Raw genomic sequence first — 144,179 nt, forward strand, 5'->3', positions numbered from 1 at the left:
GTACAGAAATTAGAAAGATAATTCAGGAAAAAGCACACCAAGGGAATAGAACAGAAGTTAGGCTTGGCTAAGCAAGAATCGAAGAAAATTCTGAGGAATAGGAAATGTGAATTTAAAACACAAATTGGGAAGACATGTTAGATGTGATAGAAACCCGCTATATCAGGAGGTTCTAACAGTTGGTTAAGGAGGGGAAAGCTACGGGACATATGAGGTATTTAGTTGGAGAAGAAGATTAGAATGAGCATCTGTGTAAGCTATATGGAGGGAAGGTTGTGGGAGCAGAATGAGGAAATACAATTGAGGTAGGTGGGTCCCTAAGATCGTCTTATTCCCTGCAAAAGATAAAAGATGTAATTATGGTTCTTAAGTTAACTAAAGCAGCAGGTCCAGACAACCTGTCAGCAATACTAATGAAACATAACAGCGATTGGTGGGCAGACATTTTCTATGTCACCTTTCATAAAATCTTCAACTCTGACAGTATCCCAGATAACTGGAAAGTTGCAATAATAAGGCCAATCCATAAAAAAGATGACTCAACACACCCAAAGAATTACCGCCTAATTAGCTTGTTGGACATGGGTGAAAAAATCTTTGCAAAGACATTATTGGGGCAAATGAAAGCATGGTTTGAGTTAAATAATTTGCCCCCTGTAGAGCAAGGGGGCTTTAAAGAAGGCCACTCTACAATAGCTCATTGCTTTAGTCTGTGGACATTGGCAAAAAAGTCAATAGAAGTACAAGAATGCCTGTTCTGTTGTTTTGTAGACTTCCGTGCCGCTTTTGATCTGGTGGAACGAGATTTGGTATGGAATAAGTTGTAGCGGCTTGGGGTTGATTCCAACTTATTTATTTTCCTTCAGGGACTACACTCGCAAACCTGGGCCCAGGTGATCTTAGATACTGAAGGAACGCTTTCTAAGTAGATTCCTATAAAGAATGGGTTGTGACAAGGATGTGTCCTGGCCCCACTAATTTTTACTATATTTCTGTCTGATTTGCCAGGTGTATGGAAGGTGGTTAAAGGCCTTTCCCAAAAAATGAATGGCATTCATATTTCTTGCTTATTATACGCCGATGATTTTGTGATAGTTGACAGAACTGGGGCTGCAAAGAAAATTAGATACATTTTACACTTATTGTCAAAATAAAAAACTTACAGTAAATTTGGACAAAACGAAAATAACGGTGTTAGGGAAAAGAAAGAGGGAGTTCTCCTGGTCCCTAGGAGCTGATAAAGTAGAATTAGTTGATAAATATAAATATCTAGGAATGTGGTTTGATTCTAAACTAATATGGAAAGAGCATATTGAGACACTTAAAACCACGCAGTAACAGCGGCTGGGGGTTTTAAAAAATGTAGTCGAAAGTATGGAGGACCGTCCCTTCACCCAGTACTTTACGCTTTTAATGCTATGGTGTGTCCTCAATTTCAATATGGGGTGGAAATTCTATCCCTTGCTGGGAAGCTAAATTGGGACACAGAAGAAAGCAGATGTGTAAAACAATTGCTCTCGCTCCCCCCAACAAGTATGATTCAGGCAATAATGGTGGAATGACAAATGACGGGGTGGAGCTACCAGGAAATGCAAGCAGGACTGAAATATTGGCTGAGTTTGTCTGATGTGGAGATTCCTAAAATCGCAAGACTATGCAAAAGGGAAATACAGGCAAGTACGCTGAACTGGGCATCCCAAGTGACATGACGGCTAGAAAAGATCTATGCCTCTTTAGACTTAGTGCTTACACAGTGGCAAAGAGAACAGATTCCAAAACAGGAACTGCATGCCATGGTTAATAATAAGGCCAGAGAAGCAGATCTAAGGTATCTGGAGGGGAAAATATCCACCCAGTTTATGCTGCATAACTGACGAAACAAGGAAACTTTCCCCTAGATAGAGTCTCTACCGAACCCAAAATTAAGGGATACCCTGTTAAAATTTAGGGTTGGACTAAATCCTTGGTAAGTGGACCAAAAAATAAAAATGGTAATTAGAGATGAATTGGGCAAATGTACATGTGGCTTAAAACAAAAAATATAGTGCCCAACACATCTTATTGGACTGCCTGTGGTTTTTAGATGCACGCAAGAAGTTTCTAAAGCCAATTTTATGGGAATATGATATTATTACTCAGGGTCAAGCTCTTAGTTTTTTGGTAGATATGAGATTTTTAAATGTGACTTGTGCCCTGGGCCGATTTTTAATTGAAATACAAGGAGTTTTAAAGGCATGAATTGCTAGATCGGGTTATGAAAATACTTTAAAATATTTCAGAATTTAATCTTGAATGTTATACTGTAAGTAGAGATGGAAAGAGGAACCTAGACTAAACCCTGCTGTTATTATTTGCTGAAGAGTTTATATATCGGAGTTAGAAGGGTGAAGATTTCCTCTGTGTACCCTAAATGGGGAAGCACTGTCACTTTATTAAGAGTTGTTCCTTATTATTAAATAGTAGGGTTTATAGGATTGATTAGGGGCTAGGTGTACTGCACCGAAGGAGGGGGTTACAATAATGAATTGTTAGGAACTTTCTGTGTTAATTTGATTACTTTCATTTTGAAATTGTACATATTTGAAAATGATATTAGGATTTTGAATGAATTTTATCTCAGAATTATTTTTATCTAACCGCATTGTCTTATTGCTACAGCTTATGTATTGTATTTCTTTTATGTTCTTTTATGGCCGAAGAGCAGAAATAAATTAAAATGACTGACTGACTATTGTTTGTCTCTTCTTTTTATTAGGGTCGACCGCAAATTGCTCCGCCCCTGGTGTAATCTCTCTGTGGGCTTTTAACCACACCCAGGTCAAGCCCATCCATTTGGTTGGTTTGCCGGCTTGCCTTTTAAAATTAGCTTGATTTCCTTAGTGGAAGGCATGCATAGGCCATGCCTCTTCTGGTGTTTCGCCCGCCTCGAGCACACTGGCTAACTACTGAAAACATATGAGTCTTCATGATTTCTGTATGATTTCTGTATGATTTCTGCACTATTTTTTATTTCGTAGGCAGCATGATCTCGCTGGACAGAAGTCAAGCGCTTTGCATGACATTGAGCTGGCAGAAGTCGAGCGCTTTGCATGACATTGACTCTGTTACATGGATAATTGCATTTTTGCCAGTTACATGGATAAATGCACTTTTGGGGTTACATGGATAATTGCACTTTTGCCGATAAGTTTCACTGTGAGCGGACTTCTGTTTCCTTTTGCGTGTTTGCTTTGCGCTCATTGTGGCTGTCGGCTCGCTTAAGCGAAACTGTTTCACTTTTCAGTTTATGTGGCAAGGAAAGTCCAGTTAGGAGTTTACAATGCTTATAGCTTTACCTCGAGTAAACGCGAGACCCATTGCATTGCAAATGCCTGTTAAGGTTTTATATGTTAAGGAGGAAGGTTGAATATATGTATACCTGACATGCCATCAATGATTGCTGGCTATAACACTATTGAAAACTGAATAAAGAATGACAAGTGAAGTGCTGAAGAATCCACTGGATGATGAGGCAAGTCTGTTATCATTCACTGATAGACAAATTCTCCCCCCCCACCATTTTTTAATCCTGGAGGGCCCTCCAATCCTGGGGGCATGTACACTGTGTGTTCACTGCATGGGCATAGTCTGCTGCCCTCATGCCGTGGCTCTTTGTACCTGTGTGTCATATCCACAGACCTGCAGGCTATGACCATCATCCACCAGAAGTAAAGCCAGAACTAAACACAGATAAGGGCTGGTTCTTCCCCCAATCTATCAAGCTTCTGCAAGAGGTAAGGAGGGACACAGTGGCACAGGAATGTCTGTCAGAACAGATAGCAGCTTGGTTTATTTTAACCACAATGGCTCACCAATTCATTCTCAACCAGTGAACATACTCTCTGAGCACACATATCTCAGACATATTAAAGTTGAAAAGGACCTTGGTAGTGGAGACTGCACAGACTTTACCAAGAGGAAGCGGGTAGTCTGCCCCTACCAAGGCGTAGAGGTACCACTGACTATAGATTAATGCTGCCTCCACTAGCAATCTACCACAGCCTAGGCAGAGCGAGCAGTGGACACTCTGTAAAACGTGGATGTACTTTACATACCCCATTCAGTTCTCAGACTCAGCTCTAAGGTCACAGACTATGTAAACAGGAACACCTTCAATTTCCATGCGTATCTGTCATGTTCACTGAGGTGAGAATCAAAACCCCAACAGGAACTTTCCAGCAACTTGCCAGGAGATCAACTCAGGGCGGGGAAGCACACGCTACTGCAGCATGCAGAAAACTTCCTTTCCCAAAACTTTCCCCTTCATACATGGACACAGAAATGTATTAGTCGCTGCCATGTAAATCACAATAAACTGCACTGACTTCACATTTACCTATATTTCTAGACGTGCACACACATTGATTCCAGGTGAACTGCACCTAGGATTGTGTTCTATATTTATTTCTGCTCACTTGGCAATGTGTTCAGGTACTCAATTTTAAAACTAATTTGTATCTTGCAGTGACCTTCACCTACTTCTCGGTCCACCGCCCGCGCCACCTCCCCACCGTCCGTTCTTTCCTTCCTTTAGTAGAATCCCCAGCCGCTGTGTCCCGCGCCCCCCCCACCTTCTCCCACCTCCTCACCGTCCGTTCTTTCCTTCCTTTAGTGGATTCCCCAGCTGCTGCTTCCCCGGGGCCCCTCCCACCTCCCCCCACCTCCTCACCGTCCGTTCTTTCCTTTTGTTTTTCCCGCCGCTGCCATCCCCTGCGGCCTCACCCCCCAGCCTTCTCATTCGCCCAGCCCTCCCTCCTCCCAGCTGCCACTCCCTACCTCCCCCCCATTAATGGCAGCCGCGGCACGGTAACAAGGAGCAACACTTGACCCTGCTTCCAGCAGGCAGGTCCATCCTCGCTCCGCCACCCCATGCCACATCCTCACCGTCCGTTCTTTCCTTCCTTTAGTGGAATCCCCAGCCGCTGCGTCCCCGCGGACCCTCCCGCCTCCTCCCACCTCTTCACCGTCCGTTCTTTCCTTCCATTGGTGGAATCCACAGCCGCTGCATCCCCGCGGCCCCTCCTGCCTCCCCCCACCTCCTCACCGTCCGTTCTTTCCTTTAGTTTTTCCCGCCGCTGCCATCCCCTGCGGCTCCACCCCCCAGCCTTCTCATTCGCCCAGCCCTCCCTCCTCCCAGCTGCCACTCCCTCCCTCCCCCCCATTTATGGCAGCCGCGGCATGGTAACGAGGAGCAACACTTGACCCTGCTTCCAGCAGGCAGGTCGCTCCTCGCTCCGCCGCCCCGCGCCACCTCCTCACCGTCCGTTCTTTCCTTCCTTTAGTGGAATCCCAGCTGCTGCGTCCCCGCGGCCCCTCCCGCCTCCCCCCACCTCCTCACCGTCCGTTCTTTCCTTCCGTTAGTGGAATCCCCAGCCACTGCGTCCCCGCGGCCCCTCCCGCCTCTCCCACCTCCTCACCGTCCGTTCTTTCCTTCCTTTAGTGGAATCCCCAGCCGTTGCGTCCCCGCGGCCCCTCCCGTCTCCCCCCACCTCCTCGCCATCCGTTCTTTCCTTTAGTCTTTCCGCCGCTGCCATCCCATGCGGCCCCACACCCCCAGCCTTCCCATTCGCCCAGCCCTCCCTCCTCCCAGCTACTACTCCCTCCCTCCCCCCCATTTATGGCAGCCGCGGCACGGTAACGAGGAGCAACCCTTGACCCTGCTTCCAGCAGGCAGGTCGCTCCTCGCTCCGCCACCCCGCGCCACCTCCTCACCGTCCGTTCTTTCCTTCCTTTAGTGGAATTCCCAGCCGCTGCGTCCCCGCGGCCCCTCCTGCCTCCCGCCTCCCCCCACCTCCTCACGTCCATTCTTTCCTTCCTTTAGTGGAATCCCCAGCCGATGCGTCCCCGCGGCCCCTCCTGCCTCCCCCCACCTCCTCACAGTCCGTTCTTTCCTTTAGTTTTTCCCGCAGCTGTCATACCCTGCGGCCCCACCCCCCCCCCCGGCCTTCCCATTCGCCCAGCCCTCCCTCCTCCCAGATGCCACTCCCTCCCTTCCCCCCATTTATGGCAGCAGCGGAGCGGTAACGAGGAGCAACCCTTGACCCTGCTTCCAGCAGGCAGGTCGCTCCTCACTCCGCCGCTCCGCGCCACCTCCTCACCGTCCGTTCTTTCCTTCCTTTAGTGGAATCCCCAGCCGCTATGTCCCCACGGCCCCTCCTGCCTCCCCCCACCTCCTCACCATCCGTTCTTTCCTTCCTTTAGTGGAATCCCCAGCCGCTGTGTCCCCACGGCCCCTCCTGCCTCCCCCCACCTCCTCACCGTCCGTTCTTTCCTTCCATTGGTGGAATCCACAGCCGCTGCATCCCCGCGGCCCCTCCTGCCTCCCCCCACCTCCTCACCGTCCGTTCTTTCCTTTAGTTTTTCCCGCCGCTGCCATCCCCTGCGGCCCCACCCCCCAGCCTTCTCATTCGCCCAGCCCTCCCTCCTCCCAGCTGCCACTCCCTCCCTCCCCCCCATTTATGGCAGCCGCGGCATGGTAACGAGGAGCAACACTTGACCCTGCTTCCAGCAGGCAGGTCGCTCCTCACTCCGCCGCTCCGCGCCACCTCCTCACCGTCCGTTCTTTCCTTCCTTTAGTGGAATCCCCAGCCGCTGTGTCCCCACGGCCCCTCCTGCCTCCCCCACCTCCTCACCATCCGTTCTTTCCTTCCTTTAGTGGAATCCCCAGCCGATGTGTCCCCACGGCCCCTCCTGCCTTCCCCCACCTCCTCACCGTCCATTCTTTCCTTCCTTTAGTGGAATCCCCAGCCGCTGCGTCCCCGCGGCCCCTCCCGCCTCCCCCACCTCCTCACTGTCCGTTCTTTCCTTTAGTTTTTCCCGCTGCGTCCATCCCCTGTGGCCCCACCCCCCCAGCCTTCCCATTCACCCAGTCCTCCCTCCTCCCAGCTGCCACTCCCTCCCCTCATTTATGGCAGCCGCGGTGCGGAGGCGCAGCGGATGCACCGCTGGCACGCCAAAGGCGTGCCAAAGGCAAGCCCGTCTGCGCCCGTCCGCGACAAGGCCGCGCCCAGCGCCAGTGCCCTTGGCCCTCTCAGACAAACCTACTCACCCTCCACTCACTCAATCCAGGCCCTCACCCCACCTGCACCCTTTCCAGCCCCACACACACTCATGGCCCCTTCACCTGCTACACCTGTCATTTCTCCTGCTCCTCATCCCTCACACCACACACCAACCATAGCGACCCCCCGACAACAAACACAACACCCCCAACGCAATACACACCTGCTATGCCCCCACCACCCAGCCCCGCAGCACACCACCCCACAACCAGAACACACCCCGCAACAAGACCTTCATGCACCACACCAACACCACCCACCACAACCACCTCAACTGCCTGCTCCTCAACACCCGCTCCCTTCACAAACATGCCATAGAACTCTGGGACCTCATCACATCACACTCACTTGACTTCGCCTTCCTCACGGAAACCTGGACCAACCCCTCCTCGGAACTCGACATAGCCATCGCCACCCCCAAGGGATACAAACTCCAACGCAAAGACCGCCTCAACAGGCCAGGTGGTGGCATCGCCATCCTACACAGGGACACCATCAAAGTCACCACCAGCTCCCAAGACACTATCGACAACACAGAACACATCCACTTCCTGATCCACATTAACAACAACTCCACCCTCAGAGGTACACTAATCTACAGACCACCAGGACCACGCCCCGCCTTCTGCGACACCATCGCCAACACAATCAGCTCGCACGCCCTCACCTCCACAGACTACATCCTCCTCAGTGATTTCAACTTTCACTTGGAGAATCTACAAGACCACAACTCTACCTCCCTCATAGATAACCTCACCAACCTCGGACTCAAACAACTGGTCACCGGACCCACCCACTCAGCATGACACACGCTCAATGCAATTTTCACCTCAAGCCAACACATAGCCTACACCCACACCACCGAACTCCTCTGGTCTGACCACCACTGCGTCCACTTCTCCTTCACCAAACCCCCCACACACCACCATCACACCACACCGTACCGCATGTGAGACAAGATCCCCACAGAACGTCTGAACTCCCAACTGGCTCACAACCCCCCCCCACACCAACGACCCCAACACAGGAGCACACAACCTCTCTAAATGCATCACTACCTGCGCAGACACACTAGCCCCCCTCAGAAAACACATCGCCACCCGCATCATCAAGAACGCCCCATGGTTCACCCCCGAACTCCAAGACTCCAAGCGCAAATGCCGCCAAGCGGAGAAAGTATGGCGACAAGAACCCTCTACAACCAACTTCTTCACCCTCAAAACCACCACTCGCACCCATCACCAACTCATATGCACCGCCAAAAGAGATCACTACAAGACACGCCTTGACAACAACTCTCAACACAGCAAAGAACTCTTCACCATCATTAACGAACTAGCCAAACCCAAAGCCAGCAACATAGACCCCTCACACACACAGCTCCTATGTGACGCCCTCTCCAACCACTTCCACCACAAAATCCTGGACATCCACAACAGCTTCATACAACACCCACCCACCACACACACCCCTCACTCACCCAACTCAACCCCCACTCATGACCCCCGCACCACACTCACAACCTGGGCCCCCACCACACACGAAGAAACCGAAAAAAACATGAAATCCATCCACTCCGGATCCCCCTCCGACCCCTGTCCACATCGCATCTACAACAAAGCCAGCCCAACCATCGCCCCCATACTCCGTGACATAATCAACTCCTCCTTCGACTCTGCCACCTACCCAGACCCCTGGAAGCACGTGGAAATCACTGCTCTCCTAAAAAAAACAAAGCCGACCCGGAGATCCTCTCCAACTATCGCCCCATCTCCCTCCTCCATTTCCCCGCCAAGGTTGCTGAGAAACTAGTCAACGCCCGCCTATCCCACTTCCTCGAAGAAAACAACACTCTTGACCCCTCACAGTCCAGGTTCCGCAACAACCACAGCACGGAAACCGCCCTCATCGCATGCACTGACGACATCAGGGCCAAAGTTGACCAAGGCGAGACCGTCGCACTTATCCTCCTAGACCTCTCCGCCTTTGACACTGTCTGCCACCACACACTCCGCACACGCCTCCACAACATAGGAATTCGCCACAAAACCCTTAGACTGGCTCACCTCCTTCCTCACCGACCTGACCCAGAGAGTCTGCCTTCCACCTTTCCACTCCACCGCTACCAAGATCATCTGCGGAGTCCCCCAAGGGTCCTCCCTCAGCCCCACACTCTTCAACATTTACATGATCCCCCTAGCCAACATCTTCCGATCACACGGAATCCCTATCCTCTCCTATGCAGATGACACCCAACTCATCTTCTCCCTCACCCGCACCGCCAAAACCAACCGCCAAAACCAACCTACACGCTGCTCTCCTCGACACTGCCAACTGGATGACAACTAACCACCTCAAGCTTAACTCCAACAAAACCGAGATCATCATCTTTGGCCCCAACAAAACCACATGGAACAACTCCTGGTGGCACACCGCCCTAGGCCCATCCCCGCAAACCATGCACGCAACCTCGGCATCATCCTGGACCCCTCCCTCACCATGACACAGCAAATCAATGCTCTAACCTCCTCCTGCTTCCACACACTCCGCACTCTAAAAAACATCCTTCAAATGGATTCCCCCAGAGACCAGGAAGACAGTCACCCATGCACCCATCAGCAACTGACTAGACTACGGTAACGCCCTCTACACCGGCACCACACTCAAACTCAAATGCAAACTCCAGAGAATCCAGAACACAGCTGCACGCCTCGTCCTTGGCCTCCCCCGCCACGAACAAATCTCACCACACCTCAAATCCCTTCACTGGCTCCCAATAGACAAGAGAATCACATTCAAGATCCTCATCCACGCACACAAATCCCTCCACAACACCGGCCCAACCTACCTCAACGAAAGAGTGAACTTCCACACTCCCACACGCAACCTCCGATCAGGCGACTTCGCCCTAGCCACAGTCCCCCGCATCCAACGCACCACCACAGGAGGCAGGTCCTTCTCCTACCTCGCCCCCAAAACCTGGAACTCCCTCCCCACCAACCTTTACAAAACCAAAGACCTCCTGCTCTTCAGAAAGAACCTCTAAACATGGTTGTTCGAACAGTGACCCTCCTTGTCTCCCCCTTAATTTCCCCCCCAAGCGCCTTGAGACCCTCACGGGTGAGTAGCGCGCTCTATAAATTTTTTTGATTGATTGACTTCCAACACTGCCAGCTGGTGTGCGGTGAGAGGAAACATGGTATTCAATGTATTTGGAAATATGGTTTAATAAGGAGTGCAGGCCTCAAGAAATCATAGGACCTGTCATTGAGCCGAAACATGTTGACATGCTCAAAAAGATGGAGATCGTGCCTAACAATATCTCTTTGTTTTAAATTGACCCCTCGCACTCTTATATACACTCCCACAATTGGTGTACCTCTGGAATGGTGAAGACCCGTCCACACACTATAATTCGGTCAACGATGTCCACTATAAAGGCGGCCGTGCCATCATCCACTTATGACAGTAAAACGTGAGACAATATGAGTTGCACAATACCCGCCGTCCTCTGTCTGTTGCTTTGCCATGTAAAAGTTATTGGGTTGTATAAGCCTGATGACGTCAATGGAAAAATTATAATTGGAATGATTAGACTTCAATCTGCTTCGGTTTTATAAGGTGCTTTTTCCTGTCTCCATCTGCAGAATCATTTGAAGTGAGCCTATTGGTCCTATGAATAGGATACTCTTATCAAAGCCATCGATTAATTATAGATGGATTCGAAATAGATTATTATAAAACAATAATGGGCAAATGGGCATACAGGGAAAACCTGCGCAACGGTTCATCTTGACATATTTCAACTAAGAGTACTGTCAATGTGAGAGAACACCGCCCAAGTTAGCACAAGAAAAGTGTGTTCAAACATGGGATAAAATCAAAATAACTCACGATTACTAGGCCAAACCATCGCGCCCGGTCAGTGGTAAAGGATTTTATTTTCAATTCCCTTCCATAAAAAAGTTAAATGGAAAATGCAGTCTACATTGAATTGGCGGGTGTCCAAACGAGGACACATTATCTGGTTATGAAAATCCAGACAGAGAGATTTATTTGTACAAAGGCTAAGATGAAAATGAGAATTGAACATAGTAATCTCTGTCCAAGAAACTTCTAGAAAGCTTTGGCTTCACTGATATCTACTGCTGTAACTGCGTTGCTGTAGTTTCCCTTTATCACCCGTTTCTTTTTGCAACATTTTGTTCCTTTCACTTTGTGTATTCGCCTCTTTTCTTGTTTTTTGCCCCATTTGTTTCTGGTACTCTATATTCTTCAGTATTTTCACGTTCGCTTTCTTCACTGGTTCCAATTCATCCCCTTCATGGCATTCCTTTCTCTTTTACCGTTTATAAATAAGGTTTTCGTCGACATTTGTCGACGCAGACACGTTTCCCGCCATGGGCCTAGCTTGGTCAGTAAAACTGAGGCGGGGGTCATATTTCTCAACAACCTCGCTGGTTATGAGAAGCAGGGCAGGAGGGGGTTAAAGGAGCAGTAGGAAGAGAGGAGAGCAGAACGAGAATGAGTATTAAAAAAAAAACATTTTAAGACCTTTGAAACAGACGAGAAGACTGTATGTGTGTTTGGCTGCATGTGTATGTAAAAGCTCCAAGTGAAATCCAACAAACGCCTCATCATACCGTACTTAAACCTGGTATCCAACTATTTACTAAAGAATACAATTATTGAGAAGGGGGGGCAGCCCAAACAACGCCACCCGCCCCACCGTCTTGAAGCTCTGCCCCTGCTTCGCTCTGTTATAATTCTCTTGGACTAAAACACCAGAAGATCGGGCGAGTCCTCAAAAATTACCCCACTGCCTCTTAACACCCACCCCCCTCACAGCGTCCCCCCTTCTGCCCCCCCCCCCCCTCCCCTCCCCATGAGGGGTATTGGTGCTTGGCAGAGTATGGGACAGTAGGACACTAACCCACCTTGAGCTTAATTTGCAAATAAAAACGGCCGGCGCCCAAAGCTCTCCTCTGAAACACGGGGCTGCTGCAATTAAATGTGCGGGCTCGAAATACTGAGGCAGCGTAATCCTGAAGCCATTTTGGGCCACTTTAGTCCAGTTACAGCCACCCCTGTCCCTTCAGCTCACTCCTGCAGCTTACTCCCTTTGTGTCACTTTTTCGTTTTTCTCTTTCTCCATCTTTCCCATATGCATCTTTAGCTCACAGTAAATGCTAAAGGAAGAAAAATAAGTCCTGGTTATCAAAAATAAGTGCCGGTGCCCCGCACTGGAAACCACCGGCTCACATTAAGCAGTGAACTCACCCAACCTCTCCCATCCTCCGAACCATGGCCTACGGGGTGTTGCAGGCCACCCAATACCCATTCAATCTACGTGTACATTGTATCCGCCTTTTAATTCCTAGGTTCTGCTGCTCGCCCAGTTCTTCAATAAAAAGGGGGAGGATGAATCAGGGGCATACATACCAATGGTGCAGCAGGTGCAGTGGTTCCCGGTTCCAGGGGACTGAGGAGCCCTCTGTAACCCAATAGTGGCTACCAAACTTTGGACAGGAGGGCTATTTTCACTGACTGCATTAGCGCCTATGTCGCCTATGACGCCTTTGCCACACCACTGGGCAGAATGATGGAGCCTCGTCTCTTACACTCTGGGTGTCCTGGTGCAGTTGGTCTCAGAATTAGGTCAGGCAGTTGAGGGGCAATCTGAGTCCCCCTGTGGTTTACAATGTCCGGGGAAACGGGGAAATTATGCTGACCAGAGACTTTGATAAGGCCGTGAGGGGTGGTGCAGAATGTCCCAGCTTCTTCAAGCACAGGGGATTCTGCCTGGAGCTGTGCGCCTTGGACCTAGCAGTGTTAGATCGGGTTGGGCTCTGCCTACCGTTACTGCTTCTGAGACTGGCTTTTGTGGACCCACAGCACCACCTAGTGCATACACGACGCACTGAACACAGAGGGGTGTGGCTGGGGCACTACAGAAACTTGTTCCGAAGAGGGGTGTTCCAAGGGGCGGTGGATCCTGGTGCCTCAGAGGGCTGTTTTAAGGGGCGGAGATATTTTCGGAGGGGCTGACGTTCTGTAGAAGGAAAGGCTCGGTCACTCCCTGGTTGCCTCTACTCTGGAAAAAGGACCCTTTCCGCGGGGGGAAGACCCATGAAGAAGCCCTAGCAGCAGCTGAGGTCCGAGGGTCCCGGGCGCGAGCGCTCTTTGAGTTCCCAGGTAGGAATCCTTTTATTGTGTAATAGTAAAGCACCTTAGGAGACTATAGGGAACAGAAAGAACAGTGCGCTGGGCTCTGCAGAAAGTTCTGCAGTGCCATCTCCCGTTGTTAGAAAAGGAGATGAAGGTGCCTAGTAGGTCATAAAGGGGTCCAGGTCCGGTTCCGACGGGATTTGGCATGGATGTAAATGTAATTGTGAGCCATATGCATTATCCAAAAAAGGAAAATTTTAACATAGTCAGTCTAGCGGGGTGCTTTGAGAAGAGAGGGGCGCTCTGAGAAGCGAGGCGCAGTTCAACGTTTTTTGGGGTGTGGGGTGTGTGGTGGACAGCCATTGCGGGCTGGCAGGGTCTGCTCTGGTTAGCCTCTTGTGGTTGGCAGCCTTGGGGAAGGGTATTTGGCAGCCAATACAGGGTGGGCAGGTATAGCAGGGTTCGTAAAGATTTACTGACGAGAGCATCTTGTCTTCTGATGAAGAACAGCATTGATTAGCATTTGCCCACTTGTTGATTATCTGACCGAGTGCCCATCATCTTCTCGCGGGCTCGTCTTCTACCCAACTGTCCTTCTTGTGACCACCTATCCATCATCATCTCCCCACCTACCCATCATCTGCACGGGTGCACATCAGCTGCCCACCTGTCCTTCTTATGGTTACCTATCAGTATATCATCTGCCCACCACAACATTATCTGCTGTTCTGTTCGTCATCTGTCTATCTGTCTTCTAGCTCTGTCTTTTCACATTGGTCGATCTACTCAGGATAGCTTTGTCCAAACGACAGCGCCTCAATCATTGTTGGGGTGCAAGGGGGTTGTATGTGGAGGGCAGTGGGGAACATTCTGCAAATGACAATAAAGTCATCGCTGTTTTTTTCCAAATAACCCAAATAACCCAAAAAGAGGGCAAACGCCCCGTCGCGATTATTTTTATTAACGCGCCTTTCATCGCGAAGACATTGGCAAAGCGTCCCTTTTCGAGCTCCCTGCGTGGCACAGGCAGCGCGAGTACAACCACAGGAGCGTCTGTCCGTGCAGCACGGCAGCGCGCGCTCAGTTTAACAGCATCCCCGTGCTTCGGCCAGGACCCGTGAAGTGCTTGTGGTGATCTCCAGACACTGCCAAGCCTCCACACTAAGGCTGCTCTGCCACAGGGGGCAACGCTGGCACTTCGCCGACGGGGTGGGCTTTTTTAAAGTCCGTACTCGGCACTTCAGTACAATTACATTCACACCGTGAGTTTCTGCACTTACTGTTTCCAGACTCTAACACCTCTGTACTGTGATGTGCACCACGGGGATTAACGAACTTCAGAGACAGTTATACTTCTGGGGCGTGAGTTTTATAGCAGCGCAGCTTCGGACTGTTCTTTTTCACAGGGTGCAAAATACACAGAACCGCCTACCCTCAAGAAGTGCTGAGAGGTTAAAAACAGAATTAAGCGTCGACAAGGCCAGTGGGTCTGAATTATATAAATGGAGCGGTTTTACGTGTTGTGGAGAAGATGATGTTAGTGCTGCGGATAGGTTTGCTGTTCCCTCGGTTCTGAGAGATTGTTAATGCAACACAGGCGAGCTCTGACTCTGAGGCCAGATCATGTGTCATCTGTGCGGGCTGGGCTTAGCCCCTCCCTCTGAGGTCTGAGCCTATGAAATAGCTACAGTCAAAATCCTTACTGGGCTGTGCATAGGCCTGAGCCACTAGAATTGTATAGCAGAGGAAGGCCAAATTATGCGGCAGCGTTCAATAAATTATGGGGCAAGAAAAGGCAAACTATGCAGATATATTGTGATAGTTTTACTACTTAATTTTGTCAGAACACCCAAATACCACTGCATGGGCAAAGGTTTCACCTCACTTGTACCTACTGGACACTCAAATACAACAATACGAAACTGAAATGTGACCAGTCAACCTTTGTAAAGGGACATCCGCTGCCTGGCATATGGTGTCCCCGTGGTAGTTACTTTTCATACTTTTGAACTAAAAACTTTTTTTTTTCAAATCTGAAGATTATGTAGCAGATGATGGATTATGTGGTAAATGTGACAAATCCATAATTATGTGGAAAGCATAGCCGCAAAATCAATTACTTACAGTGGCCCTGGCATAGGTTAACAAGCAGCTCTGCTGTCTGAAGGGTTACTGACAGCTGGGTCCCTTTTTGGATATTTCTAAAATCTATCTATTGAGCGAGAGTTTTGTAACATGAAGGAAGGCTCCTCTTTAGCTGGTTCTGAGCGCTTTACAATAGAGGACTTAACATATTGAGGACTGTTTCACTTGAGGGACAGCTCAGTATCTCTCCCTTACTCAGAAGTTTGTAGCCTGAGAGTAACTAGTGGAATAGCACTGCTATTTGATGGCCCAGTGAGGGCAGTATACCCTGACACGCTAACTTTGCATACCCTGACACTCTAACTCTGCATACTCATGCTTACCCGAGAGAGACCGCTGTTGCTTGAATCACAAAATGAGTATAAACTGTGGGGTAGCTTTGCTGTGTCAACTGTTGAGGACAGCTTTGGGACCTCTAATAGAACTCTCCTGTCTCCAGTGCTTAATTTGAAGTGGTGGTTTCTGGTGCTGGAGACTTAATTGGCAACACTTGGTCTTATGAAAGTCTGCCACATAGTGGCGCTGTTTGTCTAATTTAGAGATGAGCAAAGCAACTGTTGTTCGTTAATTCAATATACCTTAAAAATGACTGATCCCTGTCTCCCACGCCAATTTATAGTTTTCGAGGCCTGGTCTAGTCTGAATTGTCACACCTGGAGGAGTGTGATGCTTAGTAATTTTGTTGGTTCTTTGACTGGCAGTGTTGGGCGGGGCACTGGGAGGTGCAAGCTGCAGTGGCCAACTGGCAAGTGCCTGGCACTTACTTTTGCTCTAATTAAGCACTGCCTATTTCAGACACTAATGAGAGAGACGTGAACCAGTTGATAGCTCTGCTGTCTTAAGCATTACCGAAAGATGTGTAAAAAGAGAGGGAAATTATGTCTAAGGCCTTGATGAGAGCAGTGTAGCCTGAGGTAGATGTGGGCTGACTCAGAGACCTGTAAGGCCTCATACTATTAATATGTGTGTAAATTAAGTATAGCTTTGCTCTCTCAGGTGTGAGTGATTGCAGTGCAAACTGAGGGATAGCTCTTCTGTCTTGCCAGTCACTCAATGCATTGTAACCAAAGGGCTAGCTCTACTGTCTCATATCTTAACTGAGAGGACTTTTCTGAGGGGTGTTTTTCAGTTACATTCATTGCAACTGACATATGTTGATATGCGAAGAGACAGATCTGCTGTCCAAAGCTTCACACAGATCTGTGTAACCAGAGTGGTAACTCTGCTGTACCAACTATTTATGAGAGGTCTGAGGCCTGTGATAGAGCTCGTCTTGTTCAGGTAATAATGAGAGCAATGTAACCCAATTAATAGTTCTGCTGTCTTAAGCTTTACTGAGGAATGTGCAATCAAGGAGGTAGCTCTTTTGCCAAGGCCTTGACGACAGCAGTGTAAGCTGATGTAGATCTGTGCTGACTCAGAAATGAATGAGAGCTATGGCACCTGTGGGGTAGCTCTGCTGACTCCCGAACCACCAAGAGGTATGTAAACTAAGCATAGCTCTGCTGTGCCAGGAGTAACTGATAGCAGTGCAAACTGAGGGATAGCTCAACAGTTGTAGAGTGCAGTGTAACACCAGGGGGTAGCTCTGCTGTCTCCGGCTTTACCAAAAGGTGTGTCACCTGGGGGTTGTTCTGTTATATTAATAGTAATTGCTACTGAGATATGTACTGAATCTAAGAGACAGCTCAGGTGTCCAGGGCTTAACTCATATCTGTGTAACGTGAAAGGTAGCTCTGCTGTTTCAGAGGTTACTGCCAGTAAGCAGTGCAGACTCTTCATTGTAAACTGTCACAGAATGCACTGTGACGTCAGGGGTAGCTCTGCTGTCTCAGGCCTTACTGGGAGATGAGGCATCTGAAGGATGTTAAAAACAGAAGAGTGGTACACCACACAAACAGTCATATCTTAGGAGTCCCAAATCACGTATTTGTTGGTTAAGACTTTTTATTTTCTCTTCTTAAAAACGTCACACATATTTGCTCCGAAAAAACAGCCCGCAGAGTGCAGTGTGACGTCAGGGGTAGCTCTGCTGTCTCAGGCCTTACTGGGAGATGAGGCATCTGAAGGATGTTAAAAACAGAAGAGTGGTACACCACACAAACAGTCATATCTTAGGAGTCCCAAATCAAGTATTTGTTGGTTAAGACTTTTTATTTTCTCTTCTTAAAAACGTCACACATATTTGTTCCGAAAACACAGCCCGTAGAGTGCAGTGTGACGTCAGGGGTAGCTCTGCTGTCTCAGGCCTTACTGGGAGGTGTGGCACCTGAAGGATGGCTCTTTTATCTCAATTGCTACTGGGATATATGTCTGAGTGCAAGCTCGGAGACAGCTCTACTTTCGGAGGCATAACGGAACCCCATTCGCCCCTGCAGTGCTGGGTGATGTACGCTTCCGAGGTGTGGGGCTTTCCTTCCACTAAAAGTCTATGAATATCTGTGAGGTATGGGATTCCCTGGAACCCCTCATCATATTCTGGACGGAAGTGTGTGTGTGTGTGGGGGGGGGGGGGGGGGGTATGGGGATCATTTAGTATTACGGCACGCTCTTCTGTTCATGTTTGCAACCGGAGTTCTGCAACTTGAGAGGCAGCTCTGCTGTCTCAGAGGTTACTGACAGCAGTGTAAACACATATTATAATCCAGAATACCCTCCAACCCCATGATTGCATGCGTTCTAGAAGGTTATTTCAATTTTAGTCCTGCTTTTATTTTTGTCAGTAGCTGTCCTACGGGGCATTGCAGGTGTCTTTTAGCACCACTGATACCGCTAGGAGCAGCACTGGTTGCTTCCGCATGGAAGCTTGGCTACAGCAGCTGTGGGCACAGAGGCTCATTGTGATCACCAGCACGTAAGTAAAAAGGTAAGAAGTCATTAACTAGTTCATTAAGCTCTTTTACCAACATACCTCCGTCTCAAACACCTTGCAACATCAACTTCACCTCAACCCCATCTAAAGCTCAGGCTTTATGCAGCCTCAACTCAGCTCATCATAAGCCTCCTCACCTCACATCAACCATAACCTAAATCCACCTCACCTTCAAGCTAACCTCAAACTCATCCCAACCTTAGCTCACCCTCGCTTTAGCTTCACCTTAACCTCATCTTATTTAAATCTCATCTTAAGTCTATCTCACCTTACCTCAACCATATCTCTTGCTCACATCACCAAATCTCAATCTCACTCCCTCCTTGCCTCAACGTAACACCAACATCACCTCAACCTCACACCAGCTTCATCCCTCCTTTCCTCATCTCAACCTTTATTTCTCCTCCTTATCATAATCCCACATCTACTGAACATATCCTCGCCTCAGTCCAACCTCAGCCTCACAACCCTTCAAAGTCAATGCAACTTCCCCTCAAAAAACCTCAACTTAACCCAACCTCAATTTCGCTTCAATTTAGCGCAGCCTTAGCTTTACTGATTGTAAGTTTAATTCTTAGTTTAACCTCATCTCTGTCACACGTCTCACATCACTCTTACACCTTCTCACTTTAGACTCAACTTCAACTCACCACAGACCAACCTCACCTCATCTTACCTCAAACTACAATCTCAACCTAGTCTCACTAAGCCTTACCTGAATATCACCTGATCATCAATTCAACCATACATCATCATCACCGAAACCCCGCCTCAACGGGGCCTCAACCCAGTCTCTCCACAACTCAATATTACCCTAACTTTCCTCAGAGTCACCTCTAGTTTACTCGAATCTTAATCCATCCTCAACCTCACGATCGTCTGAACCATGACTCAAACTAAACTAATCACACCTAGACTCATCTCAACCAAAACCTCAATCCCAGCTTCTACTGCTTCAGTCTCACTTTGCCTTAAACCTGTTCTACTGGCCTCTTTCCAACCACCGACCCTCCTCCTTCATCCCCATACCATCCCTTCCCTTCCCTCACCTTCTATCCCATTCCTGAACTGCAGCATCACCCCTACCACACCATAACTTCACCTCAGCCTCCCCTAACCTCCGCCACACTCACACTCCTCTTCACATCGTATTGGCTCATATCCAGTCCTATAAATATTTACAGATAATAGAATTAGGCTGGTTTATGGACACACTCATTTTCCAGAGTCTCTGTTGGGTGTGAATTGTCCCCTTCTTGATGTACATTTGTGTCACTTGTTCGAGCTGCATACCTGTGATCCTGATTGTTTGAGGTTTGGGTAATTTCATACACTAATACTGCCTTAGCACATTGACCTAGGCCTGGTTTTTTGACACTGATAGGTTCTGGACCTTGTTCTTAATAAGAAGGGGCACACCAGATGTTCCCTCATAGTGAGAAGGAACTAAAGTTTCTGTCGCAAGGTTTCAAGCATGGAGAACAATGGGGATATTGCATCATGTTAGTGAATTCTAATGACAAGTGTTTTACCTCTGAGACATCAATGTGTTGTGACAGGCCCATTCGTATGAAGTGCCACTTCTCACAATGAACCAGGATTCCTGGACGCAAAATCCAGAGTGTTGTACGTGTGCATGTGTGCTAGATGTGATAGTGTGCTGTGCATGAATGATACAGGCCTTTGTTTTCCATTTTAGGGACCCACAGCCTGGACCAGAAAACAAGATGGAGGGAGGGAAGGTTGCTTTCTCCAGACAACATATGCGTGTTGCTGGTATCTCCTAGATAGGAGAGGATGCAACATATGCACTGCTGAGGAAAGAGGAGACAGGCTTCCCTATGAATAGTGCCAGGGACCGTCCTGAAACATTGGGATGTATTAGCTCAGACTACAGCTGTTATTTGCTAAATGACAAGGGTGCAGGTTGAGGCCTGCCATTTCTGTTGGTAGGGTACATATTCTTGTTTTTTTCCTGAACTTTGCGAGGAGGAGCCATACATAGCTGAGTGCAGCCTCCTGTCACCTCTCTGTACATCTGTGGTGGGCACTCCACATGAGACTGTCTTCATGGGCAGAGCATCCTTTCAGACAGAGGCCAGACCTGGAAGGTGGCCTTCCCAGGTCATAGAAGCAGACCTGGGTATATCATCCATCTGCAAATTCTATATAAAGAAGGGAACTCAAAACCCATTGTTGTTCATTGTCCGTCTGCCAAGCAGGGGATTCACTGCAGAGTAATCTCAGACTATTGTGCAGCAAAGGGTTGGAATCACACTGACAGCCAACTGCTTAAAGGTAAAAGAACATCACCAGGAGTCCAATCTGAAGGAGGACTTATTACTACCCAGGGTGCCAAGATATCTGGTGTGTGGGAAAGGGAAGGAAGCGCCTCCCTTCCAAGAGAAGCGTATTGTGGAAGGGACGCTCTAATTGACCCTAGCATAGCATCCGCCTGACAGACTCACTAAGCAACTACATCAAGGGACTTGTGCTACTGCTGGATTGTGTAGTGTGACCTTCATCGTGTATCCCTGTTATAGCTGCCAGACTCCTGGAGTGGTGTGCCATGTGGTAAGCCTGGGCTATGCACCTGCCGGCAGCTGTGTGTTCCAGGAGTGGACTGTGTGACTGCAACGCTGCCAAGTGGGCTGGATCCAAGTCCTGAAGATTAAGTGACCTGAGAGGCTTCCTCGGGCGTCTCATTAAGAATCAAGGTGTTCTTTTCAAGGGAGTAGTGTTCTGCATGCTGAAGAATCGGCATCTGTGGGCGTGTCACTTTCAAGAACAAGCACCAGTGCTCACCGGAGTATCGGAGTTAGTTGCATTGTGAGTCAAGTGCCCACTAAAGTGCTGGTGTGAGTTGCTATCTGAAGCCAGCTACCCAGAAAAGTGTGGCTGATAGAAACCTTTTCTGCTGCTACGAGGCTTTGATTGACACGTTAAATGGCCAGCTGCTGTGCAGCTCTGGAGGATACTGCTGTTTGCCTCCTGGAGGATCCACTTGCCGGCGTCATCCTGCTTCTGCGGGACGGCCGAACGTTGTCCATGCTGCAATTACGAACTTAGGCCCATATTTATACTTTTTGACGCACAACTGCGCCAACGCAGTTGTGCTTCAAAAATGTTACCGCTGGCTAACGCCATTCCAACGTGCCATGCGGGCGCTTTATTAATGGAATGACGTTAGCTGGCGCTGCGGACTGGTGTGCGTTAAAAAAAAATGACTCACACCAGGCAGCGCCGGCGTATGGGAAAATGGGGGTTGTGCATCAAAAAATGGTGCGTCAGGTCTGAGGCACAATTCAGACCTCAAACCGGATTTGCGCCATTTTTTTTGACGCCCAACCTCCATTGACATGACTCATGACTCCTGTCTTAGCAAAGACAGGAGTCATGCCCTCTTGTCCAATGGCCAAGCCCAGGGGACCTATGTCCCCTGGGCATGGTCATTGGGCATAGTGGCATGTAGGGGGGCCCAAATCAGGCCCCCCTATGCCACAAAAAAAATCGGAAAAAAATACTTACCCGAACTTACCTTTACTTCCCTGGGATGGGACCCTCCATCCTTGGGTGTCCTCCTGGGGTGGGCAAGGGTGGCAGGGGGTGTCCCTGGAGGCAGGGGAGGGCTCCTCTGGGCTCCTTCCGAGCCCACAGGTCCCTTAACGCCTGCCCTGACCCAGGCGTTAAAAATCGGCGCACATCAGGCTGTGTGCCGTTTTTTAAGGCCCACCCCCTCCTGTGCTTCAAAATGACGCCAGAGTATAAATAAGGGGCACAGGCCTTAAAGTCATTTTTTGGAAGGGAACGCCTACCTTGCATATAATTAATGCAAGGCTGGTTCCCCCTTCCAAAAAATGACGCACATGGTGGAATTTTGACGCCTGCGGGGTCGGGCGTCAAAGTATAAATATGGGGCAGGGTTTGCGCCGATTGTGCGTCAAAAATTTTGACGCACATTCGGCGCAAACAGAGTTTAAATATGCCCCTTAGTGAGAGACAGAATGGACTCCGATCCAATAGATTGAGTGCTAAGACTAGACCAAGGAGGAGGAAGTCTACAAGCTGCACCCACCAATCTCTCTACAAATCTCAACCTGAGGGGAGGGCTAGATCCGCGACGAGTAGCTTGAGGACGAGTTGTCAGAGGAGCCCAAAGAATCGCACTGGTGAAATTGCTATTCATGCATCATTGATTACATAGTGGAATTCTAAGTTTTCTATGTAATAAAGTACTTGTCTTTTGTACAAAGAGACACAATAGGATGGATATTGATCCTATTGGGCTGCTGTGGTGCTGGTACTGCTTCCTGAACCTGTGTAACTCCCTCACTAACCTCCCTTAGAAGCCTGTGCATGCCGCTGTCAAAGTTGCCAAAACAATTCACTTAGGGCCTGATTTATGAAAAGTTAGCGCTGCCTTTACATCATTTTTTGACGCAAAAGCGGCACAAACTTTTAATAAATCAGGCCCTTAGGCCCATATTTATACTTGGTTTGCACTGAATTGCCATCATTTGTTTCTGCTATTCAGCACAAACCAAACTTCATATTTATACTTTGGCGCTCGACACGTCTAGCAACAAAGTTATGGAGTTTACGTCGTTTTCTGGAGGGGAAAACCTACTTTGCATCAATAAGATACAAGGAAGGTGTTCCTGTCCAGAAAACAACGATATGGCCTTTGAGCCAAATTTATCCCCCTTGCTTAAATCCAGCACGGGGGATGGGGGCCTTAAATAATGGCGCTAGGCTTGCTTAGCGCCGTTATTTAATGCCTGGGCATGGGCAGGCATAAGTGGACCTGTAGGCAGATTTCCATGGTCAGAGACCATGGAAATTGCCCACAGGTGCCCTTCCCCGTCCCCAGGGACACCCCAACTCACCCCTACCCACACCAGGAGGTCAGCTTCGGATGGGGGACCCATCCAAGGTAAGTCCGGGTGTGTATATATACTTTTTTCGTCCAACGTTGCTCGGGGGCCCTGACTTGGGCCCCCCTGCACGGCGCTGGCCCCAGTGGCCATGCCCAGGGAACATTTGTCCCTTGGGCATGGCCACTGGGGTGGTGGGCATGGCTCCTGTCTTTACTAAGACTGGAGCCATGTCCATGGGGCTTGTGCGCCAGAATTTATTTTTGCCTCTAAACAGTGTAGCGCCATAATTTGGTACACAAGTCCCGGTTCCCACTACGCCTCTTCGGCCCTGTTAGCGTCCTTTACAAGGACGCTAACAGGGCCTTAGTGCTGTCTAGCGCCATTCCATAAATATGGCGCCCGGCCGACATCAAGGAATGGCGCTATCCATCACTATACTTTTTGGCAAAGTATAAATATGGGCCTTAGTTCGTTATTTTAACAGGACGTTCTTACAAAGCACGAAAATAGTCCCTAATTTCGGTCTGAGCCCACATGCATTTCTAGTAACTAAACAAATAATTAATTAAATATGCATGTTGAACATGAAAGAAGGAACATGAATGGAATCTATTTGTGTGCAGTTCGCCAAAAATATAAGTGCTTTTTTCACAAGTAGAAGTAGACTATACTATAAACCCTTAGATTTAATATAAAAATATTTGGAGAAATCCCCTTCACATGAACAATGTTTACTGTACGGCATAAAAGAAGCTCCTATAAGTCACCTGCACTCATTTGATCAAGAATTCCAAGAAGTAGGGCTGCACTAATATCACTTACCACACTTTCGTACGTTATTCACGTCATTTGTAATGTCATAATCTAGAAGGGACCCAAGCAATTTGGTATGACCTCTGACCACTCTTGTCAAAGGAAAATACTTATGGAAAACAGTGAATGACCCACACATACCCCACTTAAGAAACAGCTTCACAGGCCAAACCATATTCTGGTCTGTGATTAAATCACCTAAACAAAGGCTGGGAAGTTTCTGGTCTCCAATAATGCTGAAAGGCCATACTCACCACTATTAAAGGTGCATTAACACTAGTTGTCTGCTAGGTAATTTGAATTCAACTGGATCCCTTCATTAGCCAGAATGCTTTACCTAAGAACTCCCTTTGGGTGTATTTCACTGAGAGGTGGAGTCCGCTCTGGTGGCACAATCCTACTAGGGTGGGGATAGGTTGTCTATGATGAAGCACAACACTATTAGGTGTATGAGACCACCTATTCCCAAAGAAGGCAGTTTTGCGTCAAAAAATTTAACGCGGGCTAACCCCATTCCAACGCGCCAGCCGGGCGGCATATTTATGGAATGACGCTAGCCGGGCTGCTGCCTGGTGAGCGTAAAAAAAAACAACGCGAACCGGGCAGCGCTGTCATAGGGAATAATGGGGGTTGTCAAAAAATGGTGCAAGTCAGGTTAGAGTCAAAACTTTTGACGCTAACCTGACTCGCGTGATTTTATGACGCACAACCACCATGGAAAGGACTCCTGTCTTAGCAAAGACAGGAGTCATGCCCCACTGCCCAATGGCCATGCCCAGGGGACTTCTGTCCCCTGGGCATGGCCATTGGGCACAGTGGCATGTAGGGGGGCCCAAGTTAGGCCCCCCTATGCCACTTAAAAAATATTAAAAAAATACTTACCTCTACTTACCTGTACTTACCTGAGATGGGTCCCCACATCATGGGTGTCCTCCAGGGGTGGGCGAGGGTGGCAGGGGGTGTCCCTTGGTGCATGGGAGGGCCCCTCTGGGCTCCTGCCGAGTCCACAGATCCCTTAACGCCTGCCCTACCCAGGCGTTAAAAAATGACGCAAATGCGGCTGCGCGCCATTTTTTAAGGCCAGCCCCCTCCCGTGCGTCATTTTTGCACGGGAGTTTAAATAAGGCGCAAATGCCTTAGAGTCATTTTTAGCGTGGAAACGCCTACCCTACATCTCATTAATGCAAGGTAGGTGTCCACGCTAAAAAATGACGCAAACTCCAAGAATTTTGACGCTAGATGGGTCTAGCGTCAAAGTATAAATATGGAGTTAGCTTTGCGTCGGATTTGGGTAAAAAAAACGACCCAAATCCGACGCAAACAGAGTATAAATATGCCCCTTAATGTGGATTAGAGGTCACATGAAAGAGTAAGGGTGTTATAATTTACACCTTCATTTCTCTGAACGGGGCCCATGCCTGCTTTGGTGTTTCATTCATGCATGTGTGGTCAGTGTAAACCGGTCTCTGTCATTCCATCTTCCAGTACCCTTTTTGGTCAAGCATAGCAGCGCGCAAACGCTGCTTTTCAGACGTGTTGGTATGTATCTGGGCTTTTAACCACATCCACTGCACGCCAATCACTATCACTTGTTCCCCAACTTGTCTTTCAAAAATCCTTTGTTTTCGTTGGTAACTGCTTTACCTTTGTCCCTTCTTAGGGTGGATTTTTACCGCCTTGGCCATCGACCCTGTTACATGGAGAATTGCACTTTTGTCGATAACTTTGACTGCGAGCGAACTTCTTTCTCCTTCTGTCTCTCTCTTCACGCTCACGACGGCGCTTTGAATCAGCTTGTTTATGTCAACTGTTTTACCTTTATTTCCAGCTTGTGTGGCAAGAAAAGTCCAGTCAGGAATTTACAACGCTAATAGCTCTACCTCCAGAAAACGGGAGACCCACTGCATTGCAAATGCTTGTTTTAGTGTCTTGGCGCAGAAAACTTGAGCTTTTCGTTGCAAGCCCTAATAAGATAAAGATGGGTCCACGGCAAAGAGAGACGTTTTGCGCTGTGCTACCGATTTTGCATTATGGACTGTGTGATGTGGATCGATAATTTAGTTTTTAGCTTTTGAGAATTTCACATTCATGGAATAATGATGACATCTGGCGTCTTCTTGGCATATTACAGGCATTTTGAGAGTATGCGGCATCTATACACTATGCAATCCAGATGTGTTAAATTTAATGAGGCTTTTTAAAATTTGAAAGCAAAGCCTTCCCCGATACGTTGGCTCTGAGTACACCATTCCGTTGAACAACTCCTTGATTAGAGACGCTTTCCATGGTTAAATCACATGTGCCTAATTATAGGCACTGGGCCGTGGTCCAAACTGGTTTCCAAAGAGCAGCAAAGATTTTCAGCGCAAGTCCCTAACATTTGGGAAAATATTCCTTCTTCTCGTCATTTCTTTGGTGAAAGCCTGGCTGGTTTAGATTGCCTTCTTGCACATATAGGACAAAGGCAATTTTAGCTGTTTTTTTATTGTTTTTTTTTTTCAAAAACCAACTGCTTTTCCATGCTTTTTATCTGCTTATGGACAAATTACTATTTTTCACACAATGTAAGGCTTTATTGCATTCCACACCTACCTATATTGTCTATGAAATTAAAAATGCGGTCTCAGAAATTAGTGCGGATTTTTCCTATGTATGTGAAAAGTCTTAGGATTTAATACCAATACATTCATTTTCTATCTTTTTTGGTTTATTTGAGTGATGAACAATGATGACAGACTTTGCTTCCACGGCCAGCTTCGGTAACGTTTTTTAAAATTTCGCTGATTTCAGAAAATATATGAAGCTGGCACAATTTAAAAAAATCTGGCACAATTACAAGGCTACAATTAATTTAAAATAACGATTATGGCGCAGAACACTAACACAATTCCTACATTTCGTTAGAGATTCCCCCCCCAAAAATAAAGTTTTTTGAACAAATAATGGAAATATTGGTCAATGATAAGGTTGTGCAGAGTTTACAGACCTTATTTCCTCACACAACTCAGCTGACGGATACTCGTTTATGGTAATTATCCTTTTTTGTTTTTCAAAATGAATTTGCTATTATCTGTGATTAAATCAAGATGCCTACTCTGTCATGATTAGTGGGTGCCTTGGAGAAAAAAAACTACAATTTCTTTAAGCAGCGTTTTAAACTCCTCACCAAAGCCTCAGGTCCCAAATCCACATTCAGAAGCTTAAGGGCCTGATTTTAACCTTGGCGGACGGCGGAGGCCGTCCGCCAAGGTTCCGCCGCCAAATGACCGCACCGCGGTCAAAAGACCGCGGCGGCCATTCTAACATTTCCGCTGGGCCGGCGGGCGCTCTCCAAAAGAGCGCCCGCCGGCCCAGCGGAAATACCCCTGCAACGAGGACGCCGGCTCAGAATTGAGCCGGCGTAGTTGCAGGGGTGCGACGGGTGCAGTTGCACCCGTCGCGTATTTCAGTGTCTGCAAAGCAGACACTGAAATACTTTGTGGGGCCCTCTTACGGGGGCCCCTGCAGTGCCCATGCCATTGGCATGGGCACTGCAGGGGCCCCAGGGGCCCCGCGGCACCCCCTACCGCCATCCTGTTCATGGCGGGTTTCCCGCCATGAACAGGATGGCGGTAGGGGGTGTCTGAACCCCCATGGCGGCGGAGCGCGCTCCGCCGCCATGGAGGATTCAATGGGGCAGCGGTAAACCGGCGGGAGACCGCCGGTTTACCCTTTCTGACCGCGGCTGAACCGCCGCGGTCAGAATGCCCTCGGGAGCACCGCCAGCCTGTTGGCGGTGCTCCCGTGGTCGGTGACCCTGGCAGTCACCGGCCGCCAGGGTCAGAATGACCCCCTAAGTCTTCTGAATACATATTTATGACTGTTGCATGTGCATAACTTGGTTCTGTTAATCAAAACATCAACGGTTACCGTGAAGCCAGCTACTAATATCATTTTAAAATTATTTATTTCAAGTATTGAGTTGTGTCTCGTTTTTGATCATATATTTAGATATATTTTATAAACTTACTACATCATATGGATTTATTACACTACGGGAAAAGTTTAATAACATCTTCTGCCTGCCAGGTTTGTATTACAAAAGTGATGCAAACAAGTTCTAATTATTGTTTTGTGAATTACTTTCCAGTGCATTGGAAAGTAGCCCGAAAGTAACAAAACATAGCGCTTTTTGTCAGTTTGCATTACTTTCCATTAAGAGAGCGTTCCATGTGCGGTACATAGGCATTCCCATACCGCCAATTGCATGCAAAACTCAATCTTCTAAAAAGGTAGAGAAGACATTACGCCACATAATAAGGCTTCCTTGAGTAAGGCATAAAGTTTAAGAAAAATGTTATTTTTTCAAAAGTTTTCCAACTTTGCAGGTGTGCAGGACTGTACACCAGACAAACAGAGGAGAATGTGTTAATTTTTGTCTAAGTTTAATATGTTATCCTGACAGGGTACCCTTCCACTATAAAACCTTCCCTTGACATCACACGCACACCCATGCACTCAGGTGCAGGATAGCTAAAAAGTACCTGGAACCAGCAGAGATAAATAACACCATGTCTCAGTAGATATGGTGCTGTTCTGCTCTCTCTTTCACACAATGCGCATGCTGCATGAATAATTAGGGGCATATTTATCAACATTTTGCATTTCCCTTGCCCCATGCAAGGTTACGCAAAGGTGACACAAAACCTAGATGAGATTTACCAAGTCACGCAATGCCACCTTGCATTGCCCTGCGTGGCTTTGTTAATCTGGAATACCGTAAGGCAGCGCAAGCCCCTGCCTTGTGATACTCTGCACCAGGGAGGCATTCCATGGGTGGAGCGTGGGTGTTCCCATGCATCCATCCATAGATTCTGAAGCATTCCCAGATTTATCAATACTGGTAGACCTTAGAATACTATGCCTCCCCAGTAGAGACATAACAAGGAGAAACATCTTTATTCTTCCTTGTTTTTTCCTCTTTCCTTGTACTCTGCATTCTGAAGCACATTAAAAAGAGAAAAAAGCCTTGGAGGATTGTTTTCGTTCAGAAACGTGTCCCTTCCTGCACAAAAACTCTCCTACCTGAAACACACCGTGGTGCAAGGGTGCTGGCTTTGTCGCTAGGCATCCGTTTGTGTGCAAGCACAAGCAGAGAGCAGGAATGTGCCATATCTTGATTGATATGGTGTATTCCTGCCCACTGCCTTGCTGCATTGTGTTGCGTGAAATGTTCATAAATACGGTCCTGAGTGTATATATGCACTTATGTCTTTATCCTCCTTCTTTTAGCCTTGTGTGTACTTGAGTGAAGTGTAAGGTGTTTATTTAAACTATGGCAGGTGGTCCAGTCGTTGTTGGTAGGACAGTAGAAGCAAGTTTCCCACCATGTTTTGGGGTATTTCCTTAGAGTGTTTCTTGCCTCACTGACTGGAGGTGAAAAACAGTGACAGCTTTTTCATCATGCCATGGAGACATCAGAACTTGAAGCGCTTTGGGGCATATGTACAAGAAAGTGGTACATTGGTCCAGATGCACCACTTTTCTTGTGTCGTTCCTGCCCCACCTAATGACACCATGGTTGCACCGTATTTACAATACGGCACACCATGGCGGTCGTTAGGAAAATAGCATCAAAAGTTTTTATGCTATTGCGGCGCTTTATTGCACTAACATCAAAAAAATGTACGCTACTGCAGCAAAGCGCAACGAGGCCCATTGATTAAAATGGGTGCGTCATTTTAGTGCCTGCTCTGAGCAGGCGTTAACAATGACAGGAAAAATGGGGCAGTGAGATGCTGTAAATTTCACTGTGCCATTTTTTCAGGCCTTCCTGTGTCAGAATGCCCCCTTGTATACATTATGCCTGACGCAGGCATAATGTGGCGCAAGGGGCTAGAAAGGGGCGCAATGCAAGCTTTGTGCCACTTTGTAAATACAGTGCGGGGGAAAAGCCACCTTAGTGCCCCCTTAGCATAAAAAAAATGACCCTATAACAGCACAAGGTGGCGCTAGGGGCTTGTAAATATGCCCCTTTGTTTTTACACAGACATCACGCAGAAACACAATGGCCCATATTTATACTTTTTGACGCTAAATTGCGCTAACGCAGTTTAGCGTCAAAAAAATTTGCGCCGTCTAACGCCATTCTGAAGCGCCATGCGGGCGCCGTATTTATGGAATGGCGTTAGCCGGCGCAAGCAGACCGGCGCTGCCTGGTGTGCGTGGAAAAAAACCACGTACACCAGGCAGCGCCGGCGTTGGGCAAAAATGACGTTAGGGCGTCTTAAAATGGGGCAAGTCAGGTTGAGGCAAAAAAATCGTCTTAACCCGACTTGCGCCATTTTTTAACGACGCCCATCCCCCATCAACATGACTCCTATCATTGTAAAGATAGGAGTCATGCCCCCTTGCCCAATGGCCATGCCCAGGGGACTTCTGTCCCCTGGGCATGGTCATTGGGCATAGTGGCATGTAGGGGGGCACAAATCAGGCCCCCCTATGCCAAAAAAAATTATTAAAAAAAAAAAAAAAAATACTTACCTGAACTTACCTGAATGTCCCTGGGGTGGGTCCCTCCAGCCTTGGGTGTCCTCCTGGGGTGGCCAAGGGTGGCAGGGGGGGTCCCTGGGGGCAGGGGAGGGCACTCTGGGCTCATTTTGAGCCCACTTGTCCCTTAACGCCATGCCTGACCCAGGCGTTAAAAAGCGGCGCAAATGCGCCGTTTTTAGCCACGCCCACTCCCGGGCGTCTCTTTTGCCCGGGAGTATAAATACCACGTAAAGGCCTGGGAGTCATTTTTTAGACGGGAACGCCTCCCTTGCATATCATTAACGCAAGGAAGGGGTTCACGCTAAAAAATGACGCACATTCCGGGAACTTTGGCGCTAGACGCCTCTAACGCCATAGTATAAATATGGCGTTAGTTGGCGTTAGTTTAGCGTCGAATTTGCGTCGAAAAAAACGACGCAAATTCGGCGCAAACGGAGTATAAATACGGCCCAATGAGTTTTCCCCCCTTATGTACAGGATAAACCCAGGCAGGAAAAAAGCTGGCAGACATGACTTGAGAGGGGCCGTCCTGAATCAGCTGTTCCTCCAACACTGTGTTCACTGGTGGCAGTTCCCCTGAGAGGCGGCTCCATTATAAGGAAAACCACCACCTCCTGACCCTTAATGAAATGAGGGATGTGAGAGATGGGTAGACAGAATAGGCATCAGTTTTTGGCTGCAGTCCTGTTACCATCCATCTCTAAATGAGGGCCTATTTCTGAGTAGTGCAACAAATACCACATGCAATATTTACTGCATGCATAATGACTGCACTTCTGCAATTTCTCCTGACGAATTTCACCTGTGAAAATCTGGTAAAAATGATCTGTACAAAACAGCGGGAAAAGGGCAAAAATACATAATTCAGTGCAGAAAACACTGATTCCTGATGCTACGGCTCATTCTTGCCTAAAAAAGTCAGACTAGGGGGTATTTATCACAAACAGGAAATGCCCTTCCACATGACAGTACCAGGTATAGTAAATACCACACCTATCCCACACATTTCCAGTCGGGCTACAAGTCTTTTTACAATGTGTGTGCTTCATGAAGCATGCACATTTATTTTTAATAGACATTCAAGGAATTAATCAATTTCTTCAGCAGCATTTTGTAGTAACATATTTTCCGCAACGGTGAATTCCATGTATACCAGAGCATGCTGTTTATCTTTGTATTTTCAACATAATGGTGTCCTTATCTTGGAATGTTGTGTGTGAATATATATATAATATATATATCTGTTTAGAGTACTATCGGCTTTTGCACTTAACCACTCACTGAGTGTTAAGTTGTCCTTTACTTGCATGATGACTTTTTCGTATGGCTTTCCCTCAATCTTATTAATTTGTTTTCTTTATGTATTATTATAAATAGTCTTTTCTGAAATATAACCACATTTGCCACTGATTTCTGAATTGTATAATGTCTATTTAACATTCGACACATTGATTTTACTACTATTCAGGTCACTACTGACTAAAAACAGTCGAAGGGGTAATCCTTCCTTATATTACAGTGTTTACAATTACAGCATTCATCCGTGTTTCCCATATTGTCAGTGCTCCACAATGTCATTGGTAAGCCAGCAAAGTATTAATGTCCCCAGGTTTAAGTATTCCAGTATGCTACCTAGTTTCCCGTATGCTGGCAGTGTCCTCCTAGTGTTAGATAATCACATTAAATGTCATTGGACCATCCAGTTACCAGAGCATCCCCATGCCAACAGCATCCACAGGTTATCACTATGCCTCAGGTCAGCAGTGAGCTGAAGTCATTGTTATACCTCAGATGGGAATTATATCTCAGCTTCTAGACATCTGCTACCTACATGAGCAGTGATAGCACACATCAGTAGCATTGTCTAAGCTGGGCACCTCTGCAATGGTCATCAACATTGCCCAAGTCAGAATTATTTCCCAGACTGTGAGTGGTCTTAAGTTCAACAGTGTTTCTAAGTATGTCCCTGCTTCCTGGAATGGTAGTGTTCACCAGAATGGTAGTATGCCCCAGGATGGTAGGTTTCCATCAGATTTCCCAGGTCAGTAGTATTTTCTCAGACCAGATTGATCATGTGCCCTCAGGTTAGTAGGATTGCTTAGATAGATGCATTCACATCTCTGAACGTCTAGTGCCGCTATTTGCTGTACAGTGAAACATTTTTTGTTCTCTTAACAGGTGGTGAGGTCGGAGCCTGAGTTGCTGAGATGGCTGGGAAAATCTTATTTGGCCTCATCCTTTGTGGAATGCTGGGGTCCCTGCTCGCTCAGCTGGACTCCACAGATGTGGCACGCTCTCCTTCTTGTACAGGTATGAAGAGATTAAGACAATCCAGCACATATATGCTCATAGATCAAGCACCCAAATCAAGAAGGCAAATCCACAATCAGAGCCCACCAGCAAACTCACAACAAGAGACCATTACAAGCTCTTTATGCATTGTCCACTTCACAAAACCATAACCAGTGTCCACTCCTCAAACCCAACAGTCAAAATCCGCCAATAAAACTTATTGTCCAGTCAGTGTTATAACTTCAGAGAGGAATAGTATTCTTTCAAAGGTAGATAACTAGGGCACCTAAAATTTTGATAAAAAACAAGAGATTTTATGACCCACAAGTTTATACTGTAGTCACTATACTGCCTATCTATTTGCTTCAGTGTCTCAGTGACTCCTGAGCAAGTCTGAGCAAGTGAGTAGATTGGCATACTACAGCTGAGTTCTTAAAGAAAATAATCCAAAATCCAGTAAGCCAAAAAAACAGCACTGGAACAGGGTTCCCACTAAAGTTTCAATATTGAGGGTACCAAAGTCAAGTTCATAAAGCATCTAGTGAACTTAAAGAGACTACCAGAATGCACCCACTCTATTTCAAGTCCACTACATTGTCTAACAAATACATCAACTCCATTATTTTTTAGAAACAACTATATTGAGGACCACTACATCACAAACCACTAAATCCTCAAAAGTAAGGAAATGGTTAAATAGGGATAGGAGGTCATTAAAACTAAATTCAATTATATCAAAGTTAATTTCATTAATCAAAGCAATACATGTAAAATAAGAAAAGAAAGAATTAGAGGGATATGGTGTTCCCCAAATACATATTTTTTACGTTAATTTCAAGTAATGTAAATTAATTACGAATTAGCTCTAACTAGTGTAAGGGTTAATTAAATAAATACAGAGAAATGTAATACATTTAACAGTAGTGTTTGTGAGGTGGGAGCACCCCAACCCCAGGTTTATTCTGTGCAGATTTAAATTTTAAGGAAGGTTATTACATTTCAATAATTAATTATGAATTAATAAATATATTTATATGTTGGGGTTATTAAATTAAATTAACCATAGAATTATTAAACATATTTCAGTTATTACATTCAACTCTTTTAAAATTAATTGCTACATTTAAAGATTGGGGTCAGGTTATGTATCATAAAACAACATTTGAATTGTACAAAAAAAGAAGAGGGGTACAATTACAAGTAAGAAAGTAATAATTCAGAATCAAATATGTAAAAAAAAGTCAGCGTAGATGCAGAGACCAGTTAGGGTCGATATAGTGGCACTTAGGTAGTGGTCGAATACATGAGAAATGTACCTTGATGATGTAGTGATAGCAGAAACAGTGGCACAATGTAGTTGTAGTTCCCTGTAGTGGAGACTGATATAGACCACTACAGCAGGTCCAGTTGTCACTATCAGGTGGGACATAGTTCTTGGTTGGCATCAGTCAAGTACCCCACTGAGCTTTCTTAGTCTTAAACAATGAAACAGGATTGGAGTGATGCTTGTACCGATAACATGTTCAATGTGGGCACACAACTTTAAACATGCATAGCTCAAAAACAGGAATATTACAGTCATGATTTTCAGTTGGCAGGATCCTAACTTTATCCTAGAAAATGCTATGACCTTTTGATCTTTAACAATTATCTCTCTTTTAAGTGTGGAACATTTTACTTATCTGTAAATAAAGTCCCCTTCTTTCTAAATGTAGGAACTGCTAGGACATTTAAATTATAATCTGTTGTTCGATGTGCAATCTCTTAAGTGAAACTTGACTGCTCGGCCCTGCTACAATGAGAGAGTCAAGAGCTACAGAGGAGGACCTGATTATGGAGCTGGAGTGACAAGTATTATGGCCCAAAGGCACTAGTGGTTTATGATATCAACTACTACAGTTGGTGCCTAGCAACCTCTAAATGCCCGTTCAGCATCGCGGGCTTGAGTGGTCACACACTATTCAGAGAAGAAAAATGTTTAACATTATATAAAACTAGAGATGGCGGTCCAAAAACAAAAGCACCTGTAACCATCTGGGCAGAGAACCACACCAAGTTTATTAAAAGCTTACATGATTGTCTAGCTCACTGAGAGTAACACATACAGAACTGTCCAGAATGTGTTCCTGGGCAACCCGACATATCTTCTCAAATACATGCAGGGGACCTTTCTCCTAACAAACTTCCCAGTTGACGGATTTCTAAGCTTAATTATCCCTGGCATGTGCACAACGTATATATGAATTGCAGTGAGTGAACATTACATCATTATATATTTTCTGCATTTCTCTATACATTTAGCAAATTGTAGGTGTTGCCTTAATCTGTATCTTAAGTAGTCAAGAGGTTGCTTTAGAGCACCAATAAAAGCACAAATGTCATATGCAATGTCATAAGTGTTATTTCATATAGCTCCAACAGCAATTTGATAGGGTTGAAAAATAAATTATAACAATTAAGAAAACCTAGTTTCCTAAAGCACTCTGGGCCAGATGTAGCATTTTCCGATTTTGCGAATCGGAAATTGCGAGTCGGTGCGACTCGCAATTTCCGATGCACAAAATCGGATGCAGAACGGTGTCTCAGACACCGTCTGCGAGTCGCTATGGGGTCGCAAATATCCACCTCATTAGTATTAATGAGGTGGGTCGCATTTTGCAACCCCATAGCGAGTCCCTGCACTCACAGGGATGGTGGCCTGCTGAATACAGCAGACCTCCATATCTGTGACTGCTTTTTAAATAAAGCAGTTTTTTTATTTTTTATTTTGCAGCCAGTTTTCCTTAAAGGAAAACGAGTTGCAAAATAAAAAAAATAACTAAACCATTTGGTTTCGGTTTTTCAGAGTAGGCAGTGGTCCATTGGACCACTGCCTGCTCTGAAAAACCCTTTTTGGCAACATTCGCAAAGGGGAAGGGGTCCCATGGGGACCCCTTCCCTTTTGCGAATGGGTTACCACCAGTGTGACACTGGTGGTAACTGCGAATTGCTTTGCGACCGCATTCGCGGTCACAAAGCAATTTAGCATAGCGATTCGAGTCGCAAATAGGAAGGGGACACCCCTTCTTATTTGCGAGTCGCATTCACAATTTGCGAGTCGGTACCGACTCGCAAATTGTGAATGAGCATCGCAATCTGCATTTTGCATGTCGCAAACTGCGATTTTCGCAGTTTGCACCATGCAAAATGCTTGCTACATCTGGCCCTCTCTTCCTTCCTGTTTCATTTTTGCAAAGAAGAATGAATAGCCACTGGCAAAGAAGAATTGATGACCTGTTTCCTGAGAAAAATTTACATGAAAAGAGAAATTGAATCTTTGTGTGTCTTTTAAAATGTATTACTGCTAAAGGATGTAAGGTATATTTTTATAAATGCTTGTTTTGCAAAAACTCTAGATCAGGCCCTCAACAATCCAGAGATTAAAGTGCATCACATGAAAACAACGACCAGAGTACACTGCTCAAACCTCCAATTGAAAAAAATCATCAGGCAAATTTGCATGTAGAATCCATTTCATGAATCATAGCCAGAGTTCTTTAGGCAATACTACTGTCAGAGCCTATCCCACTAGCTCAGCAACCAGCGTTCATCACTTAAACATAACAACACAAACAAACACCACACAAACCCTTCGCCAAATGAATCAAGTCCACAACCAGTGTCCAACACTCAAACCCCAAAACCTGAATCTATTGCATAAACACTACCAAATTCCTCTACATAAATTCAACAACCAGACAACATCACATCAACACTAAGTCCAAAGCCATCAGGAAAATGTGCAGCCTGTCAATTTCACATAACCCTAAGCAGAGTCTTCTGTCTTCTGTGAAAACTTACAGCCAAGGTTCATTGTACAATTACTGTCCACAACAAACACAATTCACCACATAAATTCACAAGCAGTGTGCACTTCTCAACTACATCGGCTGAAACCCACCACACAAGCACAACAAACAGATTCCACCACTTCACCACACAAAGCCATAACCAAAATTTGCCAGAGTACACTCCACAAACCATACAACGTAGAACATTCTCTCACCTCAGAAACACAAAGCAAAGTACAGCATGCAAGTCCACAATCAGTCAGGCACACTAACATAACAGTCATAGTGAAATACAGAAACACAAAAAAATTCTGTAACACAACCAGCACAGACAGGGTATAACAAATCCTTGGCTTTAGGCTGTCACACCAATTTATCAACCATATGTTATTTTTCTACTGACACACATGTATATGTTTTGCACACAGAAAAAACTGACTGCCCTATCCAAGTTTACTTCTTGATTGACACGTCGGAGAGCATTATTCTTCAGACAGCGCCAATCCAGAGCCTGCTGGACAACATCAAGCGATTTATCCCCCTCTTTTTGGACAGAATGGAGAGTGAGGCATACCTGAACCAGGTGGCTATCACTTGGCAGTATGCTGGCCTCCATTACTCAGATGAAGTGAGGGTGTACAGCCCAATGACCTCTGATAAGAACGACTACCTCAGAAGACTCAAGGACATTCAGTACATAGGCCGTGGAACATTCACAGACTGCGCAATCTCCAACATGACCAGTCAGATACTGCAGAGTCAGAGACCAGACACCAAATCTGTGAAGTACGCAGTAGTCATTACCGATGGCCACGTGACTGGAAGCCCCTGTGGTGGAATAAAGCATCAGGCAGACGCAGCTCGCGATGCTGGTATCAAGTCTTTTGCTGTGGCACCCAGTCATGATGTGTATGAGCAGGGACTGCGTGAGATAGCTTACCACCCACATGAGCTTTACCGCAGCAACTACGCAGTCACCACCAGCGAGGATCTGCTAAAGATCGACGAGGCCACCATTGATAAGATCATCCAGGTCATGGTAAGAAATGCATGCAGGCAACAAAGAAATAGTGGTACCAACAGGCGTCTTCAGAGACCAAGGAGGTACAATGAAATTAACTCCTGCAGCAGCATAAATGTCCTAGTAGAAAGATTTGCCTCCAAGGAATAAGGAGATATAGAAATAATGAATAGCCCTTTTTGTTGAAGGGGTAGAGGAGGCAGGATAACTCTAAAGCCTCTACCACCTAGAAAGGTAATTTACAGTCTGGTCCTAATTAGATGTGTAGATTTTCTAACACACAGAAGGAGTGAATAGGTCATGAGAAGCACATCAACAGGGACATACCAGTGTGGCAGTAGACACTAAGACTTCCTGAATGTCGTAGAGGTCATGGTAAGGATATGTGCCTTAAGGGGTGGAACAAGCAGGGGTGGTAAGGCCTGCACTACGTCATACACGTGACTCATAGGCCATGACAAGGAAGTGTACATTCAGTCAATGCAGTATAGTGGTCATGTAATGACTTGTGCCTTTAGGGGCTTACCAGGACATTCATAGTCTGTGCTTGTGTCTGCCATTGTGAGGGATTTCCAAAGTTTGTTTGTACCACAGAGAGGTGCATTGTCTCTAATGCTGGTCAGGTTAAGTATGCAAGGCGAGCACAATTGCTGGATTTTGGGGGAGCACATACATATGCGATCCCAGCTGGCTGCAAGAGACCAGGAAAGTGTTAGTGGAATTCAAGTTAGAGGCTGTAGTCAGTAGAGTTCCTCTCGAAGCAGTGAGATGGCAGAGCCTGCGGATGATAATAGAGTTGATAGTGAACATGATTTAAAGTGAATTTCTGCAACTAATTTGTGTCTTTTCTTTTCTTTTTTTCTTGTGACAGAAACATGAAGCCTATGCAGAGGTGAGTGTGAGCTGCAACGAAGAAGTGGACTGACCCACCTGTTTCTAAACATCAAGTACCATACCACAACTCATAAATGTACACTATTATCTGATTGCACTTCGGTCTGAGCAAGAGGTGCCCCAATGTTACTTAATCTAATGGTGTTATCTTTGAAGGATGATCTGGTGGGGACCTCCTGCCATATCATGACGAACCAGTGGTGCAGGGAGTCTCCCTGTGCCATGGTACCCCACGCTCCCCATCACTGGTGATACTTCTCAGAGTCCTATATTCTTCTCAGGGTGAGAAAGGTCCACCTTCCCCTGTGCCTATCACCGTGCCTCAGTGTTAAACCAGGGAGGAGGAGCTTGGGGAGACCCTATGGGGGTTACACTGGTGGGGGAACATGTTGCGTGGCCACCTGCACTGAGTTCTTCACTGAGTGCTAGGAACTCCTGGTCTCGCGTCTACACTCCCTACAGTATACTGGCACGACTCCAGCACAGCCAGAGACGTCCTGCACTGCTGCAGAAGCTCACTTGGCCAAAAAAAGTAACTTTTATTTACACCCTGGCAGTTTCTATCCCATTGTAACCTTTATTTACCGAACGAGGGATTGGAAAAGCTGTTCTGGCCCGTCTTCTATGACCCGCTTCTGTGATGCCGGTCAGTCTCTAAAACCCTGTCATTGCTTACAAACATGTACTTATTGTTGGTTGTTATTTTCCAGTCAATATTCTTGTGGGTCGATATTAGAAACTCAGTACCTGATTTATACTTTTTTGCGCCGCATTACCATCAATTATTGACGCAAAAGCGGCGCAAACTTACAAAATACAATTGTAATTTGTACGTTTGCGCCGCTTTTGCGTCAGAAAATGACAGTAATGCGGCGCAAAAAAAGTATAAATCAGGGCCTCAGTGTTAATCTGATACACCCCTACTGCTGGTATACGGTGAGGATCTTGCAGACACCTTACAGTAGCCGACCTCCTGTGGTATCATTGTGTCTTCATTGCACTAGAGATGTTGAGACCTCCTCTTGCAGCACAGAGAAAGACCTGACTTTTGCGGCTAGATGACCCAAATCATGTCTGTCACTTTCCATTGGTCTTGACAATCTGGATGCCGCTTATACTTTCTCTTCTAAAAGTATTTACTTTCTCTTCCCTGCAGTGCTACAAGATGAGCTGCCTGGAAATCCCAGGACCTCCTGGACCAGCGGGGTACCGAGGACAGAAGGTATGAACTGGCACACCATGGCAATTACAGCCAAAGTGTTCACAGGAGAACCTGTTCACCATGCGCCAATGAAAGGTGTTTTTTACTGATATAAACAACAGGACAGTGGAGCACAGAATGGGCTTGACATGGGTCTCGAGAGCTGAAGTCTATTATTGACAGTCAAGTTTATTGGTATATATCACCTGCAGTACTCTGAGGAGTTTGTACACCTCTTGCTCCTGCACCTCTGATAGATTAATCCACTGTAATTTCTAGAAGGTTGCCATGATCCCCTGTTTTATAATGAAATATTTTTGTATTGTTACCAGTGTCTATCCTTTTCAAGAGAGGTAGGCCAGCTTATAAATAAAGTAGTTCATTTTACTGCAGGAAAATGTATGGACATCAATTAGGAGTGGTCAGGAGCAGCAGCTGATGGTTTGTCCTGTGGTACCCCTGGCGTTACCATGGCTATCCTTCTTCTCATGGGTCTAATTCAGTGGCATGACATGAAAGTAAAGAGAGATCTGCTTACTTTCTGTAGTTTTTATTAATTATGTGCCCTCTACAGGAAACAAGAGGCTCTTTTGAAGGGCTAACGATGGAACAAGCAGATCAGCCCTTTGTTGTCATGGAGAGAGGTCAAAGGATGCATGATGTGACATTCGCGATGCCAATTCCTGGAAAGGCTGCTAGGGTTAAAGCAGATATTTTATATGACCCTAAAATGAGTCTACTCTGTCTCTTCTGATCTACCTTACAGAGGCAGCAATTAGTCAGGAAATCTGCCGGTTTCTATGCATGCCCTCAGAGGAGCAGCTCCTAGTGACTGCCTGTGGTAGCCCTAATCTGTCATATCTGACATCCCTAAATTAGTTGCACCCTTCTTTAATATCCTTTCTGTAAACATTTGTTTGTAATGGGTCAGAGTCACCACTTCCAAAGTCAAAAATGCACAACTTAATTTAATAATTGAAACAATTTGCTGAATGTGAAATGGCCAATAATACTCTTTGGCCTATTTCTGAAGTGAAAGCTCTGCCCTTTCTGGATTTGAACAGGAAATCTCAGTGGAGGAAAATGGATTTCTTTTGATGACGGCTTTCCGTACTTACCCAACAAATTGAAATCTTGAGAAAGGTTGATGATCAGTGATACATCCCACCAACTCTATTTCATCTGCATGATACTTGAATTAAAAGCAGTTGAGACAACAGAGCCAACTTTCTCAATCTCAAATTCAGAACATTGTTTACTTTGTGATGGTAGCTGGCACCTACACTCATTTTGGAGACAGAGACTTACATTTATTTCGTCATCTTTGGCATAGAGCAAGAGTAAGCAAGACAAGGCAGAAAAATTAGACAAAGATAGAACACAGTTAATAATGGAGAAAGTTAATGGCGGATGGTGACATTTGAACGTGGTGGGTCATAAATGTTTGGGGTGAGTGACCTGTGGTAAGCGAGCATAGCAAGCCTGCCTGACCATCATAAGGTGGGTTCGTTGGCAGAGGGGGTGGTGGTGATCTCCCACCGAGAAAATTTTGAAAAAAGAGTGGGCAAATGGTGCATTTTCAAGCACATTTGAGAAAGCAAGAAGGTTAATAAGGCAATTGTGAAAGTGTAATTATGACATCAATAAGGAGATATATTTTATATGCTGATGACAGACAAGTCTGTCAGCAAACGGCGGATGTAAAAATGCTGCTCTGTTAACAGAAGGTAGACAGCAAAGAATGATACTTACTGGCCTGCTCCTGTCTAAGAAGGAGTGTATTTCAAACTGGAGAGATATTGTTTTAAAATCAGACTTACATCACCTGAATCTGGCCAGCTAATGATGGTCCGAACCAACTTTGCCATACCGAAAGTGAAGGACGCCAATAGAGGGACTAGGACATGCAAGAGGGGAGATGTTTGGGCACCTTGCAATAGATGGTGTGCCTCTTTTATTCAGTACACCCCACTTATGTTTTACTTTTACACTTTGCACGCAATGTAAGGCCCCAAAAGGCACACATTTTGATTAAAAGATACCCTTCAGACTAGTGCCGTACATTATATATTTGTTAGGTGTGTGTGTCTCACTAGTGGGCACTTTAAAACTCAAAATATTAAGCCTTAAAAGGTGATGCAACATGCTTGGGATCGTTTATGTTCTGAGATCCCTCTTGAAAGAAAGTGTTTCTAAAGTAATCAACAATTAACATGCGCAGTGAAAGGAAACACTTTCAAAGCTCAAGGGAAGCATTTGTTTCACTCTGTCAGAATTGCACTGACATATGGTGGGATGTTGTTTCCTGCAGTTCTTGGCAGCACACTCACCTCTAACCTGTGAATACAACACTCAACACCTAAGAAATTATTAGTTTGCAAATGACAGTTAGAGTGTTTTTATTAACATTTGATTCGTTTTTGTGGTGAAGTCTGCAAATATCTAATAGATTGTGAATTATGTGGTAAGTGCAGCAGCAAATCCACGAATGTACAAAAAATACTGCAGGCTTGAGGAATTCCACGTGGCCTTCTCATACTTTAGACATAAAAACACAGATCTCCAAAACGCTGTGGTCCACTAACTATACAGGTTCATTCTCAGTTCTGACTAGAACTGCATCACATGTAACTGCGTGTGTCTGAATATTGAATTAATTAGATTTTTTAACCGCAGACCCAACCTTGCTGAAGTTACTTCCGCGAGGTCGCTGCTGCGCCTAAAAAAACAATTTAATCCAATATTCAGACACTCATCACATGCAGCAGTCTTGCAGCAGTAACATTGTTACCACAATTCTTCGAGGAAAAGTTGATAGCGGGGACACAAAGGGTGATAAATATCCCGGACAGCCGCCAAATTATATGGTCATGCATTGGCATTGCATTCCTGTAGGCCAGAGGGCTTCAAACTGGGTGCGGACCACCCTGAGGGTGCCTCAAGTGATCCTGGTGTGGGGGGAGGGAAAGGGGGGTGACAGGCTCTAGCCAAAAGAAACATTATACTGATAACAGGGCTTTGTTTTAAGCAGAAGTATGTCATTGCATCTTCAAAAAGTTAACGGTACTTAACTGCAATGTTTAAATAGGTCTAGACATATTTAAACATTGCCATCTTTATAAAATAATTGTGAAAAATTCTGAGGGGGGGCCCAATGATTTTTATTTTCCAACTGGGGGGGTGTGGCATTAAAAAGTTTGTAGACCACTGCTGTAGACCCTGTTTGCGGACTTCATTTTCTAACGATGCATCACATCGGGCACATAATATGCCCCTTGCATTACCACTGTCAAATTTTCTCCGAATATTTGTGGTAACGTTAGTAACGTTACCACAGTTCTTTGGGGAAAACTCGATAGCGGAGAAGCAAAGGGTGATACATATGTCGGCCGGCCTCCTAATGATATACATGCATTGCAACAGTAGGCCCTGGCTGTGCTGCATTTTCTAATGTAGCATCACATTCATTGCATTTGGCACATAAAGTTACCACCCACAAGCTGTTTTTGGGAATTCCGAATTGTCAATAAACGTGGACACCTGCCACATATTTCATATAGAAAGTTTTAGAAATAGTGTCTATTTTATTCCGTTTATAACACAAAACAAAATTTACTTCATGGAAATGTAGTGTCTCCTATGCATGTGACGCACTGCGAATTCATCGTGGAAAACCAGCATTATGGGAAGTCCTGATTATGGGTTTGGTTCGATGAGTGTTATAAATTGTAACAATCACCAAATCTTCCCTTAAATCAATCTTTCCCGAATCCTGCTTCTCCTCCTTCCCCCACCACTACACACTTGTCTTCACTGCCCCTTCTCTGCCCCAGTTCCATTATTGTCCCACGGTGCCACCTACATTTGCCTCGCAGGATTAAAGTGGCTGGCTCTTAGTGTTGTCTAGAGACTCATGACCAATCCCTAAGAGGATCTTCGTGACGGTGATGATCGCACAAGGCGCAGACTCAGGACCTTGACTCGAACGTGGTCACAGCAGCACAAGGTCAGGTGTGGTCTGGTTGGCTGGGAGTGGGGAGGAACAGACAGGCTGGCTGAGCAGTTGCCCAGCACTGGTAGAAATGGCCAATCACTGCATGGCTTCACAATAAGCCATTATAGTGATTGGTCATACTCCGTGGGCAGGGCCTCCCTCTCTAAGCTCAGAAGCACTATTAAGACATGGCTGTTTTGAAAATCTGACAATGAAATGGCTCTTCCGTGTTTCTTTTGCCCGTAATGTACATTTAATCACTTTTTGATGGATAACTTGGTCAATATAAATCTAATAACGTTTTACCTATAAATAGGAATATGGGTGTCAAATTGCATCACTACTGCCCATTTTTACAAAACATGCCCTTGGGAGGCCCTTACAAAATGCGGTTAGATGGGCTTTGCTCATATGTCACACTGGATTATTCAGTAACACATTAATTTATTGAGCACCCCTTGATTTTTTTGAGTTCAGGCCACTGGCCAACCCCTCTGAACACTATTCCACCATCACTGCATGCATGCCTCGCATAAGGTGTGGAGTCTTTGCAAGCAGACAGAGCCTGGAAAAGCCACATGGATTTTAATAGACATTCAGCCTTTGCATGTTTTTGTTCCATACAGCATCTTTTAGCATTCTTCAGACATTGAATTAATTTGGAATATTGTCTCACATGGCCATCGGTGGTGTTCATATTACGGAGGTGTGACTGTACTCCCGAGTACAGTCAGTATTGGAACTCATTGACCACTGATAAATAGACTTGAGGAGTGGCAGGTGTCCTAGAGTGCCTCCTTATGGAATTAACTGAGTATTGCAAGTTGTTCTGGCGGGCTGCTTTACCTGAATTACAATGTATGGCTGTGAACTGTTCCAGTATCTAAGACACTGTTCGGTCTCTTTTTACCAGGGTGCCAAAGGTAACGCAGGGGAGCCTGGCGATCTTGGAGATAAAGGAAGGCAGGTAAGTGCCATATTAGCCCCAAACCTTTTCTGATAAGCGATATGCAGGAAACAGCCCCGACCTAATATATTTTGTCTTCTGTTTACTTCACAGGGAGATCCCGGTATAGAGGGTCCCATTGGATATCCTGGTCCCAAGGTGAGTGTCGTGGCCTGCCGGACACGTGGTATGTTAAGATGTGTTAAAGAGCTCCATGAACCCACCTGAGGATGCTTTGTAGCGCCTTGGGATCCATAAGCAAGGTCGAGATATATAAGGGAATTCACAAAGTGGCATTTGTAACACACTCTTTGCACAGAGCTGTAACTTGAAAGTACTGATATTAGGGTTCTAGTTGCCCCCAACTTAGTAGAAATTGATAAAAGGCAACACAAGACAGAAACCTATTAAATATTCAAAATGTTATCAATGTAGCTACAGGGCTAACGATTACCTGCTGAAAGGGCAGTCAGTGGCACTTCCCAAAGCCTTCTCAAAGGCTGCCGAGTAATACAAACGCTCTCAAAGGCGTCGCTCCCTTTGTATGGCTGCTTCAGTCCAGTATCATCGAGCGCACACTTTGATTGGAGCAGACGTGAGAGCTCAGCATTTTCATGAAAAATATTTCCTGTGTACTCATGGGGTGTAAGGCAGGCTGTTTAAACTCTACCCCTGCTTCCCCGGAAACCCAAGTATCTCTTTAGCTGTATTAGTTTGGTCTTGCTGTGTGTGCTAAAAAAGTTTCATATTGCCACATTAGCGCCATGTTGGAGACTGCTCCACAGTGTAAATTTGAGTAGATTTGAACTATAACGAGACTCAGTCAAAGGATCTTCAAGCAAACAAAAATAAGGGTAATCTGTAAGTGATGTTATCTAGGTAGCATAGGAGTCTTACTTGCATCGAGGCACAGATTAGATGCGTAGTCAAACTCTGAAGGTCAGTTTGAATTTAACCTAAAATTACCTACTTTACATATATTTGTGCATTATAAAATTACACAAGTTCATTAAGCCCTTGCTAGATTTTAAATATGTTGGAGGATCTTGATATCATTTTGAGACACTCTGGTGTGAACAGTGCTAATGCATTGGGTGCTTCAGCACCACTAATAAAACCAACACCACTTTCTGAAGGATGATGTCATAGTTGCCATTAGTTGAAGTTGAATATAATCATCCTCATTATTCTGTGTAACAAAATGTGCAGTGTCACTAGCAAGCCACAGGGTTTGCTTCTTTGTCAATTTATTCATTTGTGTGTGGTTGTACATAGCGTGGACTAGTTTATTACAGAGGTAACCAAGTGATGGAATAAAGGGGACGGTTTGAAGTAGGAAAGGATACTCATGTATCGGAGTTTACACACTGACATGGCATACATTGGCTTATCATTTAATATTCCATAACAGCCAGTGTTTATAATTTACAGTTTACGGAGTTTCGTTTTCAAAGGTGGAACGGCATACATTGTCCAATCTCTATAAATATTCTATTATTACAACTTGAAGAATTTTCAACTGGGGGCAGGTGTTTTTGAAGATATGAAAGAGTCTAGTCAGAGAAATGTGAAATGTCTCAGATTGGTTTTGGTTTGGTTTTGGGAAAGATGTGGATGCTTGCCTGGGCCACGAATCCCAGCTCTTGTGATGGGATTTATTTTCAGACATAAATCCAAATTGTTTCCTATGTGGGAGTTGTTTCACTTCTTGATTCTTAGTTGGTAACACCAGGGCCCATATTTATGGGCTTTTGGAGCAGGACAGCACAGCAAGTCATCTTGTTGGGCTACCCTGCGTCAAAGGGAAACGGCAGGCATGGACCGTACCTATGGCATGTGGCGTATTCCTGTCCTTTCCCACTGCGCTGGTGTCAATTTGGCAGCCTAGCGCCAGCGTAAGCACTCTTGCTCCATGGTGCAAGGGTGTCTGCGTTTTAGGCAAGATTGTTTTGCTGCAAGAAGGGGAACCTTTCTGCACAAAAACAATTCTTGGAGGTGTTTTCCTCTTTCTATGTGTGCTGCAGAATGCAGCACATACACAAAGATGGAAAAAGAGGAGAAATAAAGATATTTCTCCTGCTTGCGCTTTCCCTGGGATGGCATAAGGTGTTGTCTCAACCCGAGCTTTACAAGTCTTGTAAATCTGGCGATGCATCAAAATCCATTAGTGTTGGGTGGAAACACCCGCCATAACGCTCATGGAATGTCTCCCTTGCACAGAGTAAGGCAACGCAGAGATTTGTGCCCCCTTGCCTTACTCCATATCTACGAGCCATTTAAAGCCACGCAAAGCCGCTTTGCGTGGCCTCATAGATATGATTGCAAGGTTTGCGCCGTCGTTACCTCACAAAAAGGCAGAACAAGGGGCTCGAAATATACCCCAAGTGTGGTTGTGGGATGGTGGATACTTAAAAATAAGTCTAGAAGAAATAATCTGCTCAACATAAGATTCTCTGGCATCTGCTAGGTTCAGATGCATTTTCAAGAATATCCGTAGAGTCTTAAAAGCTCCCCAGGGCCTCAGACAAATGAGCAGCGTAACCATACACCTTTGGGGTTCACCTGCCGTAATTTAACATCCAGACTTTTCTCAAGGGTACAAGATTCACCACTCCCTAAACTCACTGACCAGTTGAGGGAGCATGAATCTATTTCTCGTGGCTGAGGGTAACATTTATAACCTAAACTAGCCACTGCTGCAAATAATAGAAAGTGGTGATGATTCAATATCCAAATGTCGACTACAGAAATATTGTACTACCAAAATATCACGAACTAAAATTAGTATATTGATGTCAGTGGAATAAACCTAGTGCTTAATTTGAGCCGGTGGTTTCAGGTATTCGGCACCGGAACTTAAATGTCAACTCTGGCATTTATGACAGCTGCCACATGGCAGCGCTGTTTTATGTAATATAAAGGTAAGCAGAATTACAGTTCATTATTATTTAAATATGCATGTAAAACAACTAATACCTGCTGCCAAGCCATTCTTACAGCTTTGGGGGCCTTGAACAGTCTGGACTGTCACAGTTGTGATGGTTAGTAGTTGTGTAAGTACTGTCATTGGCAGGGCTTGGCAGTGGCAATGGATGGTTCAAGATGCAGTGGCCTCCCGATGAGGGCCCTGGCACTTATTTTTTTAATACAAATTACGCACTTAGTAATCCTATATTTTTTCTTTTCTCTAGGGGGGTCCTGGTATGAAAGGCGAAAAGGTAAGAATTTCGAAATAGTTTTTTCAAAATCCCAACATGTGGAAAATGGACTTTGGTGGGATTATCAATTCATACCTTTTTTTTGTATTTCCACAGGGAGATTACGGAAGCGATGGCAAAAAGGCGAGTCCAATTTCTGAAATCTATTACTTGTTATCATGCAATTTCTAAACTTGTTGCTCGTTGTGAGCACAATTGTCTTGACTTATATTGTGCACTGTGTGTTCCAGGGTGCCATGGGCTTGGCTGGAAGAAATGGAACCGATGGGCAGAAGGTAAGGTGGCTGCAGCAGTTTAGTCTTTATTTTAATTTCTGAACATAGTCCTAGTAAGAGGAAATAATAAATCTGAGTGGCTTCAGATTGTGGGCGCCCTATACCCGAGGGCGCCCTTTTAAGTATCCAAATGCTTTCAAGTGTTTCAAGACCTGATGCCCACATTCTTCCATATCATTCACACTCTTTGGAGTCTAAACATCAAGAATTAGAGTCCATATTTTTAATTCTCATTCACTGTCTTAGAAGACTTGTTGCCAATTGGATGTCTCTATTCACTTTTGTAGGATTCATAAACACTGAAATATGATGTTATGACCCACACATTTCTTTAATTTGTTGAGCGGAAAAAACTTCAAGAAGCGATGTTTGCATGCACATTTTTAATTCCCACTTCCCACTGCATTTCAACAGGGAAATTTCTGTTCCAGAGCGCCATTCCTTTTCGTGAAAAGCAAAACAGAAAGCATGGTTTTAAAATATTTTTTTTAACAATGGCTCACAATACCCAAAATGCCAGCTTAGGCCAGTTCTAACTCGAGCCTCTACATTACAGGACCCATTAGGATTGGCCAGGAAATGGCCTGGTAATTTGTGCCACAAACCACCTGCAGTGACCAATACCACAAGCATTTGTAGCTTAACGATGACAGAATTACACCTCATTACACGTTCCTGGGGTCTAACATGCAAGAATCAGTGTTTCTTCCAGACTCCCGATTGGTTTTGCCCACTGGTTCACCCATATGTTTCAATTGCTTTCAGCACTTGAATTGTTTGGCAAAAGGCTTACAAGCCACGATGTAACCTAGGAACAGCTCCCTATTACAAGATTTCCCTGACAATTCATGCTTCCCAAAACATTGGCAGTGGCATAGCAGTTCCTATAGATTAACCAGACACAGGAATTAACTCAAAAGACTTCCGATCTAAGCTCAACACTAAAACTGTTGCCATCCGACTCAACGTATGGGCCTATTCTTACATGGTTTGTGCTTAGCTCGGCAGAATATATCAAAATCCTGGTATAGAAGGACACATCCTGGATTTGCTCTCACCATTTGGCTCACACAAGTATAAAAAAAAAATAATAACAAGGAAAGTTTTAGAGGCCTTTTACAGCAGAAGGAAACCATTTCTGCTGCTACAGAGAGCCTTGCCGGGAGCGACAACTCTTGAAAGCCATCTCGATTCCCTGCTCTGAGCCACTTTATCTCCCCTTCTCCCACCTATCCCCACTACAAGGAACCAGGTCTGAGGTGTCCTCCACTCCAGCACTCATTTAGGACAAGATATCTCGATCCCACCTTCCCTGCACCCTGCACTGTACCCTATAGCCTTTCCTAGCATCTCATGCATGATGACCGAGGGAGGACTGCACGCTTTGACTATCTCCTGCTCCAGGATGTCCCACCAAAATTGGATCCTCAAGCAGGAAATTGTGAGCAGTAGGCAGGCTGAGAGTCTTACTACACTTCTTGGCAAATTGAGTAATGCTTGGAAATTTAGGCCAACCTTGTGTAGGTTGAACATTTGCTCACTCCTACATCTAGTACATTCCTGGAGTATCTAAAGAATGAATTCTCCACCCACATACCCAACATACTGCATAGAGCTGACAACAGGAGTCCAGTGTCTGAATCCCACTTTTCATCCTCCCAGTTCTTCTCTTTTCTGTTCTTTGTTCTTTGTGTTAGGTTTCTATCTTCTGCTCATTTATCGATATTTTACTTTTTCAGGGGAAACTGGGACGAATTGGACCACCTGGTTGTAAAGGAGACCCAGGAAACAAGGTGAGAAAATATATTTTATAAGACTATAGATCATGATGTCTAGTGTTCCTGTATGGACATGGTCAGACTGGAAATTAAAATCGACCGTGTCAATAATGTTCAAACCAGCCCCACACTGTAGGAGACCTCATCTAGATTGGGGCCAAGGGGGCTTTCTTAGTTGGGTCATGGTGGCCCACTAACCACTAAAAGCAGCCCCCTAGCCTGGAGCCTACGGGAGCATGCCAGAGTGGCAGAATACCTAGTCCGCCATGTGCTTGAGAGATTCTATGTAATGCCAGTAATGTGAGATACTCTGGATCCTAGATGGAAATACTCCAGACAGAACACATCACTTGACATTCACCAACAAGAATGCACAGTTTCAAACAGTCTAAGTGATACCCATAGGTCAAAATACTTTGAACAATAGCCATAGCCATAACACTGTGCGCCACTCGTAGGTCAGAATATTGTGTGACAACACCTGTAGAGAGAAGAGCAATAATACTAAGACTAGTAATCAGAGCTCAAAATAATTTGAGCGGTGTGTGAACACATGGTAATATTCTGGCCAGTATTAACAGGGGGCATATTCTGGTTCATGCACATAGGTAAATATATCATGCACAATACTTACTCAAAATACTCTTCACTATATTCACAGGTTGAAATATGCGGAACAGTACTGTAGGATATGTTCATGGTGTAAGATACTAAATACAAAATACTATAAAAAAAACAGTGCTCATAGAGTGAAACAATCTTGGCACCACCCAGACCTGTAAAAACTCCAGGCAATCCTAACTCAAATTATCCTAAAATGATTCACAGTTTAAAAAACTATAGGTAATATCTATATATTCAAATACTCATGACAGTTCTAATAGTTTTATATACCCTCAAAAATATCTACAAGTAAAATCACGGCAAAGCAAATAGTTTGTCATACACTAGTCAGTACTATCACTTGTTATTACCGTAAGCACTAACAACAAGTGAAACTCTCTCAGCAATAACGAGTAATGTGTTTTTTTACAAGACTCTTCAGTGCCCATAGTAAGGTGACGAAGAGCCCATGCACCTCATGATGGCATTACGGGAAGCCTGTCACACATGCATGTCTGGCAGTCTAGGTATGCCTCTGTAGGGGCATATCTTGGTTGTGTTCCCTTCTTAGCATCCCTGTGGCCACTGAATTATTTTGGTAAAGCTATACAGTCAACTTTCCATGGACTTAAGTGAGGGGTACGAGCTCTACCGCTGACTGGCCATGTGATACCTCTCTCACTGTCCGTGGTACCCCCAGCACCAGAGTTAATAAGGGCAACAGCAAGGGACAGAACATAAACAGTGCTCGGCTTATCCTGTTCATCTTCTGTAGGTTACACTCCTTATTTTTCTTCTAGTCTATCAGCAACAAGGGAGGCTGTTCAGGAGTTTAGGATGGTGCAAGGGGTCAACTCTGTGATGTAATCAGGGGCTAAAGGATATTTAATATCACTTTTCCTACACCTGACATTTGGTGTACAGACGTACATGAAATCTGCTGTCACTATATTTGCAAGCATTTTGATTCAAATTATTACGAAGCACAAAACAAACATTTTAAAGAGTTGGCCATGATGCATCAGTGGACAGAGTCACTAGAGCTTGAATGACTTTAGCACTCAGAGTCAGCAGGTGTCACTACAAAGACATCTCTTGCCTCCTGAACCCCAGAGCAGTAGGTTAGTCATTTCCTCCGGTAGTGGTTATCGTGTGCTGCTTGAACTGCTACATTTGATACTATTGTGCCCCAGACATCAGACACTAAAACTGTTTTGTTGTTTTCCAGGGTCCTGATGGATACTCAGGTGATGTGGGAGAGAGAGGAGAAGACGGTGACCCCGGAGTAAAGGTATGCACGATCCACATCTCATCGTCTGTGCAGCTCAGAGACGCTTAGGCCATCTGCGCCCAAATAGATCTAAATTCTATGACCTATACACGCTGACTCCTGTTTCACATGGAGAAATATTATTTTATTCTGTCGGTTGTTCTCATGATCTTATCAGTCTCGGTTTTACTTGCATAGTAAGGTCTCTATTGACTTTTGTCTATATAGCCTTAAATTTCACACCCTCATAGCTCTGTTTCTCCGTGTGCCCCTGTATTGTCTGCTTACCTTCTGCGTCCTCTCTTCACTGTCCCATGCAGTGTCATTATTACCCTATCACCTTAATTTTGTATCTCTCATGTGTGTCATCTTCACATTTGTGTAGCATTTGCTCCCCAAAAGACATTTAAACATGATGTTGATAACTCTACCTGGGACCTCATTCTTTATTCTCTCGGTGGGAAAACATTGCTACTGGTTAGTGAAGAGCTATGTTTTCAGGATTTTATGAATATGATTATGCTACTGTTGCTGTTCTGTTTCACTCAGTGTGAGAAGGATCTTTTGTCACTTCACCGTGGTAGAGCAGGAACAACCAACCTATTGTTTTGTTGTTTGTCAATCTGAGTAGCTGTGGTTGTGATTCATCAGAGGAATGCAAACTTCACAGAGGTTTGTATGGTAGGATTATATTTCAGGGTTGGTTGGTGTTAGCTCACCTGCGCATGTGCCGCTCAAAGCACACTGTTTATCATTATTTGGAAATTGTGACTCATTCTTAAAAATATTTGTACCCTTGCCTTACATTTCTGATAAGATTAGCTTATCCTTGTTGTAGTGGTCATAGCAGGAATTAAACATTGTCATGTTTGATATTGTATGTGATCAGATAAAGGTTGGTAAGATCCAATGGTGCTACTTTTATACCCCTCTTTTCTATATTTCATCTTATTTCTGCCATACATTGCATCTGTCATTCTCACTTTCCTATGATTCCAACCTTTTTTGTCTCCCAGCTTTCAGATGCATATCTTATTCTCCTCTGGACCTCCCTCTTTCTTCGCAATAATTTTCTCCTTTGCTCGCTTTTGTGGTTCGGAAATTGCTCACTCACTCCCTTATGTGTTTTGCTCTTTCCTGTTCATAGTTTTGTCTGCAGCCAACCATCTCCAACGTTTTTCTGGGCATAGACTTTCCACGCTTTTCTTTTGGAGTAATGGAGGTGCTGGCAATGAACGGGTTTAAGCAGGGCAGGCTCTTGTTCAATATGGGTTAGAACAGCAGTGATCCTGGCATTATTTTCACTGGAGTAGTACAAGTTCAGAGACTCTGATTTCTCTTTCAGGGAGATCCTGGTCGCTCAGGGCGAAGCGGACCTCCAGGACCACCAGGAGAAAAGGGAAATAAGGTAAAGTGTGCATTTTCTGGCCAACTCAACCAGTTTGGAGCTTCCAAAGAATTATAGAAGTAAAAAAACAACTTTCCCGGTCCTTCCTGCTTAGTACATATTCAACATAGGTACATAGCTAGCGGACAATGTCACACAGTCTCAGCCTTCTTTCTACAGAACCATGTATCCTAGGTATTCCTTTCAAGTGCCACATAAGTAACCTCCATTGGTCATCTCTTCTCCCCAGTTGTACTCAGAATGTCCAAGGACAATGGATGCTGGTAGGCTAGAGTTGACATATCAATCACCACACGAAAATGGCAAAACGAGTGGCCTGAGCTGATCAACATCCCCACCCCTGAAGAAGATCATTGCCATTCACCTCGGAATAAGGCAAAATGCGACTGATCTGACAAACACCAAACCTCTTACATATGTCATGAATACGAGATCTTTGATAAAATAACAGCACCACCTTTGATGAAGACAATACCCACCCATTTGAAAAAGACTGATAGCCATACTTATGAAGGGGCTCTACACCTTTAAGGAGGACCAACATCTGTGATTTTGAAGAAGGTGAACACCAACACCACTGAGAGTCAATACAAACTCATGATACCTTATGCTATGTGTTCACTGCCAGTCCAATAGGTAAAACAATGACACAAACATCTAGTAAGAAACAAGATTTGTGGGAGTATTCAACTCAACTTATCTTACTTGAAAATGATGTTTTATTCCTTGAACATTCCAACTTCTTCCTGTCCTACAGATGTTCTCTTCTGGTGAATGTTTGATTCATAAAAGTCTGGGACATTCCATTATCCCTTATTCCTGATATATTGGATGTCACAATGCTCCGAGCGCACTGTAAGCTTATTAAGAACCCTGTGGAAAGAGAGGTACTGGATATTAGGTTTTTTTTCCAATTTTCACAGAGTGACATTTGCATGCACCTTTCGTAGACAGCCCATGGAACAGGGGAAGCCCCAGAGTGTGTAGCCCACGTTACCTCCCTAATACGTGCTGTCTTTCTTCCTACAGGGTGGTTTGGGGAACCCTGGAGCTCCTGGAATTCCTGGCATCAAAGGAGGAAAAGGTTCTCCTGGCACCGCTGGACCCAAAGGAGAAGTGGTGAGACTGCAATTTGTATCTCACATAATCAGTGCAAGATTCATTTTTTCACCCCAAGAATACATGTTAGTGTGATTCATATGGAAAATCTCTTATTTGTTTCTCCATCAATGACCAACCTTTTCCCAAGACAGACATTACAAGAATGTAAGTTACAGCACTGGGATATTGAAAGTTCACTGTTATATCTGCAGGGTATTATCTTGAGGGCATGAAGAGACCGGGCCCTTTCTGTAGGATGGCATCTGCAGGGCCTAAAAAGAAAGATCACCTTCCTTCCAGTAGAGTAGAAGCAGGTCACCTAGGAAGGAAGTCACACTGTCACTCAGTCTCTTCATTCTGTGAGAAGCAACTCATTCACAGAGACTGGCATCTTGTGTAACTTTTATGTTCGTGTACAAATCCCAGATTACACAGTAAAACGACAATGGTTAAAGATTGTCTGTTGTCATTTGCATAAATACCTCTAGTAAAGGAAGGTGAAATTAAAAGAATTAAACATAGCATTTATTTTGAAACATCACTTAAACATTCACTGCAACATATACATATCCAAGATTGGTCATAGCAAACAATGAAAATATGTGTTGAGGGAGTCTTGGAGATGTGACCAAACGTTTTCCAAACTCAAGTTCCTTTCACAATTCTTATTTTTCACAAAATGCATTATAGAAGGAGTGTCTGAAATAGCTATTTATCTCTTACAGTATTTGTGCCAATGTGTTTGGGACTTACTCAATCTCTTATAAAGTTCATTATTTTAAATTCCCTGGGACAGATTACAGGTTAGTTTCTGACACTTATAGAGGGACATCTTCAATTGTATGAGTTGTAAACTGTTTGTTAGAAGTCTTCACCCCAAGAAGCAAGATGATCTAATTGTCTTTCTGAGGCACAGCAGGATACATTTCTAATACAGAAGAGAGTTAAAGTCCCTCGTTTTGACCCTCCAGGGCTATCCCTACTAGCAGCACTTTTGTGAATTGTGTAAGCCTTCCCAACTTGTCCCCTTTAATCTTAAATACATGAGTTTTAGATGGTTTGGCACAAACCAAGAGAGGTCCAACACTACTTGCTACTATAAAGGTACTCCATGTATAGCCTGCTGAAGGGTGAAGACATACGCTTGCTGTGGAAGAATTTGAACTTTTGATATTCAGGTTACACCAGATGCCAACAGAGAATGTTTAACCTGCCAAGCCATCTGATTATGAGTGTCCTGGAGTGAGATGAGATACATATCTACCCCAGGTGGTGAAATTCAGTAACCTGTGCTTCGGAAATACTTGGCTGCATTAAACATACAGGGCATAATTCTCAAATGTAACTTAGATGTAGTAAAGTTATAAGTGTGGTGTCTATGCACTCTGGTGGAATCTCGAATGCAGAGACTCTGCCACCAGGGCGGGGACTCCCTCTTGTAAAATTACTACATGTAAATTACCTTCATAAATTGGGCCCACAGAGTTTGGTGTTTGCTGCACCAGAATCCACAAATTTCGGTGTGTGTATGAGGTGTGTCCTCCAGTTTATAGCAGGAGGTTTGGCATGCGAAATGTACCTGAGGGAAAATTGCGCAGATATGATCACACCTAGTAACCTTTGCACAGTATATAATTCTGATCCCTGGGTATACTGGGGTTTGTGCAGAATGTGGAATTACCCAGTCCAGTTGTAATCAGGGCATTTGTGCCTATCTTTCCTACACTCCTTTCTGTGCCCTAACATTGCATCCTTCTCTCTTTCTTTCACAAAAGGTTTTACTGATTTCCTTCTGTTCTTCTAGGGCCGACGAGGTGACCCAGGTCCAAAGGGAGGCCCAGGAGTAGATGGCGGCAAAGGAGAAAAGGTGAGTGGGCGATGCTAAGTAAGAAGCATTTGGGGGAGAGGCTGAAGTGATGAGCACAAGAAAGTAGGTGTAGGTAAGTGAGGTAAGGGATTCGAGAAGTGTGTGTGGGGGGTAGAGGAAGCAATGGCCATGAGACAGGGATGGTGGTTTCACATAAAGGTGGGTGTTAATGATTTCTCAGGGTTCACTCAGCTGGAGGTGTAAGTGTGATCGATTGTATGCAGGGTGCACTATTGCTCCCGCCCTCTAGGATGCTGCTGTTCTCACTGGAGCTGAGACAAGTCAGAGGTATGGGGCTCTTCTTACGTGGCTCAGTGATTGCCAAGGGGTCACTTGGACTGAATGTTGCTCAGTGATAAGTAAGCCGTGGCTGCATACAGACTTTTACTTAGCAGTAATACTGTTATTTACAATTCTCGTAGAGTCAGCCATTTAAAAACAGGACACAGAAATACCATAAAAATGCGGTAGTGTACGTGAATAAAAGCCACTTCCGTTGGAACAGAGTTTGTGAACCCATCGGCAGAGCTTGGCACACCCTGACGTTTGCTTGGAGCGGCAGGAGTTAAGGGGTGGCCGAACCTTTTTACATCAGAAATCCTGTTCATTCCATACTGAGCGCCAGGGTAGTGGCCGCGGAAGGAATATGCAATTGTGTTAAGTGAGGCTGTGGTCACCGTAATGTGGGACTCTGAACACCAAACTATCACTGTTTTAAAAATAAAAACACGAACACTCCATTTAATTTATTCTGTGTCAGAGAGATTGCATGTTTTAAATGTGCTAACCAAGGGAACTAAACAGGAAAGGATAGGAGGCGTCATGGGGTGCATTTGGCTTTATTCATCAAGGTAGCAAAAGTTCTAGGCCTGACACTGTTCAAGAATGAAACAAACTGCCTAAATGGACCAACTCAGTCTCCTGCGCTGGGAGATAAGGAAAGCACTCCAGACAACGGATAAGCGTTATTTCGGAGTGGTCTGCATGTGTATTCGGGCTGAGGTCTGTTGCCTAGAGCAATGAGTCTCAATGATGTGTCAGAAGGGATAGCCTCTCCGCCATTAGAATAGTACTTTATAATACGTCATAATAGTGTCTCCATCGTTTAGACACTCTCTAGATGGAGCGACAGAACTTAGTAACAGAGGAGTTCGTATTACTGACTCTAGAAGCACATGGTAGTAGGATCTTAATTACAGATTATGGGGCATATGTACAAGCCCCTCGCACCACCTTGCAACGCCATTGCATCATTTTTTTTTTATGCTAAGGCGGCGCTATAGTGGCTTTTCCCCAGCGCCATATCTACAGAGTGGCACAGTGCTTGCATTGCGCCATATTCCAGCCCCTTGCAGCACATTATGCCTGCATCAGGCATAATGTATGGAAGGGGGGAGTTCTGTCGCAGGGAGGCCCAAAAAAACTGATGCAGTGAAATTTAGAACATTTCACTGCACCATTTTTCTGTCATTTTTTACGCCAGCTCAGAGCAGGCGCTAAAATGACGCACCCATTTTAATCATTGGGCCTCCCTGTGATTTGCTGCACTAGCGTCAACATTTTTGACGCTAGTGCAGCAATAGCATAAATTTTTTTGACGCTAATGTCCTAACATCCACCATGGTGCATGGTATTGTAAATACAGTGTAACCATCGGGGCAGGGGCAACGCAAGAAGAGTGGCGCATCAGGATCGATACGCCACTTTCTTGGAAATATGGCCCTATGTCTTGCCCTTTGGAGATTTGGGTAAATGGAGCAGCATTTTTTCTGGTACATGGGTTACTGACCATGCTTCCACCACACTGAGGGGCAAGGGCAGCTCCTCCATTAGCCCTCCATTAGGGTGGAGGAGCGTCGTCCCCCGCCTGCAGCGATTATTGTTTTTTACCAAAAAACAATAATAAACTGTGTTTATTATCATTTTTTGGTAAAAGGGGCGGGGCCACGGGAGTGATGAGCACTGAAGGGGAGTGCAGAGCACCCCCCCTCAGTGTGTACGTATGTTTGGCCAGCTGTCTCAGGCCTGGGTGCAGCCTGGCTGGGCGCTCTAAGCCAATCCTGAGGCTGCTCTGAGCAGCGTCAAGATTGGCTGCAGGGCAGGCTGGGAGCCTGTGCCTGCAGCCAGCAGAGGAGCAGCTGGAGCAGAGCAGCGCAGCGATGGAGGTAAGTGTTATTATTATTTTTTTTAATTTCATTTTTATTTACCTCCCCCTCCCATGCGTGCTGCCCGCAACCCCCTTTTCTGCTCACTGCGAGCCACTACTGCTGAGGGGAAATTGGAAAGAATAGGACAAAACAGGGGAACTGGCAAACAATGTGACATAAATGCAAGGCTAATAAAAAAGATTGACTGGACAATAAATGTTCTGCAGTGTACGCTAAGAGATGCATTTTTCTATTTATCTTTTAGATTCTTTATTTAGGTACGTTCTATAAAGTGCCACCTGCAGCCCTTAGTATATTTCACTCTACTTTTCTCTTCATTTACAACCAGTGCAACCACAACTTATTATGGATCTAAAAGAAAGGAGAACAAAAAAAAGAGTGAAAATTATTAATTCCAACAAGAAAAAATTACCTAGAAAATTCATTTGTCAACAGGAGTAGGAGCAGTGGGTTTAAAGTGTGAATGCATATTTGTATATGTGAGAGAGTGTGTATGTGTGTTTGTGTCTGTGTGTGTAAGTTGTGTGGGACCAGATTCTGGGACTGTGGGGCTGTGTGGTAGAGGATTATAGGATTGAAGCTTGGTGTGTGGTGTCCTTTGTAAAATAACCCACTGTGAGAGGGTGGAGTGAAGAGATAGGAAAGCCACCTCACTGAAGATTCCTTTGTACACAAAAAAGAAAGAATAGGCAAATAACACTTAACTGGAACCCAGATGCTCTTGGGCGTGCAATGCTTTCCCTTCCAGTGGATCTAATGCAAAGCTAAAAAAAAACCTGAATAGTCAGCCATGCTCCTTTACATGTTGTGAAGGCTCCCCTTTTGGTGGTCAAGCTCAGAACCTAAAAGAAACTAGAACTGACTGCTGTTTAAGGCAAAGGAAAGTACAAAATAGTAATTATGAAAGTACAAGGAAGATAATTAAAATAATACACTTCCTAAGCACAAGGAGAACAAAAATGACAGAAAATTAACAAAATGCTGCCTTGTCAATAAAAAGAGAAAGTGTGGAGTGGTGGGAACATCACCTCAAGGTCTAGCCCTACATCCAAAGTGAATGCACGGCACCCTTTGTAAAGTAGCACATGAGAGAAGGGGAAGAGCAAGAAAGTGCAATGGGTTTGGAAGCTTGGAGGGCTGAATAGTCAGAGTCACATGAAAAGAATTTCTGGGTATTTGCTAAAGGCTCCCTTCTGGCAAAAAACTAAAACAAAGAACAAAATAGTTGGTAAACAAATAAAATAGTGCATGAAGATGTGCATGGAGATGTGGGCTTACTGCCTCTAGACGTAGGCCTAGAAACAGATAAAACGCACAATAAGTCACAGTTGACCTCATTAGAAAAGCCCACATGATAACAACATGCTCTTACAGGGGAATCATTCAAACATCTCCTCCTACTTACGTGCTCCTAATAATGTGGGGTTACTCACAGTTAGCCCCACCCCTAGATGTACATCAGATATATGGGGCACTCTCTCCATCCTAATTTCCACTGATGCTTGAGATCCTGCCACTGAGTGAATTACCCTACTTGTCCCATGACACTGTAATGTTAGACCCTTAAACAAAAGGTGAGAAGGACAATGTAGATTAGGGTTGATGTTAGGAATTGTGGGGGGATTAAGACTATGTGAAAAAAAAGTGTGGCAGTGGGTTAGGGAGAGAGTAAGAGCACAATAGTCCATGACACTCCAACCCGAATTAATGAAACCTAGTGCAGGGTTCATGAAAATCAGCAGCGCCTATTACACATATGACAAAGAATTGAGCATCATATTCAGGAGCAGTGTGTCGATAGTGGCATCAGCCACACTCTTCCTGTATAGGCTGCTAAGGCCATTTTAGCAAAATTCTAAGTATCACGCTTCAGAGCGAAGGCAAGCCAGTGCTGCCTTGCATGAGAGTTGTACTTGAAGTACACCTCCAGTAGAAATGTAAAGACTGGGACACCTGTCCAGGGGTAAGCCATGTAAAACTTAACAATAATTACACATCCGATGCATAGGAATACCATGCAAAATCCAATTTGCCCCTTGTATGTGGTCAGAGTTATTTCGAGCTGCCTTACACTAAATAGTAATAAATCTGGGCCTCTGCCTGTAACTCTAAATTCTGTGTCTTTTAAATGGTTCGGAAAGAAAACACTCTATATCAGTCTTTGAATCAAAGCCTTGTATCATTTTAAAAGGTCCATGAGGAGAATGGTTTCTAGCTGTGAATCTCTTTTCTGAGTCTTGCAAAACTTGATCCTCTTGAAGATGATGCTCCCACACAACGCTTGTACTCTAAGCTTCTTTATCTGCGTAGATGATCCCAGGAGACTCAGATCTCAGTCTTAGCTTGTGTTGTGGTAAGCATTCCCTCCGATGGCGGCATTGATTCTCAATCTTTGATACTAAGCTCTCTTTTTCATTTCACAGGGAGACCCCGGCAGTGACGGACCCCGTGGTTTAGGAGGAGAGACTGGAGCCAAAGGATCCAAGGTGCATTTTGATAATAAAGCCCTATCTCATGGTGGATGAATTGAAGGAGCACCAGAGAATGCAATTATACTGTGACACAGGGTCTTACACTGAACATATGTCTCCTCTTTTTTAACTGTCTCTTATACTGACACTATCTCTCCCATACTTAAAATATCTTGTGTACCGAGACTGTGAATTGTCCTGAAAATGTGAATTCTATTACAAATGTCTCAGCATCTATGTCTTGTTTTAAACTGACTACTACATCTCCCATACTAGGCCTCCACTTAAGGCAAGATTTTATTTAGCTGTGTCTCCCATTATGGCCCTGTGCTGAAAATGGCCTATGTATTGAGACCTATTGCCTAATACAAATCTTTGCCCTTTGTACAGGGCTGTATCTCTTGTATACAAGTGGTGCCTTCCATTTAGACTATAGAATTTCTCCCTTTGGGATTAAGATAAGGCTACTGGAGGGGTGGGATCACAAGGAGATGTCACAAGGGGTGTAACACCTACTTTATTTCTCTTTTTTTTTTAGGGAGAACGAGGATTGCCTGGTCCTAGAGGTGCCCAGGGTCCACCTGGGGAGGTCGGAAGAAATGTGAGTTATCTAGGTCCTATGTGGGACTGTCAGCGAGAGTGTGTCATACCTTTCAGATTCACCTACAAATTGAAGTCCATGATGTGACAGGACCAAATTTACCTACCCTAACAATCAAATACAGCTTCAGTCAGTATCAAACACCCATGTAAAGTCAGCCGCAAACCCGAGCAACAGTCAACCCAAGCTACAAACTGCCTCTAAAAGCAGGATCAAACCCCATATTCAGTCGGGAGCACACCCCGGCTGCATTCAACAACAAACCCAAGCTTTATCAGGACCACACTCCTGCTATAGTAAATAATAAATCCATTTTGAAAACCCCATCAAAAGAACCAAAAAACACTAAGTCAAGGCCAAACACCCGCTGATTCAGCATTAAGCCCAAGGTATAGCCATGACCTAAGAAGAAAACACTGATGTCAACAATTGCCATATCCAGCAACACAACCCCAGCAACAACCATGCTTAACCCTAGGAACAGATATCCCTAACCCAATTAAGTAGCACTGCGAAGCCAGTGATAACTATGACAAAGTCCTGAAACAGGTACTGCCACCCCCAAATAACGTTTGCCAGCTCAATCTCTTGCTGTCTTAGCTGCAGCTACTGCCACCTTCAGCCACATCTACTATTAACCCATCAATAATCACTGCCAACCCCTGCAACAACTCCCTATATCCAGCACCAACCTCTGTTGTTTCCAGCAAGAAGTGCTCGCCAGCACAGCCCGAATCACTGGCCAACCCTACTTCCACTATGCCACACTGACATTTTGAAACTCACAACTCCAGCATCTGCCACTAGCTCCAGCAACGACCACTTCCTTCACCAGCAGCTGAAACATAAAGCCCCAGTATCAATCACTGACAAACCCAGGAGTTAATAATTTCATATATCTATCCACCATTTATCTTCCCAGCTAAATACACTCCCAGCCCCAGCTTTTTCACAGAAACTACCATCCACAGATACTCAGTAATACCTCAGATATCTTCATGGCTTCCCTAACCTCTGCCTCCTTTGTTGTGGTTTTCCAGTTGAAAAATGTTTATTCCCTTGCGTTTCTCTCCTTATTTGTAGGGATCTCGTGGGGATCCAGGCGATATGGGAGAACGAGGAAATCCTGGACCACCAGGACCTAAGGTTAGTGTGTGTGTTTCTCAAGCTTAGATTCATTGCAAGTAGCAAGTAGGCATGACTAGCCTGTCACGTATGCAAAATGTATGTGACAGACCAGAGTTATTGTATGTGAGAATTTTGAGCTACCCATACTTATAGCTTCAGCACTGTATGCTAGGTGTGGAACAACATGTAGGAATCTGTATAGCGTCAGTTTCAGAAATCATAAGGTACTTGTCCCAACTATGAATGAAGAGAGAATTTTGGCACCTGCAAACTATGTTTCACAGCAATTGAAACCAATCACTGATACTACTATCACGCAGCAACCTATCATACAAACACCCTAGAATATACAGCCTGAGATTAGGGTTCATCATACTCTTATTTCAATCTTTGACCAAAATAAGCTTTAGGAACTATCAAAATATTGAAATCTATCAAAGAAACTTCCAGTTCTTTTACTTGATTATAGAGTTCAGAACCTACAATCGCCATGTCATGATCAGTGTATGTTCCAGTGGGATGTAAGTCTGTAAATGTGTAACTTGAGCTTTGACATCTAATACCTTATTCACAGGCATCTCCTTTGTGATTAGGACCCTCTACCTTTTGGTCATGAGAGATGTAAATTACCAGTAATGCTTCATAGGAATGTGACACCTCATTTGTTCCAAATAGGCCAAATTTGCCTTTGCAGCCAAATTAGTTTGTCCATTTCCAATTGATAATTCCTCCCTTGACCAAGAAGTGGAATTAGAAAGTGCATTTTAATAGTTTATTAGCATGAACCACAGATCACGAAACATTTTGCACACCTAAATATCACCTATCTGTGCAAAAAGTAGAATGTACGTTGGGAAATCACAAAGGTTTAGTCAAAGGATCAGGAGCAGGAGGTTTATAATAACAGAAGCCATCTACAAGCTGGACGTTTTGCAAGTATGAGATTTATGTAGACAAACATTTTGGAAATTGGAGGGAATAGAGTAGATTAATTAAGTGTTTTGATAGTGTATTATAAACACACGAAACACCCAATAATTGAGAATGTTGTGAGTTTAGCTAATATTTCAAAGGTGATTTATTCTCTGGAAAGACCACAAATATTTACATACAAAATATAATTGTGTTCCATTATGGAGCACTACGAATTCGCTAGTTTTTTGGGGGGAATGTGGTTTCTGAAAATGTAATGCAATTACTGTCCCAGAGTAACACCCTATTGCATAAGTGTGTCAGGGATGTTTGTTTATGCTCCTCCCGCGAACCACTGATTCCTCAAGCAGAACAGAAAAGGCCACAAATGCCAATTACACTAATTATTATTGGCACAATGTGAGCATGTGAACCTTGGTGCTCTCTAGTGTTACACTTTAACCAGGCCTACTCTGTCAACACATAGGGAAGTTATTTCATCGAAACCTCAATGAAGAGAACTTTATGATCGCTCAGCCGAGGTCTTAGAATTTGGATATTAGCAACTTCTTAAGTGCTGTATGCAAATCCTGAAGGAGGCTAGAAAACCTACCACTAAAATGTGTTATGCTAAATTTAAACTCCCCGTCGTCTGCTGTTTCAATCTTCTCATTGATCAGATAATAACTACAGTACACCACATTGTTTGCTATGTTACACCTACAAAAAACAGGCCTAACCAGTATAGATTCATTTAGTGGCAATTGCTGCATACCTCCAAAACAGAGAACATCAGTCTGTCCTTACAATTCTTTGAGCTACTACAGTTGTCTCTGCTACAATTTCTGTCATTATAGGCTCAAACCGCTTCTCATAGATAAGTAATGTTTTGTTTCCCAGTGGAGGAAAAGAAAAAAGTTAGACCGCATTTCTACTTTAAATATAACAGCAAACTAATACACTTTAGACCTGACAAAATATGCTGGTTTAAAGGTAGGCATGCACAAGGAAATATATTGATGTAGTAATAGTGATAATAATGATAGTGATAATAACAAGAACAACAAAAATCTGATATTTATCAATGATAATAGTAAAATGATTTTGATAATAACGTATTATCTCTTTATTTATGTATTTGTTCATTATTAACTTAATAAGGAGAACACATCTAACTCAATCTAACTCAAAATACAACAGCCAAATAGGTCAAAGTCCAGACACAGAGGGCAAATAGGTGTAGAAGACTTTGTAAAGCCCTTATGAAAGGAAGTAAAAAAAGAGGAGTTTGGTGAATAGGAGCAAAATATACAACCTATCAGCCACAACTGAGAAACAACAATCTAACCTTCCCACACACATTGTTCATTACAACAGTAGTGATAATGATACAGCAAAGGTGAATTGTAACACTGATGCTAAAATGTTTGTAGCATATGCGAATATTGATACAGACACATATTTTGCATACTTCTAACATATAGTGTTGGGCTCGGACATTACAAGTTGTTTTTCTTTGAAGAAGCCTCGAGTCACAGGATACTGTGTGATTTTACCCTTAGTGTGGGCACCATGGGCACCACTCCTACATTGTGCTTTTCCTCCATTGGATTGGACTTATTCTGCAACAGCTCCAAGATTGACGCATTCCCCATGCAGTTCTGAGGCCTAGATGTTCTGTGACTCTGACACCTATGATCAGAAAACAATCTTTGCAGTTCCACAATCAATGGAGAACAATCAAAATTGAGATGGAAAACGATCACACAGTGGTTGAGAGTCTTGGTCGAGCCCTGTACAATCACTCAAAGAGTGTGGCAGGTACAGAGTAAGGGGTCAGACACCGTTTGTCTATGCAGCCAGGTACCTGTAGTTACAGGGGAGTGATGCCCTCACCCCAAGGGAGATTCCTTCTTCTTCTTGTGCAGGCTGAAGAGTTGCAGTCTTCTGAGGTTGCACAGCTGGGGAAATGTTACAAAGCTGGCAGGAGTTCCGGATACAATGTTGCAGAAGTGTCTTCCTTGTGGATCTACAGCTTGTCGGTTCCTGGAGGGTCCAGTCATGGTTCCTGAGGCCGGAAATCAAAGCAGAGGTTGCATAGGAGTCCTGCTGGAATCTTGCAAGATGAATCTGAGGACCTACCCCAGAGGAAGACCCTAAATAGCCCAAAGAGGGGGCTTGGTCACCTAACCAGGTAACTACCTATCAGAGGGTGCCTCTGACATCACCTGCCAGTCCTCGCCACCCAGATGCTCCCAGAGTTCCCTGCCAATCTTGGAATCAAGATGGTAGAACCCAGGGACCCTCTGGAGGAGCTCTGAGCACCACCCCTGGGGTGGTGATGGACAGGGAAGTGGTCACTCCCCTTTCCATTGTCCAGTTTCATGCCAGAGCAGGGACTGGGGGTCCCTGAACGGGTGTAGACTGGTTTATGCAAGTAGGGCACCAAATGTGCCCTTTAAAGCATTGCCAGTGGCTTGGGGAGGCTACCCCTCCCATGTCTGTAACACCTATTTCCAAAGGGAGAGGGTGTAACACACCTCTCTCAAAGGAAATCCTTTGTCCTTCCTTCCTGGGCTTGAGCTTCTCAAGCAACAGGAGGGCAGAAACCTGTCTGAGGGGGGGGCAGCAGCTGTGCGGCCTGGGAGAACCCCGTCAGACTGGTGGTAGCAATGCTGGGGGTCCTCTAAGGAGCCCCCAGAGTGCATGGAACCATACTTTCAATACTTGAAACAGTATTGGGGTATGATTCTGACATGTTTGATAACAAACATGCCCAGGTTCGGAGTTACCAGTATGTAGCTGGACATAGGTTGTGATCTAGGTCAAGTACATGTATAAAATGGAGCCCCCATGCTCAAGTCCAGTGAAATGGGGCTGGAGTCTGTGGGGGCACCTCTGCTAGTGCAGGAGTACCCTCACACACAGGTACCAGCACCCTGCCTTCTGGGCTGAGAGGGCCTACCATAGGGGTGACCTGGTGCAGTGACCTGTAGTGAAACTGGGTGTGTGCACCCGGTTCATGCAGTCTGCAATGGCAGGCCTGAAGAACCCTTTGCATGAGTTCCCTATGGGTGGCAGGATAAATGCTGCAGCCCATAGGGATCCCCCGGAACCCTAATGCCTTGGGTACCTAGGTACCATATACTAGGGACTTACATGGGGGCACCAGTATGCCAGTTGTGGGGAGAAAGGGTTAGTACCAACCAAATTTGGAGGAGAGAGCATAATCACTGAGGTCTTGGTTAGCAGGATCCCAGTGAACACAGTCAAACACACCGACAACAGGCAGAAAATGAGGATAACAATGCCAAGAAAGAAGGCAGTATCCTACAACAGCCACGCTAGATAATTAGGAATAAAAATGCACAGGGATGGAACTCTTCATCCTTGCCAGCATCATCAAGCTGGGAACCCTGGACGGCTGAGGCAGGAGGTTTTCCAAACAGGGGCTATTTCCTGAACCGTGCATCTATGTTCAGGCGAGCTCCTCTTACCTCAGTGCTAAGCTTCCCCACCTTATATACTTTAAACAAACCGCAGAGGAAGATTCTGGCAATCTCCCCCTCCCTTTGAGTAGGTTATGAAATTCAAGCACTGGCTACACACAAAGGAATGGGCCCTGCCGATGTGCATTCCAGGGACAGAGGAGCTGTACTTTTCCTTGATGAGCACATTCCCAGGCTGAGGCTCTCTTATCACGTCTACCTTCAACATCCTCCATATTTTGTTCCAACACGGTGTAACCCTGTTCTAGGAAGAAGAGCACAAACACGTTCTGTGTAGAAAACAAGCTTGGAGAGTAAAAAATCCTGTGCCACCGATGTGACGGCACCTGGAGCTAAACACCAAATGGAGTCAGTGGTCAAGATGGAGTCGGTGGTCAAATACAAATAGCATTACCATTACAACTGTGCAGAGTCCAGTGGATCCCCAATTAGTATTGCAGAGGCAAAAGAAGATAGGACTAATACTCAGAGGCAACAAATAAGACACGCCCTTAAAGAATAAATCCAAGACTAATTTAGAAAAATAACAATTCTTTTCAAATACATTTCAAACCCAAGAATTTCTTAATCAGGTAAGTAGTCTTTTAAGCATAAATACTTTGCAGGTTCAAAAATCAACACAGTGCAATTTTCAGAGTTCTCTCAATGTCATCCCATGGAGGAAAAACAATGTTCCACAAACACCGGGTTAAGAACGACTTACAAAGTCAGTCTCACAGACCAAAGGTAAGTACTGGACACTGATCAGAACCACACCATCATATCACACTGGGCGGCACTGGGGCAGCTGGGTGCAGGAGTGCAGTAAGGTGTCAGCTGCCCAATTTGTTTCTATGGGAGTTTGGTCCTTGTTAAGACAGGCTGCAGGCTCAGGTTAGGAACCCAGTCAGGGTCAACAAGCAGGTAAGTAGTAGTCTTGGGATACTCTGGGACATGGGTGCACCTTTGGTCCTCTTCTGTGCCCAGGGATGATGGATGCAGGGGTGTCTTTAGGCATAGGGTTTTTACGTCTGGTAGAACTCGCGGTTAGGTGGTCCTGTGTGTTGAGCCTGCAGGTACCATCGGAGAGTCCAGCAGTGTTGGACCCAGGGTGGACTCATGCTCTTAGGAGTTGGGGGACATTGCCTACACACCTCAGGAGACAAACCCCAGTACTTTGCCTCCAATCTCCAAGAAGCAAAAACTCACTTTTGAGGAGAACTAGCCTTCAAGGACCCTCAGAACCTGGCACTGAAAAGACCCAATGACAAGACCACTTGTCCTCCTCCAATGCCTTCTTCACTCAGACACTCACTTCCATCTCCACCTCCTCCTCCTCTATCACCTCACCATCTTCACTGCACCCTCTTCACTCATATTCTCGACCACTTCTACCTCCACCAGAGTCACCATAGGGTTCAGTCCACTCTTACTCTGATGCCAACAGTCATTATGGGAAGGAAGACCCATATGATCAACCTGCGGGGGCAGGGACTAGAGATGATCTGTGGGATGAGTACAATGTTGACCCACAAGACAAGCCAGATCTTGAGCCTTAAGCTTCTATGCTATCATGCTTTAATGATACTGTTGCATGCCATGCAGTTATTCAGAGGGTGACTTGTCATCATAATGTGGAGAAGCACACTATTCAAGAGAGGACGTTAGATCTGAAGGATGAGTATTTCCATGTCCCTATCCACCATGCTCATCACAAGTACCTGTGGTTCGTGGTGAGTGGAGAGTATTACCATGTGAAAGTACTGCAGATCGATCAAAGTCACCACAGCCCCAAGGGTTCACAGTAAATGTCAAGAAGTACCACCTTCAATATCAACAGAACAAACTCTTTCTAGGGCACATTCTTAATACTGTCATGTGGAAGCATACCCCAGTCAGGGGAAGATGATGGCACTTCAGCAGCTGCTGCCTCTTCTTCATGCAATATCTGTAAGAACAGCAGTGAAGATTTTGGGTATGATGGCATCATACTTACTATTGTTCCAAATGTCAGACTGCACGTGTCCACTCCAACAGTGCTTTGACAGTCAATGGTAGCAGATAGGGGGCCAATGAGAAAAACAAGTGTTAATAAAGGCCAGCCCTCAGTGCACTCTTCAGTAGTAGTACATCAGCACTTTAGGGTACCCGGAGTCCTTTTCACCATGGGAGGCACATCAATGACCTGGAACTCATGGCCATCTTTCCGACCCTCAAGGCTTTCTTCTCTATGATCCGCCACAAAGTATTTCTTATATTCAAGGCATGACAGCCATGTACTAAATTCAGAAGCAGAGGGGTACTCATTCCCCTCTCCTCTGAACATTGAATCAATAGATTTGGCATTGGCCGATCCAGCACCATGTACATCTTTTGGCAGAACACCTCCCACAACTTGACAACAATCTTGTGGACCTCCTGAGCAGGACGCATCAACAAGTCTACATTGGAACTCGATCTGCATTATGGATGAACTGGTCAGGGATATCTGTCTATGCTTTTCCACCTCTCCCACTCATTCCATAAGTGGTTATGAAAATGAGACAAACCTCCATGACCCTCATGCTGGTGGCCTCAACTTGAGCCAGATAACCATGTTACTCAGTGCTGCTACAAACATCCATCAGGCTACACAGGGAACTCACATTGAGGACAGATCACCTCACTCAGCAACACAGCAACAGGGTCTCTTACTATCTTAAACCATTCATGCAAATACGCAAGTGTAGTGTGGTTCCTTACCCAAGGTAGTATAACTCATTCATGTCAATCAGACAATTGAGGTGCCTGTATTTTTTTCACAACCTGATTCTGTTACAAAAAGAACATTACATGCTTTAGATGTCAAACATGTGGTCATGTATTATTATATTATATTAATAGGAACAAACCTTTTTGGAATACGAATCAACTTTTCGTGGTCTTTACCAAACTGTATAAAGATCAATCTATTGCCAAAGCACGCAAGGTGAATTGTTAAACACACCCAAACCTGTTATGCAAAGGCTAGGACACACTTTACATGTAAAACAAGAGCTACCATGGCTTTGTTGGGTAACATTCCCTAGCAGATATTTCTAAAGCTGCTACTTGGTCAACACCATACACCTTCACAAAACATTAGTATGGACATACTGGCTCATCAAGAAGCTATGGTTGCCCATGTGGTATTAAGAACTTGGTGCCAAACATCTGTATCATCTAACTGTTACCCACAGCAAGAAGGAAACTGCTTTACAATCAATGCAAAGAATGTATACTTAAAGCTAGACTTGCTATAAACAGAAAATGTTATCCTGTGATCAGTGTAGCACTATAGATTCACATGCACCCACCCTCCTCCCCAGACGTGGGCAGTAATAGAGTATGTCTTTTAAACTAAATACATGTTTATTATCAACTAAGAAAGCATAGGGCACATATCTACTATTCTCTATATTCCGCTTTCACCTTTCACCCGCTAAATGACTAACAATCTGAGTGTGGAGTTAGTGCACATGCGTATTGTGGACTAAAGGAGAAGTCACACAGAGTGCTGTGACTTGAATTGTCTTTGAAGAAAAACAACTGGTAATGTCTGAGTGCCCAACACTAGATGGTAGACTATGCAGAATTCATCTGCATACATTCAGATCACTGCCCAAATAACAAGCAAAAGAAACACAAACTCCAGTTTCATTTCACAGTTTTCCTATGAAAAAGAAGCGGACACAAGATGATAGTGATCCGTATAGCCATTAGATCACAGTTAAAATGTCGAATATGGATAATGATAAAAATGATATTTAATCATAATAATAATAATAATAATAATGATGATGATGATTGATGATGATGATGATGATGATAATAATAATAATACGGTTTATCATAATTTTTTATAAACCAATGATGCTAGTGATAAAAAAATATATTAAATCTGTTCATACTACTCATAACAATTATAATAATAGCGATAATAATATTAATAATGCTTATAGTAATTGTAATAATCATAATATGCAACATCAAGTACCCCCTATAATATTTCATGTGAATACTGCAAGTCAACCAGGCCTTACTTAGTCATGTAAAGAAAGAGGCAGAAAGCGGAGCTAAGTAATTGGGCGACATGCATTAAAAGTAACTTGCATTATCACTTTTACTTTCTCCTCTAAAGTACATGGTTATTTGCATCCCCTTTCCCTCCAATACATGGATTCATGTTCACTTTGGTGCTCAACATATTCAAACTGCAGAGGTTGAAAAAATAATTGGAATTCATGTTATGATAATAAAACAATGATCTTCGCAACCCTGGGTTTGCTAAAATATACTAAGTTGATTGAAACACAGCTTCCTGTCTATATTACTATTTACAGCAAATAGATACTTGCATACCTGCCACAGCATTCAGCAGTTCACTAAATGAACTGAGAGACATAAATATTTGTTAACCATTGACTGACTATGAACTGCCAGAGAAACAACACCCATCATTAAAGGACTCCAAAAACAGTCAATGTGTTTAAATAAAATGTATGTAGTGCTGGATAGTATCATTGCAGAGCTGCATTTAATAGCCTGAAAGTTATAATTATATTTAGTAATAATAATAATCATGAAAATATTAACACTAACAATAACAAAAGGCTTAATTCACACAAAGAGACTAACACTGGAGTCATAGACATACTATGATTTTCATAAAATTACTCTTTATTTAAGATTCCCAAATTTCCAAATGATACACACCTACAACTATGAAATGGGTAGATTGCTTGGCAGATTCCTAAGTCTAAAATGTTGAATTTTCCATCACCCTTAAGCACACCAGTTTATGTTGATTGGTAAGGACATTTTTTTCTTTCCCCTTCACCCCCCTCCGGAAAATACTTTTCCGGGTGGAAACATGTGCTCACCTACAACTCCCATACAATTGTGTGGTGCATGGATGCTTTTCACATCCAATTTTCACATTTAAGTCCAGTTGTACGTTACATCTATGTGTGTAAATGTCCCCATGTGTTGCCTTTTGTAGTCAGAGATGGCACCCTTTGCCATCGTAGTAATGAAAATAATGTTGTAATAATTATGGCAATGGATGTACAGATGTTGAAAAATATATTTTCTAGAATGCACAAATTGATAGTAAAATAACTTATTCAAAGATGACATTATCTGGAGTACATGGGCTCTGAAATGGTGATTGACAAAAGTACTTTTTGTATTTCCATTTCTCACAGGGTGATCGTGGCAGACCAGGCTTCAGTTACCCTGGCTCCAGAGGACCACCTGTATGTATCTACCTCAGGTTCTTTTTAAGTGATGCATGAATTTGCCAAATATCTATGTTCTACACCCCTTGACCATCATTCAAAGGTTCTCTTACAGACCATGCCTATGTGCTTAACGTATGGGCTGCCTTGTACTATCACTGTTTCATCACAGGTGTTAATTTTCAGAATTATGAGATCCTTGTTTATGCATTAGCCTTCATTTTGTTCCATATTGCCTAAGGTTTGAATTGTATAGTGCATTAGTAGCCTGAGCTTCATACCCATGCCTTTCTGAAACACATGTTCATCAATTAGCATTTGTTATTGTGTAGTTGCATGTTATAATCTTCAAGTGTGTCCTCTTGTGCCTGCTTTAATGTGACTGTGCTTGGAGATGCCTGCTTCATTTTATTTCACGGTATCTTTTTTTCTAATATACATAAAAGACTTCAAAGAAGAACAATCAGTGTGTTAATGAGGCAAAGCTACAAATTCAACACAAGGAAGTATAAACTGTATAAACTAGTAGTTGATTTCATGTAAAGGTACTATCAAGACGGTATTGTTTTTTTAGCAGAGTTTAAAACTCAAAAAGTAGGGATGGCCACAGAAAAGGAGAGGATTATCAAGTTTATAAGAATTTACATTAAATAGAAGAGTTTCAAAAGACTATTACTGAGTATCACAGAACATTGAATAGCTTTGGGATGATACCCTGGCTTGGTAGGCCAACAAGGACACATAATAAGCAAGCTGAGAAAGGAGTAAAGTGAGAAATAGTATTTCTGTTGCTTGAAAATGTGGAGGTCACAGATTGACTCGAAACTAATACAGCTGGCACATGCATGTATGGGAGGTCGCAAAATGGGTCACAAATAAGGTGAGATGTTCAAGATAATTGTTGCAGTTTCAAAAAAGAGAAGAATAAAAAGAGGAAGGAGGATGACATGCATGAGGCAAGGAAAATTTGAGTTTCAACTGAATTAAACTAGACTGAGTGGGGGACCATCCATGGTTTGGACATTGAAAGTCACAAGGAGATGGTGTTATGGTGGACAGGCTTGGAAATAAGAGAATTTTAGTACAATGTAGGCATCATCAGGTTAGAAATGAAAGAAAAGACCAACAATATCAAAAAACGGAATACGTATATGTAGAAAAGTAAGGTAAGCAGAACTGAGGCTTGGGAGTCCTAGTGGTGGGGAGGAAATGACAACAGTGGTTGAGCTGGAATTCGGAGTAGGAATGAATATGGAGTAAGGTGAAGAGCCAGATGAGAAAACACAGCAATGTATCAAAAGCAGCCAATAATTCATGTGAATAAGGAGGTAATTAATTTCAACTTGTGGCCAGTGGATGAAGACTGGTAGTGTTAATTGAGTGAGAAGATCGGTAACTAGATTGCAGTTAGGAAGGATGATATCAGTCTAATATAGAACGAGATCTGGTAGGACACAGCTCTCAAGCTTTAAGAGGTAGGTCAGAGATAAAATGGAGTGGAAGCAAGAAATGATCAGTCAATGATTGGCTCTTTGAGGGGGCCACAATGACTGCATGCTCAAAAGAACTTGGAAAAAGTCAGACAATACGAAGCAGTTGATTAGCATCATCAAGCAGGCAATCAGAACATAGTACCTCTCAGGATTTGAACCAGTATGAAGGGGGTAGGAAAAGCAGCTGTTGGACTGACCTATTTCCAAAAGGATAGGGCAAAAGCAGAATTGAGGTCAAAGGAAAAAAAGGGGGTAGATGGGAAAGGGAGGGAAGTAAGTAGAAATGGAGAATGAAAAAAGCAAAGCTGATAAGATTAATTTTTGAGGCAAGGTAGTTAACAAAGTGCAAAGTAGCCAAGGAGGAGTTGGCAGTTAAGCCAAGGGAAAGGTAAGTGTGCAGCAGCAGTCTTGGTTTGAATACAAGGTAGTTTGTACCCTGATGTTCACAGAGAGAGTAGAGCCCCTAGAGAGAGGTCTTCTGTTCTGGCTGGTCACCCGAGTGGTAAGCATTCATGTGTGTTTTCTGCAATGGGTAGCTACAATAGCTGACTACTTATCCTTACAGTTATACATCTTAGGAAAATAGTTGGGCTCTCATTCCCTGAAGTATTTGGGCTCTTGAAGGAAGCTGTCTGTCTTTATAGTGCACTAAAAAGCAGGTCACCCTGCAGAGAGTCTACTGGATCCCCAACTGGCTTGCAGAGGCAAACGTATATAGGACTAATGCTCTATCTTGTGGTAGTGTGGGTGAGCAGTTAGGCTTATCAGAGGGTAATGCTAAGCATTTGTTGTACCCACAGAAGCAATAAATGAGACACTCACTCAAAGAATAAATCTGAGACCAAATTAGAAAAATAACACATCTTTTTATTTATGTTTCAAACCCAAGAACTTCGTAATTTGGTAAGCATTTTTCAAGCATAAATACTTTTCAGATTTAAAAATCAACACTTTCAGAGTTCTTTAATGTTAACCTATCAAGGAAAACAATGTTCAGCAAACACAGGATTAACAACGTCTGACAAGGCCAATGTCATGGAGTTAAGATAAGTACTGGGCGCTGATCAGAACCACATGAGCAGGTCATTCCGGGCAGCACTCGGGCGGCCGGGTGCAGGAGTGCAACAAGGCATTGGGTGCCCAATAGTTTTCTATGGGATTTGATCCTCATGAAGACAGGCTGGCTAGGAAGCCAGTGGGAGACAACAAACAGGTAGGGTGTGGACTTGGGGTGCTCGGTATGTATGTGCGCCATTGGTCCTTTTCTCCAGGGCTTAGGGGTGACAGATGCAGGGTGTCCTTAGGTGTTGGGTTTCTCTGCCCGGGAGCACTCACGTTCAGGGGATCCTGTGTGTTGAGGCTGTAGGCGTTGTGGGGGAGTTCAGCATGGTGGGGGGAGGGACTTGAGCTCAGGGGAGCTGGAGGACGTCATTGGCACCAGTGACCCACCTCATATGGGGTCATGGGAGACTGGTGCAGTGGTTGCTGGAGGTGTCGTTTTTTTTCCTCACCACAAGGCCATGGAAGAGGGGGCCTGCGTGCAGAGTCTGCAGGCAAATTTAGGGAGTCCAGAAGGGGTGAAACCTGAGTGGGCTCAGACTCTGGACAGCTGGGTAACATTGCTGGCGCCATTGGTTGGCTTCACATCGGGTCATGAACATCAGGTGCAGAGGTCACTTGGTTGTTGGGTCATTGTTGTTCTGCAGGATGTAGAGTCTTTTCTTGAGACTTTGTTGCAGAGCAGATCTGCTGGACACTGGAGTATGGGTCTTTGTGGAAAGCAGGCAGTCCTCCTGGGTTTCTTGGAGGCTCAGTTGCAGGACGACTCGTCTTTTTGGGCAGAATCCATGAAGGTCAGCAGGCTGGCCGGTGGGGCTGGTACCAAGTCAGCTGCTTCTTTTTTTCCTCTTCTGCAGGTTCAGTTCCTTTGTGTCCTTTTCTTCATAGGTAGTCAGGATCTGAGTTCTAGGGTTCAGAGGTGCCACCTAAAACTCAATTTAGGGGCATCAAAGGGAGTGCCAGGTTTTAGCCAATGGGCCGACCACCTTTAGGAAGACTACACCCTTCCTATTACCGCTGCCGCAGGGAAGTGGGCAAAACCCTAACCTTAGTGGCCTGATTCCTTCCAAACAAGATGGTGGAATTTAAAAAGTAGTGTTCACTTCAGCTCATCCATCTTAGGGATGGAACTGGCATGAAGTGGGCAAACCAATCTGACTTATTTTCCCACCTGTTCCACTGCCAAAAGTGGGGTCAGGACAGGGGGACCGGTCATCTCCGCCATCTTGAGAGACTTGGGTCGCATTACAAGGCAGCTAGGCCTTTGAAGCTCCCCACCCTGGAAGGTCTGTCCTGCCTGGGGGAGGCGCTAGCACCCCCACCCAATGCCGGATTTTGTTTCTGGCTCTCACCTTAGGGGGCCACAAATGGTTCTAAGGTGTCTGAACTGGTCAGGGCCAGTCAGTCAACACACTAGTAGCTGGTAGGTTTTCAAGGGGCACCTCTATGTTGCCCTCTGGGTGCAATTATTAATACATTTGTCACTGGCATCAGTGAGGGTTTATTAATCTGTGATGTTTGATACCAAATTCCCTGTATTCAGAGAAGCCATCATGTAGCTGGTAAACATATAGTGACCAGTGTCCAGCACATGCATTTAAAATGGCTTCCCTGGTCACTTACTATGTCTGAGAATTTACAAAAACATAGCAGGGGCATATCTGCTTGTGCAGACATGCCCTCACATGTCATATAATTCACCCTGTCTTAGGGATGTAAGGCCTGCCAGAGGGGTGACGTACATATATTGCATGCACTGTTTAGGGGACATGACACACAGGCCGTGTGCCATGTCGTGTTTTCACTTTTGTCTGCACCAAGACACGCAGCCTGCAGTGGCAGCCTGTCATCTGCTTGGTGAAGGATCCCTTAGGGTGACACAATTTGTGCTGCAGCCCTTAGGGACCTCCCTTAGTACCCCAGGCCCTAGGCTTCAGGGGTAATGTTTACTAGGGACTTACAGTGGGTGCTAAAGGTCTTGCCAATTGGGGAAATGACTATGCAGTTTTGGAAGAAAGAGCACAGGCACTGGAGAACTGGTTGGCAGGAACCCAGTGCTGTTTAGGTCAAAATTACATAAGAAACCAGGCAAAAAGTAGGGGCATGACTGTCAAAAGAGACATTTTCCTACAGCTCTCACCTAGTATTACCCAAAAAGCAGATATTGGCAAACATCTAGAAAGTGACTAGAGTATTGGGTAGTTTTTTTGTATATTAGAATTGAAGCCTTGGTTTTTTTTACATTATCCTTGCATATATATGTTTATTGCTGTTGATTGCATCCATTGCACTGCTCTGTAAAATGTTTACTTCCAAAAAAAGTTTAAAAAAGAGAATTGCAGACTTCAATAGTAAGTTGGTCATAGAGGCAAGTGGTGAGGTCCACCCCAAGAACTTCAACGTAAAGCTTATGGTATCAACCAGTGACTGAGATACTCCCACCGCCTGAGAGAATGGTGTAGCAGATGTGAGAACCCTCTTACTTTTGCAAAGAGTGCAGAAGTTATGTGAATGCCTCAAAGATGTGGGATGGGGAATTTAACTTCTTTGCTGTTCATCTCTTGCCACTGTTTTAATCTAATATGAAATCTAAACCTACATCTTTCTTTTACAGGGAGATAATGGCGAGAAAGGTCCGCCAGGCCCACAGGTCAGTGACATTACAAAATGTTAGCTGTAAAACCCAGAATAAAGATAAAAAATTTCAAAAGTACAGGCAGGACTTTATGCAAGTAGGATAAAAGAGGAACTTTAGAGGGGAGAAGGGTTTGTTGTTAATGAAGAGTCTCTGCCATCTTCAACGTAACATGTGGAGCACCTGGATCGGCCAAGCAGTTTCTTCACTGACATCTGCACTGTATCTGGAAAGGCTTGCTATTTTTGGGTTGATACAAGTGCTGTGGCTGAATGGGGGCCTGCTATCTCCTGGGCGATGAATTGGCTGTGTATGGTGGTGCTCTGTCATTGCATCTGCGATGTCCACAGTTCCTATAAGGGCTTTGCCATCTCTTGGTCAATATGCATGCTCTCCTGAGGGGGCTGAAATCCCCTGCATGATGCATGTGCTATTTTTCGAGTGGGCTGTAATTTCTAAGGTTATGGGTGCACCATCCATGGTGGTTTTTTTTTGTCGATAAGTGATCCTATGACTGGATATGGTATGCAATTTTGTAGGCACTGAATGGGTGTTTTGGTGACTTTCTCTATTTATTTTATCACATCTAATGTGACACTATTTTTTCTTTATTGGTATTTCTTGCCTTCCTATTGAAAGTGTTTACACTTCCAATGTGGATGTACTTTCTACCAGTGGCAGTGCCTGTCTACCCACCGGTCTGTGGTGTAACACATCCTATAGGGAGGTTTACTCTCACATAGGGAAGTCTTTTCTCTCACTGTTGGTATTTCCCTCCAAAGTTTGGTGTTCACTCTCCCTTTTCAATGTCTGGTATTTTGTGTGTAGTGTCTTCCTGCCAGTTGGTGTTCTTCTTCATCTCTTTGGCAGTATTGGCTCACTGGTTGGTGATGGGTTGACTTTAACTCATGTGTAATCAAAGTAGAGTGGATGGTTCTTCACAGCTTAACCTGTGTTCTTCTTTCCTATCACAGGGTGGTAGAGGTGACTTTGGACCAAAGGGAGGTCCCGGCCCTAAGGGAGAAAAGGGTTTGCCGGTAAGTACATGACACAGGGCAAAGAGGGCACTGGAACTAGACACAACTGGATGATGGAATGTTTTCTTAAGATTAAGACAAAGAAGGTATACCATACTTTGTCCAGTACTGGCCTTAAAAAGGTATTACAGCAGTCCTGTGTTGCATTACTTTTATCAACACAGTATGTGTCAAAACTGGTGGAATCATGGGCATCTCTACTTGCCAGGTGGGTGCCCTTTTTAATCAGAGTGACATATAGATCTCAGTTTCCCTTCAGGGAAATTGTGAAGAAGATTTTTGTGGGATGTTTTCAAGCCAGCTCCATAGTTCATGGATACTAAGAGAAATAGATGAAAATCAGGACTTGAGGATTGCAAAATAGAACTTAAGAGATGAATCCAGAGGCACTGAGCCTATTGTTGGAAAGATAAAGAAATGTGGTTAGGGTATTGAGGATCATTAGGATCCGACTATCATGGTCACATGATGTACTGAAAATATTTGCAATGAGAGATACCAAAGTTGTGTTAGGTATTGGGTGATCCTAAGAAATGAGATTGTGTGGTTTTCTGAGTCAGCGAGATCAGTTTGTCAAGGATCCTGAGGTTGTGATAGAAGGTGGGTGCAATCAGGTTTCTGGGGATCCTGAAGCTGTCTTAAAATGGGATTGAAGTCAGGGCATCAGGACCTCACATTTTGTTTAAAGTGGGATGAAACTGGTGTTTCTCGGATCCTGTGATTATGTTAGAGAAGTGTTGCATTTTTCTAACTTAGGAGGCAAGGTTAGGATACTCAATATCCTGCTGTTACCTTAGAAATATATTGTAGTTGGGCAGTGATGTTTTTAAGGTTGTTACAAATTTAGTGATGTGAAGAAAATTGCTTGCTAGTGTTCAGGGTGGGGTGAGGTCAATACCTCAGGGATATGGAGGTTGTATGTGGAGTACATGGAAGACACATTACACGCTCATGGGATTGACCCATAGTTTAATCCTATTAAAATAAAATGTGAAAATTGCTGGAAACATCTACTCTCATTCTTTCCAGGGGGATCCAGGACCAGGAGGAGAGCCGGGGCCCAGGGGTGTACAGGGAGATCCTGGACCTGAGGTGTGTCTATTCTAAGTGGTTTTTAATTCTCTTCAATCTCCTGTACTTAAAACTCCCAGATTGTTCTCGCTTGCCTGACTTTTCTTGCCTTTCTAATTTACATCTGTTATGTATTATCATATAAGGCTGCTGGATGTCATGCCATCTAATGTTATGCTATTTTATTTATGTTGATTAGTTCTGTAGTGCTTTGAGACACCCTAAGATCACCTCAAGTTGCTTAGGGGCATAGGAGAGATTTAAAAAAGGGCCATGAGCTAGGGAAGTAGGGTACAAGATAGGAGGAATGTAGTTTGAGTGGTGCACTGGCTACTGGGATGTTATTTGTGTTTTTTATGGGCCTTTGTGACCATATAAAGCCTATATACCTGATCAAGAGTTCTCCACTGTTATGGTAGAGCATCTTCCGGAAAGTGCTCCAGCCAACATGATGGGAGTACTTTTGGTGCAAAACCATTTCTGAGACGTCCTCCATGTTATGCAGCCCACTCAGCAATGTTTTTGTTTTTCACAGGAAATCCCCAAGGTAATTTGTTTCTGAGAAACAAAAAAGAAACATCCCTCAGTCATAGGAACATGTCTGTCCCTGTGATCTGACATGCAGGGAGTTTTCTCCATGCCCATCAGGGGCATTTTTGCTTTTTCATGCTCGGAACTGCTGTGTCTTTCATGGCAACGACAGAAAGATAAAATGAATGTTGGAAGTCCCTTTCTAGTAAAGAAACCTTACTGTATTATTAGCCAGTGAAAACAAGACTGTTCACCCATTTCTTCATAATATTTTTTGCTTCTCTCATGTTTCCAAGCCATATGGCCCCCATAGTGTGTTGTGGATCTTTGCCCATAGGCATCTGGTTGGCGGGGAGGATGGAAGAAGCAAAATAGGTAAAGCATAGGAACAGGGAGAGGAAGAAAGTAGAAGCAGGTGTCACTGTAGCTGGAGACAATTTCTGCTGACTGCTACCTCTGCCCTACTCCTCCTTAAGTTCATCCTCTCTACTTTCACTATCAATCATTTCTTCCTACTCTTCCCATCTTCCCATTTTCTGTCTTTACCCTACCATCATGCTGTCTTCAAGTCCTCACGTCCCACACCCATGCACTCTCCGATTGTGCTTCCACTTCTAGCATAATCTTTCCTTTTCGTTTCTGCCCTCCCAACAATGTTGTTGAGTCACTGCAGTGTGGTCTTTAATCTAATCTGCCTTTACTGGCAGCCCTTGCTTGCTACCCTCTATTGGCCATTGCTGCTAGGACTACCATTTCCTTCAGCATCTGCTCCAAGAAGATACATAATTGCTTGATGGAAGCTATGGATAGTGGTAGTTACCAAATAAAATGCATCGGAGTAGTGATTGATGAGACAATTCCTGGTGACGAGCACAGCTCATCTGAGTACTGTCTTCATTCTTGATTGTGGAAGGCAATGTTTGGAATATTTCTCACACTGCCTTGCTTCACTGGCTCCAAGGAGACATTGCCTGCCTGTTTCTATTGGCTGAAGATGGTAAAGACACATTAAAGATGCCGTGAAAGACAGGTAGCTGTGTAGTGTGAAAAGTGTGTGGTGTTTCATTCTCTGTTCCTCCTTCACTACTGCATGCAGTTTATGATCAGATTGTGGGGCAATTTTCCAGTTCTACTGCCACATTTTTTAATTTGTTGTTCATTTGCAGGGAAATCCGGGACCTCCAGGTGACCCAGGACTAACGGTAGGCATTATCCACCATTACTTCCATGTTGTTGAGGTCTGGTGTCTTCAGAAAAATGTCCACACTGAATAATTCAATCTATTAGTAAATCTCTAGCCCTCCTGCCTTATAGTGGGCTAAAGTGTGCTTGACTTCCAAGGTGGGTAAATTCAGTACCACTAAATTGGACAATGGCTAAACTGCTTATTTACAGCAGTTAGAAATGCTACATAAAAATCTTATTGTATATGTGCAAGATCAAATCCATCCTGCTTCCACTGAGCACAACAGTTCCAACAGATGGACCCTCTCGTACTTCACATTTTGAATGTGAAGTCTTTCCATTATGGCTTTAGTGCCCCTTTTTCCCACTGTCAGCAATATTGAGAATAATTCCAAGGACATTACTTAACCTGCCTCACCTTTGAGAAAAGGCATACTCACCCCCAGAGTAGGTGTGATCACCATATATCCTAAGGGTTGTACTGGACTCATCTTTTATTCAATTTTTTCATCAGGACTGTGACGTGATGACATATGTGAGAGAAACCTGTGGCTGCTGCGGTGAGTGCTGAGCCTTCATCTGCACTGGGTCCATTTCACACAGCACACACAGACAGTCCCACGTGGAGCTTTTAGGATCGGTGCTGTGAATGTTTAAATGTAACTTACATGTCAATGGTTTAAAAAAAGGGAGCAAACTTGTGGTGTGTGTTTTAGGAATTGTTCTTTAGTGGGCTTCTTCGTTGAAAACTGATTTGGCGGGCCTTCGGGCCTTCACGGTTCTAGCAGTATTTGGCATAAGGACTTTTTAGTTTTACAGAGTGATATATGTGAGGTTATCCTATTTGGTCTTTGTTTAAATAGAAATTGCTGGTTTGTGGTTACACTTTTTGAGGTGGGGAAGTAGAGGTATTGGTCAGAGGCGTGTTGGCTTGAGGAATGGCCATTTTAAATATAGACTGCTTGGGGGGGTATTTCAGGCTTTCTAAAATGGACTCTATTTCAGGTTTAGCAATTTTTTTTTCTTTTTAGTTTATCTGGAGAACTGCTAGCATGAGCACTACTGGTTTAGGTGTTTTGTTATTTAAATGTTTTTGATGTTTTGCTCGTTAAGTGGTTTTGATGTTTAATGGCTGGTGGATTTTGCAACTGTGTTTAGTTCATTATTTTCTGAGCATTTCCACCACATATGATTTACATAGGTTTCTTGAAGAGGTACATGGGAATTGACTGGCATTTGTTACAGAAACCAGTATTCGGGAAAGCTGATGGGGAGTGAGACAATACATGGTAACAATAGCAGGTGGTAGCACCCTTCACTTTTGTAGTGATGGGAAAGCACGTTAGGGAATCTGTCTGGTAAATAGATTTTTGCACTCCTTATGGAATTTGTGAGGTATTTGGAAGGAGCCAGAAGATCAGATGGGTTGAATTTTGCAGATGCAAGATTCAAGACACGGGGGAGGGAGGAGTGACAGAGTCAAGGAGAATGAGATTGGATTTCGAAGCAGTGAATGAAAGGCAAACAAAAAACCTCACCTAAGGTTCATTGAACGGATTGGATGGCCAGTATTCAATGGTTTTGAGGTCGTCTGTTACACAAGCCTAGGGTCGGAGGTAGACAATTTAGTGTAGTCAAACAAGAGGTGGTAAAAGAAGCCATAAAAGGAGATGACATCATCAAAAGAAATAGTATTAAATGCAGAGAAGTGACTGAGGCTGGTGCCTCAGCCACTGAAAATCAGGTTGGAACAGATCTAGCGGACCACTAAGATGGACCATTATCAAGGTTCGGATAGTGTCAAGAAGGTGCATTCCAAAATAAGTGTTTCAGCTATTCTAGGAACATCTTGTCAACAGTATCAAAGGCAGAGGAGTTGCTCAGATGCAGAAGTTTGTAGGTACTAGGGTAGTGATGAACGGATCTGGTGAAGGGTCTGACGACAACCGGCTGTGCATTCCCATGGGAAGCTGGAGATCTGAGAGATGGTTCTTGGTGAAATCCAATTTGTAGAGCCAGATAAGATTACAAAGGCTGTGATGTACTGTCTGTGCTAAATACAAGAAGAGTTTTCAATCAGAGAAGAACCGAATAGGTGTGACGAGTGCAGCACTTGGAGGGTGTAGAAGATTCAATTAAATACTTCTTGGGTATAGTGACTATTAAAGTGATTTTGAAGTGATGTGGAAGAAGTATGGGCTAGGCATAAGGTGGTAACAGCTGTAGGAATTGCCTTGCATTCAGTGGCTTTTGGATTTTGATTTAGGCATTGCCTGTATTTTATAGCTCACTGCTGTATCAAAATGCTGGTTTGGGTAAGGGTTAGGAGGTGAGGTTACTCATTTAAGATCTTTTGCATTTTTTTAGTTTGAAGATTTTGAGTTTAGGTATTTGCCTGATTTTGGTAGTTTGATGACTTGGATTTGAGGGTTTAGCTTGGTTTACCGAACTTATGGCACCCATTCTGCCTACGCTCATCTAATTTCCTAATGTTCTCAGTTGTAACTTGGTTTCCTCTTTTTCTTTCCTCAGACTGCGAGAAGAGGTGTGGTCCTCTGGACATTGTTTTCATCATTGACAGCTCAGAAAGTATTGGTTACACAAACTTCTCTCTGGAAAAGAACTTTGTCATCAACGTAGTCAGCAGACTCGGATCCATGGCTAAAGACCCCAAGTCTGAAACAGGTGAAGTTCCTGACAAGGCTGAAATAATAATCCATAGGATGGAGTGGTGGCCATTGTAGTCACGGAGCAGGTCACGGTTCTGATAACTGAGAGACAGATCCTGGGGCCATGCATGCCACCATGTTGTGAGCTCTGCTTTTCTTTCTTTTTGGAGGTGTGGAATGTGTGTCAATGGTATGCTAACTGCACGTAAGTATGTTGGCGCCAGCCTGATTAGGGCAAACTCAGGGAGTTCCACCTACGTGAGGATAGATGCGAGTCCTTTCCACATACATTTAGATTTGGATAGGAGGAGAAGAGTTACAACAACTTACTTTGTGGGAGTTAGATTTAGAAGAAGCAGCAAGTTCAGTGTTTACTCTAGAGTGCATAATCAATTAATTTAGGGAGGTGAAAGACAAAAGAGAGACTAATCACTAAACAGAACCAGCCTGACATCTGAAGACGCTGGGGCGGAGTAACAAGCATGCTATTCAAAGTATTTGCTAAACATAATTTACAATAAAGCAGCGTTCAAGCACCGAAGAATAGTCTGACAGGAAACACAGGAACATTCGAGTAGTAATTCCAAAGCAACCAGCAGTTGTTGTTTTAACATCAACAATTGCAGTTTGTGAAAACGGGAAGCCGGTGTCTGGTAACTGCAGCGTCAGTAATTACTGAGAGTGGTTAGTGATAGAAAAAAATGCAACCTCCAGCCATTGAGAGGCTCTCAGGCAACACAGAATAATGAGCCTATCCACCGCCCTTGCAAGGTGGCAGCCAGATTCGGGACCGACTGCAGACATTATCTTTGTCTCTTAAATTTTACAAAACACCAGACTAAAGCACTATCAGTCCTATAATTCCTTTACTCATGACATGGGCGCTTAGCAATGTTCCCTGGAGTTCGTTGCTGGTGGGTTTGTGAATGAATTTCCCTCCCATTTCTTCTCGTTCTTTTTTCCCCCTTGTATATGCCTGCATCAGGGTAGTTATTTTCCCCTTCAGTGACCTTTTTTTCAATATTGTTTTTTTTTATAAGTGACTGCCCTGGGCTGATTGGAGTTGGGCTTCTCTTCTGTATGTTTTCCGATATTGGCTTTGTGCTCTGTAGGTACCTGTGCTGACATGGTTACATAATTTCCTTCTTGTGTGTCTTGAGTCTGGTCCTGCCATTTACCCCATTGGTGCTTGGGATGTCATGGTTATAGGTCAGTTTCCCTCTACTGTGTCTGTGCTCTTATCTTGACTTTATTCCGTGTTAAAGTCTATGTAGGCTCAATTATAATCAAGTCTCGGGTGGGGTCACTACTCGCATGGTTATTACTTAGATTAGCTCTTGTTTGTATTTTTTCTGATTGTTTTTTTTTTTTTTTGTGTTGGTTCATTTGATTCTTTAGGTGTGTTTGCATTTCCTTCTCGTGTGCTGTTGTTCTCACCTTGTTTTATTTTTTGTAGGTGCCCGCGTTGGAGTGGTACAGTACAGTCATGAAGGTACCTTTGAGGCAATTCAACTCAATGATGAACGTATTGATTCACTCTCCAGCTTCAAGGAAGCAGTAAAGCGTCTTGAATGGATTGCTGGTGGCACCTGGACACCCTCTGCACTGCAATTTGCCTACAACACGCTCATCAAGGAAACCAAGAGAGACAAAGCCAAGGTGTTCGCTGTGGTCCTCACTGATGGGCGGCATGACCCTCGTGACCCTGATGCTGGGTTGAATGCACTCTGCCAGGGTGATGTAATTGTCAATGCCATCGGCATTGGGGACATGTTCCACAAACAGCAAGATGATGAGACTCTGAACTCCATCTCCTGCAACGACCCCACACGAGTCCGAAAGATGAAGCTATTTTCTGAGCTTGTAGCAGACGAGTTCATTGACAACATGGAGGAGCTGCTGTGCCCAGGTCTCATATTGTTTTATATTGACTACTTTGTCAAGGTGATGTGTAGGTGCTAGTTTATAGATGAAGGGTAATGAGAGAAGGGAGATGATAGCCAATAAGTTCTTTTAAATGAAGATTGTATGACACAACAGTAAGAGGTATATGTAAAAGGCCCAATGGTTTGCTATAGACTCAGTACACCTTTTCAAAGTACCTGTAAGCAATTTGATTGCTAAACACAATTAATATAACTCATAAGAAAAGAGACTGGCTTAAAAACTGAAAATATTTTAATTGATTTCAGAAAATATTTTCATAGATTTCATAAGAGATGGAGGGAAGAAAGCAATTCAAGTACTCATTGACCCCCGTGATTACACAGTGAGAAATTCTAGTAATGAAGGTTACTACAAGTGTGTATATCTAAGGCAAACTATTTGGGTCAAGGTAGCACAGCTGGGCATACAATTGTGAATTACACAGTTCAGTGTTTCACTAAATGGAGGGTCACCTAGTGTGTTTGCTATGATGTCGTCAATGTTTCTACCTTATAGGTCACATCATTGGCACAGAACAGTGAGTGGCAAATGAGTACTGACAAGTCATAGAACAATATATATTAGAGGCATCCAGCCTAACTCAGTTATTTTAGGGTGTTTCCGAGGCTAGATTAAAAAAAATCAAACTTAAATGTATTTAAACTTAAGGTGCTGACTTCATGGAATCAACCCCTGCAATTATTAAGAAGCTCCAGAGATGTAATTAATATACGCAGTGAACATCCTCAGTGATGCAAATGGTGAAAGAGAGATTATACTCACAAGAATTGGATGAATAATCAGGATGCAGAGTATTGGAACGCAGAATATTGCATCATAAGTAAAACAATATTAGTAAATGATGCACAAATTACAAAATCAAGCACCAGAGGCGAGGCTATGATGTAAAACAAATACTCACAAAGTATGACATTAAGGCCCCTATTTATACTTTTTTAGCGCCGCATTTGCACCGCTTTTTCACGCAAAAGCGGCGCAAACGTACAAAATACATTTGTATTTTGTAAGTTTGCGCCGCTTTTGAGTCAAAAAATGCCGCAAACCCGGCGCTAACAAAGTATAAATACGGGCCTAAACTTGTAAATCCATTATCCAAAATACAGAGGGGCCTATTCACAAACCTCTAGTGCCATCGGATCGTGACTTAAAGCAATGCACCGGTGGGGCTGCGCACAGTTTTGCATTTACAAGGTGGCGCTAAGCCACTTTGCGTGGCTTAATGCCGCATTGTAAATATGAGTACAATGGGTGTTGCTGTGGACGTTTCTTTGCAACACCCATTGATTTTGACCCTGCCCCAAATTTACGAGAAATCATAAATCTGAGGCAGTGCCAAAAACTAACGCCACCACAGGGATGGCGCTAGAGTGGTTCAACGAGGAGAAATACTTTTATTTCAACTCGTTTCAGTTTTGTCTATGGTGCAAGGGTGCCTGTGTTGCCACTAGGCAGCTAATTTTAGCGCCAGCACAGAGAGAGAGGACAGAAATGTGCCGTATCTTGTTGGTAGGGCTCATTTCTGCCCTTTCCCGGTGGCACAGGGCGACACAGCAAGACACTTGCTGTGCTGCTCTTCGCCATAGGGGCTCGTAAATAAGCCCCAGTGTTTTGAAACGTCAGTTGGGGTATCACTTGCTCAATTATAAAAGGAAATTGCACATGGAGTAGCCCAGTGAAAACGGTTGGTGGCAGTGCATGGTAATCATCCCTGTCTGGGCAAAAAGAGGCTTCTGATGCACAGAGTGTTCACAGATGATGGTAAAGGTGGCAGCCGTCAGAGCACAGGAGCAGCAATCATGTAGCAAGGGGCGCGTACTTGAATTTGACAAAGGTTCAAAATGAACAAAAGTAGTACCTAAAGTAGGTGTCAGTGCATTAGGTAAGGACCGATGATTAGGGATCTGAATCTCCAAAATGGTGGTGACCAGAACCTTTTTACAATAACATGGCAGACAAAGGACAATAAATTAGAACTAACATTAAATTCAGCATAAAATGAAGAACAGAAACATCCGGGTGGTGAACACTTTTTGGCTCGAGGAACGAAATAGTTTCAAAGACAGAGAGATGAGTTTAGTAGAGGAGAAGAGTGGGGATGAGGAAGTAAATAAGAACAGTGAAAGAGGATTATATGTCAAGATAGAGTTGTATAGGGAAATAGGAAGGTTTTTAGATTTTTGTAGAATTCAATTCAAGACATCAGAGGTCTTCGGGGAGGGAGTTCCAGAAAGAATGAGCTACACCAGGGAAGGACTGGGTGGCAACTGAGTGGGATTTGAATTTCTTAGTTTCAAGTCAGAGGATTTCTTTGCTTCTAAGGCTTTTAAATCCTCCAGAGATTGTAAGGCAGTGGACAAGCAAGCTGTTGTTGCATATGAATGGATTTGAATATAGTAGGGGCAAGACTGAATCATACCTTGTTTAAAGTTGGACATTAAAGGGTGAGTTAGTAACAGTACCCAGTAGATACCTATGCTGTGGCCTACAATATATACTATGTGTGGTATGCACCCTCTATTCTGGGGTTTTCTCTGGAAACTGATGAATTACATGCATTTCCTCACTAGATTTAGCATGCAGAGGGCCGGACTGGGAAACCAAAGGAGCCCTGCAATTTTGTCAGACCAGCCCTTGGGTCAAGGGGAGTGGGATGCAAGTGTGACGCACTGCTGCTTTTGTTACTGGGTGCTGAGTTCACAGCACTTTTACACAGTGGCGTAGCGTGGGTTGTCAGCACCCGGGGCAAGGCAAGTAATTTGCGCCCCCTAACCCGTGGATTTTAGCACTCGAGTCCCCCCCCCCAGATGTTGCACCCGGTGCGGCCGGCCCCCCCATGCACCCTCCACGCTACTGCTTTTACAGAACCGCCCCCCAGTTACAACACCGGCTCCCACTGCTGCTAAACCAGCTCCCACCCTTCCATGCTCCCGGGGAAACAACTGATGCCCGCCACAGTCATTCCAGCCCTGAGCATGCATTAAAATTTACAGCATGATTTCTCTTAAAGCATTCTGACAACTTTGACCTGCTGAAATTCATCAGGACAAACCTGGTGGTGGGGGCGAAATCTTTATCAGTGTTTTGTGCAGGAATTGGAATTTACCAACCCACTTGAAATAAGGGCCTTATAGAGACGATCCATATGTTTGATTAGGTTCTACCTTAAAGAAACCTCTCTTAATTTTAGTGTCTTATTAATTGTTTTGTGCTTACTCATCACATTGTTTTGGTTTTGCTCACACTTTGTGACCATTTTTATCTTTTTACTCCAGATCCTCAGATTGTCTGCCCGGATCTCCCATGCCAAACAGGTAAAGAAACATTACTTCTTGTGTAATGCTGCCACTCTCTGTGTTTTGCAGTCTGTGTCTCCTTGTCATGTAGCCATTGTCTCTACTTATTCTGATGTCAGTATCTCCCTGTGACCTGGCAATCACTGCTGTCTTGTTCCTAAAGTCAGTACCTCCCTGTATCCTGCAGTCAGTGTCTGTCTGTTTACTACACTCGGTGTCCCCTTGTGTCCTGCAGCCACTGTCCTCCCTTGCCCTGCTGTGAGTGTCTCCCTCTATCATAATTACAGTGTCTCGCTGTAACCCATAGATAGATTCATGCTGAGTGTTCTGCAGTCATTACCTTCCTGCAGCCATTGTCTGTATATTTCACCCAGTAAATTTCTCACCATGCTCTCTATCCAGTTTGTCCATGTGTCCTCCAGTCCATGCTTTCCTTTGGCCTGCAGTTAGTGTCCCCTGGTAGTCGGGATCTCCATGTTTCCTACAGTTAGCGTCTTTGTGTGTGTCATTTTTAGAGAACCTGTGTCCCGTAGAGCGTTTGCCATTCATCGCGTATGGTGTCTTCTGACTGTGTGTATATCTTTGTGTACTGTTGTGTAGTGGGTGTGACCAGTTCATGTGTGAACTAAATGAGGGATTAAACAGAAGGAACAAAAGACCTTGATTTTAGACATAATAGGAAAAAAAAATGCATCCAGTCATTTTTAAGGCAAACAAGCAATAGATTAGGGTCAACAAGCCACATGCAAATATTGTCAAAAACCAGAAGTTGAGAAAAAGACGTAAATCCTTGTTTGAATAAAAGACACATTTCAGTGCACCCCAAAATTGGCTTGCAACACAACAGGCCTTTCTAGTGAGTACGCAGCTCGGCAACACACCCCAACCCTGACTGAAATACCACTGGCTATTTCAGTTGTGAGCAGGGGCGTAGCTACACTGATTCAATTCGATCTTGAGCTGCAACCACTGCTCCGTTATTGAAACCGCGGAACAGCAGACTACCTTCTTCAGACTTGCAGCTCCTGAGCAGGCAAATGTCTTGGTGACTGAGCTATAATGAGCCCCTCAGTTCCTAATGTTAAGAAATCAAGCTTCTAGGGATTCTGCCCACACTTCCTAAGTAAACCCAGGAAGAACTGCAAAAATCGATCATTGACCATATGTCTTCGAACAACTTGCAGCCATATGGAGATCTTAGGAAATATTGAGTCTATAGAAGACCCAGATAAAATAAATCTTATGGATGCGTAAGCTCACTGTAGGAAGTTGGCTCTATATGTGCTATTTCAAAGTAAGGAATAGCATGCACAGAGTCCAAGGGTTCCCCTTAGAGGTAAAATAGTGGTAAAAAATAGATAATACTAATGCTCTATTTTGTGGTAGTGTGGTCGAGCAGTAGGCTTATCCAAGGAGTAGTGTTAAGCATTTGTTGTACATACACATAGACAATAAATGAGGTACACACACTCAGAGACAAATCCAGCCAATAGGTTTTGTTATAGAAAAATATCTTTTCTTAGTTTATTTTAAGAACCACAGGTTCAAATTCTACATGTAATATCTCATTCGAAAGGTATTGCAGGTAAGTACTTTAGGAACTTCAAATCATCAAAATTGCATGTATACTTTTCAAGTTATTCACAAATAGCTGTTTTAAAAGTGGACACAGTGCAATTTTCACAGTCCCTAGGGGAGGTAAGTATTTGTTAGGTTAACCAGGTAAGTAGGACACTTACAGGGCTTAGTTCTGGGTCCAAGGTAGCCCACCGTTGGGGGTTCAGAGCAACCCCAAAGTCACCACACCAGCAGCTCAGGGCCGGTCAGGTGCAGAGTTCAAAGTGGTGCCCAAAACACATAGGCTAGAATGGAGAGACGGGGGTGCCCCGGTTCCGGTCTGCTTGCAGGTAAGTACCCGCGTCTTCGGAGGGCAGACCAGGGGGGTTTTGTAGGGCACCGGGGGGGACACAAGCCCACACAGAAATTTCACCCTCAGCGGCGCAGGGGCGGCCGGGTGCAGTGTAGAAACAGGCGTCGGGTTCGCAATGTTAGTCTATGAGAGATCTCGGGATCTCTTCAGCGCTGCAGGCAGGCAAGGGGGGGATTCCTCGGGGAAACCTCCACTTGGGCAAGGGAGAGGGACTCCTGGGGGTCACTTCTCCAGTGAAAGTCCGGTCCTTCAGGTCCTGGGGGCTGCGGGTGCAGGGTCTCTCCCAGGCGTCGGGACTTTAGGTTCAAAGAATCGCGGTCAGGGGAAGCCTCGGGATTCCCTCTGCAGGCGGCGCTGTGGGGGCTCAGGGGGGACAGGTTTTGGTACTCACAGTATCAGAGTAGTCCTGGGGTCCCTCCTGAGGTGTCGGATCTCCACCAGCCGAGTCGGGGTCGCCGGGTGCAGTGTTGCAAGTCTCACGCTTCTTGCGGGGAGTTTGCAGGGTTCTTTAAAGCTGCTGGAAACAAAGTTGCAGCTTTTCTTGGAGCAGGTCCGCTGTCCTCGGGAGTTTCTTGTCTTTTCGAAGCAGGGGCAGTCCTCAGAGGATGTCGAGGTCGCTGGTCCCTTTGGAAGGCGTCGCTGGAGCAGGATCTTTGGAAGGCAGGAGACAGGCCGGTGCGTTTCTGAAGCCAAGGCAGTTGTCGTCTTCTGGTCTTCCGCTGCAGGGGTTTTCAGCTAGGCAGTCCTTCTTCTTGTAGTTGCAGGAATCTAATCTTCTAGGGTTCAGGGTAGCCCTTAAATACTAAATTTAAGGGCGTGTTTAGGTCTGGGGGGTTAGTAGCCAATGGCTACTAGCCCTGAGGGTGGGTACACCCTCTTTGTGCCTCCTCCCAAGGGGAGGGGGTCACAATCCTAACCCTATTGGGGGAATCCTCCATCTGCAAGATGGAGGATTTCTAAAAGTTAGAGTCACTTCAGCTCAGGACACCTTAGGGGCTGTCCTGACTGGCCAGTGACTCCTCCTTGTTTTTCTCATTATTTTCTCCGGCCTTGCCGCCAAAAGTGGGGCCTGGCCGGAGGGGGCGGGCAACTCCACTAGCTGGAGTGTCCTGCTGGGTTGGCACAAAGGAGGTGAGCCTTTGAGGCTCACCGCCAGGTGTGACAATTCCTGCCTGGGGGAGGTGTTAGCATCTCCACCCAGTGCAGGCTTTGTTACTGGCCTCAGAGTGACAAAGGCACTCTCCCCATGGGGCCAGCAACATGTCTCGGTTTGTGGCAGGCTGCTAAAACTAGTCAGCCTACACAGATAGTCGGTTAAGTTTCAGGGGGCACCTCTAAGGTGCCCTCTGGGGTGCATTTTATAATAAAATGTACACTGGCATCAGTGTGCATTTATTGTGCTGAGAAGTTTGATAGCAAACTTCCCAGTTTTCAGTGTAGCCATTATGGTGCTGTGGAGTTCGTGTTTGACAGGCTCCCAGACCATATACTCTTATGGCTACCCTGCACTTACAATGTCTAAGGTTTTGTTTAGACACTGTAGGGGTACCATGCTCATGCACTGGTACCCTCACCTATGGTATAGTGCACCCTGCCTTAGGGCTGTAAGGCCTGCTAGAGGGGTGTCTTACCTATACTGCATAGGCAGTGAGAGGCTGGCATGGCACCCGGAGGGGAGTGCCATGTCGACTTACTCGTTTTGTCCTCACTAGCACACACAAGCTGGCAAGCAGTGTGTCTGTGCTGAGTGAGAGGTCTCCAGGGTGGCATAAGACATGCTGCAGCCCTTAGAGACCTTCCTTGGCATCAGGGCCCTTGGTACTAGAAGTACCAGTTACAAGGGACTTATCTGGATGCCAGGGTCTGCCAATTGTGGATACAAAAGTACAGGTTAGGGAAAGAACACTGGTGCTGGGGCCTGGTTAGCAGGCCTCAGCACACTTTCAATTGTAAACATAGCATCAGCAAAGGCAAAAAGTCAGGGGGCAACCATGCCAAGGAGGCATTTCCTTACACAACCCCCCCCCAAACGAAAGAGGATGAGACTAACCTTTCCCAAGAGAGTCTTCATTTTCTAAGTGGAAGAACCTGGAAAGGCCATCTGCATTGGCATGGGCAGTCCCAGGTCTGTGTTCCACTATAAAGTCCATTCCCTGTAGGGAGATGGACCACCTCAACAGTTTAGGATTTTCACCTTTCATTTGCATCAGCCATTTGAGAGGTCTGTGGTCAGTTTGAACTAGGAAGTGAGTCCCAAAGAGGTATGGTCTCAGCTTCTTCAGGGACCAAACCACAGCAAAGGCCTCCCTCTCAATGGCACTCCAACGCTGCTCCCTGGGGAGTAACCTCCTGCTAATGAAAGCAACAGGCTGGTCAAGGCCATCATCATTTGTTTGGGACAAAACTGCCCCTATCCCATGTTCAGAGGCATCAGTCTGCACAATGAACTGCTTAGAATAATCTGGAGCTTTTAGAACTGGTGCTGAGCACATTGCTTGTTTCAGGGTGTCAAAAGGCCTGTTGGCATTCCACAGTCCAGTTCACTTTCTTGGGCATTTTCTTGGAGGTGAGTTCAGTGAGGGCTGTCACAATGGATCCATATCCCTTCACAAACCTCCTGTAATACCCAGTCAAGCCAAGGAATGCCCTGACTTGAGTCTGGGTTTTTGGAGCTACCCAGTCCAGAATAGTCTGGATCTTGGGTTGGAGTGGCTGAACTTGGCCTCCACCTACAAGGTGGCCCAAGTAAACCACAGTTCCCTGCCCTATCTGGCATTTGGATGCCTTGATAGAGAGGCCTGCAGATTGCAGAGCCTTCAAAACCTTCTTCAGGTGGACCAGGTGATCCTGCCAGGTGGAGCTAAAGACAGCAATATCATCAAGATAAGCTGTGCTAAAGGACTCCAAGCCAGCAAGGACTTGATTCACCAACCTTTGGAAGGTGGCAGGGGCATTCTTTAAACCAAAGGGCATAACAGTAAACTGATAATGCCCATCAGGTGTGGAGAATGCTGTTTTCTCTTTTGCTCCAGGTGCCATTTTTATTTGCCAGTACCCTGCTGTCAAGTCAAAGGTACTTAAGAATTTGGCAGCACCTAATTTATCTATGAGCTCAGCAGCTCTTGGAATTGGATGAGCATCTGTCTTGGTGACAGAATTGAGCCCTCTGTAGTCCACACATAACCTCATCTCTTTCTTTCCATCTTTGGTGTGAGGTTTGGGGACTAAGACCACTGGGCTAGCCCAGGGGCTGTCAGAGCGCTCAATTACTCCCAATTCCAGCATCTTGTGGACTTCCACCTTGATGCTTTCTTTAACATGGTCAGACTGTCTAAAGATTTTGTTTTTGACAGGCATGCTGTCTCCTGTGTCCACATCATGGGTACACAGGTGTGTCTGACCAGGGGTTAAGGAGAAGAGTTCAGGAAACTGTTGTAGGACTCTCCTACAATCAGCTTGCTGTTGGCCAGAGAGGGTGTCTGAGTAGATCACTCCATCTACTGTGCCATCTTTTGGGTCTGATGACAGAAGATCAGGGAGAGGTTCACTCTCTGCCTCCTGATCCTCATCTGTTACCATCAACAGATTCACATCAGCCCTGTCATGGAAGAGCTTAAGGCGGTTCACATGGATCACCCTCTTGGGGCTCCTGCTTGTGCCCAGGTCCACCAGGTAGGTGACCTGACTCTTCCTTTCTAGCACTGGGTAAGGGCCACTCCATTTGTCCTGGAGTGCCCTGGGAGCCACAGGCTCCAGAACCCAGACTTTCTGCCCTGGTTGGAACTCAACCAGTGCAGCCTTTTGGTCATACCAAAACTTCTGGAGCTGTTGGCTGGCCTCAAGGTTTTTGGTTGCCTTTTCCATGTACTCTGCCATTCTAGAGCGAAGGCCAAGTACATAGTCCACTATGTCCTGTTTAGGCTCATGGAGAGGTCTCTCCCAGCCTTCTTTAACAAGGGCAAGTGGTCCCCTTACAGGATGACCAAACAGAAGTTCAAAGGGTGAGAATCCTACTCCCTTCTGTGGCACCTCTCTGTAAGCGAAAAGCAGACATGGCAAGAGGACATCCCATCTCCTTTTGAGTTTTTCTGGGAGCCCCATGATCATGCCTTTTAATGTCTTGTTGAATCTCTCAACCAAGCCATTAGTTTGTGGATGGTATGGTGTAGTGAATTTATAAGTCACTCCACACTCATTCCACATGTGCTTTAGGTATGCTGACATGAAGTTGGTACCCCTGTCAGACACCACCTCCTTAGGGAAACCCACTCTGGTAAAGATACCAATGAGGGCCTTGGCTACTGCAGGGGCAGTAGTCGACCTAAGGGGAATAGCTTCAGGATACCTGGTAGCATGATCCACTACTACCAGGATATACATGTTTCCTGAGGCTGTGGGAGGTTCTAGTGGACCAACTATGTCCACACCCACTCTTTCAAAGGGAACCCCCACCACTGGAAGTGGAATGAGGGGGGCCTTTGGATGCCCACCTGTCTTACCACTGGCTTGACAGGTGGGGCAGGAGAGGCAAAACTCCTTAACCATGTTGGACATATTGGGCCAGTAGAAGTGGTTGACTAACCTCTCCCACGTCTTGGTTTGTCCCAAATGTCCAGCAAGGGGAATGTCATGGGCCAATGTTAGGATGAACTTCCTGAACAGCTGAGGCACTACCACTCTCCTAGTGGCACCAGGTTTGGGGTCTCTGGCCTCAGTGTACAGGAGTCCATCCTCCCAATAGACCCTATGTGTTCCATTTTTCTTGCCTTTGGACTCTTCAGCAGCTTGCTGCCTAAGGCCTTCAAGAGAGGGACAGGTTTCTTGTCCCTTACACAGCTCCTCCCTTGAGGGTCCCCCTGGGCCTAAGAGCTCAACCTGATAAGGTTCAAGCTCCAAAGGCTCAGTTCCCTCAGAGGGCAGAACTTCTTCCTGAGAAGAGAGGTTCCCTTTCTTTTGCTGTGTTGCAGTTGGTTTCCCAACTGACTTTCCTGTTCTCTTGGCAGGCTGGGCCATTCTTCCAGACTCCAGCTCTACTTGTTCACCCTGTGCCTTGCATTGTGCTCTTGTTTTCACACACACCAGTTCAGGGATACCCAGCATTGCTGCATGGGTTTTTAGTTCTACCTCAGCCCATGCTGAGGACTCCAGGTCATTTCCAAGCAGACAGTCCACTTGGATATTTGAGGAGACCACCACCTGTTTCAGGCCATTGACCCCTCCCCATTCTAAAGTAACCATTGCCATGGGATGTACTTTTCTCTGATTGTCAGCGTTGGTGACTGTGTAAGTTTTTCCAGTCAGGTATTGGCCAGGGGAAACCAGTTTCTCTGTCACCATGGTGACACTGGCACCTGTATCCCTCAGGCCCTCTATTCTAGTCCCATTAATTAAGAGTTGCTGTCTGTATTTTTGCATGTTAGGCGGCCAGACAGCTAGTGTGGCTAAATCCACCCCACCCTCAGAAACTAGAGTAGCTTCAGTGTGGACCCTGATTTGCTCTGGGCACACTGTTGATCCCACTTGGAGACTAGCCATACCAGTGTTACCTGGATGGGAGTTTGGAGTGGAACCTTTCTTGGGACAGGCCTTGTCTCCAGTTTGGTGTCCATGCTGTTTACAGCTATGACACCAGGCCTTTTTGGGATCAAAGTTTTTACCCTTGTACCCATTGTTTTGTGAAGAGGCTCTGGGCCCACCCTCCTGTGCAGGTTTTTGGGGGCCTGTAGAAGACTCTTTACTATTTTTAGTTTTGGTTGTCTCATCACCCTTCCCCTGGGGAGTCTTTGTGACCCCTTTCTTTTGGTCACCCCCTGTTGAAGTCTTGGACACCCTTGTCTTGACCCAATGGTCCGCCTTCTTTCCCAATTCTTGGGGAGAAATTGGTCCTAGGTCTACCAGATGCTGATGCAGTTTATCATTGAAACAATTACTCAATAGGTGTTCTTTCACAAATAAATTGTACAGCCCATCATAATTACTTACACCACTGCCTTGAATCCAACCATCTAGTGTTTTCACTGAGTAGTCAACAAAGTCAACCCAGGTCTGGCTCGAGGATTTTTGAGCCCCCCTGAACCTAATCCTGTACTCCTCAGTGGAGAATCCAAAGCCCTCAATCAGGGTACCCTTCATGAGGTCATAAGATTCTGCATCTTTTCCAGAGAGTGTGAGGAGTCTATCCCTACACTTTCCAGTGAACATTTCCCAAAGGAGAGCACCCCAGTGAGATCTGTTCACTTTTCTGGTTACACAAGCCCTCTCAAAAGCTGTGAACCATTTGGTGATGTCATCACCATCTTCATATTTTGTCACAATCCCTTTGGGGATTTTTAACATGTCAGGAGAATCTCTGACCCTATTTATATTGCTGCCACCATTGATGGGTCCTAGGCCCATCTCTTGTCTTTCCCTTTCTATGGCTAGGAGCTGTCTCTCTAAAGCCAATCTTTTGGCCATCCTGGCTAACAGGAGGTCATCTTCACTGAGAGCATCCTCAGTGATTTCAGAAATGTGGGACCCTCCTGTGAGGGACTCACTATTTCTGACTAACACAGTTGGAGACAGGACTTGAGGGGTCCTGTTCTCCCTATTTAGGACTGGAGGAGGGACATTGGCCTCCAAGTCACTAATTTCTTCCTCTGTGAGGTCATCATCAGAGGGGTTGGCTTTTTCAAACTCTGCCAGCAGCTCCTGGAGCTGAATTTTGGTAGGTCTGGAGCCAATGGTTATTTTTTTGATATTACAGAGAGACCTTAGCTCCCTCATCTTAAGATGGAGGTAAGGGGTGGTGTCGAGTTCCACCACCTGCATCTCTGTATCAGACATTATTCTGCTAAGAGTTGGAATACTTCTTAAAGAATCTAAAACTGTTTCTAGAATCTAATTTCAAACTTTTAACAAACTTTTAAACTCTAAAAGACAATGCTAAACAGGGACTTAACACACAAGGCCCTAGCAGGACTTTTAAGAATTTAGAAAAATTTCAAATTGCAAAAATGAATTTCTAATGACAATTTTGGAATTTGTCGTGTGATCAGGTATTGGCTGAGTAGTCCAGCAAATGCAAAGTCTTGTACCCCACCGCTGATCCACCAATGTAGGAAGTTGGCTCTGTATGTGCTATTTCAAAGTAAGGAATAGCATGCACAGAGTCCAAGGGTTCCCCTTAGAGGTAAAATAGTGGTAAAAAATAGATAATACTAATGCTCTATTTTGTGGTAGTGTGGTCGAGCAGTAGGCTTATCCAAGGAGTAGTGTTAAGCATTTGTTTTACATACACATAGATAATAAATGAGGTACACACACAGTCAGAGACAAATCCAGCCTATAGGTTTTGTTATAGAAAAATATATTTTCTTAGTTTATTTTAAGAACCACAGGTTCAAATTCTACATGTAATATCTCATTCGAAAGGTATTGCAGGTAAGTACTTTAGGAACTTCAAATCATCAAAATTGCATGTATACTTTTCAAGTTATTCACAAATAGCTGTTTTAAAAGTGGACACAGTGCAATTTTCACAGTCCCTAGGGGAGGTAAGTATTTGTTAGGTTAACCAGGTAAGTAGGACACTTACAGGGCTTAGTTCTGGGTCCAAGGTAGCCCACCGTTGGGGGTTCAGAGCAACCCCAAAGTCACCACACCAGCAGCTCAGGGCCGGTCAGGTGCAGAGTTCAAAGTGGTGCCCAAAACACATAGGCTAGAATGGAGAGACGGGGGTGCCCCGGTTCCGGTCTGCTTGCAGGTAAGTACCCGCGTCTTCGGAGGGCAGACCAGGGGGGTTTTGTAGGGCACCGGGGGGGACACAAGCCCACACAGAAATTTCACCCTCAGCGGCGCGGGGGCGGCCGGGTGCAGTGTAGAAACAGGCGTCGGGTTCGCAATGTTAGTCTATGAGAGATCTCGGGATCTCTTCAGCGCTGCAGGCAGGCAAGGGGGGGATTCCTCGGGGAAACCTCCACTTGGGCAAGGGAGAGGGACTCCTGGGGGTCACTTCTCCAGTGAAAGTCCGGTCCTTCAGGTCCTGGGGGCTGCGGGTGCAGGGTCTCTCCCAGGCGTCGGGACTTTAGGTTCAAAGAATCGCGGTCAGGGGAAGCCTCGGGATTCCCTCTGCAGGCGGCGCTGTGGGGGTTCAGGGGGGACAGGTTTTGGTACTCACAGTATCAGAGTAGTCCTGGGGTCCCTCCTGAGGTGTCGGATCTCCACCAGCCGAGTCGGGGTCGCCGGGTGCAGTGTTGCAAGTCTCACGCTTCTTGCGGGGAGTTTGCAGGGTTCTTTAAAGCTGCTGGAAACAAAGTTGCAGCTTTTCTTGGAGCAGGTCCGCTGTCCTCGGGAGTTTCTTGTCTTTTCGAAGCAGGGGCAGTCCTCAGAGGATGTCGAGGTCGCTGGTCCCTTTGGAAGGCGTCGCTGGAGCAGGATATTTGGAAGGCAGGAGACAGGCCGGTGCGTTTCTGGAGCCAAGGCAGTTGTCGTCTTCTGGTCTTCCGCTGCAGGGGTTTTCAGCTAGGCAGTCCTTCTTCTTGTAGTTGCAGGAATCTAATCTTCTAGGGTTCAGGGTAGCCCTTAAATACTAAATTTAAGGGCGTGTTTAGGTCTGGGGGGTTAGTAGCCAATGGCTACTAGCCCTGAGGGTGGGTACACCCTCTTTGTGCCTCCTCCCAAGGGGAGGGGGTCACAATCCTAACCCTATTGGGGGAATCCTCCATCTGCAAGATGGAGGATTTCTAAAAGTTAGAGTCACTTCAGCTCAGGACACCTTAGGGGCTGTCCTGACTGGCCAGTGACTCCTCCTTGTTTTTCTCATTATTTTCTCCGGCCTTGCCGCCAAAAGTGGGGCCTGGCCGGAGGGGGCGGGCAACTCCACTAGCTGGAGTGTCCTGCTGGGTTGGCACAAAGGAGGTGAGCCTTTGAGGCTCACCGCCAGGTGTGACAATTCCTGCCTGGGGGAGGTGTTAGCATCTCCACCCAGTGCAGGCTTTGTTACTGGCCTCAGAGTGACAAAGGCACTCTCCCCATGGGGCCAGCAACATGTCTCGGTTTGTGGCAGGCTGCTAAAACTAGTCAGCCTACACAGATAGTCGGTTAAGTTTCAGGGGGCACCTCTAAGGTGCCCTCTGGGGTGCATTTTATAATAAAATGTACACTGGCATCAGTGTGCATTTATTGTGCTGAGAAGTTTGATAGCAAACTTCCCAGTTTTCAGTGTAGCCATTATGGTGCTGTGGAGTTCGTGTTTGACAGGCTCCCAGACCATATACTCTTATGGCTACCCTGCACTTACAATGTCTAAGGTTTTGTTTAGACACTGTAGGGGTACCATGCTCATGCACTGGTACCCTCACCTATGGTATAGTGCACCCTGCCTTAGGGCTGTAAGGCCTGCTAGAGGGGTGTCTTACCTATACTGCATAGGCAGTGAGAGGCTGGCATGGCACCCGGACTGGAGTGCCATGTCGACTTACTCGTTTTGTCCTCACTAGCACACACAAGCTGGCAAGCAGTGTGTCTGTGCTGAGTGAGAGGTCTCCAGGGTGGCATAAGACATGCTGCAGCCCTTAGAGACCTTCCTTGGCATCAGGGCCCTTGGTACTAGAAGTACCAGTTACAAGGGACTTATCTGGATGCCAGGGTCTGCCAATTGTGGATACAAAAGTACAGGTTAGGGAAAGAACACTGGTGCTGGGGCCTGGTTAGCAGGCCTCAGCACACTTTCAATTGTAAACATAGCATCAGCAAAGGCAAAAAGTCAGGGGGCAACCATGCCAAGGAGGCATTTCCTTACACTCACTTACATCTTGATTACAGGTGTTTGACTAGTTTAATTTTCTCCCTCTACGCTTCATATACATTTTCACTGAAGGGACACTGGTTCAAGACAAAAATACATTACAGGCACTGCCATATTGGGAGTTTGCCACATCAGCATTCCCTGCATAAGAACCCTTTAATGCGTAACTTTAGAAACCATGAGGGATACATGATGAGCAGGTGCCCTGTGTGGCTTTTGTACGCAAGGGCATACTTCTTTTGCAGTTTTAATATGAACAATGAAGTATAAGACATCACTGAAGAAGCTTCAGCTGATTCAGAACACTGCTGCCGGGCTATATTAAATCTTCCTCATTCAGCCTCGGCCAGTAGTAGTTTAAAACAACTGCATTGGCTACCAGTGGCTGAACGTATTATCTTTAAGACTCTATACTTGACCTTTAAAGCAGTACATGGAAGTGGTTCCAAATATTTGTCTTCACGATTATGTTGGTACAGACCTAATCGGCATCTTCGTTCGATGGGAGGATTCCGCATTCAGGTCCCCCGCACCTACAAAGCTAAATGAAGTGATAAAGCATTTACAGTGGCTGCGGCCAAATGCTGGAATTCACTCCCTTTGTTTATTAGGGAGGAGCAAAACTTTCTGGCCTTTAGGAAGCTAGTTAAAACCTGGGTTATTCCGAGTTAATCTCCTTTGATTTCTCCTTTGCTCTTCGGCACCTCACTTCCCCTTCTGAGCGCTTTAGTGCCTTGGCTGGAATGCGCTTTATAAATACAAATACAAATACTTTTTGAAATACATAGGATTTTTACCCAGATTTCATGTGGAAAATAATTGCAATTTCACCGAGGCCTACTCTAGAGCTGTCTTACTACTCCTGCTTCCACCACCGCCAACATCCAAGTGGGATTCATAAATATATAACTCACAATTCTCAGACATTTGGAAAAGAGTTAGTGCAGCAGGGAATATGCTGGACGATGGAGTTACATGCACATATCACAGGTTTAAAGGTGTAGATGTTAGCTTATTTATGAGTCTTTCTGGCACAAACCTATACCCTGATAAAGGCAGACATGAAGACCAAATGAGCTGTTAAGAAGCAGAATTTTGTCTCACAAAGCTGGATATATTCCATCTCCTCATTAAGATGAAATAGGCAGTATTACATTGCCTGGCATTAACATTGCCTGCCAAATCTATATTCTTCTTTAAACAAGAGTAGGAACCAAGATGTGCTACAAGACAATTAAGTTGTTATAAAAGCAGATTTTACTTTATTCACCACAAATGATTATTATAAATAAACTAGGTTGAATACAGTAAGGAAGTAAGAGACTGTACCCGCTTGTCCACTGAGCACTGTCTTTGGGGCTCATACAACTCAATAGCTGGACCTACCCTTGCAGGAAGAAAAATGAATTTAGACAGAGGTTTCCTAGAGGGTGTCCCCCCCCAACTCGGAATCAAACATGTGCATTCATACCACGTTTAGTACCCATCTAGTGAGGGGGGTCCTGATGGCATTGCTTCACCATCAACTGTAAAGCAAAGCTATTAATCCTCTTCAAGAAGATGTGAAGACAAAGGCCCATATTTATACTTTCTTAGCTCTGCATTTGGGTAATTATTTGACGCCAAGTCAGTGCAAACTTACAAAATACAATTGTATTTTGTAAGTTTGCGCCTCTTTTGCGTCAAAAAATTACACTAATGCGGCACTAAAAAAGTATAAATATGGGCCAAAATGCGTACTGTCTCATTTGTAGGCATGGGCGCAGCTGCATAATCACACCAGCCTACGAAAAAGTTTAAATAGTATCCTAAGGTTTCTCAAAGACAAGTCGAGGTTATGTTATGCAAATCCAAATGCCCAACCAAGGTCCCTCATGCATTTTTCACTACAATTTGTTTGTTGAATAAAGTACCACAGAGGTTTTAAATTTGCAAACATAGAAAGTGCTCTTTCTGGTAGATGATGATGCGATAACTTGGCACTCAATGCCTTCAATTCTTCCAATATGTTGGCAATGAGACCCTTGAACAGGAAACTATGGGTCAGATTTACAAGGCCCTGGCGCCTCCTTGTGCCACACTAAAGTATTTTTGTATGCTAATGTGGCACTAAGGAGGCCATTTCCCCACGCCATATTTACGAAGTAGCACAATGCTCGCCTTGCACCACTTTGCAACCTCTTGCGCCACATTATGCCTGCGCCAGGCGTAATGTATGCAAGGGGGGCCTTCCCACGGAGGGAGGCTACTAAAAATGGCAACATGAAATCTACAAGATTTCACTGTAACATTTTTTCTGTCATTTTTAATGCCTGCTCGGGGCAGGCGTTAAAGTGGCGGGCCCATAATAACCTAAGGGCCTCCCTGGTGCTCTGATGCACCACAATAGCATCATGAATTATGGCGCTATTGTGGAAACGAACTCCATGGTGTTCCGTATTGTAAATACGGTGCAGCCATGGTGTTGTTAGGTTGGGCAGGGGCGATACAAGAAAAGTGGCGCATCGGGACCGATTCGCCTCTTTCTTGTAAATCTGGCCCTATATTTCTTGGATTTGTGAACAGTCATAAGCATAGTCAGATCGACAGAAGCTGGCACGGGAATGAATTTCTCTGTCAAAAATAGTGTACTGATCTTAGTTTGGATCGGCAACCATGACAACTCACATTGTCCTTCAAAAAGATGATCGTATTGCCTAATATTGCAGATCAGATTTCTGGCTTGACCAGCTCATCCAAAGTTGTTCAAAGCCCCCTCTTCCAGGTAAAATCAAGCACTCTTTTTGCTTTTGCCTTTGGTAGATCAGAAATGATTGGAATTTAAAGGTTTGCCAGAAGAAACACATTCACAGTGAAATTAAGACTGAGAGTGCATTGGTACTAAACTCTGCTGCCTTTTCCACATGGAATGAGACAGTGGTTAATTTGTATCAGAATGAGTGCCAGTGCTTGAAGCTCTGCTCTGTAGATTCTATTAAAAATCAGCACACAGAATATTCAGGCCTCTTTAATCTACGACCAGACACTACTGACCCTTGATCTTACTCTGTCTGCATTTGTGTCTGTTTTAAATGTTTCTCTTCCTCCTTCTTTCCCCTTTGAGTGTTTTTCTCTATAATGCCGGAGAAAAAAAAAGTGCCGGTCTCCAAAAAATTAGTGTTGGTGGGATCCACCGGCAACCAGCGGCACACATTAAGTGCTGGAAAGAGATCAGAACATGAGAATCTGGAGAGAGAACTAAGGAGCACTTGGAAGAAACTCAGCTTCAGTGGAAAAATTAGATAGTCTTTCTTCTACTGTTATTGACAGACTTAATTTTACAAACGTACAAGAAGAAAAATATAAAAGAACTATAAAATCTATGTCTCCAAATTCAAACTTGCCCTCTTGCAGGAAGGCAGTTGGGAGGTACAACAGATGTGCCTTGAGTTTTTGTGTGAGGAAATAGCTGCTGATAGAAACTATGAAGATCTCTGAAATCACTCACAGGAATCTGGCTTACGAACTTTAGAAAAAAACATGCATTTCTTTTGCCAGATCCTGCCAGGAAGTGCTTGTGCCCAATTCTGCTTCATGTGATTTTCTGGAAGTCTCAGAACTTAGGAGAAAGTCTCCAAACATTCTCATCTGTTATAGACCTTGCATCTAACACAAACAGTCATTATTTAAGTTTCTGGTTATAGCAAATTGTTCAGTTTCACAAAGATACTGGCCAATAAGTAAGAATATTTTGAAAGGGAGGGTAAAATGCGATATGGAGACTCTCAGCAACTGACAACCGTTGTGTGATTAGACCTCTCATTCACAAGGACTTCAACATTGAGATGCTGATGGCTTGGCGTTAAGCCACACTTCTGTAATAGTATTCGTACATCTAAAGTATTTGGATAGATCTGTCCCATAGTCTCAGAAGGGATGCACTTTAAACCTCCATGTACAAAATGGAAACTCAATGTTTTTGGAAGGCAGACAGCATGGTCATATTCTTGCTCAGTGATGGAATAACTGTGCTCCAGAGGCCAAACCGTGGTGGCGAGATAGAGGATTGTGTGTTCCAGGGAACACTGCCTGATGCAGCAAACCCCATATCACCCACTGAAAAAGAACCATTAAGGATAATGTAGAGTAGGCCTGAACAAAATGGGTTCTACCTATTGCGTAAGATTTTGCAATGTTAGTCCATGAAGAGATGATCGGTTTCCAAGATAGGCACTGACTATGTAAAAGATTTTCATTATATGTAATTTTCTCTTAGGTGGATAGACTGAAAATCTGTCCTGAATCAGTCCTTTGTTGCCCAAGCTTAGGTGCATTTAGAGTGCTGACCAGACTGCTGTCAACTATTGCCCTTTCAGACTCCCTTTCAGAGGCACCTCTATCAAACTACGGAACTGCCAATTCAAACACAGTTTTTCTAACACCTGAGTTTCTAGGGGGCTCGCTTACCATGTGTATATCTCACTGTGCTCAGATGCATCTCAGTTACATAAGTATCTAAGGATTTAAGTTTTCTTTATTACACAAAGAGGAGAACTTATTGCATTGATACTGAAGTTCATGCCATTTCTCTATCTTCAATACAACGACAGCTTAAATATATTACAAAGAATCATGCTATATCATTAGTTTTATTATGTGACTGTGGACTGCAAGATTCTAAGAGTGTTCTTGTATTGCCAGGTCATCTACCAAGTATAAGTTCTCTTTGTGTGCAGTGGCACTCGGGGCAGCTCTCAGTATTTCTGGGTAGGAGTAAAGATACTTTCAGCATTCCCCATCTGCTTGAACAGCTTAGCAAGGGCTGCCCATCACCTATGGTGATCTAATAGAATTGACAATGATCTGAGCATATCTGCATAGTACTAGCCTGTTTAAGCCTAGTCATAGAAAGATATCCTCTCACTCGGTCAAGATTTAAATGTGGAATTACTCATTTTCCACAGTACCTTGCAAGGGCTGCTCACAATGGTTTACATCATATTAACAATAACGAGCAATCTTTTCATATCCAGCAAACCTTCCACAAAGTTACAAATTAAATTCAGGTGTCCCATACTTCTCAATAATAGAGGAGCTCAAAGTAGTGAAAATTATCTTTTTCAATACTAACCTTTCGGGTGCTACTGAGTGTGACAAGCTCTGATTGCCTTCATTTAACCTCTGCAGATGTCTTGTAGATATTCTTCTGGACCTGATTAAAGCATCCATTAATCAACTAGTGGAAGGTTTCTAATTAGAAATAGGTAAATGATTTCACTTTCAGAAGGAATGCATCAGTGTGCAGTTTTATATACAAAAGATAATGCCCCTGGGTGAAAGCCAATTTGCAGGGAATCTAACTCTTGCAGATGTAATATGACATCTGCAGTCATGCATTAGTTCAGTTCTACACCACTTACTTTGTGGCACTTCACAGCATACTTAAAACCTGTTTAAAAACTGCTTATTGATGGAAGTGGTTGGACAGAAGGGACCAATGTAATAATTTAAAAAGAGGTTAAGCCATCACATAAGGTGTCGGGCATGCCTTTGCCATCACCATACAGCCTCTGTAGGTACGTACTCACTGCAGAACATTTGACATTCTCTCACATCTCATGAACTGAATCTCAGTAAACGTTATTTAAGATGCCGGATTGGATCTTCTTGCTCCAGGTGTCTAATAAGTGAATTTGGTGTCACCGGCAGGATTTCCTCCAGGTACCTTCAGCCTGATTATCAAAGTTAAACTTACACTAATTGGTAAGTTTACATTTTCTGCTATTCACAAACTGTGTGCAGATTTTTATGACTCTGATCTCCTTACACTTATGTCTGTGGCAGTCTCCACACCAAGAGACTCCGCAATTAATGTGGAGAACTCCGGACACATAAGTATAGTGAGTGCAGAGTCTTAAAACTCCACACGTAGTTTGTAAATTGCATTTTGTAGTACTACTACAAAGTGCAGTTTGAGAATCAGGCCTAATGTGTGTATAACCAGACTTCTGTTCATTCCCCAGAGAGTTTAGTTACCTGGGAGTAAAGCAGGCTTATTTGTAGATTCAGAATGGACTGTACTCACCACTGAAGATGCAGCCATGTCCTCCTCTGGTTTGTCCTCCAGGCATTTCCGGTGAGGAATATAACTGTTATTCCCTTCAAAATGTATCCAAATGTTCTTTGTTAAAAAAAAATGTTAGGTTGAAGAAGAGGAGAGCGATTTCTGGAGGATCTCAAATACCTTTTTTCAGATCACATGCAAATCTATCATCTGGGGGCATTACAACAGGCAGATTAAAATGGAGTGCAGGAGCATTGAACTTCTGTGTCAAATGCATCTAGTAATGTAGAGTAATGATGGATTGTTTGTTGTCACCTACAAGGGTGCAGGCCAGCCTTAATTCTATTGTCACTTGCCCATGCTGCAGTGCCTTTAAGCGATCATTGTTTCACATCAAGAATGCTAACTGGCGGGTATGAAACATACAACAGTTAATTTGTGAATGCTCCCCTTCTCCTTGCCTTCACAAAGCTGGATAGTCTGAGGCTTCAGTGGGTCCATCAAAATGTGCAACTGATACAATCTGACCTAGCAGTGCTTGCTCCTAAAGATCCCCCAACCATGGAGAATTTGTCTCTGTTCTCTTTCTATAAACTGATTGATAAAACCATGAGGCTCAAATACCACTCCCACACAAGCATTATACTCATTCCCCAATTAATCTTGCCCTGTGTTCTGTAGGGCAGACATTCTAAGGCAACGTGCTTCCCCTCCCCCACCACTGGTAATTGAAACATTTCATGGTAAATAGGCACAGTGCTCATCACCCTCCATTATTAAATCAGTTGCACATAGTAAAAAGGCCAATGGCAAAGGTTTCAGCACATACCACTGCTGTGCTACTTTCTCTTCTTGTTGGTTCTTGCTGGCAATAGCATGTGAAATCCTGCTCCTATTCGTGTGTAGAGGTCTTTAACAAACATTTATTTTTTCCAGCTAGAAATTCTCTTAATCTGCAGGATTTTGTCTTTCACGCTCTTTACATTGGCACAGATTCAACTTTCTTCAAGAGTCTCTAGGTCTCTAGGACAATTTCACCCATCGCTTGGGTCACATCCTCATGATCACCTTCGCTGCACTCCATGATGGAGAGGATTCTAAATGCAGAAAATAAGTTTTGGAGAAAGTTTTGCTCAACTGTTGGTCACTGAGTTGCTTCACCAGGTCCTAATGAAGATGTTCCCATATTAAGGGGGTCATTACGACCTCGGCGGTCTTGCAAAGAGGTCGCGGGAGATAGAATACCGCCATTGCCGGCGGTATTTCTGGATCCCTATTATGACATTTCCGCTGGGCCAGCGGACGGTAACAGTGTTACCGTCCGCTGGCCCAGCGGAAATGTCACATCAACATTGCTGCCGGCTCGTAATAGAGCCGGCGGCAATGCTGATGTGCAGCAGGTGCAGTAGCACCCGTCGCGCATTTCACTGCCCGAAATTCGGGCAGTGAAATGCGCGACGGGGCTATGCCTGGGGGCCCCTGCACTGCCCATGCCAAGTGCATGGGCAGTGCAGGGGCCCCCAGGGGCACCCCAAGTCCCCTTACCGCCAGCCTTTCAATGGCGGTGTTTACCGCCACGGACAGGCTGGCGGTCGGGGACTCATAATCCCCAGGGCAGCGGTGCTTGCACCGCTGCCCTGGGGATTATGACCGCCAGGCGGAATCCTGGCGGGATATTGGAGGGGCCGGCGGTATGGCCGTGGCAATTCCGCCACGGTCATAATTGCTGGCGGAACACCGCCAGCCTGTTGGCGGTGTTACCGCCACCTTACCGCCGGCCGCCAGGGTCGTAATGACCCCCTAAGTCCTTATGATTTCTTACATCAGTCCCTCCAACTTTGCTGGACATGCTTTGTTCCATTCTCACAACCCTTGGATCTCTGCACTTTCACATGGTGCCACATAATTTGGAGACTGACACTTCTGATGGCAATCCCTTTTGCACTGTCTCCACTTTCAGTTAGGATACATACACACGGTTTGGACTAGAAGACTCCTGCATCAGGCATTTATTCCCACCCTAGAGGTCATCTGCTAATTGGTATGCATGTCCACTTTGGTGGCATGGTTTTTAACCTTCTTTCAAAAGACTGCCAACTTTCTATGAGTCTTTGCCTCATAATTGCAAGGATTCCTCCTTGTGTTTGCATGCCCAGTTCTTCTCCAACAGCTTCTCTGTTTCTGAAGTACCTCAACATGATTCTTCCCCACTGTCATAATCATGCTACAGCTCTAGTAGACAAACTATGCACCCTTTTCCAATGTTAAAAAAGCATAGGTTTTTCTGAGTTTCTCAAAAAACCTTAAGCTATCCTCATTATTTCAACACTTCACACCTAACTAAAACTTAACTTTTTAGAGCAGAAGTCCATTTAAACAAAGAGATTGACAAAATTGTTATTTCCTATGATAGATACATTGTATATTGCAATTGCACTGACTTGCAGAAACTGAAAAGAAACATAATTGCTACAAAAAATGCAGTATGCTTGTAACCATGAAGGAATGCATCATTTACAGTTTCAGTGGCTTTGCCTTATAATAGGCTTTTATTAGCGTAAGATATTAAAAGAGATTTTCTTGGATACATACACAATACTTTTTACTCAAACCATCTGTGCATCAGAAATTTCAATTACATGTGCAGGTGCACCAGCCTGTGCTCTGTTGAACTTTATGTCTGATCCAAGGCACTTGCGCATATGTGCTACACTTCAGGAAAAGCAATCAGGGCAAAGCTTGGGTTGCAAGGATTGAAGTTTCACTTCACTTGGAAATTCCTCTGTCCATGTCTATTAGTTCTACAAAGCTCATTGCATAAGTGAGACCCCAAGGTCCCAATGCCATTTCAGATTACATTACGATGGAACCCAATAGGAAAAGCGGGAATTAGAAAACCAGCCCCTGCCTGGTGATGTCATTACGTAGCCAATATGTGTGATCTAACAGTGAAAAATTAGAAAAGATCATCAGCAAATGAGCATCCTATGTCTAGGCAGCTAGACAGTCTGATATTAAGTTTGGCCACTGAGCCATTCTGCAAGAGGCAGAGCCTCCCCACTATGAGGGGCCTCTAAAATTACAGTTGCCTACCATTGTAGTAGACCCTTTTGCCCCAAAACTACTACCACATGCAAGGCAGAAACTACTTGAGGGTGACAAAATCATGCCAGAAGGTCCAATGGCAGACCTCTTGTCATGTTTGCGATCACTGGTGAGGAACCCTTCGAAGATGTAGATCCATCTAACATAGCAAATTTCCCAAATAAACTTGAGGTTTTTCTGCCAGCATAGGGGAGACATTTAAAAATATGTTCTGCCTGTGACTGTCATGATTTTAAATATAGTTCTGGATTGAAGGGACGCTAGAAGAAATTACATCAGACTCACACCCCTTAATTGTGTGGCCCCATTCAATGCCAAATATGTTGTTGTCAGGCACACTGCAAGGTGTTGCCAATAGCTGAGCCAGCTATGGCTTTGCCATTCAGAAGTACCCAAAGTTCCATCCTCGCAATGGGGTCATGGTGTGGTAGGAAGGCAGACAGGATTCCTGCCTATTTTTCCATGAGTTCAGTTCTTGCCCTCCTTAAAAGGAACCTCTCAATCAGACTTCAGTCCGACTCATATATGTGGCACAAATATGTATGAATAGGGTCCTCTATTACCCATTTTACTATCTGTCACCACAAAGCTGGGCAACATGCACATACACTCATCCTTTAAATGTTTATCGAAGAGAAGTGTGCTTCCGCCTTCAGGAATGAATCTATGTAGCGTTCAGAATCTGCCTTAGAGATTGAAAACATGTAGGCACTTCCATATTCCCTGCTCACCTACCTGGCTAAGTTTACATATCATTCTGTCACCAGTCAGTAAGCTCTCCCCAAGCCCAGCCTCCCTATACTGAAAGTAAATGGGTGAATGCTGAGAAATGAGGGACATAAAAATGTACAGGGGATCTATGAAGTGTACTGTTATTGCATCCTTGCTTTGGTTTTGAGCCCATTAACTACCATGGACCTCCAGGGAAAATTCTTCTTTCCTTCCTGACGGGTGCTGTATGCTCGACTGTGAACCCTGATGTTAGTGGATCCTTCGCTGCTGTTGGACCTGAAAGTATTTTTTGACACTCAATTGCAGATGAAAGGAAACTCAACGCTGAATCCTACATTAATTTCGACTTTAATGAAGAAGGTCTTGAGCTGTATTATCCCAAGACCATCCCCACGATCGCTGAGTTCCTGCAATCCGCCAAGGTGCAGCCCGACTCCAGCCCCTACTCCCAGCTGGTGGGTGTCATGGTCTATACAGCCCAGCGTGCAAAGTTTGCCAGCGGTGACGAGAGACAGAACTGGACTGACCTATTCATTGACACCTTCAAAATGGTGCATACAGACATTGTCGGGGACCCTGAGACTGCAATCAAGCTCTGCTAATGTGAGCTTTTCCCTACAGGGAAGGGAAGGGAGTGAAGCATACCAATGATGGAAGATGCGCAAATAGGAAGAAAACAGTGAGTGACCCTCCATATGGGGAATAACCAAGGAGTCCCAACACAAATGCATATTAAGGCCAGGAATGGAGAGCGTGTTACTGAAGGTTGAACTATAAACTCCTGATACATGTTTTGGAAATCTGATTTGGGAAAAATTGGGGGGGGGGGGATTTACGGACGTGCAATAAAAAACATCTCGTGCAGGGCCAAATATACACAACAATAAGGACATGGTATACCGTAGGGATTATATGTGTGAAACATTTACACTACAATGAAAAAGTTATTTTTCACTGTGAATAGCATTCAATCAAACACATCTTGCTTAATCATAAATTAGATAAGCCTGTCTGTACATCTATCTACAATCCATATAAATAATTTATTGATCACTGATACAAAAGGTGAAATAAAATGAATAAATACAATTATACACAACACATTACACAGCTTGAACATGCCACATGTTATCAGAGTCCACAAGTTGCAGAAGAACTCGTTGTCCTTTTGTTCCTCCTTGCTTCCTTCTCATTAGAAATTGGTGGTTAAATGACAGGTCCAGCTTTTAATCCCCTGGTGGTAGCGACTAAGTCAAAGGAGTCCTAGGGCACCTGCCCCCTTGTTTATCCTTATGACTGAACTTATTAATTACCAATATATTGTGTGGGGCTCGTCTTAGTAAAAGACTGACACATTTCGACCTATAGGCATTTAAGGCCCCCCTTAGGATTGGGAAGACAAGCGAGCCAAGGCCTGAAAAGCGATTGCATCAAATACTATGCCCGTGATCAAGAGGAGTACTCCGAAGCTATTCTAGAAGACCAAATCCGAAACACGGTAGTCCAATAGCCATACAATGCGGGGAAATAGTGCCCCTGGTTTAGGAGATGATATCATTCACGATCTGTCCACCTTGCTGCACCTCAAAATAGTGAATGTGCCTTGACCACTTCATGCAATTTGTGTCTCTGTGATGCCCACGTGACTTGAAATCAAGCCGGTGTAAATGTTTCACACATGAATTTATCCCTACGGTATAGCGTATCCCTATTGTTGTGGTTTTCCTGCCCAGGGTACGTGGAGTGGGATGGACAAACCCTTTTCTTCTTTCCATAGAGAATACACAGGCAGGATACGTGGCCGTGTTTTGTGTCTTCACTAATATCAGTTCTATTTATGAACAGGTAAGCTTTGATAATGTGCTGCTTTCTATGTACAGATGATGGTGCAAAGTTATATTCAGTGCTTCAGTCATCTCCCTTGTGTAGCACCTTTGACACGGCAATCTGCAATTAATACTTACAATTTTCAATGAATTTCAAATAGGCAACATTTATCATGATTCCAGTAACAAAACTGAAACAGATATTATTGGCATAAATTGCTCATCAGTTGGATGTATACTTATTAAAGCCTTGACTCTTCAGTTTGGTTGCATTAGAATATGTCAATGATGTTTGTTCCCTGACCTCCTGTCTGTTTCACTGTCTCTACGAAGAACACATTGTCCTGTACTTTGCAGATAAAGCTACCTTTACATGTCATTCATATTTTGTCTCCATATTTCCATTGTGCTCAAAGTGTGACCTATCATTAGTTGGCTGTTCTGATCTCTTCTGTTGAAAGCATTGTGCCTGTTTTTTGTTCTTCTGTTCCAAATGCTATCTCCCGGTTGCCTGTGTGTGTGGTCTGTTTTCGCATTGGCAATGTGTGCTAAAAGTTGGCTTCTTAGAAAAAACATGTTCTGGATACTGTCTTGTCATTGGATTAGCATCCTGAGTGCCACCCCACAATGTCTGTGTCAGTGTGCTTTGTACAGCCTTCTTATACGTTTTGTGTGCTGAGGCCAGCCTCTTCGTGGTGTTGTTCTTACACTCTTTTCATTGACTATTTCCTTCTACGTTCCTTCTCAATGGCTTTACATTTACCATCAAGCCTCTTCAGTGTTTATGTTTTCATTGAACTGTCTTCCTTCAAAGATGTGTTCCCCATCAAATTACAGTGCTGACTGTGTTTGTTGTGAGCGCTGGCCCCTCATTTGACTGTTCCTTACCTTCTCATTGTCTATTCATTTTGCCTGCTGATTCTCTAGATCCTTACCTGCCTCCTCAATAGTGGTTAGTTTTTCATTTTGCCACTTCATTGTCTATGTGTCCCTTTCAATATCACTTCATTACTCATATGTTCCATGTGGTACTGCCTCATTGGTCATGTGTGCCATGTGCTGCTGTCTCACTGGCCCTGCGTTCAACATACTACTTCTACATTGGCGTTGTATTCTGAGTGTTCTGTTGTATTTTCTCTTCCCTTACTGTGCTTTGAAGAACTTGCTGTGGCTCAGTGTACCCAGCGGCCAGTGGACATCGTTTTTCTGCTGGATGGATCAGAGAGGATCGGAGAGCTGAACTTCCACAGGGCAACTGATTTTGTGGAAGAGGTAGCCCGACGCCTGACCCTAGCACGGCGCGATGATGACAGCATGAATGCACGCATTGCCCTTCTGCAGTATGGCAGTGAAAATGAGCAAGTGGTGGTCTTCCCGTTCTCCTACAACCTGACCGACATCTCAGAGGCACTGTCTGAGATCAAATACCTTGACTCATCTTCCAACATTGGTTCAGCCATCATCTACTCCATCAACAATATAGTTCTGAACCAGCTGCAGGGAGTGCGACGTAACACTGAGCTCTCCTTCGTCTTCATTACCGATGGCATCACTGGGAACAAGAGCCTGAATGAGGCTGTAACCTCTATGAGGAAGCAGGATGTCATGCCCACAATTGTGGCCATCGGTGATGATCTGGATATGGACATCCTCATGCAGATTGGCCTTGGCGACAGGACGGCCATCTTCAGGGAGAAGGATTACAGCCAGCTGTCCCACCCCAGCTTCTTCGACCGCTTCATCAGATGGATCTGTTAGACAGCAGAGGACCCAGTATTCATTCCCCCCTGAACCCACCACTCTCTCTCCTGCCCCGCCCTCTGCTGCCCTGTCCCTTCCCTCTGTTATTACTCATGTGTTTAAATCCTACAAATGTTAGTACTCTTTGAATTGTACAAAGAATTGTTTCCTTATGGATCCATTCTTTTTTAAATCAGAGTTTGAATGTCATTTTTTACATGAAATTGTGGAAAAGTGTCTCATGTCTCTGATTCCTGGTGCTAAGTACATTAAGAATAGCTGAGAGAGCTGCTGCAGGGTAGAAGAAAATTAGCAGTGGATGCCTGTGGTCCATTCATTCAGGTTTCCCTGCCAGGTGACGAGATATAAAATGGGTGCTAATTGAATGAGGTCAGAGGGCACATCCTCTTTCCCGCTCTTCATTCACTCATCAACGCTGCATGCAGTGAAGCAGCGCGACCAGTTTACATGCCTGGAAAGGGCTACTATTTTTTATAAACAGAAAGAAATTATGGTTCAAGTAATGTATGTTCCATCACTGCAGTTTATCGCCTCATGGGTGGCACAGTCCTAGGCAGACCCCACCACGATGTTCAAGTTCTCACTTGCACATTTCACAGTATTACTGCTCTCACGCACGGTGCATAAACTGATGCTTGAACAGACTCTCCCTGATTCTGTCCGTGCATATATTCCAGCACAGGCCCAATCCTTTAGAGCTCATCTTTTGTTACCAGCCAGACCTTCTTTATTCCTTTCCTAGGGAGGCCACTTCCTGTGCTTCACTTAGTGCTAGATTGACCCTTCTCTCTGCATCTGCTAGTGCCTCAGTGGAAAACAGTCCCAGACCTATAGATCTCTCAGTTGTAGTCAGTCCTAGACCTGCAGGAGCCTAAGTCCAACACCTGAAAGATTTAACTGTTAATTGTCATGGGCAATGTTTGGGCAGTACTCACTTGACCACATTCGGCCAGAAGCCACCAGGCATCAATTAATAGAGTATTGATCGAACATAATTGGTGTTCTGTATTTTTAGTTAGCAGCCAACTGATTAACCAGTGGTACCCTGTGGTAAAGTGACTCAAGACAGTAACTGTTGCATGCCACTTAGCTCTTAACATGTCCCATGTTTGTATATATAACTAAGGCAATGCCAGTAATTAGTCCCATTGTGCAAGTGCAATAAATCCGCCAAGTCAGAAGTTGTGAGTAGATTCTACACATTGTCTCATCTGTTACTACTCTTGTTCACGTTGAACCTTTCCATTAAAAATTGGTGTGACGGGGTCATTGCGTGGGATCTGTTTGTTCTGGGGATGAGCGCACTTCTTCACCTGTATTACATAATGAGTCTCCTTGCCTTCTCCTAGGGTCCCTGACTGTTTGTGTGTTGACTCCATGTACAGGCGAGAAAGAAACAGAGAGAGAGAGCATATATGAATGTGGATGTTTGTATATAACCAAATTCCTTATGTTGACAGCAGAAGTCCTACAGTGCCCTTCATCGGGACAGTCGCCAGATTATTTTTCCACCTTCAGTTTTAGATTGAGTCATGAAAGCTTCAGAAAAATAACACAGAGCTACATTGAATGTGTGACTTGCAGAGGTACCAAAGTGAATTTTCTAATTCAGTTCTCCACATGAAATGGGTGGAATGAAGAGAAATCCCCAAAAAGAAAAAACTCTAGAATGCAGTCAGGGTCTCAAAAGATGATTGAGTTTAAGGCCCCTATTTATATTTTTTTAGCGCCGCGTTTGCGCCGCTTTTTGACGCAAAAACGGCGCAAACATACAAAATACAATTGTATTTTGTAAATTTACGCCGATTGTGAGTCAAAAAACGACGCAAATGCGGCGCTAAAAAAGTATAAAAATGGGCCTAAATATGTTTTTGCCTGAGGGCTGCCTGTATGATTGACCCAGTTCGGAGTGAGTTTATGCAGGAGGCATTGTCCCGAGGGTGGTGGAAAAAACCCACAATGGTGCCGATCTCGGGGTTAGCCTGCTCCAGCCTTTTGAAGAGGCAGTGAAGGTCAGAACTTGCAAACGGTGGTCGGATTCTGCCATCAAAGGATATCAGGTCACACAAACTCCATGAACATTTTAAGAGAATGCACCTGGAGGAAGGTGAAAAATGTTATGTACAGTAGGTCCTCAAAGGTACACAGCCTAATGCATTGCTACGAACAAGCCTTGAAACCTGAATCTTTATTTGACATTAAAGACCCCAAAATGTGCTACCTTTTTAGGTTTGGCTTGACAGTGCAGCTGTCTGTCTGATTTATTGTTACTTATTTTTTAAAATAAACTTTGAGTCGGCTTTGACTTGACCCAAAGGAGATTTACTGTCTCATATTGTGCTATTAAGTGTTCGGCGTATCATTCCGCCTTCCAAAAAATGCTTTTGATTGGAATCCATGAGTGTCAATTTTACATCTGAAAAGTGCACTCAATCAGCACACTGTTTGTCACATTCAATTCTTTCGTTCCTATATACATTCTATAAAGAAAGCAGTCCTTAACTGATACTTTTTCCAGCAATGACAAAGCCAGTTTTGCCGGCTTTTATGTGATGTACATCATTTGTCCCTAAAACACATATCAACTGCATTTAGGATTGCCGGTGTTTACATCTTGTGACACCTTAAAGCCAGGCCTGTGCTTCGTATGTATATTATAGCTTCAAAGGTAAGTGATATTCGGACCAATAAATTGTGTAGTCTAAATGTGGAGATGTGCCACTGAAATAATATTCACAGGAACTTCAACACGTTTTTGTACAGGGATCAGAATTAAGGGCCAGATGTAGCAAAGGATGCTCTTTGCTATGCAGAAATGCATATTGCGAGTCGGGACCGACTCGCAATATGCATTTCTGAATCGCAAATAGGAAGGGGTGTTCCCTTCCTATTTGCGATTCGGAGTGGCATGCAATACCATTTGCAAAGTGTGTCGCAGTTACCATCCACTTTAAGTGGATGGTAACCCACTCGCAAATTGGAAGGGGTCCCCATGGGACCCCTTCCCCTTTGCGAATGGACCCAATACTGTTTTTTCAGGGCAGGTAGTGGTCCAAGGGACCACTACCTGCCCTGAAAAAATACCGAAACTAAAGGTTTCGTTTTTATTTTTAAGTGCAGCTCGTTTTCCTTTAAGGAAAACGGGCTACACTTAAAAAAAAAAAACTGCTTTATTGAGAAAGCAGTCACGAACATGGAGGTCTGCTGACGACAGCAGGCCTCCATGTTTGCGAGTGCCTAGATTCGCTATGGGGCCGTAATTTGCGACCCACCTCATTAATATTAATGAGGTGGGTCATTGCGACCCCATAGCGACTCGCAGACGGTGTATGAGACACCGTACTGCATACCAATTTCCGAGTTGCAAATTGCGAGTCGCATGGACTCGCAATTTGCAACTCGCAAATTTTCTTTTTGCTACATCTGGCCCTAAGAGCTGCAGTATAATTATCAAACCCTCACAGTTTTCCCTGGTAAATTCTGGTTGTTCAAACCTGTCAACATTTATTGGTGTGAAAAGGCTCGGAAAAAAGGAGCTACATGTAGAACTCAGGCCTATGTTTATACTTTTTTTGCGCTGAATTTGCTTCACTTTTTTACGCAAACACGGCACAAACTTACAAAATATAATTGTATTTTGTAAGTTTGCGCCACTTTTGTGTCAAAAAGTGACGCAAATGTGGCGCAAAAAAAGTATAAATATGGGTCTCAGTGGGTTAAAGAACAATTCTACACGTTTTTAAAACATATTTTATTATAGCAATTCTACATGTTATGCTCCATTTTCCTTATAAAAACTCAGATTAGGAGATAGTTACCCCCCTTATTCCATGGTAATGGTATCTACCACATGTCGTACATACTCCTCCCTATTCCTTGTAATGAAGGGCATTTTAGAGCCAAATAAAAATAAAAGAACAGCGCAATAGTGTTCATAATGTAACAGGCAGTAGAACAATGATAATCAAAGCTCTGTAGTTTATACAAATGTTTAGTCACAATGACAGAGACACAAAAAGTTCATAAGAACTTAGGCCCATATTTATCATTTTTTTTTGTACTGCATTTGCGTCATTTTTTTATGCAAAAGCGGCGCAAACTTACAAAATATAATTGTGTTTTGTAAGTTTGCGCCGCTTTTGCGTCAAATAATGACACAAATGCAGCGCAAAAAAGTATAAATATGGGTCTTAGTTTTCATTACCCTTGTGGTAAACAGAGTTTCGACCCATGGTAATTTAAGGGCCCTCATCAGGGCATAGAAATATTCATATGAAGAAAGAGAGGAACGCCTGCAAGTGGAAAATTGAAACCAAAATATTAGTGATGGAACCATAAAATCAGGGCAAGGCCGTTAATGCCTAACACATGAGTTACTCACAGGAGTGGAACTGAAAAATGCATCCTACAAAAGGGAAAAATGATTTTAAATTGATATAACAATTCTTAAAAACAAATCCATGCAACCCAAGTGAAAACAACTGGCATGGTGAGCCATCACCAGTTAAAAAAAAAAGGAATCACTTCTTACCAGATAAGGATGAAAAATGGCAATGTTATGTTCTGAATTGAAAAGTTTCCAAAAACAAATCAGTAAAATCGGCTTAAAAAAAGAGAATGCGTAAAAACTGTTGGAATGCTGCATCAACATCATTTAGGGGTCACCAAAGGTCGCATCTCGTGGCTTGCCCTTTTGTACCCCTGACACTACCTTTGTGACCCCTTGACTCAGAGGTGGAAAATTCAGTGCCAGGAACACAGTGGCAGCTCGTCCTTATGGACGTCAGTTGGGGCTCCAATCTCTTTGTTTTCAGTCATTTTTGTATTACACTAATACTGAATAATAATATGTTATTCGCTATTATTGTAATAAAAATGGAGTCCAATTAGCTGGAATATGCCCTTCCATGGCAAATGAACTAAGTAAAAAATGCTTTAAAATGTATGCTGTGTACGGGCTTGTGGGTAAGAGTGTGTTTATGTGAGAGTGTAATTTGTGTGTATGTGTAAGTATGTGTGTGTGAGTGAGTGAAAGTGGAGGTCAAAGTGCTTGTGATGTCACTTCCGCTACCACTGGCATTTGGGTGATTTGACGTCCATGGAATGCTGGCAGTCAAAATTGAACAAACCGATCCCAGAGGCCAACCAGGTTTGAATTAAAACCACTTGCATTTGTACGCAATGTGAGTGGATCACCAGGAACGAAGTAATGGCAGTAAAGTGATCCTATATTTGACAAGAGTTCCAATATCAATCAGGAATCCCTGCCTTTCAAGCACACCATTTAATCAGACACTATTTTTATGGTATGGTTTTACATTTGCCACGACTGACAGAGAGAGCTACAACAAAACGTGTGAAACAATTTAGTAAACTCTATTGCCACTTGCACATTGAGTGGATCATGCATGTTGTCTTCTGAAAGGGAACCATGGATTAATATACACATGTAAACCACCAACCTTCTTAAAGTCCAGTGTTGTTTCAGAATCGATACAAACCACATTTCTTCAAAAGTTACAACAGAACAAGGCGTATGAGAGCCTCCGTGGGATGACGCCACGAGGGGGTTTGCTCATGGGCAATTCCATGTGTGACTCTAAAGGACTTTACAATTTGAGGGAAAAGAAGTGTCAATTCCAGTTCAATTGTTATATGACAAGACTATGCACAGCATATGGATATATGTCACTACAAACTGCAAATAGATTATTATAAGCAGCTAATAATTTCCTTTGGGAACTCGTTTGGGAAACGTTGCATTTAAAAACAAAAAACAAAAAACAAGCATTGTCAGTGTCCGTCGGTCTGGAGTTGGCTACTAGCCTTTGGAGTTTACCAATGCTTGTTTTGTCTTGTCATGGCTTTTCTAAAATTGTATCGGTGAGTCTCAGGTCCTTGCCAATATGAAAAAAAATGCCCAAAAGCAAAATCTTCTTTTTGGTTTCAAGAAGAACACATTGTCATAGTAGGGAACTACTCCATTTTCTGATGCCCTCATTCTGAAAGAACAGACATAATCACTCAGTGAAATTAGCCATTGGTTCACTTACGTCATGACCCATTGCGCTATGCTGTATGCTGTAGTGAGTGCAATCAAACTGCGAATGGATGAAACGGGCTGCCTGAAAGCGCCTGTGAGTACATTATATGCACACATAAGTACATATATATCTTTACTACTACCAGGCATTAAAAGTCATAACAAGCCACTGATGATACATGTACACATACTGCGAAATTATCTTAACTGTCACATTACGTTTTTACTTCAGTTCACATTAAAACATCCTTTTGCACAAGAAGAGTCCTGTTAAAACATCCACTGACCATGTGATGGTAAGCACGCACACTTCCGAAGACGGACATTTTAAGTTAACAAATGGAGCACATTCCACAATGTCCCCTAGCCTTCTCGGACACATAACTCATACAATAAGTTGTATATACGGAAAGATTACATCTGACCCACCAAAAAGCAAGGACAGCACCCATAAAACACAATGATATATAGAACCTTGCAAAATTGGATTTCCCGAAGACAACTGTCCTAGAAAGACTGATCACTTCAATATAATGTAGCAATGATCTGGGAAGTGAAGTAATATCTCTCCTTCAACCCGACTAGGGTAAAACGATAATGAGATTCTTGCAGAAGCATTTCTGAGATCTCTAGTTCCTCCAGACTGGTGTTGAATCTACTCAGATTTCAGCAGGTGACGGATACTGGGATCACCAAGATCAATCACAAAGAGATTTTCGGCACAAACCGCTCTGAAAACAACAGAAAATGCAGAACGTGAAACACAGCTGTCGGAAACTGCGCTATCCTTTGGGGTGGTTGACTACCCCCTCAAGGAATATTCACAACCCTTGTCAGAGTGAACTCTTACAGTCACTGAATTAACCTGAGCTCACTATGGCACAGAGCAGGCAGGCTTAATTTACGGCAATGTGTAAAGTATTTATGCAGCACCAACACAGTAATAAAGTGGAAATGCAAAACAATAAAATCCAAAACTGAAATAGAAAAAAGAGTAAACCTTAATTAACAAAATGACAACAATGGCAACAATGCAATAAGGGGAACCAGAGATATTATTTTTTTAAGTTTTAAATAAGAATATTGTCAAGAAGTTTAAAATGCCACTGATGATCAATGGTCGCAGTAGACTGTTACCTAGGCGTAAGCTGCCCGCAATGGAGCGCGGGTCAAAGATTTTACCTTGTGACTTCAGTCCTTTAGGTCCCAATCCACCACTGGAGTACACTTTCAAAGCTCCCTCAGACCTCAGGGAAGACAGTTAGAGACTCAGACGGTGTCAAGTCGGAGGCCAACAGCAGGGTCCAGGCCAGATCCAGTTGCCAGTGATCAGTTGGGCAGTTGCAGCAATATTGTGGCTTGCTGTTCTCCTGTAGCTTTAAGAGGAGGTCAGCACTATGATCCTTGGAGTCCATTTCTTTGTCCTGGTTACACCAGACAGCAAGCCCAGTCCTCCAAAGCTCCTCTCAGGCCACAGACAGCAAATCCAATCCTCTTCCGTTCTTCCTCAGGTCCCTGATTGTTCCGAAGTGGGTGCCTGGTTGTGCCATGTGTATATGTATACAAGCTAGTGGGAGGGAATGTTTCCTGGGCATGTCCTAACCAATTGGGTAAGGTTCCAGGGCAAATACTACCTACATTGGGCATTTTCAATGTGGTGAAAGTCTCCAGCCACATCTAAACATGGGCTCTGATGGCTAGGGGTATGTGTGTAGAGTGTAGTATGGTGCTCCTAGTGTCCTACCATGTTCTAACACAAAAATCCAGTTTGGGGCAGTCAAGTGTACCAACTATAAACCCAGAGACAGAAGTCTGATAGACCAAAAGTAGGTTTTTTAGCAACCAAAGAGTGGATACGCAAGAAATGTTTTGGCATCCCTTTTCTCCTCTTCCCAAGTTCTCCCAGTGTTATATTTAAACCCAGTATCCCTGTCAAGCTGGATTTGACACTGCAGTCTCAAAATTAATGCTCAAAGCCCCACACTGCATTTTCTGTCAGGTTCAGAGGAGTCATTTATGCCCATTCAAAGCCGACCGTTTGCTCCTGGAATGCACTTCAAACTTTTTCAATGCAATTCAAAGGTCTATTTACTGGCTGCCAGAAGTAGGAGAACAAATGCAAATTTATCATCCCTGAATTAAAGGCACGGAAAAGGTACCTTTCTAAAATTTTATTTTGCTTAATATTTTATCAAACATCTGATTTCACCATTGAATTCGATTTTTAATAGCTATTAAAAATAGTTGTTTAATTATTTTCTAGCTAGTCCCATTCCCAAAATGCAATAGTTTTAGGAGTTTAATCTATACTTTTCTTCACAGAACTGCTAGGTTTGCCATAATAAAATAGTTTTTGGGTGCACATGTCACTGTAAAGATATGTTAACATTACATTTCTACATGGCCTACTTTTACCCTGCATCGTGGGCACCAAGGCTTACATAGGGATGACCTATTAATATTTTAAAGGGGGGGGTTGAACTGTTAAAAGTGCTTATTTTGATAGTTTGAATTACAGTGTTTAAATTGCCATGTTCAAGCGATAATGGTAGGCCTGAAGCCATGATTTGCGCTGTCACCGTTTTGGATGGCAAAATAGGTGCTGCAGTCCAGTATTGACTTTACATTTACAGTTCCTAGTTACACATTACACTAGGGACTTATATGTAAGTTGAATATATTAGTTAGGAATAGGCTAGTTCAACCATGTTTAAAGGAGGTGCAAAGGCACTTTACTACTGGTTGGCAGGGTTAAAGTGTACAGAGTTTTAAGACCAGCAAAAATAATAGAGTCCAGCAAAAGGTGAAAAATCCAGGTTAACCATGCAGGAATAGCACGTTTCTTACAACAGCTTTCCTGTGCAAACATAGTGCCACGCCTATCCTAGATTCCCCCTTGATACACAGGGATCTTTACTATTTAACCAGTAATAACTATGGCACAAATCACATCTTAGTCAGGGGGAGAAGAATGGGAGTAACACTGTCAAAAATTAATTCAATACCCATTTACAAGGTTTCTTTATATCTGTTTGGTAAGTGTATACACAATCATTGTCCCAAATCTGTAGATATTGAGAAGTGTTAGTGGTTGTAACTCCAGTGAGGGTGAAATCCTTGTTTTGGGGAAAGCATTAAATGCTACTCAGATAGGTATTAACAGGTCTATAGTCTGAGATGGAATCCAATGCTGACACTATGTCAGCAGGATGTACCAGTCAAGGAATTAACATAGCTACAGAAGGCAAATGCACTTATTAGCTCATGTGCATCATTTGGAGTGCTGGCAAAAAGGAGGCCACAAATTATCATATCTTGTCTAAAACATAACACAAGTGATACTAATTTTGAACCAAAACCAACTTCACAAGACTAAGGGGAGTCACTGGATCAGTATATGAAGAACAAGATGCTATATATGACACAGAATAAGATAATCTGCCAAGCTAAAAAGACAATGGCCCAACAGGTGTTAACACATACTGTTACCTCACACCTATCAATGAGGTGGAAAGATACATTATCTCCAGCAGGTAACACATGCATTTTGACTATGTCCATCTATTTTAATAAAGGTAGGTTCCTTAAGACATTAATAGAAATGTCCAGGACAGAATATTGTTAATCACATATTTATTCTACCAACAATCCAAGGTCCACACAAAAGAGAAGACCAAACCTTCACATCTGTCGAAGACATCTCCATAGACAACCTAACGCTGGAACTCATCTCTTACCCCATCACCTCCATGTCTGATGCCAGAACCCTTCTAAACAACTTCAACAGTCTCTTGGAAAACTATGTGAAAGTCCACACCCCAAGTACAACAAGCAAGTGTAAGCCAAAGCCTTCAGCATTCTTGTATTCCAAAGACCTTGTTGAAAATAAACAATCCATTCACAGACAGGAAAGAAAGTAGAAGAAATACAGAACTCCTGAGGACATCTTGATGCTGAAACCCCTCAACGCAACATGTAGACAACTCATCACAGCTGAAGCAACGTACTGCACCATTACCATCAATGAAGCCACCAACATGACAATCAAGCTCAGCATCAACCCACTGGCAGACCCACCTATTCCTCACTCCATAGAAAAGTGCAATGCCATCAACCTTCAGTGAAAAATTACAGAAGACCCAACAGCACATTGATGACACCAAACCTGTTTCATCTCTAACACCCACCCCTTCATGTAAAATCCCACAATGGTCATGCCTTCAAAGTTCCTTCCCACCTATATCTGTCTGACATGATGTCCTTCATCAGAGCTCTCTCTGGAGATGTTCTATTACCCCTACTTACCATTGTCGAAGCCTCCCTCACTTAAGGTATCATTCCAAAAGCTCTTAAGACTGGCCAGGTCCTCCCGTTCCTCAGGAAACCTACACTAGACCCTGATGACCTCACCAACTACTGGCCATCACTCACCTACCATTCATTGGCAATATCATTGAAAAAGCAGTCTATGTTCCGCTCTAAGATCAAATCAATGCTAACCATCTCCTGCACGACTACCAGTCTGGCTTCAGATCATGCTACAGCACAGAGACCACCACCTTACACATCACAGACAATACCTTCTTGAACATGGATGGAGATGACCCTTGCCTACGGATATAGCTGGGCCTCTCAGTTGCCTTGGATATTGTCGACCATTCCATCGTCATATGCACCGTCGAGATGCAAATGGGATTCACTATTAATGTCCTTCACTGGTTCTCCTCTTACTTTCCAATTGACACCAGTTTGTTCATATGGGCACCTTCATGTCACAAAAGATCCTTATCACATCTGAAGTCCACCAGGGTTCCATACTGTCTCCTGTCATCTTCAACCTTTGCATGAATCTGCCTTGGTCTCTACTCATCGCTAGCAGCATCAAGATTCATCAATATGCAGATGATACATAACTCTACTTTAAAGTGTCTTTTGCTTTAGACATCCAATGCCTCAGACAGTGCTTGCATATCATCCAGACATGGAGGTCTAGCGTCTACCTCAAGCTGAACCAACCAACACAGAATTTCTATTATTTGCCAGAAACAACAAATATGATATAGCACAAACCTGGGTCAATGACATGGACCTTGACAATTTTAAAGCCCAACTGTCACTAAATGTGAAATCACTTGGATTAACCCGAGACACCAACCTTACCGCCAAAGAACACAGGGGCATATTTATACTCTGTTTGCGCCGGATTTGCGTCGTTTTTTTTAACGCAAATCCGACGCAAAGCTAACTCCATATTTATACTTTGACGCTAGACCCGTCTAGCGTCAAAATTCTTGGAGTTTTCATTTTTTAGCGTGGACACCTACCTTGCGTTAATGAGATGCAGGGTAGGCGTTTCCACGCTAAAAATGACTCTAAGGCCTTTGCGCCTTATTTAAACTCCTGTGCAAAAATGACGCACGGGAGGGGGCTGGCCTTAAAAAATGACATGCAGCCGCATTTGCGTAATTTTTTAACGCCTGGTCAGGGCAGGCGTTAAGGGATCTGTGTGCTCGGAAGGAGCCCAGAGGTGCCCTCCCATGCCCCCAGGGACACCCCCTGCCACCCTCGCCCACCCATGGAGGACACCCATGGATGGGGGGACCCATATCAGGTAAGTACAGGTAAGTAGAGGTAAGTATTTTTTTAAAAAATTTCAAGTGGCATGGGGGGCCTAACTTGGGCACCCCTACATGCCACTGTGCCCAATGGCCATGCCCAGGGGACAGAAGTCCCCTGGGCATGGCCATTGGGCAGTGGGGCATGACTCCTGTCTTTGCTAAGACAGGAGTCATTTCCATGGTGGTTGTGTGTCATAAAATGGCGCGAGTCAGGTTAGCGTCAATTTTTTTTACTCTAACCTGACTCGCACCATTTTTTGACACACAACCCCCATTATTCCCTACGCCAGCGCTGCCCGGTTCGCGTCATTTTTTTTTACGCTCAACAGGCAGCAGCGCCAGCTAGCGTCATTCCATAAATATGACGCCCGGCTGGCGCATTGGAATGGGGTTAGCCAACGTAAAAAATGTTGACGCAAAACTGCGTTAGCGCAGTTTTGCGTCAAAAAGTATAAATATGGCCCACAGTGTCAAAAAACAAAAACAAAGATGGCCTACTACCATCTTCCTGTTCTTAAGAAAGTCAACCCATTTCTTCCAGAAAGCGACTTCAGAACTGCTCTTCAAGCCCATTTACTCTTGCATCTGGATGCAGGTAATGCCCTACTCTATGGCCTCCGAGACTGCATTCTCATCCAGGGCCTGAAGTAATATAGCCATATCACCACCCAGCCTGATGGAACTCCGGCTCCTCTTGCCAGCCTGCACTATCTTCAAACTTGCTGCATCATTTACGAAGCCATCGGAACCAGCCCTCCCGCTTCTCTTGCAGACACCATCTCTGGTAGGTCTTGACACACCTGCAGCCAGGACACATTAGGCTGCAGACTAAGAAGTGTAAAAAAGAAAAGGGTCTGGAATAACATTTCTGTATCCATCAGGACTGTCCCAACACTGTTTTAATTTATTAAACAGTTTACATCACAATGCACTAACTATTCACAACCTAGCTTACTCTCTTATTACTCACAGACTTTAAGCCTTCATTTGACCATGTAATACCCTTGACTGCCTTTAGGCTAGATTCTGGCTATTGAAATACCATATACATTAATTCATATATACATACATACAAAAATACTTTCCTCCAGCATCAAAAGCTTCCCTTTATGTGCAGCGGATACAGAGCAGACTAAGCACATTTGAATTTGAGAGCGGAAAAAAACGTTCTGAGGCATAGTTTGTGATTTGGTGCATTGTGGGTTTCAGGGGAGGTATCACAAGTCACCTCAAAACTGAAACACCTTCTTCAATGAAAAACAACTTGCAATGTTTCAAGCCAAACGCTAGCTGGCAGGAGTGTGCATAGCATGTGGTTCTACAGTACTGCAATCTGCAAAACGTTAATGGTAATCATTTTTTCCATAACATAAGTCAGTGCATTAAAAAATTATCAAAACCATGATAGAATAGAATAGAAATTCAATGTACCTTTGGAAGACATAAAAGTACAAATACAAGGAAAAATATACGCTTCAAGGTGAGCACTCATTAAAGGCAAGCAATATTACAAGTTTACTATGGTTCTGACAGGGCTGATGACAAGGTTAAACTAGGATCTTAAGCTTGATTGCTTATTATAAACGTTAATATGCATGTTGTTTTCGCAGTAAATATAAAGCCTTGTTTAGAGGAGGGGAGTAATGAGGCATTTAACAAAAACTGCAAATGTTCCTTCCGCCCTCCTTCAGTTCCCCCCTCTCATTTAGGGTGCAAAGGTGCAGTATTTTTCCAGTGGTGAACCCATAATCAGCTCTGCGCTCAGTGTTACTTTAAACTGATGGTAGTGTAGTCAATAAAGGCTCCCCTATTTGGGTGACTCCTCTGACAATATTCTCAACAGTGCACGTTGAGTCTGAGTCAAACATCTCAGCCTATGGACGTTTCAGATAGAAAATGTCCAAAGATGTCCCCGATGAGCTAGGAGAAAACTCCTGGTGCATGAGTAAGATTAGTCATATTATTTCCAGAGATGGGCCCAGGTTTTGGGATTTGTCTTAAGAAACAATGTAAATTATTCCAGTTTAGCCATGCAAACTGGCTATAGCTGACCTACAGGGTCTTTCACTGAAAGCAGCTCATGACACGACTGCAGCTGTCGTTTCTGTGAAAAATGAAAAATGAAAGACATTTAAAATTCTAAATTCTATGCGCTGCTTTATTGGACCAGCCATTCGACAGCCGGCTCAGCGAACTCTAAATGACATCCCAATTCGCCATACAATTTACCATATGGCCCTGCTTGGCAAAGAATTTGGTAATATGTCTGTCATCTGGTGATGTTAAAGACATGCAGTACACCATTCTAACTTGGTAATGCTAGGGGTACATTTAAAGAGATACTTTGCAACGCATGCACATTACATTGAAAAATATGACTGTGTCTATACTTTTATCAGTATAGGACATTTTCAGCCGTAAAGACATTTTGTTATTGTTTGAGACAGTGGTTCTAAACCTGTGGTCCAGTGATTTATGGGGGTCCGCGACCATTAGAAAATTAAATAATAGTAATAGTGATAGTGTACATAAATAAAGAAGCAAAATGTAAAATTAAAAATGTTAGAACATTCTCTAAATGTGAAGGCATTCGAAATTGAAGGATAAAATTGTTAGTATTCTCAGATTGGTTTGCAGTAGCAGTGCAAGTACAACACGCAGAATATAGTATGGATAATGAGTGGCCTCAATTGCATTTAGGAGCAGCTTCAACCTTCCCATTAATATTAATATTTATGTTTTTTTATATTTTTCTGAATTAAATTAAATATGTCATCATTTGTTTATTTATTTGATGAATGCTTGTTTCTGTATTTTTGTGTATTGTTTTGCGGTTCTAATCATGAACAATGCTTACGCTGGGCTCCCCAGCTTCCAGTAATGACTCATTGGGATCCCTGGATTCCAATCATAATTCATTTGGACCGCCAGGTAATAGTTATGATTAAGTGGGGGTCCACAGATGTCAAAAGGTTGAGAACCACTGGTTTGATTTAAAACATGCCCCAGTACGGAGTGCAAAAATTACAGCACTCTCAAAGACAATATACTATTTTTTAGGAGAGCTTCACACAATTTCATTGACAGACTTGCATACAACAGATTACCACACCAACAATGCAGTATTTATTTTACAATTATGAAGTTCGCAAAAGGGGCTTAAAATTGTATTTATTTGCTGCTGTCTGTGATCAGCCATTCATTTAAACTACAGCTTCCCATGTAGGTCACCAAGTGAAATGCATAGCGTGCAGCAACATTAATATGACACACAGAAGGAATATAATATATGTCAAAATAAATATGATACATGGCAGAATCAACATAATAAGCAACAAAATAAATATGAAACATATCAGAATTAAGATACTACTTAGTGAAGGATTGAAATAATATATAATTGAAGATACTGGAATATATATATATTAACCATATTGAAATGAATATAGCCCTCACTGAAAAGAATATATCAAGCACATATGATATCATTAAAAAAAGAATGGGACATTTTTTTAAATGACTGACTTGCCAAGAAAAATATAACACAGGTTGAAATGAATATAACAGATTGAAATTAACATAAGTTACTGAAATGAATATGAATATGATATATGTTGACATGAATATACAATATTCTGAATAGACTATAATGTACATTGAAAATAATATGAAACCTGTTGAAATGAACACTACACATACTGCAATAAACATGAATTGTGTTGAAATGAATAATACCCAGATTGAAATTAATATGAGCTATTCAAAAATGAATGTGAGATGCTTTCAAATGAATATGACTTTCCTGGCTATGAATAAAACACAAGTTGAAATGAATATATGTCACATTAAAATTAACATGACATCTGTTTAAAAGAATAGAAGATGTACTGAAATGAGTGTGACAAGTGTTTGGATCAATTACTGAGATGCATCTCTATAAATTGAGACAATTATCAGCAAATCAGCCACAGACAATTGTAAATCTGTGAGCAAACCTCTAATTAATAGTCACCACGGATAGTACTCACAATGGAGGCAAAAGTAAGAAACAATTTAAAAGAGCAGGAAATTAGAGAAGGTGATGGAGTTCAGAAAAGGGGTGGGTGGAATTTTTATTTTGGTCGGCAGGATTGGAGGAATTTACTAATTCCACATTACTCTTGTAACATGGAGTTACTGATAAATTCTGTCGCTCTGTCAGCGGAATTAATCAGCACTGCAGTTCCAATGCAACCTGAAGGGAAGACAAGAGAAAGTAAGAAGGGGCTAACAACAGGAAACACCGAAGAGAGACTTTTGTCTCCCTATCAGGAAGGAGAAATGAGTGCCAACTGGGAGGAAGGACTGGAGAAAGGGGTGTGGACTGAAAGAAAAACAACAATGGCGATAGTGACTGCTGACAACAACATTTTTGAATATGTGAATTAAACTAATATAAAAGGCCTCGTTTTCAGGAGCCAGATTTAGAATTGTTGGCCTTCTAATTGTAAAGTGAATGTTTCCTGGGATTGAAGAGCTATGTTACTGCTAGTGTTTTTATGGTTTGTGCTATGTATTCGCCTAATCTTACTGATGTTACAGAAGTTTCTTACCCTTAAAGCACTCCTGCATATGCCGTTCTACGTCCCTCGGGTTCAGTACATCATTGGAACCCGGGTGGGAGCACTTGGTGGGGCTGTCCTTGCAGAGCTGGGAGCGCTGAGCCAAGACTTACAGGAGGACGGTGCTGCAGCAGTCCCAGCCCCGTTAACACATTTGATCTCCAGCCCCTGAATGAGGTCCCTAAGCATTTGGCACCTGGTGCAGCTCCTGGACAGAGGTGTATTGGCATCCCCTGCTTCACCACCCAGGGGTGCAGGCACCTGACACATAAACAGGTTTTCAGACAGGGGTTCATGGAGCACCCTGGTGCACAGCTGGCACTTGAGAGCAGGGTTCATGGACTTACAGAAACCTTTCATCTCAAAACCCATGGCCAGGAACATAAAGAAGGCGTGCACTTTTCTTTCAACTGAGAGCAGCGCATGCCTTCTTTCTGTTCCTGGCCATGGGTTTTGAGATGAAACTTCTCTCAGCTGCTGACAACTTCCCCGAGTGCCCTTGTTGTGAAGATGAAGAACGTGAAATGGCCGTGAGGCACCAATCAGCTTGCGCCTTGTTAGCTAACAGTCATCACTTTACAGTTTCCTACCACATGCATTTATATTATTCAATGGCACCAACATGCACAATTTTCCCAGCACCCCTAGATATAGGTCAGGATCTATTGATACAATCTGCATTCTTCTCTGTGCCCCTACTGTAGCGTCAACACTGAACGTGACATTATTGTGAAAGGGGCGTGATCATTTGTGGGTCAGTCTGTCAAAAGTAACACATCAATATAACACATCAGTTAGAAAAACGAGATATGCAATAGCGACAATGCAACAAGGTCTCTTGACTGTATCCTGAAAGCAGCTGAAAGTTAACAGACACAACAGGTCAGCAGGGGTCATTAATGAGGGTGTGGTTTTTCTATCCCAAAGGGGTGGGCAGAACTCTGCGGAATCTCACAGAGTTTTTAGGTAACTCCTCGAAAAACACCACAGGATGAAGCACATTCATCAACAGAAGAGACCCACATGGAATGAGGGAATAAGGCTCACAGAGAAGGTGATCTCCAGAATACAGAATATAAAAGGAGTAAGGATACAGTAATATTCTATATTTATCACAGCAGGAGTATCTAAACCAAGATCTACACATGAAAGCTTGATGGAACCATTAGGTATTCACAATAATAATTGTACCAATAGCAACAGCAGTACTAGCAGCAACCACAATAGCAAGAGTCACCTTGATCAGGTAGGCACAACAGAAGCAACTGAAACAAATAAAGCCATATCAGATGCATTAACAGTAACTATGGAAAGCCCAGAGAGGGCTGTTGGAGACATGGAGAAGAGACAAGTGAGATCCTCAAAGGAGCATTCATGTTTTGGCTCAGGCTTTGGCTCCAGCAACATAGCAACAGATTATCATGAAGTTATCCTTGTTGAAGAATTAGGTGAGCCCTTTGAAGATTCTAAAAAAGATAAAAAGGCTTCAACATCGGTACCAACACCAACTTTACTGCATGTTTACTAATTGCTTCAAAACCTGCTAACAGAATTTAAGGACTTAAAAAGTGTTCACATGGGGACAGCTCACAAAACTGAGTCTAAATTTGAAGCAACTGAAGCAAAGCTGTGAGGTCTAAATGGAAGATTCGAGGAGATAGAAGAGAGAGTCTCACTACAGAGGATACTGAAGAGTATCAGCAAACTCTTTTTACTCAGCTGCAGAAAGACTCAAGTATAAATAAAATGAAAATAAAAGATCTTGAGAATCGATAATGGAGGTCAAATTTAGGACTTGTTGATATCTATGAGAGTTTTGAGGAAAAGCAAGACACAATAAAGGCAGTTATGAAGCTAATATCTTTCTCTGATTTCACCATTCCTGGGGCACAGAGAGAACCCTTAAACCAACCCAAGGAAGGAACCAGAACATGTACATTTATCCTGTATTTTCAAGGCATTAGGATGAAGGAAAAAATTGTGCAGAAGGTGACTCAGCTTAGAACTAGAAACACTGTTGATTGTCCCCGATGTTTCATTAAAAAAGTCTAGATGGCGTTGACAATTTGTTGAAACAATGTGCACTTATGGTTTTAGGAGGCTGACTTTCTGTGTAGTGTGCAAAGCTAGGCACACTGTGCAGAGAGTCCGGGCAACCACAAGTTGGTTTACAGAGGTAAAAACTAGACCACTTAATGCTCTAATTTTCATGGTAGCTTGGTTGAGGAGTTAGGCTAATCTTGGAGAAGTGCAAAACATTTGTTGTACTCACGGTATCAATAAATCAAGACACACACTTAAAAGAATAACTTGAGACCAATTTACATAAATACTGCAGATTCTTATAACAAAATTTAAGACCAAGATCATCAAAATCGGGTAAGTACTTTTTAAGTTATGGATTTTTACAGTTTTAGAAATATCTCAGTTCTGTGTGTGTAATTACACACTATAGGAATCAATGGGGGAAATACTTAAAAAATGCATATAAAATCAGGCAATGCGTTTACCAAGGTCTCCTTTGAAGGTATGTCGAGGGCGTAGGTGGGGACTATGGATGAGCTGGAGACATTTTAGCAGCAGAAAGTCATTGGAGTTGGTCCCCCCTTGCCCCCTGTGCTCTCTCCTCCCTCTCGTGTATTTCATCTCTTGGATTGTCAAGGTCACAAGAGGAATGGGACATTTAGGGCACAGCTGGTTCTTTGGTGCAGGGCACAGGGCATAGGGCACAGGGCGGCTGGGTGCAGAGCAAATTGGTGAGCCAGGAGCTGTGCGCAAAGGTGCCCTTGGAAACAGGAGGTAGGTCAATTTTAGGATCACTTGCAGGTCAGCAGGGGCACTCTGGTTGGAGGTCCTGGTGTTATTTGAAGTTTCTCAACAGGGGCTTCCTCTTGGTCCTTTTACAGTCCAGAATCAACTGTTTTTCTGGGCATCCGACGTGAGGTGACCACAACCTGGGGCTATTGCACGTTTTGGCCACTAGAGGTTGCAGTGCCACAGTTACAGGGTTTGTTCTCACAGTCAGTTAGGTGGAGTTTGGTCCAACTGCGATGTCCGGTTCCTTGGTCAGCAGCCAGTCAGTGAAGTGGCCTTCACTGGGTCTTTGATCTTTGTTGCAGGAGAGTGATGACTTCAATCTTGGAGATCTTCAGTGATTTCTGAAGTATGGAGGTCCTCTCGGCGTTTGTAGAGTCCATCCAGTGTTCAAGCGACCCCTCAGCGGTGATTGCCAAGTCCTGGGTGCAGCAGGCAGGGTTTGCCACCTTTTCTTGGTGCAGCAGGACTTCAGTTCTCGAGCCTATGGTATTTTTTGTTGTCGCTCTTCTTTTGTCCTTGGAATCTAATTTTCTTGGTCTAGGGATGCCCACTAAATACTGTATTTAGTGGGAATTTAGGGGAGTATCTAGGAGTGACCAATGGGTCATCTACCTTAGGGTGGCTACAACCACTAAGTGACCACTTCCTGGGGGCAGAGGTCACTTCCCTACACATGATTGGCTATTTTCCTTCCATGAAAGATGGAGGAAAATTAAATGAAGGGGTCACCTCACAAGTAACACCTTAGGTGTGGTGCAAGCTGGGGATGACCACTCCGCCTGTCCTTCGTGGATTTTTCCACTGTTGCCCCTGACAAAAGTCGGGGTTTGCAACAGGGGCAGCCATCTGCTGCTATCAGCAGGCTTGGGGGTTGAGTTTCAAGTGCGGTAAGCCATTTAAAGCTCACTAGCAGGGCAGTGCACATTCCTGAGGGAGGGGGTGTTTGCACCTCCACCCAGAAAGAGCTTTGTTCTGGGACCCAGATAGCAGGATCTCTCACCTCAGGGTTCCAGAATCTTTTCTGGTGGTGGCAGATTCGATGTGACCAGCCAGCAACCATGCCACGGTAGCTAGCTTTTTCAGGGGCACCTCTAAGGTTACTCCATGGTACATTTTGTAAAAAATCCAATACTGGTGCCAGTTTGGATTTATCATTCTGAGGTGTCTGATACCAAACAAGCCAGAGTTCAGAGTGCCCATCATGTGGCTTTGAAACTCATGCTGACCAGTGTCCAGCACATGCATTAAAATTACTATTTGTTCACATGCTATGTCCCAGGTTTGGCACGGACTCAGTGGGGGCATATTGCTAATGTATCTGTGCCCACACAAACAGTATATTGCACCCTGCCTTAGGACTGGAAGGCCTGACAGAGGGGTGACTTACCTATATTGCATGCAGTGTACAGTGGACAGATCACACAGGCTGTGTGCCATGTCGAGTTTGCTTTTTAGGATTGCATCAGACCACTCAGACTGCAATGGCAATGCTGGGTGCTTCTGGATGCATGGCCCTAGAGGGTAGCACAATCTGTGCTGATGCCCACAGGAGCGTACCCTTCGTACCCTATGCCCTGGGTACCTAAGTACCACTTACTAGGGACTTATAATGGCAGCTAAAGGTGTTACCAATTGTGTCAATGCATCACATCAGTTTTAGGGAAAGAGATCTAGCCCAGGGAACCTAGCTAGCAAGGGCCCTGGGCACTAACAACTGTGAGACTACATTAAATACCAGGCAAAAAGTGGGAGCTAACCATGACAAAAGAGGCATTTTCTCATAATGGTGCTCAGTCCCAGATTTTTCACCCAATAAAGCGGAATGTTTTATAGTCTGGTAGATTCCACACCCTTTCTGAACTATCGGAATCGGAAAATCTTCTAACTTCTACACAAGACTCTGTAAGGAAATGAGTGTTACACCTATTTGTTCTTTTCTTCTTTTCTCTTTTGGGGAAAGGGGCAAAAGGAACCGCAATGTCAAAGGTACAAATCAGCCACACCTTATAAATGTGCACTAGTGCAGTGAATCACCTAGCATGGCAGGGGCTAGGCTCACTAAAAACAGATGAAATACACGAGAGGGAAGGGAGGGAACTGCGGGCAAGTAGGGTGAGAGACACATTAGGAGAGGAACAGGGTGGAGGTGTTGGAGGGTTAAAAAAGTAGGGGAAAAAAAAGGTTAACCTGTCAATTATTTTAATGCAAACGGCCTCAATAGGAAACCTAAGAGGGATGCCATTTTTGCCTGGTGTAAACAATTTAATCCAAGTATTATAGCTTTTTATAAATACACATTTTATTGAGGGGAAGGAAAAAGACAATATTAAATATCCATGGATAGGGGATATTTTTGTGTCTTCCTCTAATGTTATTCGAGAATCTTCCATTGAAGTGCCACTCCCCTATTAAAGATAAGGAAGGATACTGTATTATTCTCTCAGTGGAAATCAGCAGTCGGAGTTTTAATTCCATCTCCTGTTATGGCCCAGTACACAGTAATGAAGAGCTGCTTCAGAAGATAGAATGGGAACTGTGCCATCTACCAGGGATATTATCTTAGGGGAAGATTAAGGGCCATATTTATACTTTTTGACGCCAAACTGTGCTAACGCAGCTTTGCGTAATTTTTTTTTACGCGGGCTAACCCCATTCCAACGCGCCAGCCAGGCGTCATATTTATGGAATGACGCTAGCCGGCGCAGCTGCCTGGTGAGCGTAAAAAAAAAAGATGCGAACCGGGCAGCGCTGGCGTAGGGAATAATGGGGGTTGTGCGTCAAAAAATGGTACAAATCAGGTTAGAGTCAAACATTTTGACGCTAACCTGACTCGCGTCATTTTATGACACACAACCACCATGGAAATGACTCCTGTCTTAGCAAAGACAGGAGTCATGCCCCACTGCCCAATGGCCATGTCCAGGGGACTTCTGTCCCTTGGGCATGGCCATTGGGCACAGTGGCATGTAGGGGGGCCCAAGTTAGGCCCCCCTATGCCACTTATTTTTTTTTTTTTAAATACTTACCTCTACTTACCTGTACTTACCTGAGATGGGTCCCCCCCATCCATGGGTGTCCTCCAGGGGTGGGCGAGGATGGCAGGGGGTGTCCCTGGGGGCATGGGAGGGCACCTCTGGGCTCCTCCCGAGCCCACAGATCCCTTAACGCCTGCCCTGACCAGGCATTGAAAAATGACGCAAATGTGGCTGCGGGTCATTTTTTAAGGCCAGCCCCTCCCGTGCGTCATTTTTGCATGGGAGTTTAAATAAGGCGCAAAGGCCTTAGAGTCATTTTTAGCGTGGAAACGCCTACCCTGCAGCTCATTAACGCAAGGTAGGTGTCCAAGCTAAAAAATGATGCAAACTCCAAGAATTTTGACGCTAGACGGGTCTAGCGTAAAAGTATAAATATGGAGTTAGCTTTGCATCGGATTTGCGTCAAAAAAATCGACGCAAATCCGGCGCAAACAGTATAAATATGCCCCTAACATTTTTAACCAGCCTCTATTTTATATTCTAACTCCCATCAAACTCAGCACAAGAGAAACATCGAAAAGATTCTTAAAGATGTGTGGTTTCATCTATAGATCTCCAACATTTGGAAACAGCAAAGCCCTATAATTTGATCTTATATCTGTTTTTTTAACGTGTGTTCGCTCTGCCTCTAGATCTGACATGTTTCCTGTCCGGTATAGACATAGGGTATCATGCCAGTGGTATTTTGGACCACTTAGCAGTAGTTTTCAACAGCGCTATGTCTATACACTCTAATTGTCCAGATGGCACCCTCTTATTCATCCAGACGGTATATGGATAATACTATTTTCTTAGAACAAGACAATACAACATTGATCAATTTAGAAATACAAACTATTTTACACATAATAAATTATTGGTAGAGGAAGCCTTAGAAGGTTTTAAAAGTTCTATTTGGGGAGTTACACTAAGAGTGTATAGATCAAGGAAAGAAAAAAAAGTAGTGCATTCATTACACGCGGTACTAGACGCAATTTATCAAGCTATGGTAATAGATCTGAAAAGTAGTGGGAGAGTAAGAAACAAATGAGGACTTTTTATCTCCAAAGATAAACTGTAAATCACCAGACATTTTAGAAAACATGTCTAAAAGGAAGGGGAAAGGTAGGATGATTCTTGGCTTGGAGCTCAAAGGAAAAAAATATCTAAATTTGATATTTCAAATTAAAGATCTAAGTTCCAACCAAATAATAAAAAATGCAGGGGGAAATTAAAAACATTTTTAGATTATTACACTAGACTATATTTGCCATAGGAAACACAGCCAGGTGGCTCGTTTTGGGAACATCAGATAGGTAAACCTCCCAAAGAGCCTAGACCTCCTTGTTTAACCTCCAAAGCAGCTGTCATTTTAATAAGCACTTTACCTCAAAAGGAGGTGAAGGAAGCTATAAGACATTTGCCAAACTGTAAAACTCCTGGGGAGATTGATTTAGACCTGAATTTTACAAGACATTTCCTCTCATCTTATGAAACCTCTGACAATTCTTTTTAATTCTATACTAGGAGGTAGGCAGATTCACAGTTCATTTTATAAAGGTGTATTGATCAATCTGCTTAAACAGGAAAAATCATTGATTGAGTCTACATCATATAGACCAACAATGCTTTTAAACCTCAATTATAAGGGGGCGCTAGAGAGCCAGTCAGCAAGCTGACCACTAACCTTCCATGGCTGTTCCAACTGAGAGGTTTATCCAGCATTTATCCTAGTAGCTTTGTAGAGGGTACGGTCCACAGCCTGCTGAGACAGACATTTCTGAATAGGAACAGATCTCCTTGCCTTTTCTGCTCGAGGCTTGATCGGAGCCGGGGCGGGTAGTTGCCAGGGGGACTCACTATTTAAGAAGAAATGCGGTGGCTAGGCAATATGGGGAGGGGGACAGGGCTGGTAAGATGCTGGCCAGGCTGTTGCGCAAGCCTTGGGCTAGTGACTACATTGCTGAATTGATTGATGACAAACAGACTGTTCATACTGATGGCATTATTCATGCTATGACTAGCTTCTTCTTGCACATGTACTGCTCAACTGTGGCATATGATTCTGTTGGCTTAACCATCTTCTTTGACTCCATTCAACTATTACAGCGGAAGGATGGGCACCGGCAATACTTAGATATACCATTGACAGCTGAGGGCATTATACAGATTATAGATAGTATGTCCAGCGAGAAAGTGGCCAGCCTGGATGGACTGACTATGTTTTTTTTTTAAAGAATATGCTCAGATTCTCGCTCCGCATTTGCTTGCTGTCTATGAGGAGGCCCTTTGCACCAACGTACAGCTCTCCTCTCTGCAGGAAGAAGTAATCATTACCATTCTAAACCCTGGCAAGCCGCCGGACTGGTGGAATTCATATTGCCCACTCTCCATGATAAATGTTGATAATAAAATTCTAGCCAAATTGATTGCAACTCGGATACTGCCTCTTGTGCTGGATATTGATTGACCTGACCAGACTGGTTTTATCCCTGGGTGCTCCACAGGGAATAATCTGTGCACTGCAGCATTTTCTCTCCTTCACTCCATAGACCCTAAGGCCCATATTTATACTTTTTGACGCAAAACTGCACAACGCAGTTTTGCGTCAAAACTTTTACCGCCAGCTAATGCCATTTCTTTGCGCCGTGCGGGCGTCAAATTTATACTTTGACGCACAGCGGCGCAAACCACAGGTGTGAGTCATTTTTTTTTACTCAAGCCAATGCGTCACATCGTAAAGGAAAACTACGTTAACGCAGCGAAAATGACTGTGAGCCGGTTTACGACGTTGCAAACCGGATACGCGCCGTTTTTTTACACAATTGCGTCAAAAAGCGTTGCAAACACAGCAAAAAGGTGCTAAGGAGAGCCAAAATGGATCCCAGATGCTCGCACAGACCCCAGGAAGATGACAACAGACCAGGAACCAGCCAGGAGGACCCACACAAGGCACAGGACAGGGAGAAGAAGAAAAGAAAGTGTTGCTTCAGTGCAGAGGCGCAGAAATTCTGGTGAAAGAGGTGACGGAACACCAGCACCAACTGTTTGTCACCTCAAAGTTGCCAATTAGTAGGAGAGAGGCAATATGCCAACAAATTGTTGACAAGATCAACAGTGTGGCAGAAGTACGGAGAACAGTCATCGAGTGCAAGAAACGCTGATATGACTGCAAGCGCAGGACCAAGGAAAAGACGGCCAGGAACAGGAAGGCAGCACTGCAGACTGGAGGTGGGAGTTCAGCACCGCAGGAGGCCCTGGACCACATGGAGGAGATGGTCGCAGCCGTCATCCCTGAGGAGATCGTCACAGGGATTCGAGGACAGGACAGCGCAGACTACCAGGAGACAACACAGATGCAGGGTAAGTCGCATGGGGAATTAAAATGAACAAATGTTAACTGTAAGCAGGGGGGTGGACATACCTACTACACAATGCATGTAAGTCATGATATTCAGGGAGTGGCATGGGTAAAGGGGCACGGCACGGGGACATGGGCTGTACCGAGGAAACCTGGGGCACAATACTACACTACACCAACAAACTTTGCATGGGGGTATGCTGCCATGCCAAGGATGTTGGAAAGGTAAAGCCAGGCCAGGAGGGTAGGGTACAACATTAAACTGGCAGCCCGTCACACGTCAGACGGTATTCTCCCTACATTAACTAGGGCCCAATCAACAACCTCTGGCCATATCTGTAAGTGGAATGTAACATTGACAACAGTTGCCACTACCACCTCTGCTGTGCGTGCAGGTCAAGTAGCTAATGGCAGTTACGCCCCCATGCATCAAACACACCCAAATTAGAGGGTTCAGGATGACAACGTTATCAATCCCCTGAAATCAATACAAATGTTCCAATCCTGTCAAATGTGATTGTCCATAGTTGCTACAAACATCAGCCATTGTCATAAACATTAGGAGATACACAGCACTAATGCCATACCCATGCTGCACATGTCAGGGTCCACCCTGTGCCTGGGTCACAATAGCTCCAATGACACCATGCAACATCCCAAATGTCATACACCTCAGACAACAGCATTGAGGGGGAGGACACATGTAACTGGTTACAGAAATACACCCGCACAGTCAGAGGAGGAAATGGAACACTGCTAGGACAATCAGTGCAATCCAATGTAGCACACATTCCCTAACATCAGCAGTACACATTACCAATGCTGACACCCATATCGTGCCATCCCAATGCTATGCATAGTATATGCTAGATCTCAACAACATATAGGTGGATGTGAAGGATCAGAGACTGGGGCAGTTCCAGATTGTTAAGTGTGGTGCTAGTGCCATCAGAACACCCACAGCCAGTGAAAGGCCTCACCATGAGAATGGAAGTAGACGGAGGGTTGAGTAGGACAAGAAGATGGCAATTCACAATTTTGCCAGAACCAACACCTAGAGGATGTGATGCTGACAAGTCCACAAACTGACCACAATACATGTGACATGCAGGTGGGGCATAGGCCTGGGAGAATGCTAATATTAAAGACAGGAACAATGAACAGGAACCAAGATCACAATGTGAAAATAATCGGAAGGCAGGCATGTCACATTACAAATGCCACAACACAGACAGACTAATTGTATCATATCTCAGTGCAGAGGACGATGGCTCTCCTGCGGATATGCCTGTCCAGGACTACCCTGATGACATGGATGACGAGCTGACAAACATCAGCCAGCAGACCCTCCAGGATGTCCTTGGAACCCTCCAGACCCCACCTTCAGTCACAAGGAGGAGCACAGAACTAGCAGCCATCACAGAGGACCCACCCACCACCCCAATTGTACGACCTGCCAGCTCCAACACAGCTGAGGACTCTGACGACCCTGGCACCAGCTTTGAGCGAACTGTAGTTGGAGTACAGCGGGAGCTGCCCAAGGAGGTGCGGGTGGGGATGCAAACTATGGCAGCCAGCCTCGAGGGGGTGCGTTCGTGCATGATGTCAACTGAAGAACAGGCAGCAGCTATGCCAGGGCGAACAACAATCTTGCAGGAACTTGAAAAAAGGTTGAAGGAAATCAGCACAGCTGTAATAGAGTTGACCCAACACCTACAACAACAATCCTGTCAATGCGTGCACGAATGCAATATTGAACCCCTCAGGGCCGACCTGGCTGCCTACCAATGTGATGTGGCTGCTATTCTTAAGAACCAGCAGCTCCTCCTTGCTGCAGTACTGCCCTTAAGAGCCCCACAGTTGGCAGCTACCGGGTTGTCTGACTCCACGTCTTCAAACACTGAGGTGTGTGTTGCCCCTTCACAACCACCACCACCAAGGGCAGAGGAGACAACACACTCATCAGAAGATGAAGACGTGGATCAGATCACCTTCACCCGTAAGAGTAGCCGGTAGCACTAGTCCCTGCCACATGGCCATCTATTGCCAAGGTCCTGTGCTTTGTAACATGCCAGGCTTGCAACAACTGTACTCAGGCACTGTTCTTCAGCCCACTGTTTATCTTGCCACCCTGCCCTGTGATTGTCTCTCGCTACCTCATTGGCAAATCCTGTCCCTCTGCACTGTCTGACACTTCACCCCAGCATGTCCAATGACATGTCCTTTTGCACTTGTGTAGGATCCCAATGGAAGATGTCACACTAATGGACTCACACTCATGGACAATGTACATATAGCACTACAGCACTTTAAAATAAATAGCACTTACACAACTTTGTCTCTGTGTAATGTGACACATCAACCGTGATGGCCATCAGTGATGTTTACCTCAGGTCAATGATTATTGATTGTCAATACACCTGACCTGAACAAATGTTGGGTGATAACTATGCACAGTGGTCTGGATTGTACCATCATCTGCCCTTCCTGAGGGTTATTTCAGAGGAAAATAGAAACTATACACCATAATGCTGGTTGGACAGAATAACGCTTCCTCAAGGGATGTCTAAGCCAGAAAATAGTGCCTTCAATTTTTTCTGCAAGCCAAAACTTACGTATGTGACATTTGCCCCAATGTTTACCTAACACACACCATACAGCATGAATGGATGTGTATGAGTTTCCATACAAATAAGTCACCGGGCTGAACATTGTAACAAATGATAGGTGTGAATTATGTATACCATACTACATGAGAGCATACTACCACTCACCTTATAAGGATTCGCTTGGACATCAGGCTCCAGGCAGACTTAACAGAGTGTCCTCAATACCAAATCTGGTAGCAAAGTATGTGACATTGAAAACATACATCACAAATTAACCACACTTTGGGATCCATAGTAACCGTGAGTGGTGGGTGCAATGGATGGCCGAATCTTAGCTAGGTAGCTTTGGTGTAGCTCTCCAATGTAACAGCTCAGTTGGGATTTGGTTGCAGCATGGGACACAAAAGCTAATACAAAAGAGACAGTGTTCACTCATGCCAAGGCCCTGATCTACAAGAATTTGACACATACTGTAAAGGGTTACCTAGATATTTATTAAAGAGTAAAAACAGAAGCTAAAACAAGGGGAAACACCTTAACTAACCTAAACTACTCTAACTACACATTACCCACAACTGTCCCTAACTAACCTAAGCTAAACTTACTTATCACATTTAACGAAACGATCTAAACATCAGCCCCCCACCCCCGTTATAAGACGGGACACATGGAGGACAACATATACTAAGCTAAACACATACTATCTTATACTAAACAAATATATATTTGTTTTTTTTGTTTTTAATATTATTATTATATGTGTATATATATATATATATATATATATATATATTTATTTATTTTTAAACACCAAAACCCCAACATCGTCCACCACCTACCCACCCACACACATAATAAAAAACAGTTTAAAAAAGTATGATACCCCCACCCACTACTACTAACTAAACTAACAGCCTATACTAACCTAACACTAAGGGGGTCATTCTGACCCTGGCGGTAAATACCGCCATGGCGGAGGTTGGCAGTAGCACCGCCAACAGGCTGTACCGCCAACTTTCCGCTACCCATGGGAATCCGCCATGGCGGCGCAGCTTGCTGCGCCGCCATGGGGATTCTGACACCCCATACCGCCATCCTGTTCCTGGCGGTTCGCCCGCCAGGAACAGGATGGCGGTATGGGGTGTCGTGGGGCCCCTGGGGGCCCCTGCAGTGCCCATGCCAATGGCATGGGCACTGCAGGGGCCCCCATAAGAGGGCCCCACAAAGAATTTCAGTGTCTGCTTTGCAGACACTGAAATTCGCGACGGGTGCAACTGCACCCGTCACACCTTCCCACTCCGCCGGCTCCATTCTGAGCCGGCTTCCTCGTGGGAAGGGTGTTTCCCGCTGGGCTGGCGGGCGGACTTTCGGCGGTCGCCCGCCAGCCCAGTGGGAAACCCAGAATGACCGCCACGGTCTTTTGACCGCGGTACGGTCTTCTGGCGGTTCCCGCTTGCCGGGCGGCTACTGCCGCCCGCCAAGCTTAGAATCAGGGCCTAAGCCCCCTAAACCACTAATTTAAAGAACCAGGAAAGAGGAGGGAGGGAATCATGGCTGAGTATAAGGTCTACAAGTTGGCCCTCCGCAGGGTCTTTTTGATGGCACGCACCCTCCGATTAACTTGTGCCACCTCCTGCTGCAGCCTGGTCATTTTCTGCAACACACGGTCCAAGTTCCGTTGCATCTGGTGAAAAGCTGCAGGGTCTATGACTGTAGCAGGGGTGGTCTGGGTCCCGGGGGGGAAGTATGGGCCCTTGTTGGCGCCATGTCTGTAGGAGGAGG

General features: G+C 44.3%; 1 protein-coding gene across 2 annotated transcripts; it reads left to right on the forward strand.

The window, feature by feature from the left end:
- The first annotated feature begins 13,142 nt into the window (after nt 1-13,142).
- On the forward strand, nt 13,143-115,600 carry COL6A2 (collagen type VI alpha 2 chain). 2 transcript variants are annotated; one of them, XM_069225484.1, is made up of 28 exons: nt 13,143-13,295; nt 32,685-32,816; nt 37,057-37,667; nt 38,521-38,541; nt 39,700-39,765; nt 44,652-44,705; nt 44,799-44,843; nt 47,876-47,902; nt 47,999-48,025; nt 48,133-48,177; nt 49,917-49,970; nt 51,787-51,849; nt 53,174-53,236; nt 54,266-54,355; nt 56,142-56,204; nt 60,796-60,858; nt 61,382-61,444; nt 62,528-62,590; nt 72,198-72,248; nt 77,397-77,432; nt 78,392-78,454; nt 79,484-79,546; nt 81,223-81,258; nt 81,756-81,801; nt 83,774-83,926; nt 85,367-85,819; nt 89,130-89,168; nt 111,054-112,834. In XM_069225484.1, exons 2-28 carry the CDS (start codon nt 32,714-32,716, stop codon nt 111,347-111,349), a joined length of 2,757 nt encoding a protein of 918 aa, XP_069081585.1. In that variant the 5' UTR covers nt 13,143-13,295; nt 32,685-32,713; the 3' UTR covers nt 111,350-112,834. The 2 variants fall into 2 exon arrangements, with proteins under 2 accessions (XP_069081585.1, XP_069081584.1); XM_069225483.1 differs by lacking the exon at nt 111,054-112,834 and adding an exon at nt 113,733-115,600 and having other exon boundaries at nt 13,159-13,295.
- Nucleotides 115,601-144,179: the final 28,579 nt, after the last annotated feature.

This window comes from Pleurodeles waltl, chromosome 3_1 (genome assembly GCF_031143425.1).
Source record: "Pleurodeles waltl isolate 20211129_DDA chromosome 3_1, aPleWal1.hap1.20221129, whole genome shotgun sequence".
Lineage (NCBI taxonomy): Eukaryota > Metazoa > Chordata > Amphibia > Caudata > Salamandridae > Pleurodeles > Pleurodeles waltl.

What these genes read in the sequence shown, in the direction of transcription:
- COL6A2 (XM_069225483.1), top strand. Translation starts at nt 32,714, where the DNA reads ATGGCTGGGAAAATCTTATTTGGCCTCATCCTTTGTGGAATGCTGGGG. An exon ending in ATAAGATCATCCAGGTCATG is followed by an intron (nt 37,668 to 38,520) that starts GTAAGAAATGCA and finishes TTCTTGTGACAG; the next exon opens with AAACATGAAGCCTATGCAGA. An exon ending in CGGGGTACCGAGGACAGAAG is followed by an intron (nt 39,766 to 44,651) that starts GTATGAACTGGC and finishes TCTTTTTACCAG; the next exon opens with GGTGCCAAAGGTAACGCAGG.